Here is a 139,529-nt window from a genome sequence, read left to right as displayed (position 1 = left end):
GAAAGGGACACATCAAGTGGTTGCCACACACACGACCTAACCGGGGCCAGGGACAAACCGCAACCGCGGCACATGCCCTGAGCGGGAACCGAACCCAGATCTCTCTGGACCTCAGGCCGACACTCTAACCGCTGAGCCAAACTGGCCAGGGCTATAGGTTTTTTTAAAATATATTTTATTGATTTTGTTGGTTTGTTTTGAGAGAGAGGGAGGGAGAGAGAGAGAGAGAAAAAGACATAAACTTGTTGTCCCGCTTATTCATGCATTCCCTGGCTGCCTGCTGTATGTGCCCTGACTGGGAATCGAACCCGCATCCTTGTTGGTATGCAGGATGTACTCTAACCAACTGAGCGACCCGGCCAGGGCCCAGGCTATGGGTTTTTGTGAAGTAGATAAAATAGGTTCATCATTTAAAAAGGAACTTGTGGCCTGGCTGCTGCGGCTTAGTGGTTGAGTGTCGACCCTGCACCAAGAGGCGGCCAGTTCGATTCCCAGTCAGGGCACATGTCCAGGTTGTGGGCCTGATCCGCAGTGGGGGGCGTGCAGGAGGCAGCCGATCGATGTTCTCTCTCATCGATGTTTCTATCTCTCTCTCCCTCTTCTTTCCTCTCTCTAAAATCAATAAAGGAAATAAAAAAAATGTTTTAAGTAACCTTGTGGATAAACCTTGAGGACATAATGCTAAACAAAATAAACAATCACAGAAGGGCCACTTCCACTCATGGGAGGTCCCACAAGTACAGTTGACCCTTGTTCTCCAGCATCTCCCATCTCGAACAGTTCAGTTCTCCACCAAGTTGCTTTACTGAAACGTGTCTCCATTAATGCGGTTCTCGACCTGACAACCCTTTCGTGTCGATACAGCGACGCGACGAGAAGTGTCTCTCAGGCCTCGAACTAAGCAGAGAATGCACAAGTGTGAGTCAGCTCACAGCGAGCCCTCGCCTTGTTAACATCTCAGGAAATTGTGCTGTGAAAAGTTTCATTTTGTTGTTGTTGTTGCTTTTGTTGCTGGTGAAATGGGCGATCAGCACAATTTTGAAGCCTAAAGAGGCCATCAAGGGTGATAACGTCGCCCTGGCCGGTTGCTCAGTGGTTAGAGCGTTGGCCTGCAGACCAAAGGGTCGAGGGTTCGATTCCCAGTCAAGAGCATGTACCTGGGTTGCAGGTTCCATCTCCAGTCATGCAGGAGACAACCAATTGATGTGTCTCACATTGAGGTTTCTCTCTCTCTCCCTCTCTCCCTTCCACTCTCTCTAAAAGTCAATGGAAAAATATCCTCAGGTGAGGATTAACCAAAAAAAAAGAGTGCTCATGTTGCTAAGGGTGCAAAAGGAACGATGATCATAGGCCACTGAAGAGGTAGAAACGCTGCTGTTGGTTTGGATAAATGAAAAGCATTTAGCCAGTGACCGTGTCTCGGAGGCCGTGACAGGCGAGTAAGTGAAGATGCTGAGTACCGACCCTGAAGGACACCCCTGGAGCAGAGCTGAAAGTGACTCCTGGAAGGCTGGTAGGGGGTGGTTGGATACATTTAAGAAGTGTTTGGCTGTGGCCGGTTTGGCTCAGCGGTTGGAGTGTCGGCCTGCGGACCAGAGAGTCCTGGGTTCGGTTTCCGCTAGGGGCGCGTACCAAAAAAAAAAGTGTTTGTTTATAGATTAAACAGCATGTTAGACACGGACTGTATATAAGAAAGGTTAAAACAGGGAATCATTTGGGGGTCTGGAACGGATTGATTCCATTTACATGATTTCTAATGGGGAAAAATGATTCGGTTTTCGAACAAATGGCTTCTGCAAACAGCCCGCTGCGGTGAGTCAAGTTCGAGAACCGAGGTTCACTGTAGTCAAAATCACAGACAGAAAGTAGGATGGGGGGCAGGGGTTGGGGAAGGGGGGGTGAGCGATTAATGGGGACAGTTTGTTTTGTGAGATGAAAACGTTCTGCAGTGGCTAGTGGGGTTAGCTGCAAGGCAGGGTGAATAGGCTCAACGCCACTGAGCTGTGCACTGGGGGATGATGGGTAAGATGGGACATTTTGTTACATATTTTTACCTCAATGAACAAATAAAGCAACCCCTACTCCCACTGCCCAGCTCCTACTGACGTACTCCTAAAAAATCTGACCCACGCCGATGCCCCGTGAAATGTTTCCACATCCGGGATTTCTTTTTTAAGCCAATCTTTTTTTTCTTTATTGATTATAGAGAAAGAGGAAGGGAGAGGGAGAGAGAGAGAAACATGGATGAGAGAGAACATCGACTGGCCGCCTCCTGCATGCCCCCCACTGGGGACCAGGCCCACAACCTGGGCATGTGCGCTGACTGGGAATTGAACCGGCGACCTCTTGGAGCATGGGTCAATGCTCAACCACGGAGCCACACCAGCCGGGCTGGAATACTTGTCATGAAACAGGATTGAGAGTATAAGATAGGGCAATTCTCTGTTTTATTTGTGTTAATCCTCACCTGAGGATATTTTTCCATTGACTTTTAGAGAGAGTGGAAGGGAAGGAAGGAGAGAGAGAAACATCGATATGAGAGAGACGCATTGACTGGCTGCCTCCTGCACGACCCCAACCGGGGCAGAATTGAACCTACAACCCAGATACGTGCCTAAGACCCTTCAGTACTCAGGTTGACACTCTGATTACTGAGCCAAACCGGCCAAGGCAGGGCAATTCTCTTTGTAGTATTGAGTATATGTGGAATTTCTTTACATTTTGTAAATGATTTTTATTTAGCATTTATCTTTTGTCATTCCCTGCTTATAATGTTTTCCTATTATCAAGTGTCTGTATCACCTAGAGGTCATTTCACATGCTATTAAAATATGTAACATTGTCAAAATATATTGGTTTAGAATAAGAGGCCAAGTGCTTTTAATATAGATAGATAGATAGATAGATAGATAGATAGATAGATTTTTTAAGAGACCTCTGAACCTTATGATGGTCACCCGTTGTTTAAAAGCACGCCAATAGCCCTGGCCAGTTTGGCTCAGCAGTTAGAGCATTGGCCCTGGACTGAATGGTCACAGGTTCGATTCTGGTCAAGGGCATGTCCCTGGATTGCGGGTTCGATCCCTAGCCCTGGTCAGGGCTGTGAAGGAGGCAACCAATCGATGTCTCCCTCTCTCTCTGTCTCTCCCTCCCTCCCTCCCTTCCACTCTGTCTAAAAAATAAATAAATAAATACATAAAAAATAAAAGCATTCAAGTACAGTGTTCTGAAAAACACCGAATAACGAGGGTTTGGGGTGTTCTGATCTCTCAATCCCAAGTCTCAGAGATTCATAGCGAAGATGAGTATCTGCTGGGAACTTGGAAAGGCGGTTGCTGACATACTGCGGGAAGGAGGTCATGCCGAGCGGCCGCGCCAACCAGCACCCGCCCCCACACCAGGCTCTCGAAGCCAGTGAGTGTGTCCTCTGAGCACCTTCTGTGGAGCCGGCTTGGCACCCAGGCGCGGCCCTACCGCCCGGAAAGCTCTTTCCTTTCTTCCTGCTGCGTCCTTACAACCGCTTGAGCTTGTAGAAGACGGGCAGCCAGCAGAGGCTGCGGTTCCTAGGCATTCCTGCCGTGAACCTTTCCGTCTGTTTTCGTCCACGTGTCCAGCGGACACCGTCGTGGGGAGCCACTACGCCAGGCACCGGCCAGCGCTGCAAAAACGCCAACACGTCGAGGTGTCCGAGCTCGTGGTCTGGGCGGGGAAACAGTCAGGTCAGCAGAAAACTTGCATCTGGTTTGGAAACGGTGTGCGCTGCGGCCGGCCCGCGGCTCTGAAACGGTTCCACCACCTGCACCCCTCACGTCGAGGAGAAGCAGGGCTGAGGTCACCGGTGGCCAGGAGCTCCCCGGCCTCCCGCTCCTCCTGTTCCCTGGGCAAGGCACTGAGCTCCCGGGGAGAAGCCGGAGGAGCGTGCAGGGCCGGTGGACGGATGGGTCCGCTGCCCAGCCAAGAGTCTTCCAGGCATTTGGGTCTGTGCCTTGGGTCGTCCATCTTCACTGCTAAGACCAAGTTAATTTGGAATCAAAGTTTTATCACTTTGATTTAAAAAAAAAATTGAAGAAGCTGGAAAACGTTTTGTTTGAGATTGCAGTGTGTCTTGATCTGCTCGGATGGCCGTGACAAAGCCCCACAGACGGGCAGCTTGAACCACAGACACTCACCGTCCCCAGTGCTGCAGGCTGGAGCCCGGGCTCCCGGTGGCGCAGGGCTGGTTCCTCCCGAGGCCTCTCTCCTTGGCCTGCAGACGGCCGTCCCCTCCCTCTGTCCCCACAGGGTCTGTGTCCTGATCTCCTCTTTTTATAAGGAGCCCAGGCACACTGAATTAGGGCCACCCCAGTGACCTCATTTTACTTTAATCAGCTCTTTAATAAAAAAAAATGAATGAAAACATTTTTAATTGTTTAAAAAATGTTTTTATTGATTTTAGAGCAAGTGGGGGAGAAGGAGAAAGAGAAACATCGACGTGAGAGAGAAACACCAATCAGTTGCCTCCTCTGTGCACCCTGACAGGGGACCGAACCCACAACCTGGGCATGTGCCCTGACCAGGAATCGAAGCAGCGACCTTTCGGTGCATGGGACGATGCCCCACCACTGAGCCACACCGGCCCGGAGCTAAAACACCTTTTTTTTTTTATCCTCACCCGAGGACATTTTTTTTTTCCATTTATCTTTCAGATAGAGAGGGACGGACACAGGGAGGAAGAGAGAGACACACACACATTGAGTGGCTGCCACCCACCTGACTCCAACCAGGGCCGGGGACAGACTGCCCTTAGCGGGAACCGAACCTGGGACTCTCTGGACCGCAGGCCGACGCTCTAACTGCTGAGCCACACCGGCCAGGCCTGAAACACATTTTAAAAAATGAATCTGAAAACGCTCGAGCCGGGAGTCAATCCTCAGATCTCCGTGTCTAAGTTATATTTTCCACGGGGCCCGTGGGCTGCCTGGAGCCGTTGCTCCCCCACGCCGGCCGCGCCGTGAGTTGGCGACAGTGTGTCTTCATCCTGGCCTCTGTCTTTCTCTAACTGTGTGCGTTCACACTGTGTTTGGGGAGGAACTGGTGGTTTTCTTGTGCTTTGTAGATTTTCACACACCAGATGCTTACGAGAGAGGCCAGCCGTTAAGAGTTTGGGTAAGAATAGTTGGTGGATCACTAAACATGAATAGAAACATGTCTTTGCAGGGGAGGTGACCTTACGTCCCATGGAGGAGCCTCAGCTGCCCGTTCTGACCATCCCACAGGGTGACTCCCTCCGCCCCCTCTGCCGGCCGGCCGACACCCACTCTGGCCCTGGGTGACAAAGGATTGCTCACAGCGTGGCCGGGACTGATGAGCACATTGTCACTGTCCCCTCCAGCCCAGCCTTCTCGGAACCAACTGGCTGTGACTCAGAAGGAAGGAGAAGTGAGACCCGTTCTGGAGGGGTGGGGGTGGGGTGGGAGTGGGGGTGGGGGTGGGGGTTTTAACATCTGGATGGAAATGCTGCGCTCTGAGTAATGCTTCCCTTGAACCAGGCCAGGTGGCAGAAGCCAAGAGACCGAGGCCGGGCCGGGGTCAAGGAGTTGTCCCCCCCGGAAGGTCATGCCAAGCAACCGGCAATGCCAAGACGGACAGGGCCCTGACCAGAATGCAAGAGAAACCCAGGTTGTGCGGGGAGGTGCTTCCGCAATGGAGTTCCAAGAACTGATCCCGGAGCGGAGCAGGCGGAGCGGGGTCCTGGGAGGCGCAGAGGCAGCGGCAGCTCAGCCGGCAGCTCGGCAGCTCGGCAGCTCGTGGAGGGGCCTACTGGCCCCGTCCGCAGCTCCTCAGGCTTCGGCTTTTGTACCTCAGGCAGGGAGGGAAGGAGTCTGACCTCCCTGCGGAGACCCTGCTGGGAGTTCCCACGTGGGAGGCGGGGAGGCGGGAAGGCGGGGCCTCTGCCCTGTGGACCTGGACAGGCCCTTCCCCAGGTGTGCACACAGAGAAGGTTCCAGCAGGGGGGGCGGGGCCAGGAGCCGTCTCTCCGGCTTGATCTCCTTCTTGGAGCAGGTGCTCAGTCCTCCCCGCAGACCCCCCCACGGCCCGTGGAGATGGGGAGCCGGGGCGGTGCTCTCAGCTGCCACGGGAAAGGTCCCACCCGCGTCCCCTGGAAGTGACTCCTTCCTCCTTGCCCAGCCCGGCGCCTCCCTGCAACCCAGCCCACCCCGAAGGCTCCTTTGGACCAGGGCAGGAGGGCCTGGATCTCCCTGGCGGGACCTCATTCTTTCAGCCCACGTTGATCTCTGGAGGGCCCACGGGAACGAAGAAACAGGACAGGCAGGATCCCGGGGAGGAGATAAGCCTTGAACAAGTAATTACCCATCATCCTTTAATTACAAGGCGAGACAAGCCCCAGAGGAAGGACTGGCTAAGAGAACTTGACAGGGGCCACCGGCACCGGCACCGGCCAAGGCTGGCCCGACGCGGGGGGGGCCAGGGCAGGGTCCGGGCGGCAGGTGCTTGGCCCATCGTGTCCCACCTGCACAGGCAGGAAGCTTCCACAGCCTTGTGCACTTTGGCTGTTTTCCCCAGATTTCTGTCTCGGGCGCTGTCGCCTTGCCAGGGAGAGGCCGTCAAGGAGCCCTGGTCTCCGCCGAAGTCAGCGGCGGTTGGTCATGAACTTCCTGCTCCGGGCAGTTACTGCCTGGTTCACGTGGCGGCTGATCTGGGGAGCCCTAAACTTCTATATCAAGCATCCCAATCACTCAGTAACTTTGAGCACCTTCCCCTCTGCGGTGGGTAAAAGTGGCCCCCAAAACACATGTCCATGTCCTAACCCCTAGAACCTGTAAACGCAATCGTGTCTGGAATAAGGGTCTTTTCAGATGGGGTCAGGTTAAGGAAGGCCAGAGGAGAGCTCCCGGGTTTGGGGTGGGCCCTACATAGAATGACTGTGTCCTCATAAAAAGAGGAGAGCCCTGGCCGGTTCGGCTCAGCGGTCAGAGTGGCCGCCTGCGGACCAATGAGTCTCGGGTTTGATTCCGGTCAAGGGCACGTACCTCGGGTGCGGTTCGTCCCCGGCCCTGGTCGGTCATGCGGGAGGCAGCCAGCTCGTGTGTCTCTCTTGAGTCAATGTTTCTCTCTCCCTCTCACTCTATCTGATGATAAATGGAAAAAATATCCTCGGGTGAGGATAAAACAAAAGGAGGAGAGAATGCACACACGGGGAGGAGGTCGTGTGGGGATGGAGTGACGGGGCCACAGGCCCAGGGCCGCCAAGGGTTTTGTCCGCAGCCGGAAGCCAGGGAGAGGCAGGGGCGGCGTCCCCCGCAGTCTCCAGAAGGAGCCAGCCCTGCCCGCACCTTGGTTTGGGACTCCGGCCTCACGGAAATGGGAGAGAAGCCATTTCTGTCGTTTCAGACGGTCCGGCGTGTTTATACATGAAACGAAGCTCCACACTGATGTCGTGGACACGCTCAGACCCCAGGGCTGGCAGGAAGCCGCAGGCACAGAAGAGGGGAGACGAGGGCCCTGGGTCCCTGTGGGGGTGTCGGGTGCGGTGGCGGGCGGCTGGGCCTGGCGTGCAGCGGATCTTCAGTGGGTGGCGGTGCGTGGGTCTCCGTGCTATCTTGTTATTTTCACCTCTGCTCTTTCGTAGGAACAAACTATTTCAGAATAAAAGTTCTTTTAAAGGGCACAGGACTGCCCCATGGCCACGTTCTGCACGTTCTGGCCCATGGCTTGGGTAGGTCTCCAAAGCGCTCTGTGCCTCAGTTTCCTCGCTGGTCACGCGGGGGTGGGTGATGGTGCCACCTTGCAGAGGGGACCGTGGGCAGTGCCTGGCAGAGGCAGTCCCCAGGGTGGGACCCCAGCGGGGAGAGTGGCACCCAGACCCTCAGTGGGTCCCTGTGGCAGCTAAAGGCCTTTCAATAGAAAAAAGACACTTTTTGGCATGTAACGTAATACTACCTTTTTACACTGTAACTTACACCTTTCGGTAAGTGCGTGCGATCCAATCGGGTGGTCTCGGCCTTAGCTGCAAGTCCAGGAGCGCCCCCTGCATGGTCGGCCTCCCCGCAGAGCGCGGGCTGCAAGGTCTCCCTCCCCGCAGAGCGCGGGCTGCAAGGTCTCCCTCCCCGCAGAGCGCCCCCTGCAAGGTCTCCCTCCCCGCAGAGCGCCCGCTGCAAGGTCTCCCTCCCCGCAGAGCGCCCCCTGCAAGGTCTCCCTCCCCGCAGAGCGCCCGCTGCAAGGTCTCCCTCCCCGCAGAGCGCCCCCTGCATGGTCTCCCTCCCCGCAGAGCGCCCCCTGCAAGGTCTCCCTCCCCGCAGAGCGCCCCCTGCATGGTCGGCCTCCCCACAGAGCGCCGGCTGCAAGGTCTCCCTCCCCGCAGAGCGCCCCCTGCATGGTCTCCCTCCCCGCAGAGCGCCCCCTGCAAGGTCTCCCTCCCCGCAGAGCGCCCCCTGCATGGTCTCCCTCCCCGCAGAGCGCCCCCTGCAAGGTCTCCCTCCCCGCAGAGCGCCCCCTGCATGGTCTCCCTCCCCCCCAGCGCCCGCTGCATGGTCTCCCTCCCCCCCCAGCGCCCCCTGCATGGTCTCCCTCCCCCCCAGCGCCCCCTGCATGGTCTCCCTCCCCGCAGAGCACACGCTGCAAGGTCTCCCTCCCGCTGGTGGCTGAGAGACAGGTTCCCTGGGTCCCTGCCCTAGTCCTCAGCAGGTGATGCCAACTCAGAAAACCGGAAGGTGAGTGGCACTGCTGTGACCCCGCCCAAGAAACCTTTCTCCCTCACTGTGCTTTTGGGAATAGTTCCAACTGCAGGATGGGGAAGGTGGCCGGGCAGGGGAGGCCCTGGCACCGCTTTGACCCCTCAGCCCTGCCTGCCCCTCCGCCTCAGCTCCACAAGAAGCCCCGCGCTGGGCTGGGAAAGTCTGCGGGCAGCAACGCCAGCGGTCAGATCCCCTCTTCCCTGGCTTCCCACACAGCTCACTCGGCTCCACTCCTCCTGGCCTTCTCTGTGGCCCTCGAACCTGCCAGGCTGCTACCTGCCCCGGGGCCTTTGCACTGGCTGCCCCTCCTCTCCCAGAACACTCTGTCCTGGCCCTTCCCCTGGCCCATGTCTGTCAGTCAGAGTTCTCTCACCGCAGAGTCGCCTCTACGGGAGGTCGCCCTGCCAGGTGCCCCTTTCCTCCGGTTTCCTCTCCTGCTTCCTCTGCACAGCAGTTCTGTGCCCAGCTCCTCGCTGGCTTTGTTCCCACGGGGAAGGGAGAAGCCAGGAGCCTCGGGCAGAAGGGCAATACGCCTGGTCCTGGGAGGGCAGGAGGGGGAGGGAACCAGCCAGCTCCAGGTCCAGCTTCTGCAGGCGGGGAGCTGAGGGCAGGGGGAAGGCACCCCTCCGGCCGGGGGCAGGGCAGTGTTCCTGGAAGAAGCCACACTGCCGGAGGGACAGGAGGGACAGGAAGAAGGAGACTCCGTGTTGAGCAGTGAGGGAAGGAGGTCCAGGCAGAGGCAGGACAAGAGGGACTTGGAGGCAGGTGCTCCCTGTGGCGGGGAGTCCTCTCCACCCTACTTCCCTCGCCCCGAGACTGGGGGCTCCACAGAGGGAGAAGGGGGCTCCGCCCTGCCAGCCCCTTCTCTGGGCACCCTGGGGAAGCGGAGGCCCCCTTGCTCCCTTTCCCACGGCTGCGGCTGCGGCTGCGGCAGGCCCCGCCCCCCCGGGGGTGCCAGCTGGGCTCCAGGGGAGTGTAGGAGCCAGCGGGCTGGGCGCTGCAGGCTCCCACCCACGCCGTGCAGCAACCTGCCAGGGGTAACAGGCCGTGGGAAACACACCGGAGACCTCTAACAAAAACGGGGAGAGACAACCCGGAGCAGCCAGCACCCCTCACCCTGGCGCGGCGGAGCCAGGGCCTGTCCAGGGCTCCCGGCTGGGCAGCTCGTCCGAGACACGGGTGGAGGGGGAGGGGAGGCCGGCGGACCACAGGGCCCACGTCCCAGGCTGGGATGGGGGTGCTGGGGGGACACAGCGATCGCAGCCACGAGGCTAGAAGCGCCTGGCTCCGGGTGGCACCTGCCCCTCCGACCCCCGCGCGCAGGCCCGTCCGTCCCTCTCCTGGGCCCAGGGAGCCCCTGGAGCAGATCCACAGGCCTGGCCAAGACGGTTTCCACGGCCCCACTGAAAGCAGCGATGACATTCCAGCACATTCGGTGACAAGTGGCAGCGGTCAGTCCAAAGCCGTGTGCTCCGCAAGGCAGTGTGTCCATGGCCGGCCACCAGGGTCCTGCCGTGCTGAAGTGAGCACGGAGCCTGGGGTCTGGATCCCGGCCCGCCGCTTCCTGTGCCACCCTGGGGAGGCGCCCGTACCTCTCTGGTCTCCTCGGTGTGGGTCCGGCAGCGGTCCGGCAGCACTGTTGGCGCTGAGGGACAGGACCTGCGGCAGGTGGCCCGGTCCATCCCCGGGAAGTGCGCAGTGAGGGGTCAATAGTCCCAGCTCAGTCCACGCCGTCCTGCCCTTTCTGGGCACAGGGTGGTGGCCGTGGGGGCGGACGCTGTGAGGGTGCCAGGGCCATGCGTGCAGATGCCCATGGAGGCTGTGAGCCCTGCAGGCCCAGGGTGAATTTAAGAAGGGGCCCCGCCGCTGTGGCCGAGAATCGGGGGGCGACCGTGGGACCAGGGCTCTTGCCAGACAAGGGCAGAGGTGAAGGATTCGACGTGAAAGCAGCAGGTGGACGGGAGCAGGCAGCGCCGGACCCACGGGCCACGGGCCATCTCGCTCTGTGCGGCGGGCCCTGAGCAGGCCTGCAGGTCCGTGGTCATCCCTGTGTAGCCTTCCTCCGCTCTTTCCACACTGGGGGGAGGGGGAGGGGGGAGCAGGTTACTGTGTCCCAATGGCTCCATGCGTGGCCCCGTCGTGGGGATGGAGGGTGAAGGGGGTCGCACTGAGGTGAACAGGTGCCCCTTTCCAACAGTGGGGACTTGGGACCCAGCCGGGAGGCCTGACCCCGGCACCGGTCACTTCGCACGCGCACTGTCTGCCACACGTGGGCGCTGTCCTGGGCTGGCTGAGTCACAGCGAACAGTCAGAGGTGTGACACTCCTGAAGGCGGAGGGGCTCCTGGTCCCAGGGTTTTGCTGATGCTGTAATACGGGCCACTTACTCCAAGGCCAGTGTGTGACATTTATAAACCAAATCCTTGCGTCTGGGTTTTCCCCAAGCAGCCCCGAAACTTCCTTCTTCCCGAAGCCAGAGGCCCGCTCAGCTGTCCTCTCACTCGATGTCACAGCACTTGATCCTGCGGACACCGTGCCCCCTGCCCTCCCAGTGGTGAAAACCCCCACGTTCCTTTTCAGGGCTCCTTGACCCCTGGTGACGCCTGAGGCCCCGGGACTCCCGAGGCCCCGTCCCGAGGTCCCCTCTGCTCCCCGCCTGGACTTCCGGGGCAGGCTCCTCCTTCCCTGAGGTGTCAGTGACTGTCTAGAAGCTGATGGCCCCTGACCTGTGTCCCCAAATGCATGTCCATCTGGAACCTCAGAATGTGAGCTCATTTGGAAGTAGGGTCTTTGCAGATGTGATTAGTAAGTTAAGATGAGGGCCCACCGGAGAAGGGTGAACCCTAAATCCAATGACTGGTGTCCATATAAGAGGACCCCGTGAGGACACACAGGGGAGGGGCCGTGTGCCACGAAGGGGGTGGGGGCAGAGATGCAGCCACAAGTGAAGGACACCACGGGTTGCCGGAACCGCCGGTGGAGGAGGAGCCGGAGGAGGCAGGCAGGACTCGTCCTGTGAACCCTTGAGAGCGCACGGCCCGGCTGACCCTGATCGAGGACTTCAGGTCTCGGGAACTCCGAGCATGACTCCCTGTCGCCCTAAGGCAGCCAGTTTGCAGCCATTTGTTATGGCCACCCCAGGACACTCACACAGCCTCCCGTTAGTATCCCATCACAACCCTTCTCCCGAACCTCCCGCCTGTATTCCCACCTGCCTGCCAGACCTGCCTCTCGTGAGATCTGTCCCCACTCCGGGCCCCGCAGCTGGGGAACTGGACCGCTGGCCGCCCCAGCCAGGGCCCAGCCGCCACCCGGCTCCTCCCTGCCCTCACCCTGCACCCGGAGACTCAGCCAGGAACTGTGCTTGGAGACCAACTCAAGGTACCAAGTGCAATTCTGCAAACCTGGTGGGACTTGCCAAACAGAGAGCCCGACGACAACGGGCACCCCTGGGATAACGGGGTACTGACACGCAGACCGGCAGCGGCGGTGCAGTGCTGTCCTGTGGCGAAGGAGGAAACGGTCCTTATTCCCGCAGGTGCAGCTGGCGACTCGGGGACGAGGCGTCTTCATGTCTGCAGCTCACTTTCAAGTGGTTCAGAAACCTGCCTGGCCTGCTGTCTCGCTGGCGAGAGAAAACAAAGGGAGATTGTGAGTGACCCTGGAATCTGGTGGACAGTGTTCATCAAACCTTCCCCAACTTTTCAGCAGGGTGAGGTCTTTATAATGGAAAGCTGTGGTGGAATCTTTTTTTTTTTTTTTTTAACATTTTTTTTTTCTTTATTGACTTTAGAGAGGAAGGGAGAGGGAGAGAGAGATGGAAACATTGACTGGCTGCCTCCTGCATGCCCCCCACTGGGGATCGGGCCCACAACCTGGGGATGTGCCCTGACCGGGAATCGAACCGGCGACCTCTTGGTGCAGGGTCGACGCTCAACCGTGAAGCCGCAGCAGCCGGGCTGCTACCACCCCTCCTGCCTGGGTCCTCTCTGCTCCAGCCTTCCAGCCGGCTTCCCTGCTCGTCCCCGCTGTCCATCCACTCCGACTCATCCACACAGCAGCCAGACTTCCTCCCCCAAACCAGAGCCTCATCCTGCCCCTCCTGGCTCGAAGCCCTCCAGGCCTGTGCTTGGGACAAAGTTCAAATTTCTTACACGGCCTGCAAGGTCCTCTGCCACCTCCCCAGGCCCGCACGACTCAGGCTCAACACCCCACCTGCGCTCCTTCCCTTTCCCTCTCCACCTCCTCGCCGTCACAGGAACGTCCCGCGGGCACCTGCCTGCTCCACCTGCCTGCCTCCACGGAGACGCCTCTTTCTGCAAGCCAAGTGCCCGCGCCATGTGCCCTGTGGAGCACATTTGCTCTGTACGTGACCTGTCCCAGCTCGGATGCTGTACAGTCAACTCTTCCTATTGGTGCTCTCCACTGCCTGACTGTTCTCTCCATGAGGGAGGACTGAGGCTGCATTGTCATGATCTCCCCCCCCCCCGCCTGGCAGAGGACCTGCACATCGTGACTATGCCATAAGTAACCGATGAGTGGATGACTGCCAGGGCTAGATGTATGTATGGATGGGTGAATGAGATGGATGGATGGATGGATGATGGATGGATGATGGTAGATGGATAGATGGATGGGTGGATAGATGGATAGATGGATGGGTGGATGGATGGATAGATGGATGGGTGGATGGATGGATGGTGGATAGATAGATGGATGGGTGGATAGATGGATGGATGGGTGGGTGGATGGATGGGTGGATGGATGGATGGGTGGATGGATGGATGGGTGGATGGATGGATGGATGGATGGGTGGATGGATGGATGAATGGATGATAGATGGATAATGGTAGATGGATGGATGGATGGATGGATGGATGGATGGATGGGTGGATGATAGATGGGTAGATGATCAATGGGTGGATGATGGATGGATGATGGTAGATGCATGGAGGGATGATAGATGGGTGGATGATGGATAGATGATGGTAGATGGATGGAGGGATGATACAGTACTAACAAAGGTGCCATGAGTGGGTGGGGGTCAGGTTTGACTGAAGGAAGCTTATCAGAGGAGTGGAAATGGCAGCATTTTGGTGACAGCTGCGACTTAATGAGCCTTCCTCCTGCTGGGCCCCAGACCTGACACTTGCCATGTGTCACCTTTCATCCTCATGGCCGCCCTTGGAGTGAGATATCCTCCCTGTCCTACGTCTTGTTTCATTGGTAAGTATTATTTTAATAAAAATTTAAGCAACTCCTGATACAGTGTTTAAAGGGCGCGGTCAAATGTGTGTCTTCCCCACCCCAGGCCCCAGCCTGCTGTGGACACCGCAGGGCTCGAGAGCGCGGACTGAGGTGGGGAGGTGACGCGAGGAGAAACTGGAGCTCGGCAGGCTGGGGACCCGCCAGCACCCCGCCAGCGGCTGTCAGGGTGTGTAGTCAGGTGCTCTCCCAGAAGCCCTTCCCGCTCAGCCCAGGAGGAGCGGGGTGCAGAGGCCGGTGTGGGTGGATAGGTGGGGGTCGCAGACAAAGGCCCGGAGGCAGGAAGCTGTAGCACGTCCTGGGGACAGGGGGCACTCTGGTCAGAGGGCTGTGTCAGAAAATGCCGTGAAGCTGAGGTTGGCAACATGACCTTGAGCACCAGGCAGAGGAGGAGGCAGTGACTGGCCAGGAGGAGGAAGAGCAGGGTCATCTCGTTGGAGCCGGGAAGGCGGGAGGCCAGGGCGAGGCGGGAGGCCAGGGCGAGGCGGGAAAGCTGGAGTTGCAGAGCGAGGGGAAGACAGCGTGCTACAGAGAATGGAGCAGGCACGCTCAGCCTCGGCAGGGGGTCTGCCCACTTCCACCTGCCCGTCCTCACCACTGCCTGGCCCCCCGAGAGAACACGCTCTCCTGCTCCACGCTGGTCGCTCGCTATGGCTCAGAGCACTGGCCCTGGGGCAGGGAGCAGAGGGGTGGTTCCAGGCTGGCAGAGGTGGTGCTCTGGGGGCGCAGGGGGAGCTGGCTTTATCCCAAAGCTCCATGCTGTCCACCTGCGGGGTATGCACGGCCAGCCGACTGTAGGTAGCGGTGAGGTAAGGGACTTGGCACTGACTAGCACTGAGTCACAGGTGAGAAAGCCGTTCCTTTTCATTACCCATCAACCCTGAACAAACGGAGTCAGTCTCATGATTACGGAGGCTAATGATGACTAATGTATTTTTTTTTTTTTTTAAACAACAAGAGCATCCTTCAGGTTCAGAGCCTCGAAGGGCAGCCACATCTATCAGTTCTGGAATACTCCTTTCTCATTGCATTCATTGTTACAGTCACCTTCTACTTACTCCAAGTGAGACTGTGTTTCAGTCGGTATTACATCGTGGTAAGTGTCCGACATCCCTAAATCACAGTGGCTTCAATGAGAGATTATTTCTTTCACACAAATGCAGTCCTGAGGTAAGCCTTCCAAGAGCTGGTAGAGGCTCCCCAATCCAGGCACCTGCTAGCTTGTTGCTTTACCCCTCGTGGTCCAACAAGCTGCCAGTGCTCCAGCTATCATGATTGCATTCTGGCTAAAAGGAAAGAAGGAGGTGCTAATCTCCCTCCCTCTAAGGACCAGGAAGGGCCAAATGGCATTTCTTCTCACATGCAGAACTTCATCGAGTGGGCACCCCTGGCTGCCCACATGCAGAACTTCATCGATTGGGCACCCCTGGCTGCCCACATGCAGAACTTCATTGAATGGGCACCCCTGGCTGCCCACATGCAGAACTTCATTGAATGGGCACCCCTGGCTGCCCACATGCAGAACTTCATTGAATGGGCACCCCTGGCTGCCCACATGCAGAACTTCATTGAATGGGCACCCCTGGCTGCCCACATGCAGAACTTCATTGAATGGGCACCCCTGGCTGCAGGCGAGGTTAGGAAACAGCCTGGATTCTGGGCAGCCATCCATTCACCTAAAAATCAGGAATCTCATGTAAAGCAAGAAGGTGTGAACAGGGCCTGGGGACACAAGCAAGTCTGCAACAAACCGCCTTTCTTTCCTGATGGAGACACATTCCATGTGTTTTTTTTTACATATAAAGTTAAGTGAGAAGGACTTCCGGTCAAGATGGCAGGTAGGTAAATGCGTGTCCGTCCTCCCACAACCACATCAAAGTTACAACTAAACTACAGCACAACCATCATTCACAACCGCCTGAAATCCAGCTGGATGGAAGTCCTACAGCTACGGAATCAGAGCAGCAGCCACCTCGAGACTGGTAGGGGGGGCGGAGGGGACGGGCTGGTCCCACACCCACGTGTGGCGGATAAAAATCAGGAGGACACCTGGGCTGGCAAGGTCCTCCCTGAGCACTGAGGGGTCCCTGTCCCACACCAGGGTCCCAGTGCCAGGAAGAGAATCCCCATAACTTCTGGCTGGAAAACCAGCGGGAACTGAGGCTCAGGGAAGCTGAGGCGGCTGGAGCCCCAGGCAGCTCCCTAAAGGGCCCGCGCACGGACTGGTCTGACTCTCTCCCTCTAAGCTTGGAGGGGAGGCAGCTCGAGGGGCGCCAGAGACATACAGGGAAGAACTGAGCTGTTTGGCATTGGAGCGAGGGCTGGAGAGGGGGCTTTCTTGGGGACAAACCTGCTGTCAGAGGCCTTTGTTCCTTTGGTGAGCCCTTCCCTGGGGCGGCAGACAGAAGCCATATCTGGGACCCCAGCAACCTGGCTCACACTGGTAGCCCCGCCCTGCTGACTCCCTGAGGCCCTGCCCCACCCAACTTTCAGGCCCACCCAAGCTGTTACCACTTGCTTAACCATAGGATTGGCCTGTCTTGGATCCTGCTTCAGGTTTTCCTAAATTCTTTCAAACTAGCAGCATCTGGTCTCAGATAGCCCCATACCTCCCGTTAAGTAATACATACACAGAAACAAACACAGGGAGGCAGCCAAAATGAGGAGACAAAGAAACAGGTCCCAAATGAAAGAACAGAACAAAACCCCAAGAAAAGAACTAAGCAAAATGGAGATAAACCACCTAACAGATGCTGAGTTCAAAATACTGCTTATAAGGATGCTCAATGAACTTAGTGAGAACCTCAGTGAACTTAGTGAGGGCCTCAAGAGCATAAAAAAGGAGCAGTCAGAAATGAAGGAGGCACTAACTGAAATAAAGAATAACTTACAGAGATACAATAGTTGAGTAGGTAAAGCCAAGAAGCAAACCATCGATTTGGAATATAAGGAAGCAAAAAAACACCCAATCAGAACAGCAAAAAAAAAAAAGAATCCAAAAAAAGGAGGAGAGTGTAGGAGCCTCTGTGACAACTTCAAGTGTACCAACATCCGCATCTTGGGGGTGCCAGAAGGAGAAGAGAGAAGAAGAAATCAAAAACCTATTTGAAACAATAATGGCAGAAAACTTCCCTAACTTGGTGAAGGAAACAGACATACAAGTCTAGGAAGCACAGAGAGTCCCAAACAAGATGAACCCCAAGAGGCCTACACCAAGACACATCATCATCAAAATGCAAAAGGTTCAAGACAGAGAGAATCTTAATAGCAGCAAGAGAAAGGCAGCTAGTTACCTACAAGGGCGTTCCCATAAGACTGTCAGCTGATTTCTCAAAAGAAACTTTGCAGGCCAGAAGGGAGTGGCAAGAAATTTTCAGAGTGATGAAAAGCAAGAACCTACAACCAAGATTACTTTATCCTGCAAAGCTGTCATTTAGAATCGATGGCCATATAAAGAGTTTTCCAGCCCTGGCGGGTTTGGCTCAGCAGTTGGAGTGTTGGCCTGCGGTCCAGAGAGACCCGGGTTCGGTTCCCGCTAGGGGCATGTATCTCGGTTGCAGTTTGTCCCCGGCCCTGGTTGGGTTGTGCGGGTGGCAACCACTCGATGTGTCCCTTTCATGTCGATGTTTCTCTCTCTCTTCCTCTCTCTCCTTTCCACTCTATCTGAACAAAAAATGGAAAAATGTCCTCGGGTGAGGATAAAAAAAAAAAGTTTTCCAGACAAGGAAAAGCTAAAGGAGTTCACCTCCACCAAACCATTATTATATGAAATATTGAAGAGTCTTCTTGAAGAAACAGGTAAAAAATATGAACAGACAAAATGGCAATAAATACATATCTATCAACAATTGAATCTACAAATGAAATGAACAAGCAGAACAGAAACATTCTCATAGATACAGAGAACATTTTGTTGGTTGCCAGATGGGAGGGGGGTTGGGGGAATAGGTGAGAAAGGTGAAGGGATTAAGAAGTACAAATTGGTTGTTAGACGGACAAACCTCAAAAAGGGAAGGGGGGGTAGAGGGTGGGAAGAGATAAAGCAAAGAACTTATATGTACATGTGCATAATCAGTGGACACAGACAACAGTGTGGGGAGAGGCGGGAGGGGGCGGGAGTGGGGAGGAGGGAGTCAATAGGGGAAAAATGAGGAACATCTGTAATACATTCAACAATAAAGATGAATTAAATAAATGAAGTTAAGTGAGGAAAGAGCATCACTTTAAAGAACAGTGAAGAGGAGCAGGTGGGACCGGCTGGCCCGGGCGCGCTGGGTGTGGGGAGCCTGCGGTGGGTGCACACACACACGAAAGAGGGCACGTGGGGCTGGTTTCATATTCAGGGAGAAATCTCTGCCCGGTGCGGAGGGTGTTCTGGGGCAGGAGAGGTCCGAGGCAGGGAGCCCGGAAGAGGCGAGTGCTGGCTCTGGAAGAGGACAGAAAGGGTCTGCCCAGTTCAAGGCGCCGGCGGCCAGGCAGGGGTGGGAGAGGCGGCCCCCTCCTGCTGGGCAGGACGCAGGGGTGGGCCCCCAGGAGACTCCTGTGGGCGTCAGCATCTACTTGTTTCCTTTGGAAGTAGGGATGGTTGGATGGGGTCTGAGAGTGAGATTTGGAGCACAGGCAGTGATGGTAAGGTGGGATAGGTCAGAGGTCACTAGGTCCGCGGCCACTGAGAGGAACCCGGGGGTCTGCTAAGCCAAGCCCACGGGCGATCCTGAAGAAGCAGGAGGACAAAGCACCGATCGGGGCGGCGCGGGGGGTGACGGCTGGTGCCACACTGACGTTGTCTGCATGGTCTCTGCATCCTCACGGCACAGAAACCCATCACACATCTGTCCCCACTGGACAAGCGAGAGGAAGCTGTGCCCTGTGGTCTCGGGCCTGTGGACAGCACAGCAGATCCACGGGGTCCGACACTTCCCGCACCTGTGCCCGGGTGCCCAGAACAGCGCCTGGCCCCTGAGGACGGGCCTGGAGGTGAGTGTGATGGAAGGATCCCTCTCCTACCTGGGTGCAAACATGCTCGAGCAAGCGGAGTCCCATGGAACCATGCCTCCCACCCCCGCCAGGCAGCCCCTGGTGGGCAGCATTTGATTTTCCAAAAATAAAAGGGTGTGGGGACCGGAAGCGTGGCTCTCTCTGCTCCACCCTGGCTCCGGGCAGGAAGCCAGCGGACGCATTTCTTTCCAGAGACGGCCCTGCTGAGCAGGGTATTTTGGGAGCACACACAGCCTTATTTTAGTTTTTGGGGTTGCTCCGCGCTGGGCAGGGACGCCTGGCCACTCATGCTGCCGGGGACTGCCTGCCTTTGGTGAGACGGACAGCCTTCCCTGGGAGCCCTGGGCAGCAGGTGGCCGCCCCGGGGTCTTCCCCGCACCCCCGGCTGGGCCTTTCTAGGCCTGCTGTGTCCATCTGGGAGTCTGAAGACTTCACTCTCCTACCTCCTACTAGGAGGCCCCCCCCCCCAGCCCCCCACCAACCACCAAACTCCCAGAAGGTTAAAGAACCACCGCTAGGAATCTAGTTGTTTTGTTTTCTCATTTGAGGATGAACAAGCACAGTCACTGGCCTCTGATACAATGAGCCGCACACTTGGCCAGGCCATCGTCCTGCTGCAAATACGTTGCTGACCCTTTTCGTCTAGAAGAGAAGACCAGGCCTTTTCTTTCCCTTCGGGCTGCAAACCCTCCTGAACCTGCCTGGAACCAGCCCCACGAATCTGCCTCTCGCCTCCCAAACAAGCCCTCTACTTGCATGCCTCCTGGCCTTTGCACTTGCCGTTTTCCGTGCTTGAACTGCTCACCCTCGGGTGAACTCCTAAGTATCCTATGAAACCCAACTCAAAAGGCCCCTTCTCGGAACACAGTTGGGTGTCCTGGAAATGGCACGGGCCTTGGAGTCAGGAGACCTGGGTTCCAGTCTCGCCCCACCTGTGACCTGACTGACGGCGTCAGCTCTGAGGATTGCAGTTTCTTCACCCGTCTCTCCCGGTAGACCTGGAATTCCTGCACATCAGGTACCGCACTGCATCCATCCCTTGTCCTGCCCTTCCTCCCAGTGCGTGGAGCAGTTACTAGCCCGAGATAGCAATAAGTCAGCCACTCACTTCCTGGGTGCCCTTTGTCCTACTGCAGCCCTGGGAAAAGGCGGGGCACCCCAACTTTACTCATAGGAAATGCAGAGGTGGGGATTCCAGACCGATAAGCAGTGGACGCTTACAGGCAGGGCCACATTCCTGGGCACTGGGTCCACCGTCAGAAGGAGCTGTAGGGCTCTGTGGCTGTCAGGCAGCCCAAGGTCACCCTCCTCAGGAGGCTGTGAGCACCACACCCCAGCCTTCCTGAGCCCAGGCAGGGAAAGGAAGGCGAATCACGCCCCCATTTGTTTTACAAACTGGATGACCCGGCCTCTCAGATTAACCAGAAAACAAAACCAAAACCAAACCCAAGTCCACCCCTTACAGCACTGGGGCCTGGAGGGGCCGGGTGAGTCTAGGGCTCAGCTTGCCCCGGGGTGACCTCCCGCCTTCCCAGGAAACCCCCCCTCCCAGTTCCCTGAGCTTCCGGTCAACAGTGAGGGGAGCAGGACCCCGGGAGACTGGGGAGCAGTTGGGCCCAGCCCCCAGGGCCCCCGTCCAGAGGTTGGGCCGGGTCAGAGCTGTCATTGTGCTTCACAGTGGGGAGGAAACAGTCCCCCTGCCCCCGCAGTCTGGGGCAATTTCCGGGCTCTGCCCAGGACCCAATCAGACTCCCTAGGGGTGAGGCCTGGGCTTCTGCAGTTTGAAGGCATTTCTAGATTCTCCCTTGGGGGCAGGTGCTCCCACTCTCCTTCCTGGCCAGCCGCCCCCCCCATATTTCAAAGCCCTCACTCTAGCTCTGTGGATGCACCTTCTTCTCACGGGACCCCTCTCACGGAAGCCCTGAGGGCCTCTCCTATTTGGAGCTGTCAAACCCCAGCATCCCTTTGTGGGCTGCCCCTGCCCCCACCCAGCCCCTGAGTGCCCTTCTCGGACCCACCACCTGCATGCCAGGCCCCAAATACCCTGGAACCTGGTCCCCCTCTCCCTCTCCCACCACACACCTGGGCCTGGCCCTTTCTTGCTTTCTTTCTTTTTTAATCCTCACTGGAGGTTACCTTTCCATTTTGGTTCAGATAGAGTGGGAGGGAGAGAGGAAGAGAGGAAGAGAGAAACATCGAAGTGAGGACACATCGATTGGTTGCCTCTCACATGACCCCAATCAGTGCTGGGGATGAACCACAACCAGGTACATGCCCTTGACCGGAACTGAACCTGAGACTCATTGGTCTGCGGGCCGATGCACTAACTGATGAGCTAAACCAGCCGGGGCAGGACCTGGCCCTTTGGTGTCTAGTTATTCCCGCGCCCAGCGCGCCCGTCCTGCCGGGCTGCACAGCGCTGGAGCAGCAGCGAGGGGGAGCTGAAGGGGAAGCTGTGGGCTGCCGTGCTCAGGGAGCTGACCTGGTGGGGCAGGGCCCAGGCAGGAGGGGCCTAGGGGGGCAGGGGGTTCGGACAAGGCTGCCGTAAGACTGCAGTTGGAGGGGGAGAAAACAGCTTGGGCAGACTGCTGGGCACCCCTCCTGGGCATCATGATGCCGCCGACTAGTGTTGGTCCCGAGGGGCCTGGGTGCCATTGGAGCCCCGTTCCTCCAGCTGCAAACCCCTCTGGAAGAAGTAACCCTGACCCAGGCTCAGTGATGACCAAGGCTTTACTTAGCACGTTACTTCGATACCTACGAACAAGGCCAGACAGAGGTTTATGCTCCCAGCTGTGAAGTATGAACACCAGTGAAATTACAAATTAGCCCGGCCGTGTGGCTCAGTGGATGGAGCACTGTCCCAGGGACTGAGGTCCCCGTTCAATGCCCGGTCAGGGCACAAGCCCAGGTTTTGGGCTCCATCCTCAGTAGGGAGTGTGCAGGAGGTAGCTGATCAATGTTTCTCACATCGATGGTTTTCTCTCTTTATCTTTCTGTCTAAAAAATCAACAAAAATATATTTAAAAAAATGTTACAAATCAGATGCCTACAAAACAGATACAATTTAGATTAATAGCGTTAAGTGGTCATCCTAATGTGAAGTATGACTTTATTACTGTAATATGAACACGACATGTACCCTTTCAGCCATGTTTAAACGTCGCCGAACGTGCTGTGTCGTGCAGCCATGGCCACCCTCCGTCCTCAGGCAGCACGTGAGGTCTGGGGAGACAGTTGTCACCTCCTGTCTACAGTGTCATCAGGCAGGTCAGGGAGACTGGGAGGCCTTGCACTGCCCACGATGTTTTCCATGCAACCCAACCGGGAGAGCTGCACCCGCAGGTCACATGGCTGTGAGCACCCCACTCGGCCCCGACTCAGCCTGGGTTCCTTGGTGACAATGTGGGGGTATGCGTGTGTCCCTTGCCAGAATCTTAACTTGGACAGAATTAGACTGAGGGCTCCTTTGATGAAGACGGATTTCCATTGCAGATTTTCCCCGTAAGAGACAAGCTCTGCCTTTGTATCTGCGGACAGCGGGAGAGGGGTCACTTTCTCAGGAGCACATGGGACCCCAGCATGCTGGCCTGTCCGGTCCCAGACAACGCACACAGCTGTCCTGCGGTTAGGGAGCGGTCAGCAAGATGACGGAGTCATCGTGGAAATTCACACACAGAACAATGAACAGAGCTCGAGGCTCCAAGGATACATCTGGGGTCTGTGCATGGGGACCAGCTAGAGGGGCAGGGAGGGAAAAGCAGAGCCCAAGTTGTCCAGAGAAGGGGTGAGGCTCATGGGGGGCATGGGGGCACCTTGAGGGGGTGGGAAGGAGATGCTTGTGAGGTAGCCTGGTCTGTAGGAGCTGGTGCTGGTCCACGTGGGACAGGGAGCCCGGGCAGGAGGCCCTGGTCTACAGGAGCTGGTGCTGGTCCACGTGGGACAGGGAGCCCGGGCAGGAGGCCCAGGTCCGCAGGAGCTGGTGCTGTTCCACGTGGGACAGGGAGCCCGGGCAGGAGGCCCTGGTCTGCAGGAGCTGGTGCTGGTCCACGTGGGACAGGGAGCCCGGGCAGGAGGCTCTGGTCTGCACCACAGGCACCTGGGGTGATGGGAGGTGGAGGGTCCTTCCAGGTGTGAGAAGCACACAGGGGGGGTGGGGCGTGGCCCGGTGCTGGGCACTCCCAGGCTCAGCAGTCTGCACCATGAACAATGGGAACGGCAGGACTTCTAGTCTGCCTCTGGGCAAGAAATATGGACACGCTGCCCAGGAAACCTAATTCCAAAGGTACCCATCGGGCAAACCACTCACATTTGATGGTGGTGATGTCTGCTGTCCACAGAAGTAGCCCTGACCTGAGGCTTGAAGAGGCAGGAGCTGCTGGCAGGTGGGGGATGTGTGTGGTGTGTAACACAGGCCAGGCCACGCCGCACGGGGCTGAGACCGCACACCTAAACCCGCGAGGGACTGGCCGACACCCGTTCCCGGCGGCACCCGGACCCGCGAGGGACTGGCCGACACCTGTGACCTGGCAGGCTCCCGGGGTGAGGGGCAGAACCACCTGTCCTGTGTGCTGCTGTGGCCCCAGCTCCCGGCACAGGAAATATCTGCTGAAGGTGTGGGGGCCCGAAGGTTGGGACCAAGCTCAGCGGGGACAGTATGGCTAGGATCTCAGCAACTAAGGTCAAGGCGGTGCGCGCGACATCCCATCACGTGTGGTTCTCCCAAGGGCACAGCCAGGCCTGGCCCAGGGACAGCCACCTGGCCCCCTGAAGCCTCCGGCAGACCCCCCAGAGGTCGGACAGCTGAGAGAAAATGCAGCCCCACTCACAGGCCGAGCCCACGGTGGGCTGAGGGGACCGCAATCGGCCGAGATCGGACTCTTGAAATATGTGATATAAAATAGAAAGAAACGGAACATGATCTGTGACAGGGAGGTTTTCGCCGTAGACGGCACTTGCTCACAGGATTACCTGAGAAGCAGGGAGACAGTTTTCAGTCACAGGATATCCCGCTCCTCTGCCGATTCTGTTGTCAGAAAGATAGTGACGTTGACACAACACAGCGGCAGACGTGGGGTCACAGGAATCGTGGTCCTTCTAAGGGCTAACCTGTGCGGTGCTGACCTGCCCATCCCTTCTGGGCTCCCAGCAGGCACTGCCTCAGACAGCTCCCTCGAAGGCCAGGAGCTGGAGCAGGGCACTTCTCAGGCCACGCCACCCACCCCGCACCGTCCGCACGGGCGGCCGGGGGCTCTGGAGCCAGAGCACTGCTTCGGACCCGGCTCTGCCAGCACTACCCCGCTTTCCTCCGGCTCCGCTCTGAGCTCATTTCCGCACCCCCAGGACCATCAGGGCAACAACCGCTAATTGTTCGAGTCCTTGGACACGGCTCTAAAATTCCTCCTGTAGGAACTCGTTTAATGGGGACGGACTCCCCGTCATGGGGCAAGCATGAGGAATGGAGCATCGGCACCCCGCCCAAAGCCCGCCCGCAAACAGCGAGGCTCAGCGCGTGCCTGCTCAGGCTGAGAAGCGCCCGTGGCCCTTGTCCCGGCTCACTGGCAGGTCCTCGGGGAGGGCCCGAGTTCAGAACGTACAGGTGCCCTTGGTCCCTGGAGAGCAGCGGGGTCACCAGGGGGGTCACGAGAAGGCTCTCGAGGCGGGTGTGTTCGAGTCCCACGACATGAGGGACCCCGAGCTGCTACTGATCTCGTTCTCGTTCTGGAGGCCCTGGGCCTGCTGACCCTCCTCGATGAGGTCTGCCACCAGGTTGAGCTGGCAGGCCCTGAGCGCCGCCACCAGGTGGGGCAGGGTCGCGTCCTCCTGCGCCGTGTTCTTCCAGACTCGCAGGGACTCTCGCACCTGCTCGGTCAGGTTCCGGGGATACTTCACCTCGATGGCGTCGATCTTGGTGTCGGGCACTTTCAGCTGACGAGCCAGCCTTCTCCAGTCCCTCCCCACCTGATCACATATGATGTCAAACGCCGCATACAGGTCTGGAGGAAGGAAGAACAAGATGATTTACTGGAGGTGTGGGCGCTCCTTAGGAGACATAACCTGACGGGCTCCTGTGCTGACCCACGTGATGGGGACACCAGGGGTCCTCATGCAAAGGCTGAAGTCACCTGGCTGCAGAGGGGCGTGTTTAAACACACAAAACCCTGATTGGTCTCCTTTCAGGAGAAGCTGTGCTGCTAGCTTCCCGCCCACAAGCACCAGTCCTCCCGGAGCGACACCTGCGGTGTCACACTTATGTCCTTTTTGGGTTCAGTGACAGAATGACAGTTTCCAGGCCTGAAGCCTGTGGTGGGGTGTCCCCAAAGCACTTCCGGCCCGTCCCCCAGGCTCTGAGAACATGGCATGTGGCCGAGAAACCCTGCTGAACCCAGGTCTCACTTTTACCCCTGGAAGCCCCTGCAAGCCACGGGTGCGGGTGGCAGGGTGGGTGCCTGAAGGTGGCCCAGGAGCCACTACAAACGGACTTGATCACAGGGACAGCTTCGTCCCTAATACCACCGACCCTGTTACTTATTGGCTACGCACGTCACTCACTATCCCTGGGCCACCGTCCTCTCGATTGTGAAAGGGGAATAATGGCAGATAACAGTGTTTAACCAATCGGGTTTTGGTGAAAACTAAATACCTAACGTGCTTAGAAGGGCAAGGCCCGCTGTGAACCCGCCGATCATGATTGCTCAGTTATCGTTCTTTTCGCACGGCGGCGGCGCGGGCACCAGTGGGCACGAACTCCCGGGCAGAAGGCGAGCGCCGGCTGCAGCACAGGCTCACGCGACCCTTCCCCACCCAGAGGGGACTAGTGACGCCTTTTTCTACCACGTGCTTGTGTGTTTTCTCCCTTATGGAGACGGCGTGGGGTGGCGGGCCCGATGCAGGGCTTGCAGGGGCGGGCGGCCGTTCTCCGCCAGCGAGGGTGAGTTCGCTGCTCCGAGTTCTGGTTCTGCCACGTGTCACCCGTGTTCCGGGGTGGGTTGGAGGAAACCCACGCACACTCAAACCCGGCCAGGGAGAGGCGCCCGGCCCGGCCCGCGCCCACCTTGCTCCTCCGGCGGCGCCCGCCCCGCCGCGCCCGCCTCGTACTCGTCCAGGCGCCGCAGCAGGTCCTGGCGCCGCAGGGACACGAGCAGCTCGCGCAGCAGCTCGGTGCGCTCGCCGTCCAGCTCGTTCTGCTCCAGCAGCACGGAGAAGAGCTCCACGCCGCTCTGCACGCGCTCCAGCTTCCTCTTGCTCACGCGGCCCTGGCACAGGAACTTGAGCTCGGTCAGCTCGCTGCTCGACAGGCCGGTGGACACCGAGTGCAGCAGCACCAGGAACCGGTCCATGGCGGGCGGCGGGCGGCGGCCACCCGCGGGCGGGCGCGGCCCCCGCCTCGCCCGCCACCCCCGGCCTCGGCCCGCCCCCCGGCCTGCGCCCCAGGGACTCCGCCGCAGGGGCTCGCTCCGCACTAGCCCCCGTCCTCAATCCTGCCACCGGAAGTCCACTACCGGCTTGCTCCTCCAGCGTCTCGCGAGAACTCCGGGACTCGCGCATGCGTCCGGAACGTGACCGTAGCCGTTTCCGCCTGGGAGGCGCGTCGCCGCCGCTAGAGGGCGCCCCAGACAGGAAACCGGCGCGGGGCTGGCGTGGCCTCTGCGCCTGCGCCCTTCGGACCTTCCCCCTCGGGACGGGAACACGTGGCCTTGGAGAGCCGAGACCCCGGTGGGGGCTGGGAGGGCCGGCCTGCGTTTCCTGTGGAATGTGGCAGTGCGGATGCTGGTAATAAATGCATCTGTGAACATGCGTGATGGTGCATGCCCTCTGGTGCCCCCGCGACCCCTGTGTGCGGAAAAGATTTCTCAGAGCTTTATCCAGGTGTTCGAGTTTCATTGGTGTTTGGTTTTTTAAAGTCGTAGGCATGGGCGCTCTGCGGGCCGTTGAGCGTCTATGGAGCGCCTGCTGTGTGCCAGGCAGCAGGTGCTGGGGGCAAATCGGGACGATCGTGGAAGTGCCCGCCCGCTAGGGCTAGCCAGCAGCACACCAGCCTGCAGATGAGCAAGTGCAGCTGCCTGAGGTCAGGGCGCGGGGTGGGGGTGGGGGTGGGGCGGCGGGGGCGGGGCAGAGCCTGAGCCCTGGCTCCAGCGCGGTGGGACCAGCAGGTGTGCAGCTGGGAGCCAGGGTGGGGGGCGGGAGGGGGTCAGGCAGGGGAGGAGGCAGCTTAGGAAGGGCCTCACCGGCCAGGTGAGTGAGGCCTGGCTTTCTGCCTGAGATGGAGACCCTGCAGGCAACTCATATCCCATGTAACTTACCCTCTTCAAGTCTACAATTCACTGGTTTTTAGTACATTCATTAGGCTGGCCAACCTTCACCATTAGCTAATTTTAGGACATTTTCATCACCCCAAGTGATGAACCTGCTCCCCATTAGCAGTCACTTTCATCCTCTCTTCTCCCCATACAGCTTGTGGCCTTTGAGCCTGTTTTCTTTTCATGGAGCAGGCTGTCCTCAAGGCTCATCCACAGTGCAGCACTTGTCAGTGCTTTGATTTATTTTTAATGGGTCAGTAGTCTTCCATCATAGGAATAGACCATGTTGATTCATCAGTCATCAGCTGATGGACATTTTGGTGGTTTCCACCTTTTGGCCATTATGAATAATGCTGCTATGAACTCTGAGTAATATATATATATATTTACTTTTTTTTTTTTATTGCTTTTAGAGAGAGGAAGGGAGAGATAGAAACATTGACCGGCCACCTCCTGCATGCCCTCCACTGGGGATTGGGCCCACAACCTGGACATGTGCCCTTACTGGGAATCGAACCGTTGACCTCTTGGTGCATGGGTCGACGCTCAACCAATGAGCCACACTGGCCGGGAAGTAATATATATTTTTAAATTTTTTATTTATGGATTTCAGAGAGAGAAAGAGAGAGAGGAAGGAAAACATTGATTTGCTGTTTTAGTCATTTATTTATTCAATGATTGACTCCTGTATACACTCTGATCGGGGACAGAACCCACAATCTTGGCATAGAGAGACAACACTCTAACCAACCGAGCTACTCAGCTAGGGCTCTGAGTAATATATATATAAAATATATATATTTTAAATCCTTACCCAAAGATACTTTTCCATTTATCTTCGGATAGAGTGGAAGGGGGAAAGACAGAGAGAAACATCGATGTGAGAGAGACACATCGATTGGTTGCCTCCCGCACGACCCCAACAAGGGCCGGGGACCAAACTGCAACCGAGGTACATGCCCTTGACCAGAATTGAACCCATGACTCTTTGGTCCGTAGGCCGATGCTCTAACCACTGAGCAAAACCGGCCAGGGCTCTGAGTAATATTTTTAAGGACTCACTCCCCCTGGGTAGCAGCGATGGAACTCCGAGTTAATCCTGGTGAGGGAAGAGGGTACCCGGACTGAGTGCAGCAGAAGTGGACACAAACGAGAGGAACTGAGGATGCTGGTAAGGTTTGAAGGGTGGAGTGTCCACTGAGTGACCTGGGGGAGGCTTTGACTTGACAGTGGGATGCGCAGGATGAGGGCTCGGGGTGGAGGTCTGGGCGGAGGTGTTAATTTGGAAGTATTCTGCAGATAGATGGTATTTGTGATGGTCAATTTTATGGCAACATGACTGGGCTAAGGGCTGCCCCGACAGCCGGAGAAAATATTTCTGGGTGTGTCTGTGAGGGTGCATTTGAATCGGCAGAGTCAAGCCGATGGCCCTCCCCGGTCCCGGTGGGCACCGTGCTATCTGTCCAGGATCTGAATAGAACAAAAGGCGAGGCAGGGCGAATTCGCTCTCGGCTTGAACTGCACTCCCCCAGTGGTGCTCTTGGGTCTTGGGTTTTGGACTTACACTGGGACTCACATCACTGCCCCCCATTTTCATGCCCTTAGATTCAGACTGAACTACACCACGGGTGTTCCTGGTTCCCTGGCTTGCAGACGGCGGAAGGTGGGGCTTCCTGGTTTCCACACCGCGTGAGCCAGTTCCTGTGACAAACCTGCCGGCGGAGGTCTCTGTACACCCGAGGGCTGCTCCTCTGGAACACCTCGCTAATACAGTCCCCAAGGGGGGGAGCAGAGAGAGAAGGGCCCGTGGCTGAGCCCCCGCGTGTCCATTCCTGTCACTTGTCTGCAGCAATGTCCGTTCAAGTCCTCCGCCCATTTTTAATTGGGTGGCTTGTCTTTGTTGTTGAGTTGAAGGGAGTCTTTATATATCCCAGAAATGGATCCCACAACAGATGTTCGACGTGCAAACATTTCCTCCCATTTTGTGAACTGCCATTCCGCTGTGTCCTTCGACGCACAGAAGTTTTAAATTCTGACGAAGTCCAGTGTATGCGGGGTTTTTTTTTTGTTTTGTTTTTTTCATTCAGCACGTTTTTTGTTTGTTTGTTTGTTTTTAAATAAAGAGCCCTGACTGGTTTGGCCCAGCAGTTGGAGCATTGGTCTGCGGTCCGGAGAGACCCAGGTTCGGTTCCCGCTAAAGGCACGTACCTCGGTTGCAGTTTGTCCCCGGCCCTGGTTGGGTCGTGCGGGAGGCAGCCACTCGATGTGTCCCTTTCATGTCGACGTTTCTCTCTCTCATTCCCTCCCACTCTATCTGAACAAAATATCAAAAAATGGAAAAATGTCCTCGGGTGAGGATAAAAAAAAATAGGAAAAAAGAAAAGGCATGTTGTAGGGTTCCTCGGGTGCAGGTCTGTCTTGTCCGTGCAGGTGGGTGGCGGAGTGTGTGTCCTGTCCCTGTTTGTCTCCGTGTTCCCTCTGTTCTGTTGTTCCCTTCTTTCCGTTGGTTTTGGTCTCTCTCAGTCATGTTGGCTCTGAGCTTTGCTCGGGGGCCGTCCGCCCGCCACCAGGATGTCCACACCCCGACCCCAGACACATAGGTCGGTGTCCATGGCAGAAGCGGTTTTGCAGGTGTGATGAAGATGAAGGATTTCGAGGTGGGGGTTTATCCTGGATTATTCCCGGGGACCCACGCTAACCAGCCACTGCAGGCTTGAAGATCGTGGGAGGGTCCAGCGCTGCCGACTCCTTGATTTTAGCCCAGTGAGGCCCGTGTCTCACCTACGGGGCTAGAAGTTAATAAATGCGTGTGGTTTTAAGCCACTAATGTGTGGTCATTTGCCGGGAGAGCAGACCAAACCAGCACTGGTCCACGGGCTGGGTCCTTTCCTCCCCGGGTGCAGCTCCAGGCAGCCAGCAGAGGGCAGCAGCCGCCAACAAGCAAAGCCAGGGACACGCATTTGTGGCTGGACGTCTGCTCAGCAGGCGGACCCCGGTGGCAGCAGGTGAGAAGGGGTGACCGGGGGGAGCACCGAGATGGGCCCCTCTTCTGGGCCCTGGCCACAGAGGGGTGTGTTACACTTCCATATACATGTGGGGAAGAGGCGGCGGGGGGCGCGAGGCCTGCACTCTGGGGAGAAGGGCAGCTGCTGTCGGGCCCGCAACACGGGAGAGGTGACCTGGTGAAAAACGGGCCGTGTCGTCAGATGGCGTGAGTTTTCGAGAGAACACGCAAAGGTGGAGTTTTCTGTTCTTTTTAAAATTAAATTCACTCAGATATCAACTAGTACTGACTCCATCAAAAGGAGGTTGTTGTTCTTGGGCTGGATGCGGCCCGTGCCAACCGCCATCGCCCGGGGAGGGCAGCAGGGCCCCACGGCAGACTCTGGGGGGGGGCGGACTCCTGCCCATCCCTCACACCACCCAGGGACAGTAGCACAACATTCAGCGCTCGGTGCCACAGGGCCTGGGTCTGAAGGGTGGCTGAGTAGCCAGCTTGCCGCGTGACCACAGCGGAGCCCTGGGCCTCTCTGGGCCTCCTAGTGCCGTCTGTGAAGTAACAGCGGCTGACCAGTGGGGAACCCTTCCACTACGAGGCTGCAGGTCTTTCTGACGTCGTCTGTTGCTTTCCTCCACCCGTCCAAGCCCCATCATCGCTTCCCTGAATTTCCGCAGCCCTCTCCACCCAACTGCTGCAGAGACCTAAAATGTGAATCAGATCCTGTCCCTGCCCCGGTTAAAAACGCCCTTCCCCTGCTGTGGCATTGAACAACACTCACATGGTCCTCACGTGGCCGGGGACCCTGCGTGAGTTAGTGCCGGCTGCCTCCCCAGTCCTTTGCTCCAGCCATGCTGTCCTTACTGCTCCTAGAATTACCCAGCATGCTGCTGCCCCAGGGCCTTTGCACATGCCGGTCTCACTTTCTGAACTGTCCTGCTTTTTTCCAGGGTTTTACGTTCTGGCTCCTCATTGCTCAGCTCTCCAAGGCCCTCCCTGACCAACTCAGTCTCTGTCAGTGGTACCCCTTGTCATATTTCATCAGCACCCCTTTCTTCCTCTGAAGTTACCTGTTTTGGTGTTCATTTTCTGGGTCAGTGTCTGGCGCCCTCTGCAAGAAGCCATCCCCTGAGGGAAGGGAAGTGTCTGCTGTGCTCACTGCTCTGTTACACGAGCGACTGTAGGGTCCGGGTGCCAGTCTCTGTGAGGTCCCGGCTTCGCTAATGAGCCTGGGATCTTGGGCAAGTGGCCTTGGGCTCTGACCCTGTCTCCTCATCTATCAGATGGGGCTGAGCGTCCTGCCATGAGCCCCAGGCTTCTGGGAGGACCCAGGAGAGGGGCCGGGTGCCTGGGACGCTGCCCTCGGCTCAGGGCCAAGGACGTGGTTCCTCAGCTTTAGAACTTTGACTGCGAGTAACCGGGACACTGGGCTTGCGGTTTGCCGAGGGTTTCTTGGGGATGGAGGCACACGGGCATGAGGGGGCCCCTGAGGCTTGCTGCTGGCAGGTGAGGCTCTGGGGGTGTGCGGGACCCAGGCCACCTGAGTGGCTCCTGAGGCAAGAGTCCCAGCTAACAGGTCTGCACTGCCCCGCTGATGTTTGGTGTTACAAATGTCCCTTCTTTCCCAACATGACGGTGATTCTAGAAACAGGTGTCCCCACTTATCCAAATGAGAACACTGGCGACTCTAGGTTGGTCCCCAAAAGGTTGGGGGCAAAGCTTCGCTCCATGAAATCCCAAATATTACTGTGTTGGGTTGGTGGGAGCAGGGGTCAGGATTTGGGGCTCATGGAAGAGGCTGCTGGAAAGGTGTGACAACTCCCACCCCGACACACACATGTACACACACATGCACACACAGACACAAGCACACATGCGCACACAAGCCCACGCACACACGTGCATAGACACAGGCACACACACAGGTACACAAGCACACACAAACACGTGCACACATGCCCATGCACACACGTTTGCAGACACATGCATGTAGAAACACACATGCATGCACACACACACTCACGAAGAGGAAGTCTCAGGCACACCTGGAGCCCTTCATGTGTCTGTCACCAAAGGAAACGATGCCCCCAAGTCCCTCCCGAATTTGCAGCTCAGCCACAGGGCTTGGGACATCGGGGACAGCCTCGGGAGCTTCCTGGGTAGCCAGACGGCGTTCAGGAAGGAAGATGTCACCCTTCCAGGTTTATCCCGGGGAATGTCTAGCCACGGCCCTGTGGATCTGTGCACATTCACGTGAAAGAAATGGTTTCCATGAAAGGATTTTTGGTAATCACCTACTTTTTAATACAACATTCATATACAAAAACCCATTTCGAAGGACTTCCTGTACACGAGAACACAGAAGCGTCGGATGGGACGCCGGTGGCCAGGCACGAACGTCAGCGACACCGCAGACTCTGATTGGAGCTGGCAGCTCGCGGGAAGGTCTGGTCGCACCAGCCCTGCCTCGGAGGCAGGCACGGGTGCCCCCCACCCCTGTGCCGAAGCCTTTCCTTCTGTTTCTCTGGGTGCAGGAGAAACTTCGGAGAGGCATTTCAGGTTAGTGTGACTGCGGCCCACTCGGGTCCCCACGTCACCTACAAGACCTGTCTGCACAAGTTTTAAAAATCCTATCTGTCCAACAGTCACATTCCTGTAAGTAAAAATATAGAGAAGTGTTACCAAAATAGAAGCCTTTATTAATAAAAATCTTTGGTAGTAACAGTAGGTTAAATTCCTCTCGATATTTGGTTAACTAGTAAAAGAAATTCCTTCCACCTTTGAGCTACAAGGAAAGAAAACAACCACCCTCCAATCCACCGTAGAATCGATTTTAAGAAAACTCAATAAATATCCTAAGGCGGTGACCGCACCCCCGGGAGCTGGAAGACCCCCGAGACCCTTGTCACCCCTAGACGTGCCTCCGGCGGGCCCTGGCTGCCCGCTGCCTGTTCGCCGGCTTTGCCCCACGAGGAAGAGTTGTGAGGTCAGCCCATTGCGGTGGGCGTGTGGCTGGCGGTGGGGGCCCCGTGCAGGCTGGTCACCGGCTCCCTCAGGGCCCTGCAGGAGTCACCTGGGTGCTCCCACGCCCTGACCTGCGCCAGCTGCCTCTCCTGACCCGAGGGCCTGATTCTGGACCTACGGGTGACCGGAGGCGGGCCCCCTCTCCCGACGCGGAGGCAGGTGAGGTCTCAGAACTGGTCCCGTGGCTCGGGCATCGCGTCTCCGTTCTCCCTCCGCGTGGCACCCCCGGGTGCCCAGTGCCTTTCGACCTGCTGGGGCACCCGGCGGAGTGAAGGAGGTGCCCCGGACACCTCTGCCCCTGTGGCCGCACGGACGCCCGGTCTCCGAGCCCTGCCCCTGCCCCGAGCCGGCTCTGCCTCCCGTCATCCCCCTACCCCGCCATCACTCCGATTAACCTTGGATATGAAAGATAAAAAAATTCCCTGCGTAATGGTTTTGTGCAAAAACAAGGGAAAAAAACAAAACAGAAAAAAGATAAAAAAATGTCCTATCAGAAGGTGGTCATCAAGGTTCGCTGCAAACGCAGGGGTCACCGGGGCCTGCTGGGGGCGCCGGCGCTACAGGGTGCCCCTGTGGTGCTCGGGGCTGTGGTTGCCGCTCGGCGCCCCCTTCGGGGCGCGCTCCATCCACGTGTCCAGCAGCTGCTGCTTGCCCTGCTCCTCCCGCATGAACAGCTCCACCATGAGCACCTTCTCCTTGTGGATCTGCTGGCTGATGTCCTTGGGGATGTCGGGGATGACCCAGTCCACGAAGTCGCTCATGAACATGACCAGGTTCTGGAAGGAAAGCCAGTGTGTGGGGTGGGGAGGGGGACCCCGGGAAACGCTCCCCGTCACCCCCTGCCCGTGAGCTCGGCGCCACCTTTGAGCCCCTGGGCCTTGGCTTCCCGGAAGGTCTAGCTGAGGCAGGAAACCAGCCAGCAGCCCCTCTGCCGTGCCTGCCAGTCTTGTCTCCAGAAACTTCTATTTACTGATTTTGAGAGAGAGAGACTGAGCGAGGACATGGGCTTGTTGCCTCGGACGAGGGCCCGGCCAGGGCGGCCTTGGGAGAATGCGGGGCGGGCGGGCAGGAGCCGTCCCCGGGGATGGGAGATGCCTTGGCCGGGAGGTGTGAGAAATGGCCCGACTGCTCACACATCAGCAAAGACGACAAGGATCCCGGCTCATTTATACAGTGAAACGGCACCAACACGGATGGACCATGAACCCACTGACAGTTCCGTGGGCGTGGCCGCAGCGTGCGGGGTTCCCCAGGATCACCCCGAATGTCTCTCACCGGAGAAACTTCCGGGGTGCAGAGCGCAGGTGGGCAGCCTTACGGAATAACCGAAACCTCCAGGTTTTGTAAAGTCCTGCCCGTGAGCGTCAGCGGCACACGGCAGAGTGAGCCGCCTGGTCGTGGGCACGGCTGGTGCCCCCCAGACCCCAGCCGTGGCCGGTGTTGGCCGCAAATGCCCACAGCGGCACCCACTCCGGGGAGCTGCCTTCCCTGTCCCCCTTTCCGGCTTGGCCAGCCCATGGCCAAGGGCTGGCCTTGGTGGGGGACAGAGGTGCTGAGTCCAGTGGGCCGTGCGTGTGGCGTGGCGGTGTCTGGGCGGGCGGGTGAGGCCGCAGCCCTGCAGGGCTCCCTCCCTGACCCCCCCCAGTCCTCAGCCTCTGCCCCTGGGGAACTCGGCCCAGATCAGGTCCTGGACAGCTGCCCATCGGGGCAGTGGTGCCTCAGGGGTGGACGTCCTGCCTGAAGCCACACTGGTGTCAGGGGCAGGGCTGGGGCTGAATCCCGGATGCTGGGGGCACACGGAAATGGGAGCTCGGCAGGGCCCACACGGCTGAGTGTGCTCCCCATCAGCCGCCACAGACACCAGCCTGGCCCCCAGTCCGGGGTCGTGTCCACTGGGAATCGCTTTGGCCTCAGAGTGAGCCTGTCCCCGTCCCCAGAGATGGCCGGGGTGAGGCCAGTCCCCTGGATGCCAGGGCTGGAGCCAGCGGGCCCACTGCCCTCCTGGCCCGTGTGCTGGGGCGTCTCCTGCCGCACAGACTGTGAGAGACAGAGGGGACCGAGGCGGAGTCCCCGACCCCCCGGTTTTCTTCGACGGGCTCCTGCCTGCCCCCGCCCTCCAACGGATCCCACTCCTCCCGCCGGCGCTGGTCGGCCCCTCGCTCGCGCACGAGGCCCTGGCACCGGCACAGGTCTGCCAGGCCGCTCCTGGGACCCCGAACCCCGCCGCCAGCTGACCCTCCGACTCGCTCTCGCACTCCGCACACGGGCCTGTCGTACCTGGAAGACGATGACGAAGGCCAACCGAGCCGCCAGGACGGCCCAGAAGTCCTTGGAGATGTCGTACTTGTGCTCCGACCACGGGGGCTCCCGGTAGTCCTTGTACCTGCAAGTGCGGCAGAAATCGGGGTTCTGCCCAGGACCGCGCGGCTGCTGGGTGCAGGGGGGCCTGGCTGGGGCCCCCGGTGGGCAGGGGCTCTCCCTGCCGCGGGGTGGCCAGGAACCGCTGTGGGCTGGCAGGGCCCAAGGGGCTCTGCGGAGTGTGAGGGGCCCAGTGTCCCCAGAGGCCCGGCGTGAGCCCGCAGAAGTGGGCTCTGGGGCCGTCGGGTGACTCCCTTTTTCCAAAAGAACTCCCACCCGAAACCCTCAGCAGGTCCCACAGGCACGGGGGTCCCTAAGCCTGGCGCCCCTAACCTCAACCCAAGCCCACTGTCCACAAAACTACAGGCTGGGTGCCACAACACCCAGTTTGAAAACCATGTGCCCAGTCTGTCCCCTCCTTGCGGCGGAAACTACTGGAAAAAGGAAACATTTTCTCAACGTCGCGTGTGGGGAGGTGAAGCATACAGGTGGTGTGGGCGGGACCTGCCAGGCAACTGCCCGGGGACACTCCTCTCGTCCAGCTGCGGCCTCCTGGCTGTTACCCCTTATCTCTGCGTAGTACCCGCCACCCTCCGTCCCTCCTTCCCCCCGTGATCAGGTTCAGACACTGCCTACTGACTCCCTGCTCGGAGACTCCAGCTCCCTCCACCCCTCCCCAGCCCTGCCTGTTCCGGGTTCTGCGGGCTCCATCGTTACCTATGTCTGCCCGCCACTCTGCCAGAGGGAGAGACGGCACCTCTGGAACTTCGGCCTCTCTGCCCCCTTCCTCTTTCACGGAGGCCCAGAGATGCCCAGGACGAGACCTGAGGTCCTTCCTCTTTCACAGAAACCCAGGGATGCCCAGGACGAGACCTGAGGTCCTTCCTCGTTCACGGAGGCCCAGGGATGCCCAGGACGAGACCTGAGGTCCTTCCTCATTCACGGAGGCCCAGGGATGCCCAGGACGAGACCTGAGGTCCTTCCTCATTCACGGAGGCCCAGGGATGCCCAGGACGAGACCTGAGGTCCTTCCTCGTTCACGGAGGCCCAGAGATGCCCAGGACGGGACCTGAGGTCCTTCCTCGTTCACGGAGGCCCAGAGATGCCCAGGACGGGACCTGAGGTCCTTCCTCATTCACGGAGGCCCAGGGATGCCCAGGACGAGACCTGAGGTCCTTCCTCGTTCACGGAGGCCCAGGGATGCCCAGGACGGGACCTGAGGTCCTTCCTCGTTCACGGAGGCCCAGAGATGCCCAGGACGGGACCTGAGGTCCTTCCTCGTTCACGGAGGCCCAGGGATGCCCAGGACGAGACCTGAGGTCCTTCCTCTTTCACAGAAACCCAGGGATGCCCAGGACGAGACCTGAGGTCCTTCCTCATTCACGGAGGCCCAGAGATGCCCAGGACGGGACCTGAGGTCCTTCCTCGTTCACGGAGGCCCAGGGATGCCCAGGACGAGACCTGAGGTCCTTCCTATTTCACGGAGGCCCAGGGATGCCCAGGACGAGACCTGAGGTCCTTCCTCGTTCACGGAGGCCCAGGGATGCCCAGGACGGGACCTGAGGTCCTTCCTATTTCACGGAGGCCCAGGGATGCCCAGGACGAGACCTGAGGTCCTTCCTCGTTCACGGAGGCCCAGGGATGCCCAGGACGGGACCTGAGGTCCTTCCTATTTCACGGAGGCCCAGGGATGCCCAGGACGAGACCTGAGGTCCTTCCTCATTCACGGAGGCCCAGAGATGCCCAGGACGGGACCTGAGGTCCTTCCTCGTTCACGGAGGCCCAGGGATGCCCAGGGCGAGACCTGAGGTCCTTCCTCGTTCACGGAGGCCCAGAGATGCCCAGGACGGGACCTGAGGTCCTTCCTTGTTCACGGAGGCCCAGGGATGCCCAGGACGAGACCTGAGGTCCTTCCCATTTCACGGAGGCCCAGGGATGCCCAGGACGGGACCTGAGGTCCTTCCCATTTCACGGAGGCCCAGGGATGCCCAGGACGAGACCTGAGGTCCTTCCTACTTCACGAAGGCCCAGGGATGCCCAGGACGGGACCTGAGGTCCTTCCTCGTTCACGGAGGCCCAGGGATGCCCAGGACGAGACCTGAGGTCCTTCCTCATTCACGGAGGCCCAGGGATGCCCAGGACGAGACCTGAGGTCCTTCCTCATTCACGGAGGCCCAGAGATGCCCAGGACGAGACCTGAGGTCCTTCCTCATTCACAGAGGCCCAGGGATGCCCAGGACGAGACCTGAGGTCCTTCCTCATTCACGGAGGCCCAGGGATGCCCAGGACGAGACCTGAGGTCCTTCCTCATTCACGGAGGCCCAGGGATGCCCAGGGCGAGACCTGAGGTCCTTCCTCGTTCACGGAGGCCCAGGGATGCCCAGGACGGGACCTGAGGTCCTTCCTCATTCACGGAGGCCCAGGGATGCCCAGGACGAGACCTGAGGTCCTTCCTCATTCACGGAGGCCCAGAGATGCCCAGGACGAGACCTGAGGTCCTTCCTCATTCACAGAGGCCCAGGGATGCCCAGGACGAGACCTGAGGTCCTTCCTCATTCACGGAGGCCCAGGGATGCCCAGGACGAGACCTGAGGTCCTTCCTCATTCACGGAGGCCCAGGGATGCCCAGGGCGAGACCTGAGGTCCTTCCTCGTTCACGGAGGCCCAGGGATGCCCAGGACGGGACCTGAGGTCCTTTCTCATTCACGGAGGCCCAGGGATGCCCAGGACGAGACCTGAGGTCCTTCCTATTTCACGGAGGCCCAGGGATGCCCAGGGCGAGACCTGAGGTCCTTCCTCGTTCACGGAGGCCCAGGGATGCCCAGGACGAGACCTGAGGTCCTTCCTCGTTCACGGAGGCCCAGGGATGCCCAGGGCGAGACCTGAGGTCCTTCCTCGTTCACGGAGGCCCAGGGATGCCCAGGACGGGGCCTGAGGTCCTTCCTCATTCACGGAGGCCCAGGGATGCCCAGGACGGGACCTGAGGTCCTTCCTCGTTCACGGAGGCCCAGGGATGCCCAGGACGAGACCTGAGGTCCTTCCTCATTCACGGAGGCCCAGGGATGCCCAGGACGAGACCTGAGGTCCTTCCTCATTCACGGAGGCCCAGAGATGCCCAGGACGAGACCTGAGGTCCTTCCTCATTCACAGAGGCCCAGGGATGCCCAGGACGAGACCTGAGGTCCTTCCTCATTCACGGAGGCCCAGGGATGCCCAGGACGAGACCTGAGGTCCTTCCTCATTCACGGAGGCCCAGGGATGCCCAGGGCGAGACCTGAGGTCCTTCCTCGTTCACGGAGGCCCAGGGATGCCCAGGACGTGACCTGAGGTCCTTCCTCATTCACGGAGGCCCAGGGATGCCCAGGACGAGACCTGAGGTCCTTCCTATTTCACGGAGGCCCAGGGATGCCCAGGGCGAGACCTGAGGTCCTTCCTCGTTCACGGAGGCCCAGGGATGCCCAGGACGAGACCTGAGGTCCTTCCTCATTCACGGAGGCCCAGGGATGCCCAGGGCGAGACCTGAGGTCCTTCCTCGTTCACGGAGGCCCAGGGATGCCCAGGACGGGACCTGAGGTCCTTCCTCATTCACGGAGGCCCAGGGATGCCCAGGACGGGACCTGAGGTCCTTCCTCGTTCACGGAGGCCCAGGGATGCCCAGGACGAGACCTGAGGTCCTTCCTACTTCACGGAGGCCCAGGGATGCCCAGGACGGGACCTGAGGTCCTTCCTACTTCACGGAGGCCCAGGGATGCCCAGGACGAGACCTGAGGTCCTTCCTACTTCACGGAGGCCCAGGGATGCCCAGGACGAGACCTGAGGTCCTTCCTCATTCACGGAGGCCCAGGGATGCCCAGGATGAGACCTGAGGCCCTTCCTCGTTCACGGAGGCCCAGAGATGCCCAGGACGGGACCTGAGGTCCTTCCTCATTCACGGAGGCCCAGGGATGCCCAGGGCGAGACCTGAGGTCCTTCCTCTTTCACGGAAACCCAGGGATGCCCAGGGCGAGACCTGAGGTCCTTCCTCGTTCACGGAGGCCCAGGGATGCCCAGGGCGAGACCTGAGGTCCTTCCTCGTTCACGGAGGCCCAGGGATGCCCAGGACGAGACCTGAGGTCCTTCCTCGTTCACGGAGGCCCAGGGATGCCCAGGGCGAGACCTGAGGTCCTTCCTATTTCACGGAGGCCCAGGGATGCCCAGGACGGGACCTGAGGTCCTTCCTCGTTCACGGAGGCCCAGGGATGCCCAGGGCGAGACCTGAGGTCCTTCCTCGTTCACGGAGGCCCAGGGATGCCCAGGACGGGACCTGAGGTCCTTCCTCGTTCACGGAGGCCCAGGGATGCCCAGGACGGGACCTGAGGTCCTTCCTCGTTCACGGAGGCCCAGGGATGCCCAGGACGGGACCTGAGGTCCTTCCTCGTTCACGGAGGCCCAGGGATGCCCAGGACGAGACCTGAGGTCCTTCCTCATTCACGGAGGCCCAGAGATGCCCAGGACGGGACCTGAGGTCCTTCCTTGTTCACGGAGGCCCAGGGATGCCCAGGACGAGACCTGAGGTCCTTCCCATTTCACGGAGGCCCAGGGATGCCCAGGACGGGACCTGAGGTCCTTCCTCGTTCACGGAGGCCCAGGGATGCCCAGGACGGGACCTGAGGTCCTTCCTATTTCACGGAGGCCCAGGGATGCCCAGGACGAGACCTGAGGTCCTTCCTACTTCACGAAGGCCCAGGGATGCCCAGGACGAGACCTGAGGTCCTTCCTATTTCACGGAGGCCCAGGGATGCCCAGGACGAGACCTGAGGTCCTTCCTACTTCACGAAGGCCCAGGGATGCCCAGGACGAGACCTGAGGGCCTTCCTACTTCACGAAGGCCCAGGGATGCCCAGGACGAGACCTGAGGTCCTTCCTACTTCACGAAGGCCCAGGGATGCCCAGGACGAGACCTGAGATCCTTCCTACTTCACGAAGGCCCAGGGATGCCCAGGACGAGACCTGAGGTCCTTCCTACTTCACGAAGGCCCAGGGATGCCCAGGACGAGACCTGAGGTCCTTCCTACTTCACGAAGGCCCAGGGATGCCCAGGACGAGACCTGAGGTCCTTCCTACTTCACGAAGGCCCAGGGATGCCCAGGACGAGACCTGAGGTCCTTCCCCGTTCACGAAGGCCCAGGGATGCCCAGGACGAGACCTGAGGTCCTTCCCCGTTCACGAAGGCCCAGGGATGCCCAGGACGAGACCTGAGGTCCTTCCTATTTCACGGAGGCCCAGGGATGCCCAGGACGGGACCTGAGGTCCTTCCTATTTCACGGAGGCCCAGGGATGCCCAGGACGAGACCTGAGGTCCTTCCTCGTTCACGGAGGCCCAGGGATGCCCAGGACAAGACCTGAGGTCCTTCCTATTTCACGGAGGCCCAGGGATGCCCAGGACGGGACCTGAGGTCTTTCCTCGTTCACGGAGGCCCAGGGATGCCCAGGACGGGACCTGAGGTCCTTCCTCGTTCACGGAGGCCCAGGGATGCCCAGGACGGGACCTGAGGTCCTTCCTATTTCACGGAGGCCCAGGGATGCCCAGGACGAGACCTGAGGGCCTTCCTCGTTCACGGAGGCCCAGGGATGCCCAGGACGAGACCTGAGGGCCTCTCTCCACCTAGGCCCATACAACTGCTCCCTGGGTTCGGGGGGTGCTTGGGTTTAACGGGGCCGACACCCCTCTGCATTGGAAACACTGCCAGAAAAAACCCCGAGTTCAGGCGTGGGCTGCAGGCATGCCCCTGGTGGTCACTGGAAAGCTGCGGTCCAGGGGGAGACGAGGAGTAAGGCACCTGGTTTTGTGGGCACAGCAGCCCTGGACTGGACCCCAAACCAGTTACTGCCTTGTGGTGTCTCCCCGGCCAGTCACCGGGCCTCAGACTGGCGTCCCCTCACTATTCACACTGGGCACTTACTGAACCACCACGATGGGCAGAGAGGGTACAAAGCAGCCCAGGGTGCAGAGTCAGCAGCGAACACACCAGACCGGGCCCTCACCCCGCGAGCTTCGTGTCTGGAGTGAGCTGGATGGAAGGGCTAAGCTGTGAGGCTCAGAGACAGGACTGGGAACACACAACCTGGCGCCACCCGCTGAGCCACACAGACGTTGCACGGCCTGAACTCCGACGGGACAGGCAGCCGTGTTCTCCTAGCATCAGAAGCCACACACATCTGTCCTCCCTCTTCGTTCTGTGCTCAAGTCCTGATGCGTCGGGAGACTGGAAAGTGCGTTTGGGTCACCCGGCAAACTCCTCTGCATCCCTCAAAGCCCACTTACAGACCTGTCCAGATGCCACCACCCGCACTGACTTCTATCGGAGATGATCTTATGTTTTTCTCTTGTTTAGCTCTTCTTAGCCACCTGCTAGCCCCGCCCCAGGGAGGGTGGTCATGTCCTCTCGGGATGGCTGTGAGCATTACTTGAGACAAGGCTGATTTCAGTGCAGGAACAAATGGTGGCCAGCAGCGTGGCAGCTCTCCGCCCTGCCAAGCCGCCTGCCTCACACCCGCCGCCTAGGCTGGGCTGAGAGCTGCTCCTCCCACCGCCAACTCCTCTGGGAGGCGGGTCGACAGGGGCGTGGCTGGTGGAGGGGCGGAGCTTGCACGCCCTCGCCCTGGGCCTGTGATCCTGGCCAAAGGATGGGTGGGGTAGACCAGGTAAAAGCCAGTTCCCAGGAGTGCAGTGGTCTGGCCCACGGTCTTCCGCCCCCACAGGGGTGAAAGCAACAAGACCCTTAAGAAACGGGGTCTTTGCCCCGTCTTCTTGCGTCTTCTTGGCCTCTGCCCAGGTGGCCAGGACACTCGGACCTGCCTGTGACCTGCTGCCTGACCTGAAAACCAAGGCTAGCCCTGCAGACGTCAGCACTGATACTCCTGAGGGTTTTCTAGTAAAAGCATCCTGTCCCTCTCTGCCGTCTTTCTTCTAACTCATTCTTCCTCTAAAATGCACTTGTAGTGAAGTAGGTCAAGACTGAGTGTGTTCTTGGCACAGACGTTCAAGCAATACAAACGTCCGTGCTCCGGTTCGTGGGAGGCGCGGGCTCTGCCCGCCTGGCACCTGGGGCACCTGCCTCTGGTAGGACCTTGAGGAAGGAGTATCTGGCCCCCTCCCCGACTCCCAGCTCCCCCACGCAGAGTCCTCCCCCAGGGGACCAGGTTGGAGCGGGTTGTTCTTCGCTTTCCCTGGTTTCCATGCTCACCTTGGTGTATGCTCAAATACGGTCCCCTCCCTGACACAGAACACACAGGGCACCCTGTCACTGTTCCCTGATCACCCAGGGCCGGCTGGGAGTGTCTGCTGTTGCAACACGATCAGCAGCACCTGCAGAGCCCAGGAGACTTGGTCCTGGGGCTTTTGCTGACTACAAGGTAAGACACATTCTTGCCACTAGGACTGCCGAGCAGAGAGGGTACAAAGCAGCAGCCACTGGAGGCCTCTGCCTGCCAGAAACCAATGCCAGCAGGGGGAACAAAGTTGGGAGGCAGTGTCTGAATGGGCCTGATGGCAAACTGGCGCCTGGATCCAGCCATGCCTGAAGCTATCCTGGACTTCTTAGTTAAGGGGACTAAAGTATCTTTTTTTTCCCCTTGAAGCAAGATTGATCTGTGACTTGCCCCCGGAAGAATCCTGGCTCGAACCAGGTTCTTCGAGAAACCCAGCACCCAGGGCTCTTCGCCGAGAGGGGCGGGGAGCAGTACCTGCAGATGTGCACCTCGTAGCCCAGGTCCAGGGGGTCGTTGGGGGCCGTGCCGTCCTGGAAGTCGCTGACGTTGAAGGAGGAGAGGGTGTGGTTGACGAAGCCGTGCATGGTCCCGTTCGCGCTGTACATGTACAGGTACACCAGGCGGGGGATGAAGTCGGATGTGAAGGAGATCACGAACGCCTGAGGGGAGCAGCGGGGTGAGCGTGGGCCCCCCGGTGCGGGGCCTGGCCACGTGACCCGGCCCGTGAGTTAGCAATGTCATCAAAATGCCCAGGGAACAGACAGAGGCTCGGGGGCACTCCTATCAGCCCCCCTGCCGCCCGAGGAGCTGGGGACATATCGCCCCCTAGTGGGGAGGCTTGGGATGCAGGCTGCAGCCTCTTCCTGGCTCTGTGACCTTGACAAGTCCCCTAACTTCTCTGTACCTCTCTTTTCTTCTGGTCACACAGGGCTAACAACGCCCACTGTTCAATCCTCCTGCCTTGCTCACTTTGGAAAAAAAAGATTTTAAAATCGATTTTCAGAGAGAGGGGAGAGAGTTTAGAGAAACATGGATCAGCTGCCTCCTGCACGCCCCCTACTGGGGATCGAGCCCACAACCCGGGCATGTAGCCCTGATAACTGAACTGGTGCACAGGACGACGCCCAACCAGCTCGCCTTCCGGCTTGTTTGAAGGGAATGGGACAAGGAGGGGAAAGGACTCTGTAACTGGAGTTGGGAGCCAGCGCATCCTGTCCGGGAGCTGTCCCTGGGGGCAGCCAGCGTGGTGCTAATGTCAGAGCAGGGACCTGGCACCTGACCACCTGGGGCGAAGTCCAGCTGGGCCTCTCGCTGGCTGTGTGATTTGGGCAAGTCGCCTGACCTCTCTGTGCCTTGGGTGTCTCACCTGTAAGATGGGGTGATAACTCCCTGCCTCCGAGGGCTGTGTGCGCACTAGTGGGGGGGCGCACTGAGGGCCCTTAGGGGTCCTGGAATGTTCTAGATGCTCAATACACGTTAGCTGCCATCATTGGAGTTGCCACTGGTTGTTCCCAGGAGGCTGTTGGTTCCCAGGGGTTCCCAGCACCCCACCCCCATCGCCATGTGCCCTCAGCCAGGGCTCACTCCCTCGGGCCAGGATAAGGAGCCAGCCCTGTCCAGTGAGGCTGCCCACGGCCTCCTTGCACGGGGATCTCTGCAGGAGTGGTGGCCCCCAGCAGGGGGAGCAGTGTCAAGGGGCCTGAGGTCCCTGCTCCTGGGCCGAGCAGCACTTCCTGTGCAGTGGGGACCGAGTCCCCAGCCTCCCTGGGACCCTGACCCCGCCCCAAGCAGGCCTCCTGCCTGGGTGCAGTGTCAGCCTCCGGGGCCGGCTGGGCCAGTGGGTGGAGCGCAGAGGTCACAGGGTGACACCTGAGGCACTGCCTGGGCCCTTGCGTCCAGGATACAGCCCTGGGAGTCGAAGCGCCTGGGCGGGGGTGGAACAAGCAGACAGAGCTAAACCCGGGGGTGCACCTGGCCAGGAGACCATAGGGAAGACCGTGTGCAGTGATCGAGGGCCATGGCACTCCTAACCGCAGGTCAGAGGTGGGGAGGCGGGGAGGGTGGGGCGCAATGCCCTCAGCAGGCTGGGTGTGAGGGGGTGCCGGCAGGTCTCCCCCTTCTCCCTGTGTTTCAGCACTCCCCACACTTCTGAAGAACACGCGTGTATTTTATATAGAGGGCAAATTAACTATTCTTTTTTTTATATCCTCACCTGGGACATTTTTGCATTTATCTTCAGACAGAGCAGGAGGGAGAGAGGGATGAAGAGAGAGGAGAAACATTGACGTGAAAGGGACACATCGAGTGGCTGCCACCCGCACCACCCAACTGGGGCCAGGGACAAACTGCAACCGAGATACGTGCCCTTAGCAGGAACCGAACCCGGGTCTCTCTGGACCGCAGGCCGACGCTCTAACCGCTGAGCCAGAATAACTGCCTGTGAGGAATCTCTCTCAATGTCTCTCTGTCTCTGTCTCTCTTGTTTACTCTCAGGACGCTGCGAGAGACTGGACTTGGGGGTCCCGGTGGGCGTGGTGGAGAATTTCGCCCACGGCGGCCGAAAAGGTCGAGGAGAATTTGTGATTCCCGCCCAGAGCTCCCCACAACGTCTCAGCTCCGGCAAGGGACACTCCTGAAGAGGAGACGCCGCTGCAGCCTGGGGCCGCACGCGGCTGGGGGCAGAGCCGCCCCGTGTCCCGCGAGGGGCGACCAGCGGCCCGTGAGAGCCTCCGTCCGCCCGGCCGCGGTCACTTACGTTGATGATGACGGCCAGCTTCCCGACGCCTCTGAGGATGTTGTACCAGATTCCTGGGGGAGGGGAGAAGCACAGCGTTAAAGAGCCCCCTGCAGCTGGTCTGCGGACACGCTTGGCTCCTGCGGGTTCAGCAGTGGTTCGTAAGCAAATGGCAGCTTCTGAAGGAGGGGCTTAAGCACAGCTGGTCCCCACGCGCGAGCCGCCTCAGCCTGCTTACGTACTCGAGGGCTTAGGCGACAGCTTTCTTCTAGAAAGACACACTGGATTCGGGGCGCGGCTCCTGCCCCCGAGAGCTGCAGCAACGGCAATTCGAGCCCGCGCCCCTGAGGTCGGTGTCTAGAGCTGCCATGTAGTTCCTCCCCTCTGTCCCTACGTTTAGGGGCAGGCTGGTGAGGCCGGGTCCCGTCCTGGACAGAAGGACCATCTCCGGTGGCACTGTACCCGGAGAGGCCCCATCCGCCACGGGCCTCCCCAGCGCTGGGCCCAGGACGGAGGCGCCTCATCCACGGGCCCAGAGCAGGCCTGCTCGTTAGGGCCTTGCTGCTGTGAGTCATGAAAAGGGGCCCAGCGCCCCCTGCCTGACCCCCACCACGCCCTAACGAGTCCTGTCGGGCCAGGCACCCTGTGGCTGACCCCGTAGACGGGTGATAACCAGCTCTCCTCAGAAAGGGCGGGAGAGGACCAAGGCCCGTTAGTGTTCCTGCCACTACGGAAGAAATGTGGCAAGGTGTGGTTCCTGTGCCCAGTGCGGAGGCTGCTTCGGGCCAGGAAAGCAGTGAGCACCCCTCCTAGGCTCCGTGTTGGGGTGCATGCATGCCGGGGGTCTGCAAAGACACGCGTTTAGGCCTACGTGACCCAGAAGCTAGAAACCACAGGCTTGGCGGCAGCACCAAGGTCAGCGTGTGAGGTGCCTCCTCCAGTGCACCTCTGCCATTCCGGGGACACGGAGACCCATCCCAGCCCGGCCTGGGACAATTCTGACAGCAGCAATGAGCGCCCCGGCAGACCCTCTTCTGCTGGCCATGCCTCACCGGCCGTCCCTGAGCCATGACTTAATTACTGTGAGATACAGGCTGGTGGTGGCTCTGTCTGGTCTTCCCCGAGAGCAGGGCCACGGGGCGACCCCACTGCCCCGTGGCGGGAGAGCCTGCTCGGGACTGCCCTGCCCTCTTCCCGAGGTCCAGCTGCGCGGCCTGCGCCTAGGCCCCTGAGCTGGGCCGTGGGCACAGGGAAGCCGGGGCAGGTGGGCGGCTCCGAGTAGGGCTCCCTCTGGGGGCAGCACCGGGTCTGTGGCCCGGCGGGTGACTGGCCCAGTGATCCCAGAAGGGTGACAGCAGGGAGCCGGTGGGCCAGCCAGAGCTTTCCAGAAGTTGGGAGCTAAGCCTGTCCTGCCGCAGTGTCTTCACGGGGTGGCCGGGGTCCTCTGTATAACCCCCACACTGGAATTACGGGGTCATGCTTAGAAAGTGCAAAACCGGAGCACCAGACCCGCCTCTCTGGGCACCTTGCCTCTCCCCACAGGTGCCGGGCCACGCTCCACACTGGGAACCGCCCACGGCTCCGCTACCCCCAGGGGCCTGGGGCCAGGGCTATGTTCTCGTAAAAGGTAAAAACCGCCCTGGCCAGTTCAGCTCAGTGATTAGAGCGTCGGCCTGCGGACCAAAGAGTTGCGGGTTCGATTCTGGTCAAGGGCACGTACCGTGGGTGCGGTGCGATCCCCAGCCCTGGTTGGGGTCGTGCGGGAGGCAGCCAATCAATGTGTCTCTCTGGCATCGTTGTCTCTCTCTCTCCCCCTGCACCCCCCCACCCCCCGCTCTATCTGAAAATAAATGGAAAAATATCCTCGGGTGAGGATTAAAAAAATAAATAAATAAAACTCTCTGGGCTTCCTTCCTGAAAACCTCGCTGGGGGAGCTGCCTCCTCCAAGGCACCTCTGCCATTCCAGGGACACGGAACCCCATTTCCGAGAACGCGACAGGTGTCCAGTCACCCCTGACCACACGCAGGGCCCGAGGGCTGAATGCAGGCAGAAGGGGGCTACCCCGAGGCCCTGCAGAAAGAGGCTGAGAGCAGGAAGCGTGCTAATCTGGTGTCAAAGGTCAGGCCTGGGAAGCTGAAGCTGGTTCCCACACGCAGGGCTGGGTCCCCTGCGGCGACACGCCACACCCCCTCCGTGCCCAGGCAGGGCCGTCGAGGTGCTGTGCCTCTGTGGCAGAGCCTCCCCAGACGCCCCGCCCCTGGGTGCGGGTCGCGGGGCCACTGGGGCCCCCAGTCCCCTCGGAGCCCACACGGATCACAGGAGGAGAACAAAAGCCTCTTCTGGAGAAGGTAACTGCGAAGGCCCCGTGGACACACCTGTGAAAGGGGCAGCTCATGCCTTCGCCCAGCCATACAGGAAGCAGGAAGTGAGCGGTGATCCGCGAAGACCAGGCGAGAGCCAGCAGCCGGAGCAAACGCCCACGGCCTGCGCCCAAGCCCTGCCTGGCGGGAGCAACGGCCCTGGAGGCCGGAGGCCGCCCCAGGCTCCTCTCACCCTGGTGGGTTTGCAGGTCGCAGGCGTGGCCGCAGGGGACAGCCAGGGCTCTGCCAGGCAAAGGGTGCCAAAGCAAACACCCGCCTGCCTCGGGCTGGCCGGGGCCTCCAGGTGCCAGAGAATCGGGCCTTTGTAAGGAACAGGTGGCAGGGGCCACGCTGTTCTCTTTATTGCCACTGGGGCGGCTCCAGGTTTCCCTGGGACTGTCCAGGGCGCCGGCGGCCACCCCGCTGCCCCTTTCGAGGCCTCTGGTGCAGCATAAGCGTCTCGAGGGGACCCTCTGCTCATGGCGGTGTGTGGCTCTGGCAGCCACCTGGCCGCTGTCTGCCCTTCTGGAGAGTGGGACCCAGGATCGGGCCCTGGTCGGTGTTCAGAGAGGGTGCGGTGTGCCCACGAGAGGTCTGCTCGATGCCCCGTCTCCAGAGGGAACTGTGAACACGGCCGGCTTCTCATTTTAAAGTGGGAGGAAAACGGGAGAGGCCTGGCTGCTCCACCTTGAGGACGTGGTCCAGAGACGGAGACGCCGAGCTGGACCCGTGGCGGAGGTGGGGGTGGGGCCGAGGAGGCCAGTCAGGGCCAGAAGGCCCTCGGAGGACCCGCTAGTTCAAGGGCTTGACATCTACAGGAACTCTTACAGGGCAGCCCAGTAGGGGGCGTCTGTGCTCAGAGTCCTCACTGACAGCGAAAGGGTCACAACACAGGGTGGTGGCCGCCCCTTGAGTCCTGGCTCCGAGGTCCCTCCCTAAGGAAAGCCACGGTTCCCAGGCTCCTCTCAAAGCCGGGCCTGTGGGTCTTACCACGGATCCCACAGCCCAAAGGTGGGGATACACGTGGACCAGACGAAATCGCCAATACAGGACCACGTCTGAGCTATGAAGACAGCAATTCCATCCAGTTCAACCTAAGAGATCACGCCTGTGACGGAAGCTGGAGTCCACGCCATCTCGGAGGTGGACGGTGGGGGTGGCGGGTCTGGCCACCACTGGTGGGTCAGTTGGCCAGCAGAGGCCCAGCCACGCAGGGCCAGGGCAGGAATGGCATGGTCAAGAGGCATTTCCAAAGAAGGCGGAGGAACACCTGGTGGGGCTGACAGAGCCCAGAATTTTAGCAATATCATGTCTGGGCCACGAAATGACTGATTAACGGATCCCTCTGTGGTAAGGCCCTGAAGGTGTCCCGTCACACTGCTATCCTGCCTGTATTTTGGTAAAATGACAACATCTCTCACATGCAATTCAGTCTTTCTTCATTTCAAGAATTAGCCCCGAAGAGCTGTCCCCAATTGCGTTAAATAGGAGATAAACTGAAAACACGTTTGTAATTCTCTATCTCATTTCAAGATACACTCCTGATACTTTTTTTTTTTCACCCAAAAACTGGGCCACATTTTCAGGGGTTGAGTTTAAGATAAGGCGGGCAGATGCTCGGGGTGGGCTGGCTCCGGCTGGGGTACAAGGGGCTATGAGCCCTGCCCCTCCAGGTCCCCACTTCCCTCACCACCCTTGGACAGAAGGGCATCTACAGCTGCTTAAATGCCTCTGGTGACAGGAAGCTCACTACTCCACAAGGAAGTCTGCTTTCTTTTTGACACCTCGGACGGTTAGAAAGGTATTCATTGTGCTAACATGAAATGTGGCACCCCCAAGGCCCAGTCTCTCACCCACATGGATGAGGAGCCCCTTAAAAACTTCAGGTTAAAAAGCCTGCGCTGGCCGGTTTGGCTCAGCGATTAGAGCGCTGGCCCACGGATCAAAGAGTCATGGGTTCGATTCCGGTCAAGGGCATGTACCTCAGTTGGGGTTTGGTCCCTGGCCTAGGTCGGGGTTGTGTGGGAGGCAACCAACCAATCAATGCCTCTCTCTCACATTGATGTTTCTCTCTCTTCCTCCCTCCTTTCCACTCTATCTAAAAACCAGTGGAAAAATATCCTGGAGTGAGGATCAACACACACACACACACACGCACACGCACACGCGCGTGCACACACCCACATGCGCACACGCACACACGCGCATAGAAAAAGCCCGGGCTGTCTCTGGGCTCCTACGGACAATGCTGTTTCTTCATCAACGGAAGGGGACATCTCTCTTCTTCTTTCTTTCTTGTGGACATTAAATGATTAAATGATACCCTACGTAGGAAGGCCCTTGTTAAGCAGCTAATCTGAGCTTCCCCATTGTTCTTGCTGTGTCCTGGGGGTGGGGGTGCACACAAATGCCCTGCATGGGGAGGGATGCTGGGGACCATCGAGGGGAATGCAGCTCGGGCACCTCCGAGGCAGTGGATGGCTGAGACATGTCGGGACCAACTCTTCCCGTCTCGTAGCCGACACAGCTCAGAAGTTAGGAGGTCCAGGTGGGGAGTTGGGGTGATGGAGCCCCGGGTCTCGCATCACCCCTGTCCCGAGTCTCTGAGTATCCCTCCAGGCCAGGTGCAGTGAGGAGCCCGGGGGGACCTCACGCGTGGCCCCACTTTGCCGGCTCCGGCTTCAGCAGAGCAGGGCCCCTCCCCCGGACCCAGCAGGTGCTCAGAACCCGCCCTCGCCGGTCACTCACCGATGTCTTTGGCTCTGACGGCCACGGGCCTGCGCAGCTCGGTGATGAACTTCTTGGCGTCCAGGCGGATCTCAATGATGTTATTCAGTAGGGCGAACAGCGGGGCCAGGGGGAAGGAGGCCACGAACAGGGTGACGAAGCCAAACTGGATGACTGCGGAGAGAGGGAGGCCGTCAGCCCGCACCATGCCCGCCTCCCGCAGGGCCCACCGCCCCACCAGCCTCCAGAGCCGAGGACTCTCTGGTCAGCGCCCTGCCTCCTGCGTGCTCCCTATAGGACGGCGGCCCGGGAGTGTGATCCTTGAACAACGGGCATGTGCTCACGGATCACATGTTTAATCTTAAAAAATAACACACGATGATGTTGAACACAAACTGTACTTGAAAAGTTTAACAAAGCATTCATGGTGGGAAAAGGGCCCTGTGGGCTCCAAGGCCTGGCCTCAGTCATTGTGTCTGGTCTGGGAAGGACCTCGCAAGAGGCCCTAATGCTCCCACCAGCAGAGGTTCCTGGACTTGGGGGGCCTGCCAGCATCTCCGAGAGCCCCCGCCGCCGCCTTCCATGGGGCCTCGGGAGCCGGGCAGGGGCCACTGTCTGGGACAATGTTGCCTCACGACCCTCCCTCCCTCGGCGGCTTTGCCAGGACGCAGCAGCCAGCTCAGGGCCGGCCACCAGGAGAGGACAGGAAAAGGCTCAGGACACAGTGGGGCTGCTGGTTCAGGAACTGCCCGACCAACAGGGCCCGGCCAAGGCACCCTGTGCCAGGCAGTAAACAAGGAAGCGACACAATGTCTCCGTGTGTCTGGTCAACTGAGTGTGGCCATTGTTAGCACAGCGGGTGGGGGGCTCCATGTGGGACGCTGGTCCTGTCTGAAGGCTGTGGGGGTGACAGGGGCCCTCAGATAAAGTCGGATGTGACAGGGACCCTGGGACAGGCTCAGGATGTGGCCCGGCGGGGTGCTGAGGCCGAGGCTGTGGGTCCCCCACTCCTGCTGTGACGGGCCAGGGATGAGGGAAGCTGGAGCCGGGGTGGGCTGGGCGGGGGCGGGGCCTTTCCTTCCTGTGCACGGGCACCTGTGTGCTCTGTGCCCAGCCGAGTCGGCCTGGAGGGGGCGCGGGCGGCGGGTGTGGCAGGGTGACAGCCGCGCTCAGAGTGCTCCCTGGACGAGCGGAGGGGGAAAGAGGTCTGGGAGACCCACACAGAGGGGTCCCAGCGTGGCGTGCCCCTGGCCACCACCGCAGCTACTGAACATGCTGGTTTCCTGGCCCATCCTCCGTCTGCGCTGGGACTGGGGCTTTTCAAACAAAGCCCCGGGCAGACACCGCCCGAGTGTTCCGCCCTGGCGAGGCGGCGCGGGGCAGGGCGACCTGGGGGTGGGGAGGTTTCTGTTTTACTGCAGGCCTCCCTGTGCGCCGGGGCCCACATGCTCCATATAAGTCGCTCCCAGCTTCCCAGTGCAGGGTGGGGCACGGGCAGCCGTTCCTGGGGTGGGCAGGAGGAGCCTGTCCCAGGATCTAATTTCATCAAACCCAGGGGAACGTGGGACTGGACCTCTGGCCATCACAGAATAAAAGTCTGGGGAGCGACCCCAGTCTCTCAGCCCCTCACAGCAGGCTGCAGGCCGGGGCCCTCCTCCCAGACCCCACGCCCAACAGCCCACCTGCCTCTGGAGAAAATACAGAGTGTCATCCAAACATTGTTTCTTTTTTCTAAGCCTCTAGGTTATTCTCCTTCGGAGGCAAAGGCACGCTGGAGAGTGGGGAGCACTCGTAGGGGCCAGCTGGGCCCCAGGACACAGGGAAGGCTCGCAATGCGAGGACACAGGGCCCCCCCCCCCAGGGGCGCTGGCCCCGCACGGCCTCACCACGGCACAGCAGTGCCTGGCTGCTTTCGCCCAGGGGTTTGCTTTAAAAGCCACAGTCCCAGGTCTTGCCCGCACAGACCAGGGATGGGCCAGGGAGCCAGCATTAAAAACAGAAATCCTCACCGGAGGACACGCCTCCATTTATCTTCAGATAGAGTGGAAGAGAGGGAGAGAAACATCGATGTGAGAGAGACACATCACTGGCTGCCTCCCGCACAACCCCAGGGCTGGGGACTGCAACCGAGGTGCATGCCCTTGACCGGAGTCGAACCGAGACTCTGGTCCGCGAGCCGACGCTCTAACTGCTGAGCCACACCAGCCAGTGTGGAACCAGCATGTTAAATCGGCGCTCCGTGGTGGCGGGGGCGCCCCACGCTGGGGCCCTGCTTTCCCTCATCCCTTTGTTCGGCAAACACCCACGCAACACCCGCTGTGTGCCTGGACCCGTTCTCGGGACAGCGGTGTGCTGGAAAGGGACCGTGTCGGCGGGTGATGGGAGCCATGGAGAGGGGGGCAGAGGGGACTGACTGCAGGGGAGGGGCTGCCCCCTTCAACACTGGTCAGGGGGACCTCTGGGTGGACATTTGGAGCCGAGCCCTGGGGACGGGGAGAGGGAGTCATGCAGGTATTAGGGGGAGAGCATTCATTCCCGGCACTGAGCGCAAGGGCGGTGGCCATCTGCATCTGGGTGACAGGGGGCGGCCTGTGCGGCCTGGGCCCAGGGGGTGGGGGAGGCAGACAGGGTCGGGGGGGCTCCAGGTGGCTGCCCCGGGCTGCACCTGGCCTCTTCCCACCTGCCCCTGGCTCCGCCCCGAGAGCCAGGCGCCAGCCCGGCCATCCTGCCCGCCGTGCTCACTCATCTCCATGTACTCCGGGGTGAGGCCCGCGAACGGCTCCAGCGTGAAGTCCGCCTCGTACCGCTGCTTGCGCTTCGCGTACTCCTCGTGGTCCGCGGGGCTCCGGCGCTTCAGCCGCAGGTAGCGGACGAACTTCTTCATCTTCCTGAAACAACGCGGCCCTCGTCAGGGCGCCCGGAGGGGCTTTCGGGGGCGAGGGTCTGCGCGAGCCCGCTGCGACTCGGAGCCACCCCCTGTCCACCCCGAGCTGTTGCCTCGTCCCCCACTGCTCTGGTCATGACCCCCTTTGCCCTTCCCCGCCGAGGCAGGGGTCAGGTCATCGCTTCGCTCGTGACCGAAGGAAGAGGCGAGGGGAGGGCGACGGTCACCTGAATCTTAGCCCTGAGGGTGTCGGGCTCGGGCCTGCCCAAGGGGGACCCGGGAGGGTGGAGAGAGAAAGCAGATCATGGAGCCTTGAAGGGCGATGGGGACACAGTTCCTGAAGGATGCTGGGTAAGGGGCACAGCCTGCACCCGCCAACCACAGGAGGCAGCACACAGGTTTGGGGCGCCCGCTGGTGCACCGCATCCCCAGCCAGTCAGGGAGCAGAGGGTCACCGGCCTCCTCCCCTCCACCACGGGGTGGCTACTGCTCTGTCCTCCCACCTCCCTGTGTTGGGCACCCCGTCCTGGCCCAGGCCCGACACCCCCGTTCCCTCTGCCCATGGCCCGGTGGTACTCACAGGGTGCCGGCACCCCAGCCCCTCTGCCCGCGGCCCGGTGGTACTCACGGGGTGCCGGCACCCCCATGCCCTCTGCCCGCGGCCCGGTGGTACTCACGGGGTGCCGGCACCCCCATGCCCTCTGCCCGCAGCCCGGTGGTACTCACGGGGTGCTGGCACCCCAGTCCCTCTGCCTGCGGCCCAGTGGTACTCACGGGGTGCTGGCACCCCAGCCCCTCTGCCCGCGGCCCGGTGGTACTCACGGGGTGCCGGCACCCCCATGCCCTCTGCCCGCGGCCCGGTGGTACTCACGGGGTGCCGGCACCCCCATGCCCTCTGCCCGCGGCCCGGTGGTACTCACGGGATGCCGATCTCGAACAGGTTGTTCTGAATGAGCTGCTTGCCCAGCATGATGATGCTGAGCTGGATGCAGAGTTCCATCAGGCAGCCCCCGGGGGCACACTGTGGGGGAGCAGGTGCGTGAGCCCCGCCCGCCCGGACCCAGAGAGAGGACGGCAGCCCCCAGGGCGGGGAGCTCGGCCCTCACGGGGTGGGCTGGGCTGTGTCCTCTGCAAAGATAGGTCTACGGCCTAATCCTGGAACCTCAGAATGGGACCTTATTTGGAAACAGGGTCTTTGCCGATGTGACCAAGTTAAGATGAGGTCATACGGGAGCAGAGTGGGCGCCGGTCCAACCACTGGTGTCCTTATAAGACGCGGAACACAGACACCCAGGGAAGGCCGGAGGCAGCCGGAGGCAGAGGTCGGAGCGTGGCGTCTGCATCGAGGGAGCGCCAAGGAGGCCCGCGGCCACCGGAGCTGGGGGAGAGGCCTGGGAGAGGCCTCCCTCCGGCCCTGGGCAGCAGCGTGGCCCGCCGACGCCTGCTTTCGGACATCTGGCCTCCAGAACCGTGAGAACCCGTTTCTGTTGTTTTGAGTCTCCCAGGCTGTGGTCACTTGTCGTGGCCCCTGGAGAGCGAGGGCGCCTGGCTGCAGGCTGTGGGGCTGGGACCGGGCTCAGAGAGGGAGCACACAGCCGGGGTGAGCCGTGCCGGGGCTGGGTCTCAGGCTCCCTCCTCCCCAAGGCCAGTGCCCCGTCCCTTGCACCTGCTGCCTGTCCGCAGACCCTGCGCGGCCACAGCAGGCCGGGGCCATGCAGTTGGGAAGCCGGTGGTGAGACAGCCAGCCACCTCTTTGAGGCTAACACCCATGTCTTCAGTGGACTTGTCTGAGCAAACAGAACTCGGGGGACACTGGGTGACCCCCTGAGAACAGATGACCCCTCTCTGAGTCCCTAGCAAATCTTTTTATACGGTTACCAAAAAGTTTACCTTGCAGAACCATTTAGAAAAACAACAGTGATGTCCTTTGCATTATTTATTCCGCAAAGGCACGTCCCCAACTTCTCCGAACGTTAAAGAGTTCGACAGGGTGGCATCTAGGTAGTGGGCACGTCACAACGAGAGAGCACCCTCTGAGCTTTCAGCAAACACCCGTCACTGGGGATGAAGCCTGTGTCTTGGGATGTTTGGAGGCTGGCACTCAAGTGGCTGACTGGAGGCTGTGCCCAGGCAGCCAGGTCGCCCCGTACCTGATGTCCACCCCAGTCTCCTCTACCCTGTTTCCCAGGGTCTTTATCAGGAAGACACATCCCCTTATTTTCCAATAAGCCGAATTATTCTGGAAGTTGGAAATGCCGACCAGTTCCCCCGAGACCTGAACCTCCGCCAGGCTCGGAAGCCCCAGCCTGGTCTGGGGCCGGCACGCAGTGGCAGAGGGCAGTGGGCGTCCTGACGAGGCCAGAACACTGAGTCGAAGCCCAAGGTCACCAACACTGTGTTTGGGAGGGGAGAGAAGTGGGCACTTGATGTTAAAGTGAAAAAAAGGGAGCTGGCTACGGTTTCTTCCGCATTTGAACCAAAGAGAAAAACATTCAAGGTCCGATAGAAAAAGGAAAAAAAAAAAGCTGGCGTCGTTATTTCATTTCGCTGTCTACAAAGAGAGACCCTCTCCTTTAGGGCAGTCTGGTATGGACACCCCTAATGCTATCAAACTGGGTCTGCCATCAGGGGAGAGAGGGGCTCCCCTGATGAGGAGCTGGGGGGCACTGTGCACTCAGATGGGGGCGGTGACAAGTGGGACCTCCTCACCTCTTCCATGCGGAAAGATCGGAAAATGTACACGTAGTCGCCCGGGCGTCCCACGAACCTGCAACAGGTGGGAGGAGTTAGAGAGCAGAGACCCTGCTCCAGGAGGCCCTGGGGGGTGTGGGGAGGGGGAGGGGGAGGGGGAGCTGAGCTGAGATTCCCTAAGTTGCGGCCTTGAGCATATATATATGGGCTTCTCCGTGCCTGTCCCATCAGCTAATAAATGACCCCGGGGTTTTCTGTTGGTCCAGTGTTCAGGTGATTCCCCAACCCGTGTGGGCTAAGACACGTGACGGGCAACCAAGTGGCTGAGAGGGGACAGGAGGGAGCCCAGGAGGGGACGAGGGATAAACTACCACTCGCCATGGTAAGGCCATGGAGCCCTCAGGGACCTGGGACAGGCTGGGGTGGGGGTGGCCCCTGGGGGACATGGGGGCTGGGGGCCTCTGAGGGCCTGTCCCACTGTCACGGGGCCTGGACCCCTGAGACCCTGGGGAGGGAGCACAGACTCGGGTCCTGTAGGTCACATGATGCCGAGGAAGGGGCCTTGGGGGGCTCTGGGATCTGCAGGCCCAGCAGGAAGGGTGGTGGGGGTCTTGGTGTGTGGGCCATAGGCCCCTCCAAGCCCAGGACGATTCCAGAGGGGCCAGGCACGGGGTTCACCCTGGCACCAGCCTGAACATTGAGCAGCTGCATCAAGCAGCCTCACAGTCCCCCCCAAGCCGCACCCTCCTGAGTCCCTCGGACCCGCAGCACCTGGAGCTCACTGCCTGGGGTCCTTGTTCTCTGGGGGCCCCAGGGTCCCTGCTGCTGGGGTCCTTGTTATCTGGGGTCCCCGCTGCCCAGGGTCCCTGCTGCCTGGGGTCCTTGTTATCTGGGGTCCCCGCTGCCCAGGGTCCCTGCTGCCTGGGGTCCTTGTTATCTGGGGTCCCCGCTGCCCAGGGTCCCTGCTGCCTGGGGTCCTTGTTATCTGGGGTCCCCACTGCCCAGGGTCCCTGCTGCCTGGGGTCCTTGTTATCTGGGGTCCCCGCTGCCCAGGGTCTCTGCTGCCTGGGGTCCCCGCTGCCCAGGGTCCCTGCTGCCTGGGGTCCTTGTTATCTGGGGTCCCCGCTGCCCAGGGTCTCTGCTGCCTGGGGTCCCCACTGCCCAAGGTCCCTGCTGAACGGGGTCCCTGACCCCTGAGGCTCCTGCTGCCTGGCACCCCTACAGGAACAAAGACTCCCCCAGAACTCAGTGGCAGTGAGCACCACACTGACTGTCTGTCCTGGGCTGAGGTGCCCCAACTGCAGGACACAGGAAGGGGAGCCTCCCAGGGGGCTGGGAGGAGCAAGTGGGGCAGAGGCAGCGGGTGTCAGCAGCTGAAGGGGTCCCTACCGGCCTTTGAAGAAAGCCACGTAAAAAATGGGGGTGTAGGAATTGACAAACTTCAGCAGGAAAGCCTTGAAGATCAGCCTCTCTTCGAAGTTCTTCTCAGTCTTCGGGACCTCTGGAGGGAGCGAGACGCACCCGCTGAGTGACTCCGCTCCGCTCAGCGCCCACGGGGCCGGGGCTCAGCGGCGTAGGTGACCAGCCCAAGTCCCACAGCGGGAGGGAGGTGGCTCGGGGCTGCTCGGCTCCGGGCTCGGCCGAGGACCACGGTGGCCTGGGATGTGGGCGCTCACCGATCTTGGTGAGCCACTTGGCTATGCAGCCGTAGACCTCGTCCAAAAGGATGATGACCACCAGGTTGATGATGACCGCGGTGGCCGTGACCGTGACCCGGATGTTGGACCGCACGGACGGGGAGGAGTTCATGGCCAAGGCGGCAGCCGTGGAGATTCTGTAGATGATGACGCCAAGGACGATGGCGAAGGTCACCGCTATCTACAGAGGGAGGAGGGGACCCCTTGGCTGGGCCACCTGGGTCTCATCGGACCTCAGCCCAGCTCCCCCCACAGCCTTCTGCATCCAAAGGGAGACAGCGTGTCCAGCGATTTGTGGCATTAACTTCACAGACACGAACTGATTTCGTTTCTGTCTTACAGAAGATCAGAGGTCAGGTCACCAGGCCAGGTCACCCAGCACACAAGCTGGATTTACCAGCCCTGGCCTGTGCGGCTGCTCCCCCGAACCCGGGGACTGAGGGGAAGCAGTGGTGTTCTCGAGAGGAGCCCGGTGTGGGTTGGGCTGGTGCTGCGGGCCGGGCTGGGACAGTCCGACTGGGTCCCTTCTCTCAACCTCCCCGGAGCCACCAACACCCCTCTGGCTTGTCCCCAAGAGGGAGCCCTCATCTTGCCAAACCCATTGTTGGACTGGAACGTTCCACGGAGCTCGGGCTGGCGCTTGCCTGAGAGACGGGGCCGGGAGCTGCGCTACAAGCCTGTTCCGTGCGGAGCTGCCTGTCTGGCTGGGCTATTTCCTTTTCTTCAAAGACCCCAACTCAACCGAGAAGAGCCTGTCCTCACCCCGTCCTGCCCCGGGGTGAGGCCCCAGCACACCCCAACCCCGGGGACACACCGCGGGGTGCAGGCTCCATGCTCTCCCTGCATCCTCCCGTGACCTCACACATGTATTCTCATTAAGGGTGCGGAGGGCGGGCCCGGCCCTGCTAGGAGGGTCCCTCGAGGCTCGTGGGGCGTCCCGGAGGCCTGGCCACGTGCTGTGCGTCTGCAGCGTGATTCGCCCGAGGGGACACCACGGCCTCCGGTCTCCTAGGAAAAAGCTCTTGTTTTGAACTTTGGGCCAGTAACTCTGCTTCTGCTGGTGACTAAAGGGTGACCACACCCTGCCCAAGAAAATGTCCCTGGCCACACCACACCCTGATGAAGGGGTGGCCCCACGGGGAGGTGTGGGGACCGCTCCCTGCCAGCTCTGGGAACAAGGGCTTTCCCTGGAAAATCCCTGGCCCCTGCCCAGCGCCCCTCCCCGGGGAGGCCCCGCCCGGCCTTGGCCATGCCCTAGTGCCAGTGTGGAGGTGCAGACAGGGCGCGGGCCCGCAGGGTGACTCAGCAAGCCCCCCCACCCCCAGCCAGAGCACTGGCATGTCCCCATCATAGGCAGGCCCTGTGGCAGTCCCCCTTCCTGGGTACAGTTCCCCTCTGGAAAGAAGGGGCGACCAGGGCCAGGGTCTGGCTGGTGTGCCCACTCAGTGTCTCTAGGACCAGGAACACAGGGGCACAGCACAGGGGCTCAACAGAAATCTGCTCAGTGAATGGAGCTCCTGAGGGCAGGACGAAACTCACTGAGTCCTCTGATGGGGCCAGCTCCGTCCCTGCCCACTACCCCGCCTTTGTCCCCCCCCCCCCCCCCCCCCCCCCCGCAGACAGCAGTGGCCGTGTGAAAGGGTGTAACCTCTGAGACGCAGGCAGAGGTGGTGGGCTGGAAGCCTTTCTCCTGCCTGAGAAGTGGGGTGATGTTGGAGGTGGAGCAGCCACGCTGAGGCCAAGAGGAGGCCCAGGAAGGCCCGAGAAGCCGGTGTCCGATGGCATTGTGGGTTACCAGACCAGCCCAACACGGCCACCTCCTCACTTTGTATTGCTCGAGGAACTTAAAGCTCCCTGGGAGACCCTTCAAGGAAGTGACCCGTAGCCCAAGGCCCCTTGCTGTGGTGCGGAAGGGCCCTGCCGCCACCCCTCGCGGTCCTTCTGCCAGGTCCTGTCTCCCGCACCCTGTCCCCTGCGAGGCGAGCCCAGGGGAGCCCCGGGTCAGGACCACGTTGCCCTCAGGGGGTCCCCCAGCACCAAGCCCAGTGTCTGCCCAGAGGGGACACTCCTCTGTGTTTGGGGCGTGTGCTCCAGGGCCCCTGGAACGAGGCTGGAGCTCAGAGTCACGGGGGAGGCACAGCAGCCCTGCCAGGGTTTCTTCACATTAGCCGACGTCCCCCTCTTCCCGTGGGAAACTAGTCCCACTCTGCTAATGACAGACTTGGGGGCCCTGACCTCACCCCAACCTGGAAAACCAAGACAAGCCCCTGGCTCCCTAGCTCCAAGTCCCTGCAGAACTGCGGACTCTCGGGCGTCTGGCCCCAGTGGCGTCCAGCCCCAGCCCCTGCTGGCTGGTGGCCTGGGGAGGGCCGGACCTCCGGCCTCAGTCTCCTCATCAGCTGCTGGGGGTTGGTCTCAGGGCAGGGAGGGCTGAGTGAGCTGCTCCCTGTAAGGCCCTCAGGCCAGCTGGGCGCATGCTCAGCCCTCGAACCCAGGGCCCCTGGCAGCCAGGCCACAGGGTTGTGGGTTTTCCCAGGGCTGGACAAGGGGACAGCCATTCCTTCAGTGACCACAGGCGGCCTGACCTGCCGGGGATGGATGCCGTCCCGGCAGGAGGTGCGTCGGGGTGGGACTAAAAGCCGCACAGAGAGCTGAGGTGTGGCCGAGCCACTCAAACCAGCAGTGCCCTCAGTCACCTGAGTTGAACGGCCCTGACTTTTGTCCTGTCTGCGCAGTATTTATTCAATCATTTTCTTTAAAAACCTCAATTTGTTTTAAATGCTCTCTGTGAGATCTGGGTTTGGATGGCCAGTTACTGTCACGATGAAAGAAAACCATCTCGTGGGCCCCAGAGCATGCGGAGCCCCCCTTGGGGTCACTGGGGAGCCCTGGCGCCTTCCCATTCCAGGGGCACCACCCCCCGTGAATGCACCTGCCCCGGTGACGGCCGATCTGGGTCCAGGTGCCGGTTCCCTGATGTCTTCCCCTCCGCCTTCCAGAACTTACCATGAAGACAATGGACACCAGGTTGGTGAAGTAGGCTGGGAAGCGGTCTCTCCAGGTCAGCTTCACCTTGTCGGTCTACAACACACAACAATGCTGGGTCACCCGTGGGAGCCAACACGGTGGGGCGAAGTGTGTGCGTGTGTGTGCGTGCGTGCGTGTGAACTTGGACAACAGAAATACTTAGAAACACCTTTTAAAAAACACCTGTGGGTGAGCAGTGACTGCAGACAGCTGGGGTCTCGTGACCAGGGAATGACGTCACATACGGAAATAACAGCCGTTTAAAACGGGCTGCTCTGAGTCAGAACAACGTGGAGCACCTCCCTGAGTGGGCCACCCGCCCGCGGCGCGGGGAAGCCCGTCTGGAGCCCGCTGCTCTGGCTCTGGGTCTCACGTCTACGGCGAGGAGCCCTGAGAGTCTCGCCCTCCGCCGCCCAGACCATAATAGTTATTTTCCTTCTGCACAGCAAGTGGCAACAAGCAGCTCACACGACAAGTCCTAACGCTCTCTGCCGCGGGGACAGCGGACCGCGGGGACGCGCGGCCTGCCGCTCTCCTTCGGGAGAACCTCCCAGAGGAGCTTGTCACTAACCTGAGACGTTTCAAGGCCCGGGGTGGGCTTTTCAAGGGGAGGATGTGAGCACTGGGTCACACAGTGCCGCCGAGGACACGGCACAGCGGGACGCGGGCTCCCGGGAGGACATGCGTGTTAATGAGAAGACCGAGGACCGCGGGCGGGCGGGCGGGCAGTGGGGACAAGCAGGGCTCACGAGCGCCCCCCGCCCCCCGGTAGCCATGCAGCGACACCGCCACGCACATCACAGCCCGCCGGGTGCGGCAGGAAGGCGAGGAAGCACGGGTGTGATGTTACAAAACGCAACAAAAGCCAACACAAAAGTCAGAGTTCGCTGAGGAGGACAACGCTAGGACTCTGGTCGTCACGCACAGTCAAGACTCGCAACGCCCCGAAACAGAAAAGTACCAATTTCACCCCTGCCATGGCTGTCTTAACCCTCTGCTTCCATTTGTTTGTTGACTCTTCTGGAATATTCCGGTGCTTCTAAGGGGGGGAGGGAACAAGAGAGCACCTCGGGGTGAGGTGTGACCGAGGCCAGGCTGCCGTCATGCCCTCGAGGTGCTGGCTACCAAGGCTGATCCAGGGAGAGCAGGCAGAGACCCCGTCCTGGAACGCGGGTCAGGGGACGCAGACAAGGTCTCCCACGGCAGGGTCTGTGACGCCCAGCTCACACTGAGCCGGGGTGACTTCTCCAGAGGAGGCCACACCCGGAGTCCTGAGTTGGTGCACCAACGAAGGGTGGACTGTGTTCTTCCTAAACGAACTGGGTGCCACACCGGAGGGGAAGTCAGAGCCATACCGAAGCCGCTGGCCGCCGCTGGCAGGAGGAGAAAGTAAAGGGCGGGGCCCGCCGGAGGCGCACGGACCTGGGGACCTGGCGCGGCCTGTAGAGAGGACCCCACACCTCGTTCTCATGTGACCAACGGTCTCTGGTCAAAGCCAAGAGGTGGAGTGACTGGGCATCTGAGGGGTGCTCCTGGCACCCACCCAGACCCACTGTCTGGGGTTAGTTGAGCCCACAGGCCATAGAGAGCCCCGAAACTCAAACCGGCTATGTCCCAGGCCTCACCGCATGAGCCCGACGAAACAGAGCCGCTGATTTTGAGGCTGAAAATGTCGTGTGGCCCTCGAAGGATGTTACAAATATTCACACGGCCCTGGGCAGAGAAAGGTTCCCCACTCCTGACTTAAGTGGGCGGGGCGTGTGCCTCGAAGCCTCCCTTCGGAAGGACGGCAGGACCTACCCACGCGCACGCTGAGGTGCCGCTGTGAGCCAGGGGTGGACTGTCCCGGGCCACCCCCAAACACATGCTGGGCCGGGGGCACTGCACTGAGCACACAGGGGGTTTCAAAGGCATCAGTACCCATGCCTCTCCCCTTAGGGGGTGACAAGGCCCAGAAGGGGTCAAGGAGCCATTCCAGGCCTCTGCTGTCTGCTCAGGGGGGCCACATGCCCTGGGGTGTCAGATCTTCTGATCTAGCTAACCAAAGACAGGCTCCTGATTTGGCGTGGTGACTCACGCTTTTGTGGTTATTCTCTCTGTACCCCGAGTCCCGCTCTGACTTGAGGGGTGTGTTCACTGAAGCGCACCCTCTTTGTGGCTGCGGGAGGCCTACGCTGGATTTCTGCTGTCATGAAAACGGGCCCAAGACGGGGCTCTGGTGCACCCCCTTTACCCCTAGATGGAATGTTGGTGTGCACGACCCCCAGCCACTTTGAACCAGCAACCTCTGTCCACGGGTCACGATGACCAGGAAGGATAAACCCCCGGGATGGTCCTGACCAGCCCCCGAGGGCGAGAGGACAGAGGGGACAGGGACACTGGAGCTGGATCAAGCGTCCGCCCTGTCCCTTCAGGCACTGAGGTGAATGTTCCCAGCCGCAGTCAGGGGCTGGCAAAGGCCCAGGGTCTCTGTGCTGGTCCAGGCCACGTAGAGGCATCTCCGTTAAAAAACAGCCAAGCACCTCTGGACGCTTGTGAGCATTCAGGCTGCACAAGTAAGACCGCCCACTCAGATGACAGGTTTGGGGAGGAAGAAAGGCATTCATTATGCAAAGACAATGGCCCCGTGAACATCGCAGAACATCCCTTCTCTCTCATCTCCTGTGAGCCAAACAAGGGACTGGCCATTTGCTCAGGGACCCCGGCTGGGCAAACCCTTCCACGTCATCCTTCAACAGACCACGGGAACGTCAGCGACGCTGCGACAAAGCTCCACAGCTGCCTGGTTTCTGATGTTAAAACGGTGGCTGAAGCTGGAGATCATGCTCAGGCTCTACAGCAAATTTGACCAACTACAGCCTACAGCCATTTCCGGCCCCCTGCTTGTTTTTATAAATAAAGTTTTATTGGAACACGGCCAGACTCATTCGTTGACCTGTTGTCTATGGCTGCTTTCAAGCCACAGTGGCAGAACTGAGTAGCTGTGACAGAGGCCTGCAGGGTCTAAACAGTTACCGTCTGGCCCCTATCTGGGTGGAGGTGGGGGGTTGGCTTCCGGTCTACACTGTTCATGAACACAGAGAGCTCGCTGCCCCCTGATCTACACTACTGATGAACACACAATGTTTTACTGCTGAAGAAGCCACCAGCGGTGGCCACCGTACCTCTTTGTTCTTGGATTCTTTCCTAAGGGACTTCTCCAACACTCTAGCTTCATACTCGGCTCTGGGATGGTCCTGTGGGAGAAACCAAGTTGGCCTCGTTAATCGAAAGCCTTACCACGGAGCTTGAGATCCTTACCATGAGCACGCATGCCAAGGCCAAAGTCAGTCCACACATTCACCCTGGGCACCCTCCGGGGCAAGTTCACAGCCGGCTGTTCGTACCACTTGCACGTGCGGCCCGTCCAGGATTTTCCCCCTTGTTGGGAACCCCAGCCCACGGGGAAGGCCCCAGAACCTGGCTCTGTGCCCCGCGGCCCCCTGCTCCCTGCGAACACCCAGGTGTGAACTGGCCCCGAGAACAGCCTATCAGGAGCCGTGGGGTCAGAAGACGAGAGTGTCAGCAAGCGCAGGCAGACGGACGTGCCCGGCTCGGGCCCCAGAGCAGGTCAGCGAAGGGCACTGGAAGGAAGAACGGGGTTAAGAAAGACCGGAAGGTGGGGAGAAGTGGAGACCCCGCCCGCAGTGGAGGGGCAGACAGGCCCTTCTTTCGGGAGACAGGCTAAGGGGAGACAGAGGAGCGACAAAAAGTTCCAAACCTTGACGGCCTCCTGCGGGGAACCGAAACGAGAAACGAAAAAACAAAAACAGAAAGACTCCATTACTTGTGCTGTTTTTTATGAAACAGGCCTCGAAAGACAACCTTCTCTGGAGCCAGGGAGTGGGTGTGGACGTGGGTGTGGACGTGGGCGGGCGAGGCGCTCGGGGTGGGAGACTCCCTGACGGCTGCTTCAGGAGGACCGACTGCTGGCGCTTTTGCAGCTCTAGCGGTTTCGGGGGTTCTCAGGGCAGTGCGGGACTGTCCCGGTCAGCTAAGGGGCACGCGGGCTGACAGGGACACGGGCTCCTTCTGCTCCCACTGCTAACACCTGGGGCTCAGTCTGCGTGGACAGGCTGCCCGTGTGCCTCGGACAACTCAGCCCAAAAGGGTCCCTGGTCAGCTACGGGGACGAAGGGGAGGCTCACCCCGGGAACTTCCTTTAGTCCCCAAGGGCTCCGGTCACCACCCTAAAGTCAAGTGCCCAGGGGGCCGGGTGAAGCGATTATGGGGTCCCTGAGGGGCTGAACGAACAGGACTGGGCCCCTCCCCCCACCTTCCCCAATCACAGGGACATCGGACATTCTAAATCTTCTTCTAAAATAAGACGACTGCTTTCGTTGTACTTGAATCTTCCTAAGTGAAACGAACAAGGGAAGAGCCTGCCCAGGTATCGGGCTGAGCCAGACTCCACCACGAAGGACAGAGCCGGTGGCACGCCCAGCTCAGAGGACAGGGCATCCCTGTTGCTACCAGGTGGACCTGTCCCAGCGCTAGGCCCTCCCTGCCCAAGTGTATTATATCCACTGAGCCACGGGGACCCCTCTGAAGCCCTCTTGAGAACTATTTCACAATCCGTGTTTGAGAAGGGAGGACACAGGCACAGAGAGGTTAGGCAACTTGGCCCAGGTCACACAGCAAGGGCCGTGCTAAGTCAGAATGGCACCCAGGGCAGTGTCGTCACCCTGAGTCCTGTGCCTGGCCCACAGCACAGTGAGCACAGCTTTCCGGGCTCCCTCGGTTTGGCTGCGGAGTGGCCCAGGGACTCGGTGTCAGGAGCAAGCATGTCGTGTGGGGGTACAGCAGGAATGTTAGAAAACGGGGGGGAGGCTTTTCGCATGGCAATGAAAACACACGCGGGCTTTCCCCCTTAAAACATAAGCTCGGGGCTTCATAAAGCCGAGTGGCGGCCAGCGTGGTGGCCAGCGTGGCCACACTGTGGCTCTGCTCTGTGCACCCCGCGGGAATTCTGCCCACTCGGGACGGCAGTGGCCAGGCTTCTCCGAGGAACCCCGGGAGAGGGCTGACCGCCGTCCCAGCGGCCACGGGGTCCTGAGCGGCCTCTCTTGGGAAAGCGAGGGCGCAGGGGTCTGGCTGTCCCTCTGTTAAGCAAGGCTCTGCTCCCACTTCTCAGTCACACCCAATTACTGGCTCCGAGGAGCAGGGCTTTGGCCGCTCTGGGGACTTGGCCTCCTGGGCGGGGGCGACTCCCTCCCAGACCCGCCCGGCTCCCCCCGAGTGGATGAGGTCAGCGTGGCGAGCCTTGGCAAGCAGCCTGACTGCCCTGGTGGGTGGCACGTCCCTGTGAGCGTGGAGAGCGGAAACAGACATCAAACGGTCGCCCTGGCAACCGGGGGTGACTCAGACACCAGGGACGGGAACTGAGAGGCTGGCGGGAGCAGCCTCGGCTGGGCCTCGGGGGGCTGGGCTCCCACGTGAGTCCCCAGGAGGTCAGGGGATGGGGGCGGGGAGGACACAGGGCCACCCCACTCACCTCCTCCTCCTCGAAGCCTGTGAGGTCCCAGCGGTAATTGAGCCGCATCTGCTTCCGCTTCCAGTGCTCCATGAAGGTGGCGGCTGTGGGCAGGGAGGAAGGTGAGAGTCGGGCCAAGGAGCCCCGCGGCGCCGGAGAACCGAGGTGCGTTTTCCGCCTCGGCACCACTTGGTGAGGGAGGGTGACAACGTGCTGGGCCGAGAACTTCACGCGAATCAACCCTTTCAGCCCTCGCCTCCGCCCTGCGGCAGAGACGACCACCTTCCCATTTCACAGATGAGGACACCGAGGCATGTGGAAATCAAGCCCTAGCCAGGTTACTCAGGCAGCCAGGGAGGGGCCGGGCAGGCTGGTCCCAGAGCGCGGGCTCTCGGCCGCCCCGTTCTATCGCTCTGGGGGAGCCCCAGGTCACAGGTGGAGCCCCTGCGGTCAGAAAGCACGAGGGGCGGGCCACTCGCTGGAGCTTCAAGCCCACGCGGGTGGTCTGACTGCCGAGCTGCGCTCCTAGGCGCCACTTCCTGCTTCGTATTCCCAACAGAGCTCACATGCCACCTCCTCCAGGAAGGCCTCTGATCCTCCTACTCAGCATCAGAGAGAAGCCGACTGCACTCGTGGCCTCTCCTGCTCACGTGTCCACGCGGCCCTCCATTACGACCCCTGCCCCACGGCGAGTGGCCCTTCTGGTGTGGGGCAGGGTGGGGCCTTGTTCGCCGGATCCCTGCACACGGCCGGTGCCCGGCGAGGCAGGAGCTCGAGAGCGCTCACCGAATGCGCGAATGGCTTCCACAGGCACATGAGTTGCAACCGGCTGAACCCCAGGAAGGAAACGCAGCAGGGGCCGAGGTCAACGAGGTCAGCAGAGGCTCGGGAAGGTAGACCTCAGGACTCTGGACTTGCCGCGACTCGGGCCTACCCAGAGTGCTGTCGCACACACTACTAATCTTATTCCCAGGAATCACGGGAGGCAGGTCCGTTCTTTCTCCCCTTTTCGGAGGCAGAAACGGAGGCTCGGAGGAATTAAATGGCCCGATCAGGGGGTGTCAGGATGGCGTCAAATCACAGAACGAGGACAGGCCTCCCCGGGTTCACCTGCTGCACACTGAACGCACAGAAAACGGACCTCGTGGCCAGTCTGTCCATCTTCCTCCATGGTTTCTCCGTGTGGGCCTGAGGCCCGAGGTATCAGGATCTCCAGGGAGCTTGTTACAATACAGATTCCGGGGCCCCACGGGCTGTGCTCGGAACCAGCTGCACAGAAGCACCGACCTGCCGTCGCCTGTCCTTCCTGCCACCCGCCCCTACCCGTCGGATGAGATAGCTGTCTCGGCTCCCCCCCCCAGGCGCGTCCATCCCCCGCCCTGCGGCCCTGTCTTGACCCGTCCACACTGTCTTCTGCCTGGGCCTGCCTCCAGTTCCCCTGACTGCATGTCTCCTCTGCTGTGGACACCCTCTGCTGAGCACCCTCCCCTGGACACGGCCGTGGTGACCATGGCGTGACCTTGCAGGTTTCACCACCTGCCCTTGGCTTGGCCTTCTAGTCTCAGAGGCCAGAGGCGAGGCCCTGACCCATCTGGGTGCTTCAGCTGCGCACAGACCGGCCCCAACTCCTTGGTCAGGTCCGAGCTCCCAGGGGCCAGGGTCTTGTCTCCCAAACCTCTGGGCTCGGTGCAGCAGGGCTCAATCAGTCAGACGCCATCAGGGCAGGGGCCACACCCACAAGAGGTCAGGAACAGTGGCTCAGCCAGACGTGTGCTCCTCGAACATCCATCCTCTGGGAGGGGAGGTCCCAGAGAGCTCCCCCTGCCTGTCAGCGCACTGAGTACAGGACTCGGGCACAGAGACCTCAGCTCTTCACTGTCCCACTGAGTCGACAGGCGCCCTCATTCACTCTCCAGACTCCTGTTAGCTCAAGAGGCCGCCACTGGGCTTTGAATTCCAGCAGGAAATCACCGTGTAGCTCTCCCCATGTCCCCACGTGGTTTAGGGTGACTCAGCCTGGTCACCTGTCCACGCCACTCAGACCCTGGGGAAAGGGTTTCTCTTCTTTTTTTTATTCCCCCTATTGATTTTTAGATAGAGTTGGAAGGGAGAGACAGAGAGAGTGACACCGATGTGAGAGAGACACATCGACCCTGGTCTCCTGCACGACCACATCCGGAGCCAGGGATCGAACCTGCAACCCAGGTAGGTGCCCTTGACTGGGAATCGGTCCCCGGGCCGACGCTCTAACCACTGAGCCAAACTAGCCGGGGAAGGGCCTTCCATCGTACCTCTGACATTTCATGAAAGCTGGGCCCATCTTTCTCCGGCTCCGTGCAGCCGGGCCTGAACCAAACAAGTTCCTCTGTTCTGCACAAAACCGGCCCGTGGTTTAAACCCACGACCAGGATCCCACAGCACGCCTACATGGGGTCACAGCTACTGTGTGTGACACCGTATTTAAGGCTCTGAAATGTCATCCATTCCAGGCGGCAGGAGCTGAGGTCCTGGGAGGGACTGTCTGCCCCTGGGGAAGACACCCCCTCCGTGGAGTAGAAGCGAGATCAAAACAGCGGCTGGAGGCCACTCCTCCGGGGACACAGCCCCGTGCCCTCCAGCAGTGACAGGTTTGAGGCCGCTCGGTCACTGCGCGAGCAGAAGTCTCGGGGGGCGGGTGAACAGCTGGGGGACGGAGAAAGAAAGGACATGGGGGGTAGCAAAACACCAGTGGGAAGTGACCCGAGAGCAACGAATAAATATTGAGCACCGGGTTAGAAAACCAGCAACGCGAGATCTCGGCGAATCACACGTGACAGGCCTGTGAAAGGCCGGGGACGGAGGGACCGTCCCCCTCCCGCCACCCTGCGCAGGGGCGGTCACAGGGCTCCTGCACCTCTCAGCCCAGCAGGCTCCTTCCTGTCGCTTCGCTCTTGAGTCCTGACAACCTCCTTTCCCTAAAGGAAGTGCTTCATGGGCGCGGTTGGGCTTTGGAGTGATTCCCCCCGCGGGAATGTTAGACGGAACCTGCACTGGACCGTGTGACACGCCGGTGCACCTGTCTCCCGGGGGGGACACGGAGCTGGAGGGGTGTGGGGCAGACAGAACAGATTTGCCTCTTTCCCTCCTGGGGCGGTGGGGGTGGAACCATCGGTTTTTCTCCCAAGGACGGGCTATTGGTAAGGCCAAGACCTCTGAGGGTATGAAGCAGCACAGTGTTGCACATAGTAGGTGCTCAATAAACAAGCGTGACGTGAGCAAGCCGGCTGCATGGAATGGGCTGCACCGGGTTGAATGAATTTAGCCCCTGTGGTGCTGGCCAAGCAGCATGACGGCCTGGGTGCCTCTCACCACCCGCTCTGGGAGGGCACAGGACAGGGACCGGAGCACCTTGGATGGAGAGGTGTGACCAGGGCACGGATCTGTCATGTCTGTTATGCATCTGTCAGCAGTGTGGTCTTGGGCAAGTCGCTTCACCTCTCTGGGCGTCAGTGTCCTCAGAACACCCACAGAGCCTCCCTCTGCTGTGCCCTGTTGTGGGGTCACCGAGATGAGCTGTGCAGAGCCGCAGCCAGGGCCTGGCGTACAGTCCCCAGCCCTGGCTCTGAAGGGGAGGCAGGGCGGCACGGATGAGGAAGCTAGTCCGGCATGAGCGCGAGGTGGTCCCGCCAGAAACAGCCAGGCAGGGGTAGGGTGAGCGACGCCAGCAGAGGGAGCGAGTGCAGGACCATTCGGGGCTGGGGAGCGGACACGGGGTCCTGTCTTGTTCTCCCTCTTATTAGTGTCGTCAGCTGGGGAAAAGCGGCCCTAGTGGCCCGTCTGAGGGTGATGCAGACATCACTTCTTGCGGCCGCTGGGGAATGAATGGGCCACCACCCGTGAGACCCTTAGCGCGGCGCCTGGCACAGAGCGGCCCTGCTCACTGAAGCCCGTGTTCCTTCCTGCAGATGAAGTGACAGGATTCGCCGAGGGCCCCGCGCGTGAGAGGAGAGGGCAGATTTGGGCTCTCACTTCCTAGGGTCTGGGCTGCTGTCACATTTTCAAAAGGGAAACGCTCTCACGGAACCGACGCAGCAGCCCCAGGCCATCCCGGCCAGCTCCGGGCACCGCCCGGAGAACGTCACAGCGACGCGTTCGAGGTTCCCCACACCCAATGAGCTGGGTACTAGCACTGTGGCCGCTGTGCAAACGGGGACCTGGGGCCCGGAGAGCACAAACAACCCGCCCGAGGTCCCGAAGCTGGCAGGTGACAGCTGGGAACAAAACGTGCGTCTGGCCCAGGAACGGCACCTCCTGGTCCACGACCCACCCAGCGAGTTACCCAGCTGGCCCGGCCACCACGCGGGCGGCCTGTGCGGGCAGAACTCCTGCTGGGGGTGCACCTGGCAGGCGGGCAACCAGGACGCCCCAGCTCAGAGGACGGAGTGGGCAGGGAGCTGACCAGTGCCGAGGCCTTGAGGGGCCCGGCAGGCTGGGGATGAGGAGCAGAGGCTGGTGGGGTGGTTCTCGATGGACGCAGCACCCAGAGCGGTGGTGGGGGGTGGGCAGGAGCATAGTGCCGGGAAATTGGGGCTTGGTTCCCAGACCTGACATTTCAATCCTCACCTTGGCCACTCGAGTTCAGTGACCCCAGGCAACCCAGGGGCCGCGCAGGGGCCTCGGCTTCCTTACCTGTACAAGGGCACACGGAGCCCACAGGGGAGCCGCGAGGATCTAACGAGACGGGCCGGCTCCGGTCAGGGAGGAACGCAGGGCCCGCGCCCTCCCTGTCCGAAAGCAGCTGCCTCCCCGGGCCAGCAGACCCTGGGCCCAGGAAAGAGGTCTTGTTTTTAAGAGCAAAGCACCCTCCTAGGCTTTTCACAAGGGGCTCCCGGCTGGGTCACAGTAGCTTGTCTGCATCTGTGACGCAGCGGAGACGGTGGGAATTGCAGATGAAGCGGGGAGTTCTTTCTGCGACTCCCCTCCGTGTTCATCCCTGGCACCTGCTGCCTGTGGATGGTCCCAAGGAGGAAACAAGGCCCCCCACCGCCCCGTCGCCGCTGCCCCAACAGCCTGGGGGCAGGCACTGGCTTACCCCAGAGGGCCATGAAGATGGAGAAGAAGACTGTGGCCGGGTTGTCGAAGAGGTGGCTGGCCCGGGCTGTGGCGCACGCCGAGCTCATCTTCCAGTAGCTGCAGGTCTTGTCACACAGCGGGCACATGGTAATGTTGTATCTCTGGTCACACATCTCCATGCTGGGAGACAGGGGGCTGCTGAGCGTCCCGGCAGGGGTGTGCGGGGACCCACCAGCCCACGAGGACCAGATGCCAGGCTGGGGATTGGCAAGAGACCCTCGGTCCCCACACGGTGGACACAGGTAAGGCACGCCAGCCAGCTTCCGCTGGTGCCGGGTCCCTCCTCTCCATCCCGGCCAGCATCAGAGATGGGCCACACGGGCCGTCACACAGGGCCCACACTCAGAAGAGCCCCACGCGAGTGTCATGCTTGGCTGTTCCTACCTTAAAATTCGTAGTGATCCTTTTTTTTTTTTTTTGCCCTGGCTGGTTTGGCTCAGCGGTTAGAGCGTCAGCCCGCTGACCCGAGAGTCCCGGGTTCGGTTCCCGCTAAGGGCACGTACCTCGGTTGTAGTTGGTCCCCGGCCCCGGTTGGGGTTGTGCGGGTGGCAGCCACTCGATGTGTCTCTCTCACATCGATGTTTCTTTTCCTCCCTCTCTCCCTCCTGCTCTATCTGAAGGCAAATGCAAAAATGTCCTCGGGTGAGGATAAAAAAAAGTCCTTAGTGATTTCTGAACCTTGGTCCTGCAACGTCTGTAGCCCGCCCTAGACCTGCTGTGTGGCCCGAGAGGGGCACGTGGGTGCTCGGCCCGGAGGGGATCTGCAGGCGGCAGCACCCACAGCCTCGGCGGGAGTCACCTCTAAGAGAAGGCGAGGGCCTCCGGCCTCCCTCGAATCACTGCGTCCTGTCAAGCTTGTGCTGATGGCAGCCGCCACCGGGTCTTTGCATGAGAGGACACGGAAAGGGAATTGGGTGAAGCTATGAGAACGCCACACCTTCCCGAGTCTCAATCTGTCCTTGTGGGGACACTGCGGGGTCGGGGGGCGCACGTCCACAGCTGCCTGGGTGTGGGGGGAGACCCACCCCCGGGCTCGCTCAGGAAACATGGTGCCTGGACAGGGTGCGGGTCCTGTCCAGCACAGGCTTTTGTTCTGCTGAGCAGACGTCTGAGGCTAGAGCTGAGCCGCAGCAGGGGGACGGGGGAGGGGAGCCGCCTGAACCCCGTGGCCTCCCTGCCTGGCCTGACACCCAGGCCCTCTCCTGCTAATACTGAAAAACACCCCTGTTTAAAGGCCCTCAGCTGCGCGAGCAGCAGCCTGCACAGAGCCCCACCTGCCCTGGAAGGGCTTTGGGGACCTACAGCCCCATCGTCACAGGTGAGGAAACAAGCCCAGAGAGGGGAAGCCCCCTGCTCAAGCCGCCCAGCAAAGTGGGAATGGAGCCCCCGGCTCTGCACCCACAAAGCCCGCACCCTGGAGCTCATCTGCTGCCCCGAGGCCACAGGAGGACTCCCCGCTGAGACCAGAGGGCCTGGCGGGCCCGCTGTGCCCCCCGCCAGCTCCCGGAACCTTCTGGAAGATGAGGGAGGAGCCAGAACAAGGCCCCGCAGCTCTGGCCGGCCTGACCTCCACCCCCGTGGCTTGGACAAGGTTCAGAGCCGGCAGTGACCCGGCAGGAAGGCTCGCTCTCCGGGAGAGGCCAGGGTGGTCTGCTTTTTGTTTCTGATTTCTGGCGCATGACTCGATGCGCCCCATCCCGGCAGGCCCGTGGCCGACGGTGCCGGGTGAACGTCCGCTGAAGGGCTCTGTGGGCCGCTCCTCCCTGCACGGTGGGCATGGCCCAGTTCTGTCTTTTCAGCCGCGCACCGAAAGCCTATTCGCACACTGTGCCCGTGACACAGGGGCCCAGCTCGGCGTTGGCACAGGAGAGGGAGAGATGGAGGGTGGCCAGGGCTGCTGGATGGGAGCCCCTGGGGGACTGTGGTGTGTGCGGGGGAGGGGCAGGCACGGATCGGTGTGCCCTCGGGCAGGCTCCTCGAGCTCCTTGGGCCTCAGTTTCCCCACCTGCAGCAGGGATGCTGACAGTGAAGTGTGGCCGGGCTGTCAGGAGGATCAAACAGAGCGCGCGGCGCCCGGAACCGTGGTGGCGTGCCGGCGCCACACCCCGTCTCGGAACGGCAGGCCCTGGGCGGCCGCGGCGGCTGGGAAAGGAGGCCCAGGAGCCACTGTGAGGGGTCCAGCTCTGCCCTCCCCGAGTTCCGGTCTTCTGGGGGCCTCTCCCGGGAGGCCCAGGGCCCGCGTGTCCGCCTGCGGTGAGCCCCTGGCTGCCACGGCCCTCCTCCCTGGCAGCGCTGATGCCAGCCAGCCAGAAAGCCTTTTCTGCCCCCTTTAAACCTCCGCCTCTCCCTTCACCACCTTCCGCCAAAATAAAGACAAGGAATGAGATCGCTTGTTCTTTGGAGGGGGTGGAGGGGCGGATCAGACTCCCTGGGGAACACCTCCCCCCCCCCCGCAAGTTGTGAGCAGTGACCAAGGGCCAATAGGCCCCATGGTCCCCAGCAAGTGGGCCGGCCTAGGGGATCACAGGGCCCTGGCTGGGGAACGCAGGTCTGCGGGGGTACAGCCTCAGCTACTCTGCACCCCCTCTAGGGCAAAGGAAGGTGAAGTCCTTGGCGGCCTCCTGGGGGGCCCACCTTCCACTGCGATGGCCCTCGGCCTTCGGAGTTAAATCCCCACCACATCCAGGCCACTTTGATCTCCACCACAGTCACGCCCTAGCTCAGTGACCTCGCGTCATCTTAGCCAACAAAGGGACACGCTTTCTCCCGCTGGTGCCCAAAATAGCCCCGGAGGGGACATAAGCCAGATTCCTTCAGCGTGAGGTTCTGGGTGGGTGGAATAGTTCGGGTATGAAGACATTATCGACACCGGGTTCACAGCCTCTCCGCGCCGCGGGTCCTCGCGGGCCCGTCTCCTCGCCAGGTGAACGCTCCCTCTACGGAGCGGAACGCCGGGCGCGTTTCCAAGCCACAGCTCGGCGTCCGAGACACGGGGCTGAGTTGTCGGAAATGTAACCGAGCTGAGCTCAGGCCTTTTCCAGAGCCTGGGAGCTCCCAGGAGGCAAGGCCCGCGGGCATCCACCTTGTAAACACGGGTCTGCCCGTGGCCGTGGCCTGTGGTCCTCGCCCTCCACGTTCTCTCTGGGTCGGTGTTGGCAGGTGTGGGGAACAACTAGAAAGGACGGGACACGTCTATGCACTGGGACAGTGTCCTCCCAGCTCCTGTGATTTGACTCACGTTCTGCCTGTCATTCTGGGAGACTCGCCCCTGCCCCCGAACAAGGCTGCTGTCTCGAGTCTCGGCCCTCTTCCCAGAGCCCCCTTGGTGGACGGCAGGAGCGGGGCTCTGCGTTCAGAAGCCTGGGCTGCTGGTCCTGCCAACTTCCCGGGGCCCCAGGGGTCAGAGCCGAGAGCCGGGCAGGCGAGTCCCCTGCCCCGAGGCCTCTGAATGGCATCGGTCTCATTTCCTAACCTCACCAGGAGGCGGTGACTTTTCCCGGCATATAATTACCGAAAACTAAAAGGGGAAAATACTTCAGAGGAAGAAAAGGAGCTTGGTGTATGTTTTCTGTCTGCTTTTGAAAATCAAACGTCTCCTAGGGCGTCCGTGCCCGGAAAGGGTGCCCCGTCTTCGGATGGCACCAGAGCGCCTTGCACTGGGCCCCGCCGGCAGGCCCCGTCGGACCGAGCGGGAGCGGGAGGGCCGCAGGGATGTGGTGGGTTCCAGGACAGGCCCTGCCTACCTGGGGATGTTCTCGTTCACCGTGGCGCATCCGTAGAGGAAAACGATGATCCCCACCACGGAGGCGGGGATGAGCATCTGGGTGTACACGCCCAGCCAGGCGAAGTACAGGCCGATCTTCTCCCCAAAGTACTTCCTGCAGTGGGGGGTACAGCCAAAGGAGACAAGCTTACTTTCACCTGCACCAGGGGACGCGCCCGGTCCCCTCCCCTCCCCCTGCAAGGTACAGTTCAACCTGGGGCCACGGGTCCTCTGGACCAAGAAGTAGAGAGGGGGTGGGGCTCTGAGCTCAGGTTTGGGGTGCTCTCTGCTTCTCCTATGTCCTCCCCCTCTCCAGTGTACCCCGGGACGGTGGTTTGTGACGCGTATGCTGGTGGACGAGGTGGTGGCCCTGGCAGGCTGCCAGCTCCCTTCCAAGTCCGATTCGGCTGAGAGCTGGACCTTACTCTGGCCTGGAGGCACCAAGGAACCCACCGCTCCGCCCAGTAAGCGTCTCTGACACCGCGACGGGTCTAAATGTATGTCCACGGGCTGAGCTCTGGCCTGCAGGTCCCCAGAGGACACACATCGCTTCATCTGGTCCATCCCCCTTCCTGCCCCCGGGACAGGACAAACCATGAGGCCGCTTTCCCTGCCTCTCAACACCCCAGCGATGCAAGAACCCGGCCGGTCGCCCGGCTGAGTCCAGCCAGGCTGCGAATTCAGGAGGAGACGCTGAGCACGATGCCCGAGCCCATCCTCCAGCGAGTTCGAATAAACGGCTCACACGGAGGCTGCCGCGCGGCCGGAGACCTGGGCTCTCCCTCTGCACAAGCCCTTCCCGTTCACACAGGTTCCCAGGGGCTAAGAGTCAGTGCAGTCGGAACACGCGGGGACATTTATCCGACTGAATCCAGCCCGGGACTTCCCTGCCACAGCGGCTGCCCGTGAGCCAGGCTGCGTCTTACCTGACCAGGTCGATGGGCTGGTACTTGTAGAAGACACCGTAGCTGGCCCACTCTTCGTACAGGAGCTGCGAGGGAAACCGCGGGGCGGGGCTGGTGAGCGGTGATGCTCCCAGGTCCCTCCCCAGAGCACAGGGCCCATGTGCTCAGCTCCTGGTTGCATCACTCATCCATTCAGCAAACCCTCCCGGGGCCAGGTACCCCGGCTCTCAGAGGTGAGCTCAGCAGATGCAGCCCTGAGCCCCTGACGTTCTGGTGGGGGAGGTGGGCGCGGGGAACACTGGGTCGCAGCTTTCAGCTCGGCGAGGGTCCCCAAGAACCTGCCCTGGGTGGGAGCTGAGCTGGTGCTGAGGGAGAGCGATGGGGCGGGGAGCCCCCTGGGCAAGAAGGAGCCCACGTTTTCGGGTGAAGGTGGGTCGGGGAAGACGCTGCTGGCACCACCGTGGGATCCGCACACCTTCCCGACTTGATCTGGATCTAAAACGACCTGACACTGTAAGGCTTTTCCATTTAGGGTTCCCGGTCGTCCCTGTCACACACGGAGACATTGTTACAAAGGACAGAATCCACCAGGCTTTGGAGCAAAGAGATACAAGTGGCAAGATTTTTACAAATCATCTCATGGGATGCAAAGAGCTCCGCGTTCATTTCCTGAGGTGAGCTGTCTGATTAACACACTTAGTAAAATAAATTAAGTCTACGTGCCCCCCTCCCCCGCCGGCTTTGGGCAGGGACAGCGAGGAGAGCAACACAGGGGGCCTTGTATGGACACGCACAGGGGGTCCGAGGGAGGACGCCGTGTCGGGGCTGCTGGGGATAAGAACGAGCACCCAGGCACCTGGGTCATCAGGGCTTTTACCAGCCTCGACTCAGAGCCCAAGGCCACCCCCAGGCTGGAGGGGAGCTGGGGCCCGCCTGGGGGCTTCGTGCCTTGGCTACCTGTCTGCTGGGCAGGAGGCAGGCATGGGGGTACCCGTGAGGACTCATCAGGGTCCCCTGGTCTCTTCTGTACGCTGCAGCTTGCCTTGTGTCCTTTGTTATGCTCTTAATATTTAAATTTAATAAAACATATTGGGGGGTCTCCTATCCTCAGATTTGCCTGTGGCCCAATGAAAACATGCCCCATGTCATAGCATCACCCCGAACACTCTATGCTACGGGCTGAATCGTGTCCTCCCCAAATTTCTGTTGGAGCCCTAACCCCCAATGTATTTGGAGATGAGGGCCTTGGGGAATAATTAAGATTAAAGGAGGTCATGAGAGTGGGGTTTTGGTGTCCCCCTAAGAAGGGACACCAGGGCGACCTTTCTCCAGGCACGCACAGGAGGGCAAGCCAGGAGGCGAGCCCTCCCCAGAACCCCGCCCTGCCGGCACCCGGATCCGGGGCTCCCAGCCTCTAGAATTGTGGGAGCAATTGTCCGGGGGCTAAGTCCCATCCATGCGGCTCTGTGACCGCTGCTGAGCTGATACCCTCCCCCCACCGACTCTACATTTCTAGGTACGAATGCATGTTCAAGTAAGAGGCTTGCTGGGCGGGTCCAGCCCCCCCAGACCAGGGGGTCGGGGGTCCCTGGCGATGGCCAGTTTCTGCGTTTCCTTGGGCGCCCCCTGCGGCTCTGAGAGCCGCTTAGGAAAGCACTGTGCCAGCCATGTCCACGCACACCCCGCCAAGCAGGGAGGCAAATGACGCAGGCCGCAAGGCGCAGCGTTCATAAATCCGAAGTGAGCCTTGCTGTCAGAAGCCTGGGTTCTGCCTGCTCTGATCTCGAGAGGGGTTGCTGCCTTCGGGTCTCCCGTCCTGTGAGGGGTACAAACAGGCCGTCTTCGGCAGGGTTCCGAGTTCTGACAGGCGATCGGCCAGGCTGCCGGAGCCCAGCCTTTGCAGCTTCGGGTGGGGACCAGGACACCTCCCCCGCGGCGCTCCTGTGCTGGGATGTTGGCTCTGCTCAGTGTGGAGCCGTCCCGGGCGGACCCTAACCACCGGGTCCTGTGTGGGCAAGCCGGGTCTGACCCTCTCCTCCGAGCCCTGGTGGGCATCCAGGGCTCTGCTCTCTGACACTCGCCGCCTCCTTTACAGTAAAGGGCTCTGTCCTCCCCGAGGGGCACAGAATGAACCTCGAGGGGCTCCTGCGTGTGAAGAAGCCAGGAAAGGGAGGCCGGGCTCCTTGTCTCCCTGCACCCGGTTACGGGGAAAGCGATGAAAAGCCCCGTTTTGCCCTGTAGACAGCAGTGCGGACGAGACCACACGGCATCTCTGGGAAGACAAAAGGGCCCTCACTGCCCGGCCTTCCTCCTCTTGGCTGATTCATACCAGACAGGCCGGGAAGTGCATGGGGGTGGGCAGAGGTCCCGGGAGGGAGAAGGAAGACACGGGGGAGAAGCCACGAGAGCCTCCCGAAGGTGTGGCTGTGACTCGCTGGTTACCGTGTTCCCCAACCTGCTCAGGGGGCCTGGCCCCCAGCAGGGCAGCCACCATCTGCTGGCAGCTCTGACACATGGGGCACACCTGGCTTTCTGCCTAAGCCGCTGTACCTTGGTGGAATTTCCTTCCTGCTAAGGAGAGAGCATCCATCACCCTGTAGCTGCCAGGGTGCAGAGATCGGGCTCAAGATTCCCCTGTTGCTGTTGGCAGGCTCCGAGGTGCACCCCAGCCTCATGAGCAGGGTGGGAGGTGCCGGGGCCGGAGGTGGGGAGCTGCTGGTGCCAGTCACAGTGACCTGGAGCCTCCCGGCACCCAGACCTTGGAGGGAGCTCAGCTCAACCTGCTAACATTCCTCCTGCCCAGACCTCCTGCCTGGGCCCACACACCGGGCAGGGACCAGCTCTTAACGACCATGTGTGTACGTGCCCCTTGCCACACCCCCCATATAGAGGCCCCAGGAAGACCAGGTTTGTCTGGTCTGTGTCATCCCCACACCTTGGCATAACAGGTTTCCAGTAAGTAACTAACTGCTGGATGGTTGAATGAATGAATGAATGACCAAGGGAGGGAGGGAGGGAGGATGGGTCAGGGCCCTGTGGCTCTCAGTCCCGCCCAGGATCCATATCTGAAGAAGGTGACGGGGCTCGGGGGCGCCAGGCCCTCACAACTATGGCTGCACCTGCCTCGTGCGTGTGCCCCTACTCCTCCAGCTCAGCCCAGGAAAATGGCCTTGGCCGGCCTGTGTCCCCTTTCGGTCCCATCCCTGGGGTGACTCCTGCCACTGACACAGTGCCACAGATTTCGTCACTGGAAAGGCAGAACACTCAGAACCAGGTCCCTTAGAGTAGAGTCATCATGGGAGAATGAGAAGTTCTCTAGGGTTTTGCAATAGGGCACAGATACCTGTCTGGGCATCTTCCGTCCCTCCCTGTTTTCCTTTATTCCATCCACCTATCCATCCAAACTTCTATCCATTCGTCCATCCATTATCCATCCACCCACCCATCCATCTATCCGTCCATCATCCATCCATCCGTCCCTCCATCCATCCACCTATCCATCCGTCCATTCATCTGTCTGTCCGTCCATCCATCCATCCATCCATCCATCTATCCATCCATCCACCTATCCATCCATCCATCCATCTTTCCATCCATCCATCCATCCATCCACCCATCCATCCATCCACCCACCCGTCCATCCGTCCATCCATCATCCATCCATCCATCCGTCCCTCCATCCATCCACCTATCCATCTGTCCATTCATCTGTCCGTCCGTCCATCTATCCATCCATCCGTCCATCCGTCCATCCACCCACCTATCCATCCGTCCATTCATCTGTCCATCCATCCATCCATCCATCCATCCATCCATCCATCCGTCCACCCGTCCGTCCATCCATCCATCCATCCATCCATCCATTTGTCCATCCACCCATCCATTTGTCCGTCCGTCCATCCGTCCATCCGTCTGTCCGTCCATCCACCCACCCACCCATGTCATACTCCATGACTGTCCATGGGCCAGGCCTTGTGTCATTGCTGGGACACAGAATTAGAAGGGGATGGGAGGAGGGTGGGCAGCCTCTCAGGCAGACAGAATAGGTGGGCCTGGCTGACTGGAGCTGTGTGCTGGGCTTGGCATGCAACAGTGTTCAGTCAATAGATCCTGAAAAAGTAACCGAATGAGACAGTCTTGGCACTGATGTGACCACTGTCCCAGGAGTCTTCGGATTAGCAAGGTGGCCATTGTGGCTGCGGCATGGGGTGGGGGGGGACCAGGGTGGAAGGGCCTATGACCTGGAGGATGGAACTGGGCCAGAAGGGGCTGCTGGTGCCAAAGGGGTGCAGGGGGTGGGGGCTGGCCTCAGAGCTGAGGTTGGCCAGGCCGGCCTGCGGAGGGATGGGGGAGCTCTGCGAGTCATGGGGTCTCAGACGAATGCCAGATGTTCTACTAAAAATAACCAAATATGTCATTTTGAGCTAACTCAGATAGCATCTTCAGCGGGATTCCTGGACGGGCAAGTTGTATCAAGCACCAGAGGTTTAGAAACACATGTGGGGGGCTGGAGGGGATGGGACGGAGGACATTCCGGGCCCAGAGGTTCCCGGCGCCTGTGATCTGGGACAAGGCCACCATTGTGAGGTTCTCAGGGAACATCTCCACCCACCACCTTGGAAGGACCCGCTCTTGGGGGTGAGGGGCAGGACTGCGGGGCTGAGAGGGACAAGGGCCCAGGGAGGCTGCTCCCGAGGGGAGGGAGGTCTGAGCTTGTCTGAGAACTGACGGGGCGACCTGAATCGAGGAGCAAGGCTGCTCTCTGTGCCGGAGCGTGGAGGGGGGAGCAGACGGCTGTGGTGGGACCATGTGCGTGCTGGGAGGTGGGGGCAGGGCAGAGCTTCTGGAGAGCCTGGGCGGCTGGGAGCAGGAACACCCACTGAGGAGTCAAAGTCACCTGGTGTTTCCCAAAGTGCGTCCCACGAACACCAGCTCAACAACTTGTCCATTAGGAGGGGTTCCAGGGCAAGTAAGTTTGAGAAACACTGGGTCGACCACCACCCAGCAAGTTCCCCCAGGGTGCTGCTGGGCCGTGGCTCTCGGCAGCTGGCCGCAGCGGTTCCCAAACTCATTTGCCCGGGAGCAGGGCAGGGTTAGGCCGCATTCTCAGCAGAGATGGCGGGGCCGATCATCCCGGGTAACACACAGGTTTACCGGGCCAGGTGCGGGCCACCTCGGAGGAGCATAGACTTCACACGTTCGCAATAACCTGCCACCTGCGTTTCGGAGAATCAGACGGAGCAAGACGAGCCGAGCGCACGGAGTTCACCGCCGTTCTCCCCCACGTGGGCGCAGAAGCCCTGTCACTGCAGATGCCCATGGTGCGGCCGCCCTGACCCTCCCGACCCCGCCGGAGCCCCTCGCCCCCTCTGCGTCCACTTACTTTTCTGTCGTTGAACTCCACGTTCTCACCTTCGTAGTCTCCCTGTTGGAAAGGGGAAAGGGTTAGTTTCATTATCCAAGGGAGCTCGGGAGTAGCTCCCGTTCCCGACATTCCCAAACAAACCCCACAAACATTCACTCACACAGTGAAGGTCGTCCTAGGAGCAGGAGGTGGGCCAGACCTCCCTCCCTCACACAAAGTGCTCTGGGTGTCCCCCGTGCCCTCCACCCACCCAGAGGCCAAGTCCAAGAAAGGACCACGGTCAGGTCCTTGGAAGTGGCTTCTGGGGCTGGAGAGAGGTATCAATAGGGTGAACACATGTTCCTCTCTGCAGGACGGTCCCAGTGTGCTGTCCCCAGTGCCCCGTCCAGGTGGTGTGCCTGCCCCTCTCCAGCGTCCCAGGAGGGACGATCAACGATGTGGTCACTGCACACAGAGATCGGTGGGCCGAAACCTCCCATTTCAGAGGTGGAAACATTAAGGCTCATCGACCCTCCTGAGGACAGGAGGCTGAATTCCATCAGACCTGGGACTTGGATCCCATCTCCAAGTCCAATGGAAGAGCAGAATCTAAAAGTCAAAAGTCGAGTCCCATGTACTGGAGATGTCTCCTGTGCCTGAGCAGGAGCCACGAGAGGGGGGTTCAGTCAGGGCCCGGCGGGCCTGGCCCTGAGGAATTCGGGGCAGAAAAAGCTCCGAGGCCTCTTGGGTGTCTGCTCACTGCCCGCTCCACCCACCAGCTCCTTCCACGACCCCAGCAGCCCCCAGCCCCCTCCAGGCGGGGAGGACCTGACCACCCGGCCAGCAGCCCAGGCCCTGGTCTTCGAACAGAGGTGCTCCGAGAGCTACAGAACCACTTTCACCCAGAGTCTCCGGGGACCCCACCCTTCCTGTCGTTCTCGTGGCTGAGACAGCCAGGGGGTACCACAGCATCTCGTCTATCCGGAGGTCAGGGAGCTGGCGACCCCAAGGCGGGTGGAGGCCAACCAGGAAGGAAGCCCCCAAGCTGCCGAGCGGCCCGCTGAAATGTCCACGCCCGTTCTCCGTGGCTGGCGCGCCGCGCAGCCGCCCGCGGGCTCGCTCAGGGTGCACGCCCTCTCGGCAGGCGGTCTCCGGCTGGCACCGGCTCCCCACGCCTCGCCGACAGGTGTTCTCGGTGAGGGGGCGATGGGCGGACGTGGTCAGCCAGGCACTGGGGGGCGGGGGGCTGGGGGCCGAGCACGGAGGGCAGCAAGCAGGGGGACGGCTCAGTGGTGAGTGAGGCGGAGGACTCAGAGCTGGGCAGCGGTTACAACCGGCGCCACAGGGGTTTTTAACTCGTGCCGTGCCCGAGTGTTCAGTCGGGGCACCGGCCCCTCGTCCCTCAGACTGTCAGATTAAAAGATGGCAACGGCCAACACAATAGCCATCCTGTGTGAATGCATCGACACGAGGCCTGTTTCCTGTGGGCCACAGGCTTCAGGAAGGACTGTGTGGCCCTGAGGGTGAGGCGGCCGCCCCGAGAGCCTGTGCTGACTGGAGGCGGGTGCGTCTGAGCACGGGGTGCCCTGGGCCCGCTCAGAGCCATGTCTGGGCACCCGCCTGGGGACTGCAGGCGGCGGCTGTCCGGCAGCTGCATGGAAAGTCACGGATGTAAAATTCCGTGTTCCCGTAAGACGCCTCGAGTCCATAATCTGGCTGGAAAGAACCCTGAAGTGGAGTCAAAGGAGCTGGGCTCCGAGCTCCGCTCCTTCTTGGCTGCCGGTCTCAGCAACGCTAGCCTCAGTTTCCCCATCTGTAAAGTGGGAACAATTTGCTTAAACTGCAGACAGACTCGACTGCTGGACAAATGTGGCAGTGACGACGGAGAAGAGGGGGACTTGTGGTCTCCAAGGAAGGACAGGGCGGTGGTCATGCTAGGGGACGGTGGTGTAGCCCAGGGTCAGAGGGTGGCTTCTGGCCCTAGAGTCCCCCAGGGTCTGTGTGATCCCTGGCAAGTTACTAACCCTCTCTGAGTCTCCTTTTCTACACTGAATGAAACAAGGTAGAGCTCCTACTAAATATAGTTCTTTGCTCACAGTAGGTGCTCAGGAAAGGTGATTTCTCCCCTTTCAAAACAGGCAGGGGCTGAAACCTTTCAGCTTTGGGCAGGGTCGTCGGTGGGAAGGCCACGCAGGTGGTGGGCCGGGGTGGACAGGACGCATTCCGGGTGCCAGGGACTGAACACTGAGCGAGCCCGAGCTGCACAGCCGACCACCGGCTGCTGGTGCACAGTGGGTGGGCGAGCGAGGCCCCAGGGCCCCTGGCTGCATGGGAGGAGCCAGGAATGATGGCCGGGACCTGCGGGGCTCTGAGCCCCGCTCTCCAAACGTTCATTCAGCAACAGTGGATGAACTGCCTCCCCCAGGCCACCTGACTCGATCAGCCTACATCGACACCACGCTTACTGAGCACCCACCAGGGGCCAGCGCGCGGCTCTCCTGAGATACAGGCGCAGTGAGTGGTGGCGTCCTGGTGGGACAGGGAGCATCGGAAGCCCGAGGAGGGAGGGAGAGGTCACCGGTGCTGGGGAGGGCGGGGCAAAGAAGGCTTGGACCATGGGAGGGTTCGCCTGCCCTGGGAGGGCGGGGCGTTGTCCACAAAGAGGAGGCAAGAAGGGCATCCAAGGCAGAAGGAACAGCTTGCACGAAGGCACAAAGGCGGGAAAGCCAGGCGACATCAAGTCCCTACAGTGAGTGACCAGGGGACGGGCAGGTCAGTGAGGTCAGTGTTCCGGGGAAGGCCCTCCGCTGTGTCCAGTCCACTGCGGCTGAAACCCGTTTCGTTTCTGCCTCCCTGACCCCCACGGTGGCCCTGGCAATGGGACAGGGCGGGCATCACAACACGCAGGTGGGGACACAGGCTCAGAGAGGGGCAGGGGCTCTTCCCACGGAAGACAGCAGAGGCGTGTGGTCAGGACTAGAGCCTGGGTCCCTGGCCCCCCAGGCCCACCTTCCTCTCCTGCTCCTTGGCTCCCAGACTTCGCAGTGACGCACATTTGGAAAGTTCGAGATCCTCTGTCCGGGATTCCCACACTGCTCAGGGCCCATGGCCCATCCCCAGGGCCCCGCTGAACTCCAGCCCCCGTTCCCATAGAGACAATGCGAAGGAATCATCTCGCTCTCTCCGCCCTGAGCCAAGACCACGCCGGTCGTGGCCACGGGCTATATTTGTCCGGGGGATCCCAGTGGGATTTGGAGATTCAGCTCAGGAAGCTGGCCACGTGCTCTGCAGAGAGAGACCCCTGCAGAGGCCTGGTCACTCCGCCAGAGCCTGGCAGGGCAGGCGGGGTGGGCATGCCGAGCTGGGGAAGGCATTTCTCGGACCAGCTGGCCGCGAGGAACGCCGGGGCAGACCGCCTGCCACCAAGGTTTGTGGTGGCTCTACAAGAAGTGACAGGCTGTGGCTCCTCCGTCCCCACTCGGGGAACAGAGAAGGCCTGTCCGACGCTGACATTTAAGGGAGAGCCAGAGCAGGAAGCTGAGACCGCAGGATAATTGGAGCTCCCCGGGGTGTGTGACCCGCGGGGGTTTGGGGGGGCAAATGACGCAGAGGTAAACGGTGTGTGTCAAGGTCACTTACATCGTGCAGGGGGTAGGCCGCGGAGTAAACGCCGTTGGCCAGCAGACTGGTGATGCCTTAAAAAGAAAGGCAGAGGATTATGAACCAAGCACGTCCCGGCCGCTCCGTGCTCCATCGGAGCCGTCCCAGGACCGTCTCAATCACTGAGAGTTTTCTCAAAGCAAGCCGCGCCTGGCTGCAGAGCCTGGCCACCTTCCTGGGGCGTCCTCCCCGGGTTCGACTAGACGACAAGAACATGCTCTACTGGCAGAATTAGGAGGATACAGAGGAAACCCCCAAGAGGAGGAAGTTACGTCTGGGAGGAAGGAAGAACCCCCAAACCGGCACTTCACCAACTACCCCGCCTGCCCGAGGGCAAGCCTGCAGATCAGAGGGATGGATTTCAAGTGGTTAGAAAAGCTGAATCATGAGAAAAACATGGATGGGAAAATTGATGGTGTCAGAAACACACATACAATTTGGAATTAGATTTTAGGTTGATTGGAAAAGCCAAAGAGGGGGCCTGCGGGCCCCGCGCGGGGGCTGAGCCACTTACCGTATTTACCACATTTTCGCCTTTTACTTAAAAGGGCAGATTCCTTCTTTCTTCCCTCTCTTTGCCCTGTTCATACATCCGGCTATTAGTCACATGCAAAAGGGCCTGGAAGGGTCAAAGCTGCATTTGGGGGAGCAGGCGCCCTGTGGTCCGGCGCTCCTGGGGCCGTGGGATGAGAGCCAGGCCTTTATTTGCAGACCCCAGGCCCCGGACTAAGGGCGTTCTAACAACAGGCACATCTGTACCTGGCATCGAGAGGTGTGGGTTCAGGCCCCCAGTCCTGGAACACAGCACTGTAAGAGGGGCAGGCAGAGCCCGGCCATGCATGGGGCCGGCGGGGGGCCCAGGGGGGTCCTGGGACTCTGGTCTTATTCCACACACACCTTGGGGATCCAGCATTGTTGCGGGGTTTCCGTGAAGCCCCTTGCTGGTCACAGAACCACCTGCCTGGCCCAAGAGGCTTTCTAGGGCATCAGGGGTCAGATTTTGTGAGTGGCCGGGTCGGCCCACCCTGCTGTGAGACTGGTGGGAAGGGGGCTTCCTGGAGCCCACTTAGAAGCGGACCGTGTCCTCGATGAGTGATGTGGAATGGTCAGGGCACCCGAGAGGGGCCAAGAAACCCCGGCCGAGCGCCGAGGGGGCCTGTGGCTGACATCACACAGAAGCCATTTGTCTGCAGGAAGAGATGGACGTGGGGTCTGGTTTGGGCCGCCGGCTCCTGCCTGTTCCGAGGATGCTCTCAACCCAGAGCTGCCTGTGCACGGCTGCTCCCCTCTCTGCAAGACCCCCTCCCAGGCCTGGGCCTCCCACCTCTGCTTCTCACCCCCAGCCCTCCCCGCCCCCGCAAAGGCAAGGCTAGGACCTGGTGTAGCCAACTGTTTACTGTCTATTCCCGCCCCCAGAATGCAGGCCCCTGGGGCAAGAAGCACCTGGGCCAGGCCTGTGGGTAACGCCCATTGCTTGCTGCATGAGAGATCTGGAGGCCGGGAAGCTTTCAGACAAGGCGCCGATGCAAAATGGGGTGCAGAGAAGGCCCCCCGATGGATCGGCTCTGATACCAGGCGCTGGGAACCAGCCCCGCCAGAGAAACGGCGGGAACGACCAGAGCCCCCCCCCCCCCCCCCCAGGGAGCAGCAGCACCTCGTGGCCCCAGACCCTGGCCGCTCTCACCGCAGCCACAACAGCTTCCCCGGGAAGGGCCTGCAGGGCCCTGAGCTCCGAGTCCCAGTACGGGGGCTAGAACCACGCTTCACCCCGCCGGTGCCTGCCCATTGGGAGGCTCCTGCTCTGTCACAGGTAGGTCAGGCCGATGGGGATCGTTTTCTTGGGCTCCCCTTGACCCCTAGATGAGGCCCCACTCCTTTTGTCTTAGGACGTGGGCTTAAAGATTTCGGAGCTAGAAGGGTGTCCCTGTGACCGGCTGTGGGTCATACTGGCAGAGAAGACGCAGCCTGCCGTCTGACCCTGGAGACTTCATCCTCTCTGCCCTGCGTCCTGGCCTGTCCCGGGCCATCACCTGCCGAGCACCCATCCCCTTCTCCGGCTCTCCCGTTCCCTCCCAGGGCTCCCTTCCCTTCTCAGGAAGCAGGCGCCGACCCCGGCTCCTACAGAGCCTCAGCCTGGCGACCTCAGACGCTTGTCCAGCGTGATCGCCTGCGCCGCCGTGGGCACAACTCTCGGCCTGACGCCGCGCAGGAAGGGGACTCGGCTAGGCCAGGCATTCCTTTGCCCTGAAATGTTCCCGGTGAGTAAACACAGCCCCCGCCATGGGCAAGGGACCCGTGGCGGGGCGGTTCCGGTCCACATGCTTTGATGGGTGAGGCTCTGTACACGGGCCCCGAGGAGCCCGGCTGGGGTGCTGCTGTGGCAGGTGGAGGGGCGCGCCTTCCGGCAAGGCCTGGGGGGGCTAACCCTCACTGCTTCCTGCTGGGCTGTGAGGGTCCAGAGAGGCTTAAGACACCTGGTCCCCTGCAGTGCCCAGCAGCCAGGGTTTACGGTGCAGACGCCTCGAGGCAGTGACGTAAAACTGCCCCACGGTGCCGGTCCCCGAACGGCTCTCCGTTCTGCGACTGTCACACGGGCCTCAAATCAAAACCCACGACGAGCGCCCAGGCTGGCGGCCGCCCCCTCCGCGATGGTTCCGAGGCGAGGTTACCGCTGAGAAAGCAGCACTGATGTCAAACCCCAAGAATGTCCTTACCCATGCTGTACTTGGCTCGGGTACACGTCGTTCTCTTCAGGATTTCGTAGACCTAGTGGGGGACAGGGGGGTGCCGTCACTCGGCGGCGGCGGCACGCAGGCCCTGCCCCGCGCTCACTGAGCGGGACGTGTCACCATGCCCCGCTTCTCCAGGGACCGCGGTGGGCTGTGCTGAGGATGCTCGGTCAGCAGTCGGGGTGGATGTTGTCGGGGGTAAGTGCGTCTCAAAGGGTCCCATCCTTTCCTTCCCTGCGTGAGCACCACCCTGGGTGGCGCTGGGTCAGGGTCAGGAGCTGTCCCGAGCGCCCTGTGTGAGGAGTTACTGTCCCTCTGGCTGAGAGGTGAATAAGGATTCAGAGACGCAAGGACCCAGACAATAGGGCCACTCCAGGGGCAGCCAGGAATGTTCCAGAAACCCGGGGTGGGCAGGTCTCAGGGTTCCATTCCACACTGTCAGGAGGCAGCAGAGCCCGGGGTGCCCAGCAGACGCCCCAGTGAAGGGTCCCACTGCACCCCAGCTCTGTGCCCCATTTACTAAGGAAACATTTCACCTCAGGAGCCCCGACTGGGGAGTCTGCCTGCCTGGGTCTGAGTCAGGCTCCCCACTCGTAGCTGTGTGATCCTAGGCAAACCACCTCACTACCCTGTGCCTCAGTTTCCCCGTCTGCAAAACGGGAGGAAAATCACTGACCCTACGCCATAGATGTGTGGGGCAGGGCACACCAATCTCCCTCGAATCCCTCCGTGATCCCCTCACCAGGGCACGGCCAGCAGCCTTCCGCGGCCCCCAGGCCGGGCCATCTGACCTTCTCTTCCCGTCCGTCTGTCCCCGTAACCCCGGCCTCCTGGCTGCTCCTCTCGCTCACCCAACCCTCTGCCACAGCCTCAGGGCTCCCCCCTTGGCTGTTCCTTCTGCCAGAAGCACTTGCCCCGAGATCTAAGTTAGAGGGACCTGAACAACAGGCCACAGAGCACCCGCCCCTCCCGTCGCTCTGCCTTCTAACCCTGCTTCTGTCCTGGAGTGCGCTCGGCCACCGCCCCATTCCTCCCGCCCACCAGTCCTGGGCACACGTCAGGGGCTGGATAACTGCCCGCTGAACGAACGAGTGGAAAGGATGGCCCACGCCGTTGGCGCCCTCTCCCCCAACTCTAATCGGTGGCCTCTTCCTGACCGTGCTGGTTCCCCCGTGACCGCCTCCTCCCATCCACCTGCGGTCACAGCCCCTGTTCACAACCACCGCCCGGGCTGCGACCGCTTTCCATCTGCCCTCCCACAGCCGGCCCCGGCAAGATCTCTGTGAGACAGATCTGACCTCATCTTAAACCTCGCTCCACAACCTTCTATGGCTCCCTAGTGCCCAAAGGCTGAAGGTCTAAGTCCCAAGACCAGCACTTTGGCTCCTTCCCTGCTGTTCCCAACTCCTACCCGCCTATAATGACCTCACCCCAACGCCGGATACTGTTGGGGCTGATCGACCACGGAGGCTGACTAACCAAGGGCAATGTTTTGAATCACTCAAGGGTTTCTCTGGAGCCCAGGCAGTTTACAAACTGGCCTTCAGGGTCTCTCGGGGAGAGTGACCCCCCTATCCCACAGGTAATACTTACTGCCCTGTCAGAATCGCTTTCTGTGACTTTGGGGTCATGGACTAAACTCAGTTTTATAGCAGATCCCCAATGAGACAGGAACTTGAGCTTTCGATTCATGTGTCCCCTCTCCCCACCTTGGCCACCTGCCCTGTGCTCCCGGGAGCATTTTGGCGGCACCAGATAATGTAAAAAGTTGGGGTGCATGTACATATTGAAACACTCCTTTCTCATCATGGTGCAGGAAAGGAATACCATTTGGGTTGACACCGGATGGTTCTCTCGGGCGGTGGGCGTCCCAGAGAGGAGTTACTCTGGACACCGTCAGCCCGAGCTACCCCGGGGGGCTGGTGTTTCTGCATAAAGGGGTCCCTCCTGGTTTATAAGGGTGGGGTTTAACTACTAAATTAATCAGCAACATGGGTAATGATAAAAGTCACAGCAGTAGCTCCGCTGCGGACACTGTGTCCAGGGGACCCCGGGAGGAGGCTCCCGGCAGCCCTCTGAACAGGAAGTCAGGGTGGCCCTTGTTCTCCTACAGGCTCAGTGACTCCTGAAGTCACGCGGCTGGGAGGAAACAGAGAGTGGACAGGACCCGGATCTGCCTGTCCAGGCAGTGGCCGGAGCCCCACGCCAATGTGACCGGTGGCACTGTCTCTCACCTGGCCACCTTCCGGTCTCAGGATGCGCCACATTATCTGCTCAAGGTCAAGCCTGCATCTCCCCGGCCAGGCCGGACTTTCTGGGGGGAGGGGAGAGCAGCAGGTGGCTTGGCTGTGAGTTAATTTCTTGTTTAGATAAAAGTTGGGTCCTGAGCCACGCACAGCCCAGCTTGGCTGGCGGACAAGTTGGCGGCCGATGGGTAAACATTCAAGCAATACCTTGAAGAGGGCAGGGTGGCCTGGTCAGATTTCAAACCTTGGTTTGCTCATCTGGCAAAGCCTCAGACGTCTACCCCAACTCGCCCGGCTCTGCGGTCACCCCCTCACTCCTGGAACACGCAGACCGCACGGGGCTCAGGCAAGGGGCTGGGAAACCACCTGAGGGGCTGCAATCCTGTCCCTCCCCCCGCGGGCTGGGCCATCCCCGGGGCCCCTGGAAGGCCTCTCGTTCACTATTCTAATTATTTCTGTCACAGACAATTAGAGCATCTCCCACCCGGAGGCGTTTCTCTGAAATGAAATGATCGTCCCTTCCCCGGGGTCACCTTGCCGAGAGTTAGCGAGTCCCCATTCCCGCGCGTGCGATACTTACTATTGTGCTCCGAGTCTTGCTGTCGAAAAAGGAATCCTTGTCAGACAGGTCGAATCTGTCGAGATGTCGGGAAGAAAGAGAGACACTGTTCACTGGAGTCCGCGCTCCGGGCGCCGAGAACCGCCCTGTCCCCGAGAGCATCAACTACGGGAAGACTACCCACAGCGCGGGGGTGACCAGACGAGGGCACTTGGAGCAACTGTGTCCCTGCCCCATACCCCTCCCCCGAACTCCCCAAGAGGCTGGGAGACCCTCAGGGTGTAAGTGGTCCCAGCGGCAAGTGTGCTCGGGCCTCCCCACGGCTGACCCTGATGTCCTTCCGTCCTTAGTGGGCCGCCTGGGTCTGTGCCTCAACACCGCCGGGCGGGGGGGGGGGGGGGGGGTCATTCTACCACCACACTTTCAGTGTTTAAGATAAGCTCCCTGTGACTCCCAAACGGTTTTGGTCCTGAGGTCTCGGGCCACCTCGAGGCTGCCCAGTGCTTCTGGGGGCCCAGGGATGTCTGCGGGCTGGGTGGCCCACTTCCTGAGGCAGGAGCTGGGGTGAGCCGGGGCAGAGCGAGGGAGGCCCGGGACCGGGAAGGAGGGGTCCCCTCGGATGCCCCGGGAGAAGCTGGGCGGGGGCCACTTTCTTCTCCCGCATTTATGTTTCTTATCGTGGGGAGCCTCTCGGATGAGGCGCGTGACCTCTGCTCTGTGACTGATACGTTCGCCGGGCAGAGCCCCAGCTCTGAGCTGAGGCACAGATCTGCACCCCTGTGAGAGCAGGCGTGTCCAGGAGCCCCCATAGCTTGCCGTCGGAGTCCCACTGTGTTCCCAGAGCTCAAGCGTTCCCTTCCCACCACCGCCCACGCTCGGGCTCAGCCCCGCAAGGGCCCACAGAGGCCTTGCGGCCGCTCCTGACCCAGGTGGTGACGCCCCACTGCCCCGCGGGAGCAGGGGAGGCCGGAGTCTCCAGAACGGGTACCACTGCCAGGCAACCCCCGCTGCCAGGTCCCCGGGGCCTCGGGACTCCAGCTGGGGCTGCATGTCAGCTGCGGCCTCCCCAGCTCGGCAGCCTTCAGGGGTCGCTGGCCAGCCCCTCTCCTTGGACGTGTCCCACGCGGGACGGGGACGGCCCCGGGCAGGAGGGCGGGCTGTGTTCCAAGGCCCAAGCCTGCCCTCACTGGGCCCTCACTAGTGTCCCTAAGTGTCACCAGGCAGAGAGACAAGATTCTCTACCCCTAATTCCTCCGTTAACAGTGACCTTAGAAAGCACTGTCTATGCCCCGGAACTGTGAGCCCAGGAGAACCGGCTCCGGGGGCGGGCGTTCCTGCTGCTTTGGGGGATGAGCTCCCTCTGCCTCAGCGCACTTTGTCCCACAACCTGCATTTTCGAGTCACGGACGACGACAGGGGAGGTCACCACACGCCAGGGCCCACTCACAGGTGCTGTTTCTCCCTGGAGAAGGGGTAGGAGAGTCTCTTCGTGGTCTGGGGTCTGTGCTCCGCCACCTTGGGCTGGATGGGGTCTGTGATCTTCTGGAACACGGAGTTGATCTTTTTCAGGAGGCCCCGGGTCTCGTTAATGTGATACAGCTGCAGGCGAGACAGGACCGGGAGCTGCGTCACCCGCTGAGCCGTGACCCGTGGGTTCTATTCTCAGCTGATCCCAGAACCGCCCCCCCCCCCCAGATGGCACGTCCTGGGAACGCACGCGGGGGTCTGCCAGGGTGCCCTTCTCCCCGCCCGGGTCCCAGATAGACCCTAGCTCTCGTAGCTTCGGGCGAGGCCAAGAGAGCAGCCAGAACACATTCCAGAAAGCTTCCCCTGAACTTGTGTTTTGTTTCAAAGGAGGTCATCCGAAGGGTCCCAGTGAATGCGAGAGGCCTGGATGACACGCTCCGGGCACACCTCCCCCTGCTGTCCTCAGCCAGGAAACCCGACGCCCAGCTAAGCTTCGGACGGCGGCTGACCACACTGTGGTCAGAGATTAAGAAGAAATATCCCAGCCAGCTAGGAAATGCAACTCCGACGAGCTTGATCCGCTCGCCGGGCACAGTGAGTGTGGACACCTGAGCAGGACGTGTACTGGTGTGCAGCCCAGCACGGCCCGGCTCCCTGCCTCGGCTGCCTCCTGGCTTTGGCTGGGTCTCTGCAGAGGCAGGGAGCCCCCAGGCTTTGGGGCGAGCCTCCTGCCGGCATCTGCCTGGGTCACTGCGGCCCTCGCCCGGCTCAGGGACCTGCCTCAGAGCAGACGTGTCCCCCCAACCTTCTTTTTTGTTGTTTTATCCTCACCCGAGGATATTTTTTTCATTTATCTTTAGATAGGGTGGGAGGGAGGAAGCGAGAGAGACAGAGAGAAACATCGATGTGATAGAGCCACACTGACTGGTTGCCTCCTGCACAACCCCGACCAGGGCCAGGGATGAACCGCAACCCAGGTACGTGCCCGTGACCGGAATCGAACCCGCGACTCGTCGGTCCACGGGCCGACACTCCAACTGCGGAGCCAAACCGGCCAGGGCTCCCCACCAACCTTCTTGGTCGGCATCTTCAGTTTCAAAAACTCCGCCTCTCTGCACAGCACATTCCAGGGTGCGTGGATCTTCACGAACCCAACTCCGTGGATTTTCGTCTGGAAGACAGGTGTTCCCAGTGAGCGTGGGCAGACGGGTGGGGAGCCCCCTCACCTCGGGGCCCGACTACAGTCTGTCAGGGGCTGCCGGACAGGGTGGCTTTCTCCGTCACCTCGCTGGCCCCTCTCAGCGGGGCTCTGAGCCCCCTCCTCGCAGGTGGCATCAGGGAGCTCGGGCAGGTAAGTCACACGGCATGGAGGAGGACCACGAGGGCCTGGAGGGAAGCTGGGACATTTTCAGGGGGTGAGCCGAGGACCCCAGAGCAGTCCTGCAGCCTTGACCCGGGGCTCAGTGCCCCCGTCCCTGAGCAGGGATGAGGAGGTGACGGACACCCTTCTCTGGGCCCCTTCCCACTGCTGAGTCAGGCCACACCTCTGCCCGCACCCAGCCTGTCCCCGGGTCCCCTGTGTCTGCACTTCCTGCAGCCTCGCGCCCGAGTTCCAGGCTGGCTCGCCCACTGCCCTGCTGGGAGCTTGGACACACCCCTCTCTCGGGCGCAGTGTCTCAGCTACGGGCACGGACAGGGGCACGGACAGGGGCACGGAGCGCAGCCCGCAGGGGTGAGCGTCCGGATGAGGACTGACTCCATCCACCTTGACAACCAGCTCGGGGAGAAAGGCACCATGACGACCCCCTTCACAGACAGCAGCACTGCGGCGTGCGGGGACTGAGTCACGGCCGGGGCTCTTCGAGGAGTGAAAACTAGAACCCCCGGCTGACGCAGCAGCCCCGCGGCGGGGAATCCGGCCAGAGGAAGTGACATCTGGATCTTGAGGGCCCAGCCACACTCCACGTCCACTACAGTGTCACTCACAGCCGCCAAGACGTGGGAACAGCCTACGTGTCCGCCGACAGACGGGTCGGTAAAGACGGCCCGGCCTATGCACACACCAGGGAATGTGATTCAGCCACCGGGACACTGAAATCCTAGCATTGGCGACAGTGCGGTGAACCCAGAGGATACTGTGCTCAGTGAGATAAACCAGACAAAGACAGATGCTGTGTGATCTCACTCAGACGTGGAATCTTTTTTAAAAAGCCAACCTCACAGACACAGAGAGCGGAACGGTGGTCACCAGGAGCTGGGGGTGGGCGTGGGGGGCTGGAGAAAGGGGGATCAAAGGGTATGAACTTCCAGTGAGAAGCTTAAGTTGCGAGGCTCTGGTACAGCCTGAAAGTCCTTGAAAGTGGATCTTGTCTGTTCTCACCACATACCCACCCCCACCCCCACCCCCACCCCCACACACAGTCACGGTGGGAGGCGACGGATGTGCTACTTCTCTTGATCTTGGAAAGTATCCCGTGGCGTATGTACACATCCAACCATCACGCTGTCCACTTTGAATACACACAGTTCTATTTCTAAATTGTTCCCCAATAAAGCTAGGAGGCCAGGGCCCAGCAGGTGTGGCAGCTCGTGAGGCCGAGTCCGCGCTCAGCCACAGGTGAGCCCTGGCAATCGGTTCCCCTTTCCTTCCACTCCCCCGCGAGCCCCGTGGGCAGGAGAGGCCCCTCGCCACGCGAACAGTGTCGACACGTTTCCGCATCGAAGGCACGAGCGACTTACACAGACCTTCCTGCCGCTCGAGGTTACTGGGGTGTCTCGGGCACAGATGTCATTACAACACAAAGCAAAGACACCCGAGGCTTCCCTGGGCCAGAGCGGGGTCAGTGAAGTCCCCTGGACTCTCAAGGGAGCCCCAGGAGCTTGGAGCCCGGGCTGGCTCAGGGCTGCGGTCCCTCTGCTGCTCCTTCCCATAAGGCAAGGCTGGAGGGAGCCGAGTGGGGCTGTGGCCAAAGGGGGCCGGCGATGCAAGGAGGTGCGGCCGGCACAGGCCACTCTGCAGACCCAGCTGCAAGGCGGAATCGGGCCCCCGCTTGCTTCTGGGCCCCCCGTCACCTCACCAGCCCGAGAGTGTGGGCTCAGCACATGGGTTCATTGCGGGTTTTTGGCAAAAAGCAAAGGCCCAAAGCCACTCGGGGATGGCTTCTAAGAAAGATATGTTCAGAGGGCCAAATAGTCACCCAGCGTGAGCCTGAACCGAAGCCCACGGAAATGACATTGACAGGAACCTGGGGAGCCCAGGTGGCCGGGCAGCCCCGCCTGGGGCCCTGCCTGACACTGAGCTCCAGGGGCTTTGTCCCATCTCCAGAGAAGGGCCAGTTCACACTGGCTGGGCGAATCCCGGCTCCTCTCTCCTCTGCCCAAGCTGACACTGAGCTCTGGCCCCAGCCCTTCGGCCCAGGACAGGGAACTGGCCTCTCCCAGGGCCCAGCTCGGGACTGCACAGGCCTCCTCTGTGCAGCCCCAGCCCACGGGCCAGTCCGGCTTGGGGTGCTGCCTCGGATGGGTGCATGGAAGCCGGCGATGCTGCTGTAGCTACTGCTGGGGGGCGGGGGGTGCTGAGACCCACCGAGCCTGCGAGGCTGGTCCTTCCACTGCCTTCATTTTGGAGCTGAGGAAACTGAGGCCCAGGGGTGCACGGTATGCAGCTCATTACATGAGTGTCCTGGGGCCACACACCGGGCGGCTGAAACCGGACTGATTCCCTCTCTGCCGGTCTGGAGCCAGAAGTCTGAGATCAAGGTGTCCCAGGGCCACGCTCCCTCTGGAGGCTCCAAGGGAGGGTCCTGCCTGCCTTGTCCAGCTTCTGGGGCTCCAGACGCCCCTGGGCTGTGGACACATCACCCCAAACTCTGCCTCCTCCCCTCTGTGTATCTCTGTTTCAAATCTCTCTCCTTTCTCTTCCAAGGACACCCGTCATTGGATTTGGAGCCCACCCTAAAGCCAGAATCACCCTGTCCAAAGATCCTTAACATTTGCCTTTGCAAAGACCCTGCTTCCAAATAAAGCCACGTCTGCGGGTTCCAGGGGACACAGCCACCTCGTCACAAAGCCGCAGCCAGAACTCCACAGGGCTGTGTGCTGGGCCGTCTAGCTCAGCTGTCAGGGGAGTTTCAAAGAAGCCATTGGCCGGAAGCTGGTGCTGGAGACCACTTCCAGGACACAGCCAGGACCCGGGTGCTCAGGCACAGGCACCCACAGGGCCAGGGCTCAGAGGTGTGCTCACCTCGGGGCGCCTGGAGCCCTGGCACCGTGGCCCTGGGCTGGGCACTCAAGTCAGGTGGACAGTGGGCGAGGCCTTGGGGTGAGGCAGCTTGGGTAGGAGCCCTGCCCTGGCCCTGTGTGGCCTCCAGCAAGTAACTCCACCTCTCTGAGCCCCCGAATCCTCATGTGCAAAGCTGGACTTGCTTCAGTGGAGGGTCGCCCGGGTGCCCCTGCGCCGGAAGCCTCTGCCCGGCCACTGGGCAGCTGGGACCACGCCCGTCATGAGGAGGGACTCCCCCAGCCAGGGAGCGGGAAGCAGCGTGCGCAGCCCCGGAAGCCCTGGAGCCCCGCGCAGGGAGAGGCGACCCCGGACAGCCCACGTGCGGCAGAGCCCATCGTGTCCCGCCGGGGACCAGGTTTATTTCTGTGCACTGCTCATCCCAAAATACCTCCTCTGAGTCCATGGAGAGTTCTCTCGCTGGCGGTCAAGGGGCCGGGGCCGCGGCCGGCCGGCCTCCCTGGGAAAACACGCTCCCTGGTTACGGGAGCAACGGGGTCTCTCCCAGGGAAACATCTGGCGGGTTGGGGGAAGGGGTCATGGGACCAACCCGGCACAGACACACGGGACGTTTAAAACACGGTGCCCGGTTGGACTGCAGTCTGCCCCAGCGGGAGGACACTGAGACAGTGGGTCCCCTTTTCCACCGGCCAGAGGCCCAGAGCAGGGGCGGTGGCGCGGGGGCTCTCGAGGGGCAGGCTCGGGGCTCCGGCAGGGCCCCAACCAGGCAGGGTGGGAGGGCGGGCGAGGATGCTGCCCTTGGGGCGGAGTTCTCCCAGCACAAACGAAGCGAGTTGAAGCCTCCATTCCAAGCCCACCTCACAAACGCTGATCTCACCAGAACTGTTTCTGGAACTTTCCTTCCAAAGGAAGAAAGAGGGAAATCGCAAACATAATAAACAAAACATCTCCGCGGCCCATCTGTGGTGGTCGGGGACACCCAGGGGTTCCCCTGCATCCCTGGGCCTTCTGAGTCACAGGCACGGGTCTGCGTGGAGGGGTCGCCTACTGCCAGGCACTTCCCATGTCGCGGTCACTGCTGACCACGCGACACTGCCTGGCGGAGCAGCTGCCCACCACCTGGGCACCGTCCCACTGGGCACGGGTGTGACCACACCTCCTACATTGTCACGGTGCCTTCTAGACCTGTCTCACGCGGAATGGGGACCCGACGACCACCGTCTCTGGGGGAGGCCGGGACTCGGGCAGGGCTCAGCGGGGGCACCTTACCCTCAGTCCTCCGCACGGGGTCTGGCCCCCGAGGCCTGGCGGGTTCAAGGACTATATGATACGTCAATCAGCAAAAAACACTCCCTCACCACCCTGCTCTGTGATGGGTGGGTGGTTCCTCAGTCCCAGACCCACCGAGGGGGACCCCACGGAGCTGGGCCCCATGAAATGACACTTTCAGGTGACCTAGGGAATTGCAAGGACAGTGGTCCTGGTGTGAGCAGACCAAAAGAGAAGGCAGAAGAAGGATGACAACCACCCGGTAAGTCCTGGTCCCCAAAGGCCAGGGCTCCAGTGGATCTGGGGACCTCAACCAGCGACCTTGGCTCAAGGTGGTTCTGTCTATAAGGCCCTCGGATGTGTGACGGCCACAATCCCCAAGTCTCTCTGGACAAGGCACCTTCCTCCCAGGCCTTGGGGAGCCTCCGTGGCTCAGTGAGGATGGCGACCAGTGGACAGGACAGCCAGGCCCACCGGGGCGGGACAGAAACCAAGGGAGCCCAGACACGAGCCCTCTGCCTGGATCTGAAAGGGTTTGGCAGATGTTAGCTCAGAACCGTTCTGCCCAGGGCAGGACACGGCTAAAACAGGACACAGCCGATGTGGACACGAACCGGCAGGACTTCCAGAGACGAAGTGTCCCAACGAGAATGAGACGCTGAGCAGTGGCGTTTGGAAATGCTCAGCCCCTCCAAGGAAGGGAAGACCTGTGGGTGGAGCTGGAGGACGTCGGTAACCTGGCTCCCCAGAGAGACAGCAAACCTGGCCCCGATCCGCCTGTGCAGCACCTGCCCCTGTCCCTGGTGTGAATCCCCACCAAGGCCTCCTGCAAGCCCCCAAAGGGGTCCCAGCGTGCTGGCAGGTCCCTGGTGAGCCCGGAAGAGCCGACTCTGGCAGAGCAGGGCCTGGGGCACACCGGACATCGGAGCCGCAGCCAGCGCGCAGATGTCATCACAGCCCACCTGGGGCCTGGGCGGGACTGTGCAACCATCTTTGAGGGTTTTTAAAGATTTAGCTTTAAACAGAATGTCCAGGATACACTTTAAGAGAAGTGTGTTTGCACAAACCAAGGCAGGCCCAAAGGAAGTCAGGTGGGCAGGGGACTCCTAAGACGTGAAACCTTTAGTGCCAAAGAGCGGAACGTGGAGCCCGGCCGGTGTGGCTCAGGGGACTGCGCGTCGGCCCAGGGACTGAGAGGTCCCGGTTCGATTCCCACTCAGGGCACATGCCTAGGTTGCGGGCACGATCCCCAGTGGGGGCGTGCGGGAGGCAGCCGCTCGATGTTTCTCTCACATCGATGTTTCTCTCTCTCTCTCTCTTTCCTCTCTCTCGAAAAACTCCATAAAATACATTTTAAAAGAGAGAAATGAATGTGTGATGGTGGAACCATGAGGGGAGAAAGCACAGCTCCGGGACCAGACGAGGGTCCCTGACGTCCCACCGTGGGAGAGGCCACCGGGGAGGCGCTCAGCCTGGAAATGCGGGGCGGCGGTGGGGGGGTACGGCTGGAAACCGCATGGTTCAGGGAAAAGCACATGAGGTTAGGACTCAGGTCCAAGAGCTGGTCCCGTCCCCGGCAGGCCCTGTGGGGTCAGCGTCCTTGCTTCTCCCCTCAGAGACTCGGTTCCTTTCTTTCGTCTGTAACGGGGTCGATTCCTGGCACCCTACTCATGGCGGGCTCAGGGAGCTCACCCGGGGGTGGGGTTCGCTGCTTGTTTGTTCCTGTGTATCGAGATGTGGGGATTAGACCCCAGGTTCCTCAAAGTTGAGGACCCCCCACCCCCAGTGTCGGGGGCTGTGAGGAGGGGCCACCCCCTCCATCACCACAGGTAGCCAAGCCCCAGAAGTGCCTGGGACACCTGCCCACGCCCTCACGGTGCAAACTGCAAGACACATGTCCCCTCCCTGTGACTGTGACCACGGCAGCCCTACCCTTGCCCCCTGCCCTGTCACCTGGTGGCGTCTCCACCTGCAGGGAGACCCTTCCCCCCAGATTTGCCGTCCGATTCCCGACAGGCACGGCAGCCCTCCCCACCACACCCCGAGGAAGGACGTACCATCACTTCATTTCACAGGCCCCGGAAGGGAAGCCCCTTGCCCGGGGTTCGGCCCGGAAGTATCTGAGGGGGTCTGAGCCCATGTAGGGGGCTCTGAGCCCACATCTTCACCAGCCCACGACGCACCCCGCACCCAAAGCCCCGCCTGGAAGCTGCCCCCACTCTCCCTCGCTTGTGTCTCAGAAGGAACATCCACAGTAACGAGCCCGGGACACAGATGTTGCGGAGGGACCACACCGGCTCCGCAGGGGGGCCCAGGCCAGCCAGCCGGGCGCACCGCCGAACCCCGCCGGCGGCGTGAACACGGACAGACCTCCTCGGGCTCTGATGTCCGAGGCCTTCGCCACGCTGCCAAAGCCGGGGTCAGGTTCAACCTCAGGGCAGTGTGGGCCTCCGCCACCCCAGCAAACACAGCCGGATAACAGTGTGTGGCCTTCTCAGCAATGACCTGCGGACATAAATAATGTCCAGCAGGCTTTGAGGCCGGACTTGAAAAATGCTGATGGGTTTCAGTTGAGAGGAAGCATGTTGGCCACAAACTGCTCTTCCGTTGAGTGGGATTCCTGGACACTGACCCCACGGGCGGGGGAGGGGGAGGCGCTCTCCTTCAGAGAGGCTGGGGCTCCTGCCTCAATGACTCGCTCCTCCTGTCACTTCCTATCATGGGTGCAGTCCTGGGGGCTCTGCAGGGGACCCCTCTTAGACCCCTCGTGAGTGAAATCTTTTAGGGTTGTGCTCTGGATCAAGGTGCCAAGGGGTCACCCGGGGTCTCTCTCCCAGGCTTCTAAGGAAGCAGTTTGAAAACTGGGGTCCTCCCTGCACACAGTGCTTGGTTGGGGGTCATGGGGAGAGGGGGGATGGGGAACCCGTGGTCACAGCCTTTGTCTGTCCCGTGCGTGGGGTTATGAACGGGGAGGGTGTTGTCTCTAAATACTCAGCTGCCAGCATGTATCCTAGCCCCCATCCCTCCCACTGCAGGCTCGGCTCAGCGCGTCCCTGCGGGGGGCTCCGTCTGGGGCTACCTCTGGGTGCCGACCGTGAATCGGGGGTGTGGATGCTGGGGCCCTTCTCTGAGGATGTTTCTGCTGTACATGGGGAGGGGTCTCCCCACCCCTGGGAGCTGGTCAGAAATCAGCCCTGGGCGCACCCCAGACCTCCCAAGTCTCAGCGTGCACTCTGGTGAGGCCCGGGAGCTCCTGTGCCGTCCTGGGCCCTGACGCCCAGGCTGGACCCCACCCCTGACCACCTGCCCTCTCTGCCCCCAACCGGAACCACAGCTCGCCCACCGCGTGAGCCACCCCACTCCCAGGGCCACGACTCCAGCGCACGGGGAATGGTGTCCCCCAAAAAAGAGATGTGTGTGTCCTAACCCCCGTATCTGCGACTAAATGGGACCTTATTTGGAAATAGGGTCTTTGCAGATGTACCCCAGTTAAGATAAAGTCATACTAGGTTAGGGTGGGCCCTAGACCAATGGCCCGTGACCTTCTCAGAGGAGGCGATGCGCACAGAGGCCGTGTGAAGACAGCAGCGAGGGCAGTGTTGCAGCCCAGGGACGCCTGGAGCCCCAGAGGCGGCGTGAGGGAGGAAGGGGCCTCTCCTGGAGCCTTGGGAGGGGCGGGGGCTGCCGACCCCGATCAGACTCCGGCCTCCGATCTGGGGGGAACACGTCTGCGTTGTTTTCAGCCCCCAGTTTGTGGTTACTTGTTATGGCCACCCCAGGAGACTAACCATTGTGTGTCCCCAAGAACTGGCCCCCACTTTGCCCTGAGGCAGGCGGGTCTCCCCGACATCACGGGGTGTCTTCACCCCAACAAAACCCCTGACTCAGAGACAAGGGCAAGCGCGAAGGGTCCCTGTCTGCGTGGGGCTCACCCTGCTTGGGGGGGGGCAGCGAGGCACAGCACCCCGCTGGCCCTCGGGGGGCAATGGCAGGTCACAGCTGTGCTGCTGGGGAGCTCCATGCAGCTGCCTGGGCACAGCCACAGAGGACTCGGTGGGCAGAGGGCTTGGGGGGCTGCCATCGCACCCAAGAGGCCATGTTTACCTGTCCCATCCCCCCACCCAGCCTTTAAAGCAGGGCCTCTCCATATTACCCCTGGGGGGCATTTAGCAGGTCTGGGACATTCTGGGTGGCATGACTTGGGGTGCTCCTGGCCAGAGAGGCAGAGAGGCCGCTACACATGAGGTGTGGGCAGTGCTGAGGGCGAGCCACCTGCTCCGCCGCATCGGTCCCTCCTCTCTGGGCGTCGCCGTGTGAGGATCTGACGGGTTCCACGGATGTTTCTCCCCAGGGAGGTGCACACAAGCCCCAATTTTGCTTCAGTTGGGTTCGACGGCACACGGGGGCTCTCTCGGAGGCTATCCTATTTCCCAAACTACAAAGCCTCTTGGTCCCTGTAACCGGAGCGCACCCGGGGACCCATTCGTTAACAAGGGCGTCTCTCCCTGAAAGGAACACGGCAGGGCTGTCTGCGGGGGCGCTGGCTGGGCCCGCGCACACCTCGGGGCTGCATGAGTCCAAGAGGCCTTGGAACAGATCTGGTCCCGCCCGTCTGGGAGAGCAGGTAGGAGTAGCAGGTGAAGGCCTTTCCCAGTCACCTTGCGCCTCATCCTCTCCGGAGAGCGCCCCAAAGCAAGGGGGCCCTTGTAAAACGTGGCTCGTCGCGGAGAGACCCTACTGGGGAGACGGTCCACACTCCACGTCAGCCACTTTGGAAACTCGAACCGTCTAGTCTACACCACGATAGTGTTGTTACTTTAAAATGGCCAATCAGCCCTGGCTGGTTTGGCTCAGTGGTTACAGCGTCGGCCTGAGAACCCGAGAGTCCTGGGTTCGGTTCCCGCTAGGGGCATGTACCTTGGTTGCAGTTCGTCCGGTCCCGGTTGGGATGGTGTGGGTGGCAGCCACTCAATGTGTCCCTCTTACGACGATGTTTCTCTCTCTCTCTTCCCCCCTCTCTCCCTCCCGCTCTATCTGAAGATAAATGCAAAAAAAAGAAAATGTCCTTGGGTGAGAATAAAAAAAAAAAAAAGAGACCAGTCAGTGGCAGAAAAGCCTCTGTTAGCCACAGAGCCCAATTATCAATGACATTTTTGGGTCCCTTATTGGGGAAAATAGATCTTTTCTTGGTGACAGTAAACAATGTCTTTTTTGTTTTGTTTTGTGAATCCTCACCCAAGGATGTTTTTCCATTAATTTTTAGATAGAGAGGGTGGGTGGGGAAAGAAACATCGACTGGTTGCCTCCCACATGACCCTGACTGGGGCTGGGGATTGAACCTGCAACTCAGGTATGTGCCCTTGACTGGGAATCAAAACCATGACCTTTCGGTCCGCGGGCCGACGCTCTAACCACTGAGCCCACCAGCTAGGGCAGTAACCAATATCTTTATGTTTGCTTTGCACAGAGTTTTATAAAGAGGTGGCTCTCGTCTTCGTAGGCACTGCTGTCCCACATCTCCAGGAACAGTCGTATCTGCTGTCCGATCACTGCCAGTCAGTGAGAACCTGCCACGTGCCAGACTCGCGTTCCGCTCTCTGCCCTTAGCTCGCGCGAACCCAGTGATGTAAACACTCTGGTTATGTCCATTTGACACACAGGGAAACTGAGGCCTACGCAGCTGAATGCACCTTGCAAAGGACAGGTAGAGGGTCTGGGACGGGGCCAGGGCCAGTGTGAATCACCAGACCTCGTGGGTGCCTTCAGCGTGAGATTTCTTTTTTTGGTACGTGCCCCTCGCGGGAACGGAACCCGGGTCGCTCTGGTCCGCAGGCTAACGCTCCAACCGCTGAGCCAAACTGGCCGGGGCGAGCGTGAGATTTCTTAGTTGTGAGGAGAGAACGGCAGTAAATCCCTCGGAGCACAGACAAGGACACACTGCACCGAGCCTCAGTTCCGGCTCTGCACACCCCGTTCCCACAGAGCCTCTCCGCCTCTGGGAAGCTGTTTGTTCCTCCAGATACAAAGGGACACGTTGAAGTCAGCTCTGCGTCGTAGCTGCGGTATTGTCTCCACAGAGCTATGGGCCAGCCGGCCGGACAATGCAGAGTCAGCAAAAGGACTGCTCCCTTTTGAGTGTTCCCAGCACAGGTCTAAGGCAAAGCGAGTCACAAAACTGGGAAGGGCCTGCGCAGGCCTGTCCACAGCTGCCCGATGTCAGGGACAGGCGCTCTGCAACCTTGTCAGGACCGAATCTTCGCTTTCTTGTCATCAGAGCATTTTAAGGCCCCCCACACGCCCTTGCAACCCCAACATCCCTGCAGCGGAAATCACCCACCCTTGGCAGGCAGCCCGACCCCCGAAGCTGAACCTGACCCAGAGAGATGCTCCATGCTGAACACACAGACCCTCGACTGGTCAGGGTAGATAGAGGTCCCCTGTGTGTTTTTATTGCTTTCAGGGGACCTCCTGTAGACTTGTCATGAAACAGACATCACACCCCGGGCTCCCTAGTTGATACCCAAAAGCATTCTTATCGCTGGACCCCAAGCATTCGTATTGATTATGGTTTCCGTTGATGAAATAGCAGATCGATATCAACTTGTACCTTGAACACTCACGCTGACTGCTAGCTTCCTAAGTTAGCCTACTCACGACCTGTTCTGTTCTCAGTAGCTGCGCAGGCGTTTGCTGATTCTCTGTTAACCCTCACAGTGACAGCTCTGTGGGTTAGGGGGCTGCCCCAGTGCCCACGGAAGGCAGGCCCCGTGCACAGAGAGGTTAAGGGGTCCCGGGGGAGCACCAGCAAACCAGGGGCTGCTAGTGCCTCTCTGCACGGCTGTGTCTCTCGCCACCAGGGCAGCCCTGCTGGCCAGGTGAATTCACCGTCTGCTCTCCCCCAGATCTTTCCTTTAGAGCAGTTCTCAGGCGTTGCCAGGGAGTGGGGCTCCAGAAAAGTATTCGAGTTGCCGGATTTCAAAGCACCAGTCCCCCAAGGGATCAGTCAGGCCAACCTCCTGATCTGGAGAAGCTGAGCCTCTGAGAAGGGCCAAGGTCGACCGCCAGAAGACCGCCTGGAGAGCTCCATCCTCTGTGCCTTGACGGGGGCACGTACTCCCAGGGAAGGAACTGACCAGAGCAGGAAAGGCCTCCACCCCGAAGGTCATCGCTAGAAGGGCAGCTCTGCTCTGAGCAGACGTGGCCTGGAGGGGGGAGGTTTGGGGCTCCCCGCGAAGCCGCCCGGAAGCAATTTCTACCCAACCTTAACAAGAGGGGCGTTCTCAACCGCCTTCCCAAAGAACAGGTTTCAAGCTAAGAGGACACGTCCCTGCACCGCCTCTGAAGACGGAACTGCACAGCCCCGCCCCCGACGCCACACCCACCGGCGCGCCCCGCCCCCGCCCCAACCCCACCGGCACGCCCCGCCCCCAACACCACACCCACCGGCAGCCCCGCCCCGTCGCCACACCCACCGGCGCGCCCCGCCCCGCCCCCGCGCCCCGCGCCCCGCTCCCGGCGCGCCCACAAGCAGCGGGACGGTTACCTCCTCGTCGCGCTCCAGCTCCAGACCCGCCTCCAGCAGGTTCCCCTCGTACTCCTCCCTGCGGAACCGCTTGTCGTCCTCGTGGAAGTCCAGCGGGGGCTCCTGCGCGCCCGCGCCCGGCGGGCTGCCCTTGCCGGGCAGGGGCTGGTCCTGCTGCAGCGGCCGGCGGGCCAGCGGCCGGCTGCCCGACGGCCTCTTGTGGTGGTACACCAGCACGTAGTCCACCTTGCGCTTGCCGTCCCGGAAGTACAGGCCGTACTTGCACTTGGCGTCGGGGTCCACGGACAGCGAGTTCAGCAGCTGGAGGGGAAGGAGAGGGACACCCACTCACGGTCTCACGGTCGGGCTGTCGGAGATGGGCCCGCGGAGGAGCGCGTGTCAAACCGAACTGGGTCATCGGCTCGCTCCCTCGGCCATTCCACAAACACGGAATGCCCACGGGCTCAGACGGCCGGGACTGGGGCACACGCGCCCCGCCTTCCCGCCGCCGCCACTCGTGACCGCCGCACGCGCCCCGCCTTCCCGCCGCCGCCACTCGTGACCGCCGCACACGCGCCCCGTCTTCCCGCCGCCGCCACTCGTGACCGCCGCACGCGCGCCCCGCCTTCCCGCCGCCGACACTCGTGACCGCCGCACACGCGCCCCGTCTTCCCGCCGCCGCCACTCGTGACCGCCGCACGCGCGCCCCGCCTTCCCGCCGCCGCCACTCGTGACCGCCGCACGCGCGCCCCGCCTTCCCGCCGCAGCCACTCGTGACCGCCGCACACGCGCCCCGCCTTCCCGCCGCCAACACTCGTGACCGCCGCACACGCGCCCCGCCTTCCCGCCGCCGACACTCGTGACCGCCGCACACGCGCCCCGCCTTCCCGCCGCCGCCTCTTGTGACCGCCGCACACGCGCCCCGCCTTCCTGCCGCCGCCACTCGTGACCGCTGCACACGCGCCCTGCCTTCCCGCCGCCGCCACTGGTGACCGCCGCACACGCGTCCTGCCTTCATGCTGCGGACGCTCGTGACCTCCGCATAGGGGTCCGCCTTCCCACCGCCGACACTCGTGACGGCAGCACACGGCCGGCCTTCCTGCCCTCGCTCCAGAAGGAGACCTTGCGCCAATGGCGCATGAAGGCGCCCAGCAGGCCGTCTGCCCTCGGAAGGCCTCCTGGTTCCAGCAGCCAGAACGGAGGGCCCAGAGGGACCAAACGGTTTGCCGCAGGTCACCGGGTGGCTCCCAAGAAGTGCTCTCATGCAGGGTCACAGGCCCAGCCTGGTGAGGGCTCTCCAGGTTACAGCCCAGCCCTGAGTCCCCTCTGCACACCCAGGGGCTCCATCTCCCAGAGTACCTGGGATACTTGAGGTGACACTCCTTGTCAGCACCCAGGAGGAAGGGGCTATGAGGGGCAGTGGTGGAGCACCGGGCCTGGCTCTGAGCCTGGGCTTGGACCCTGTCCATCTAGCAGGGCTGGGGGAGGTTCTCGCCCTGCTCTGGGCCTCAGTGTCCATCTCTGTAAAATGGGAGGGCAATGTAAGCTGTCCTCCGGCGGCCAGGAGCATTATCTGAGCTGCGGAGCGCCTGTGCTGGGCAGACTCTCCATCTGATTCCCAGGACGGGCGCTCGGGGCTGTCCTGTCACCCTGCCCGCGATCCTGGTGCCAGCGGCAGAGGCTCATTCCCCTCAGTGTCTCGGGAATGCCACAGAAGTGCAGAGTCACAGGGAGCTGGCGGCCAACCATGGGCTCTTCTGCTGGAGGAGTGGACAGAGAGCCAGACCCGAGGCTGCGGGGAAGAGCCACCAGCCAACACGCAGGGGATGAACTGCTGCCAGGCAAGTGCGTGGGACGTGGTCAGACCACGGTGGACACGGTCAGATCTCGGGGCAGGCAGGGTACGAGGGCTCTCAGAGCTGAGCCAGGCTTGACGGTTCCTCCGGTCCCGCCCACACCACCTTTCCCAGCTTCCTGTCCCCCTCCCCCACCACCCGGGGCCTACACTGGAGTCGGGACATCCTCATCCCTTTGCATGAGCTGTGCTCCCTGCCTGCACGCCCTCCCCTCCTCTGTGCTTCCAGGGCGTGGGACAACCCCCTCGTCCCATGGTCTGGGGGTCCCTGACCACTCCAGCCGTGCAGGTCTCGTGTGCTGGGATCTGCCTTGGAACCTCCCCTTCAGGAGCTCTGAGCTCACAGGATCTCTAATCCAGGTGGCAGGGTCCCTGCGACCGGGCCAGGAGCTGCCCCCACGCCACCATCCGGAACCCTGCTATGCACACGGTGGTCTTGGCACCTGGTGTGGGCCCCATAAGTGCTCCTGGCTGGCTGGAATAATGGCTACCACTGGACAAAGTGGACAAATAACCCTTAGAGAATGGGAAAGAAATTCAGAGGGACCCATCAAGCCAGAGAGCAGGGAAATAAACCCAGGGACAACCCCAAACTCCCCACCAGCACGAGACAGGAAGGGGGCCGGATAGCGGACCCACAGGGCCTGAGCCCGGGGGGCACCCTGACACCCGCACAGGTCTCGTCCGCCCTGGGGCGTGCAGCAAGAGGCCTGACCGAGTGGACGTCCTGCCTGGGCTCACAGGCCAGCTCTGCCACTACTGCCTTGTCCCAGGCCCAAAGCCTCATCTCCCTGTCCTCTGGATCCTTCGCGACCTCCCTTGTCTGATACGACTCCTTCAAAGGGTCTGCAGGGTGAAATGTGTTAACACGTAAAGTGTTTAGAGCAGGTCCTCCAGATGGTGAACCCACCGCAGAGGTGCGCTCCAACTGGGAAGTGAGACACAAAGAAAGAACGAGGGGAGGACCGGGGAAAACAATCTCATGGTCAGAGTGGACCACAAGTGGAAGGTGGAGGCAGTGCCAAACCTAGATTTGAAAGAGTCATGAAAGGGAGCTGGATGCGCAGCCAGGACGTGCAGGAGGCAGCACCAAGTGCTGGGGTGAGAGTCCCAGCTCCTGCCCCCAGACTTGGTCCTGTCACTGATTTGTGTCTTGGCTTAACTTTATAAAATGGGGCAAATTGACCGGAATAAGGGTGAGGGGTTAGCAACCGTTAGACAGAAAATGCGGGCTCTCTTCCTACTATACTCGACACGGGCTGGGAGGCACCCAGGGTCTGGAGGGAGCTGGGGAGGTGGCCAAATGTGGCCACCACGGAGGCTGCCATGGTGGCCACGTGACTCTGCGGGGCCCTTCCGTGGAGCAGCGGAGTGGGTGCTTCTGTGTGGGACAGGATGTCACCTTCAGTGGGAGGATGTGGGTCGACTGTACGCAGAACCTCCCACTTCCAAGGCCAAGGAAAGCTCCAGAATGTTCTCCTGTCCTTAAGGAAGAGGCAGTGACTCCGCAGCGTGAGGTGGTTGACGGCGAGGGTGTGGAGGGAATGGGTACATGCATGAATGAGTGACAGAGGCTTGAGTTTTGCACACTGTTACTGTTGGGGGCCCCAGATGAAAGATACAGAAGCTGAGCCCTGGCCGGTGTGGCTCAGTGGCTCGAGCGTCGGCCCCTGGACTAGAGTCATGGGTTCGATCCTGGTCAAGGGCTCATACTTTGGTTGTGGTTTGGTCCCCGGCCCTGGTCAAGTCCAGCAGGAGGCGATCAGTCAATGTGTCTTTCTCACATCAATGTTTTTCTCTCTCTCTCTCCCTCCCTCCCTTCCTCCCTCCCACTCTCTCTGAAGAGAAATGGAAAAAATATCCTTGGGTGAGGATTTTTAAAAAATAAATAAATAAAGATTACAGAAGCTGAGACCCAGCCAAGCCAGCAACTTAAACACGACACTCCCCAGTACTGAGCCCCAGTTTTCTCATCAGTGAGATGGGGACAAAACATCTCGACACAGGTCGCGGGAGTTTTGTGAGGACAAAGTGTGACTGATGGGAGATTTGAGAGTATTTTGAAGATCAACACCTGGAATATTTGGGGGCAAGTGCTCCCGGAAGGAGCTTCCCCAAGGAAGACAGAAAAATAATGAAAGAGAAATAAATGGCTCCCTGAGGTTCCAGGGGAAGATGTCAGGACACAAAGGCCCTGTCCCAAGCACCACACATAGCGAGAGGGCAGTCCACGTCTGAGCCACACCTGTCTCTTCAAACTCCCTCCCCAAACCCCGAGAAGAGGGCAGGAGAGGGCACGGGAGCCCTGTGTCCACACCTGGGACACTACTGGGACCTGATACAATCACTGATTTGGCTTCTGACCTAGAGTTGGAGCCCCAGGAGCCGAATTCACACGTGTGTGTGGAGTAGCCCCCGGCTCAGTGGCCAGTCCAGGGCCATCTCCTCCATTCACTTTTTTCCTTCTTCTGGAAACCGGGAAAGTGAAATCAGTGGCCTGACAAATTTCTTTTGGTTTTGAATTTCATATCCAAGGGGAACATCTCTCTGAAACTTCCTATTATTCACAAAATATAAAAAATGAAGTCACCAAAACTCAGCATCAATTTCTGATGAGCGGGCAAATCCTGTAAATAATAAACAGATCGTCTCCAATCGCAGATAAGCAGGGAAGAGCTCTTATCTGGCAGACAGACGGGCAGATGCCAGCGTCAGGTGCCTGTCTGCAGTGTCTGGACTTGTTGGGCCCACGGATGGGGCCACTGACAGCCACCCGTTTGAAGGAAGAAAGTAGAACCACTCAAAGATGAACACAAAGAACATTCCGTGAAATAAGCAGCACCCAACTTGGCCTCCAGCTTTTGAGTCATTTCTTACACCTCTTTGTGCAGAAACAACAAAGTGACTTTTACTCTTGGATTTTGGGATGAGAGCCAGGCGAGGCACAGAGTCACAGGCTGGGAACGGCAGCCTTCAAGGGACAGGCTTATTCCGCCGGATGATTTAAATTACTTTCTGAAAAGCAGCTCATGCCCCCTGGCCTTTGCCTGGGTGAAGGGAGCCGCTGTCGCTGGGTGACTCAAGGTAATGACCGAGCAATTATTGGCTTCGGCTGTGCCTGGGATGCTCTAGGAGGTTCTCCCCTCACGCTGCCTGCCCTGCACAGGCAGGCCCCGGCTTCCAGAGCTGCCACTTCCTGCCCGGCTCCGACAGTCAGGGCCCTGATTCAAGCCCGTGACACCCAGAACCTGCCTGTAGGAAGAGATGTGTGTAAAGCAAGTCCACGGTCTCAGCTGAGCTTGTCTGCGGGTTTCCAGACTGTGAGGACCTTGAAGGGAGGGCCAAGCTGCCTCTCTGCAGACTGTGACTCTCACTAGGGTTTGGGGGACACAGTTTCTGGATCTGGATAAACAAGGGGGGTCCCTGAACTAAGACTCCAGAGCCAGGGGTCACTGAGTTAACTTCTTATTCTAAATCGAATCAGGTCTACCTCTGGCGTGTCCATGTCTCTCCATGTCCTTCAACTCCACCGGTGTCCTGCATGTCCCCCTCTGGGTCTCTGAATATTCTAGTTCTTTGTCTGATCCCCCCACCCCAGTACAGGTATAACTAGCTCCTTCTCCAGAACGCCCATTCCTTTGGGAGGCCACCTGCTTTTTTGTGTCTTGGTCCTTCCTAGCTCGCTCTTCTGAGCTGCTGGGTGACTGGGAACAGGTCATCAGTCCCCTCTTGGCCTCAGTTTCCTCATCTGTAGTAGCAGTACCTACTCCATATGGTTGTTGTGAGAGTTAAATGAGCTGATATGCAGCGACGGGCCCAGCACTGTGGAAGTGTCCCTCACCACTGTCCTGGGTTCTGTTCCATCACTGCTTCTTAAGCCCAGATGGGCGTGGCTCCCCTGCTTCCATCCCTCTGGGGGTGGCCAGGATCCAGCGTGGCCCAGCACGCAGCAGGCACGCAGTGGGTGTTGAAATGACCCCGAAGCTCTCAAGGTCAATGGTTTGATCACAGGCAGACCAGCCCCTCTCCATCAACACTGGTTCCCAGGGTCCCCGGCACCTCTGTGCAAGCCCAGCTGCAGAGGAGCCTTGGAATGATTGCAGGGACCCCAGCAATGACCACAGGGGGTGCAAGGCCTTCCAGTGTCTGCCCTGCCGGAGCTCCACATGGCAGGCGCCTCCCTAGGTGCCAGTGTCCAGCCCTGAGGCTAGAGGCTGGCCAGGGCAATCCTGGGCTTGATCAGGGCAAAGCAAGTGGGCTGGAGAAATGGCCTGGGGAGGGGCCTTGGCCCTGGAAGAAGGGGTCTGTTCTGTGAAGGGTGATACCCACAGCTGATGGCATCCATCTCAGACCTTCCCTCTTTGGGCAAACCGGGTTCTAACGTTAAGCCAAACCCCTCACCCCTCACAGGCGAATTCTGCTCTCCAGGGATCCCTAGGATCCTGGGTCTGGACCGGGGGGGGGGGGGCAGCGGGGACCCCATCAAGGTCCCCAACCACGTGGTCAGCTCAGCACTGCCCCACGCTGAGGGGCTACCACCCAGATCGGATGCGGGTGCTGGGTGGGAACAGGGACCGGCCGGAAAGAAGTCTCAAACAGCCAGAGCCCGCCTGCTGCCTAGGGCGTTGGGAGTTCCCGTTCTGGGCCCAGCGCCCTGGGAACTCCGCGTGCCTGGGGCAGGTGAGGGAGCCGCCGGCGGGTAGAACGCCAGAGGGGTGCAGCTGTCGCCAGAAAGTGGCGGTGCTGTGGGGCCTGGAGGCTGCCACCCTCCTCCAGCGAGGCGGCTCCCCCCACCCCCACCCTGGCTGCCCCAACCAGCACCAAGAGGAAGGGAATGTGCCACCCAGGGCTCCAGCCGGGCCCCAGCCATGCTCTCAGGCTTGGGCTCCGGCCCGGGGCGAAGTGACTGCGACCGACCGGAGACGCAGACACGCGGAGACCGAGGGGCCGGAGCAAGAGGCGCCGCGTTGGGCGGGTGGGCGCTGCAACCTGGACCCACGGACCGCGGACAGCGCGCCCCACCTGCACGGGTGGGCGCCCCGCACGCGCCCCCTCCCTTCCCCCTGGCTGCCCTCCCGGCGCGGCGCAGGTGCGCGGCCCTCCCGCCCGTCCCGGTCCCGGTCCCGGCCGCGGCCGCCTGCACTCACCGTGCCCTGGGACGGCAGGCAGCCGATGTCCTCGATGGCGCAGATGTTGATGATGTGGACGCTGCGGTCCTCGGCCGGGAGCGTCGAGTACTTCTCGCTGACCCTCATCGCGGCTGCCTGTGCGCCGGGACCGCCGGGCGGCGCGCCCTCCCCATCCACGGCCCCGGCGGCCTCTGAAAGCGGACACGGCAGCGTTCCGGCGGGCGCTGCTCGCAGGGGGCCGGGCCTCCCGCTCCGCCCGCCGCCCGCCGCCCGCCCGCGCCCACCCTGCGGCGGCCGCCCTGCCCTCCCCTCCGTACAGAACCGTATATACGCTCCGCGCGCTCAGGGCCGGGCGCGGCCGCGGGTCAGATTTTCCGTAGAAATTTAAACACAGGAAGAAAGTACTGCGTTCCTGCGGGCCCCTCCAAGTTTTATTTTTATCCGGGGAAAGTGCCCCTTGGGTTTCTTTGAGGGTGGCCAAAGTTTCACGCTTGGGAGGAAACTCCCAGCAGCCCCCACCTTAAATAAAAGTCTCCAAAAGTCGCACCTCTGCTTGGGTCGCCTTGCAGGGGAGAGCCGCTTCTGGGAGTGAAGTCAGGAATGCGCTCCCTGCCTCTTCCCCCTCCACCCCTGGCAGACTCCTGCTGTCACTCAGTCTCACCTCCTCCGGGGAGCCTCCCCTGCTTTCCGCAGGCCCGCCCTCCTGGCCCGCCCTGGCCCCGTGTGCGTCTCCCCCAGAGCAAGCATCTCTCCGTGCCCCCCACCCCAGTGTTGCCTGCAGCCCCCATTTGTGGAATGCTTAGTATTCCGTGACCAGGCACCAGCCCAGTCCCTAAACAGCCCATCTCTTAACCCCCCTCAGCCCGGTCCTCATTTTGCAGGAGGGGATGGGGGCTTGAAGGAAAGGGGTGGGGCTCATGCCCAGCAGTGGGCACTCCTTGCACAACTCTCTACTGCCTCCCTGAGGGAGGGACGGCAACTTTGCTTGGCCTCCTCCCGGGACAGCAGGCGCCTGGCACACAGTAGGTGCTCCTAGGGACAGGCTTCTAACCCCGCAGGAGGGGGCTTCCGTCTCTAGGTGGAGCCACACCCAGGGTTGGTTCCCAGGGGTCACACTGCAACCCTGCCTGGTGAGAATTAAGTCTCCCTTTCCTCTGCCTCCCTACATCCTGTCAGTTCTTCACCGTGTGTACCAATGCTACCTCCTCCAGGGAGCTGTCCCGGATTGCTCCTCACCCAAGCACAGGCCCAAGAACCGGCCTGTACTTCAGCCACAGCACTTCCTTTCTTCGTGCCAGCTCACTTTACAAGGGCTCACACAGTTGGCACTCGGGCACCGCTGGATGAATGGCACCGAGGAGTGTCAGGGCCTAGGAAGTGGTGACAAAGCTGCGTCCCAAGGTCATTATGTCATTAACGCTGCGCAGGTTCCAAGGGTGGATTCTGGAATCAGACCGGATGGGGTGGGTAGGTGGGATGGAGTCTGGTTCGAGCTCTGGTACTTCCCAGGCCGGTGACTTGGGCAGCCCCCTGAGCCTCACAGAGCCTCTGTCTTGGCTGTGGGCCTCAGGAGTGTGTGAGGCTGCAGCTCAGGGCCAGGCACAGGGTTGGGGGCTGGGCAGCGGGGCACGGCCACGACCTCTCCTTCCCACCTCCCCCCATTTAGGCTCAAGCTTGTGAATTCCTTGAGCTTAGAGAGGTGCAGGGAGGTTGCTCTGTCCTTGGGCTGGCCTTGCCAACAGGTGCTAAGTGGCCCTGAAGGACCCTTTGTCTGCACCTGGGACAGGGATAACAGGTTTGCAGAAGTGTGCTGGGCTGGCCAAGTCCCCACTGGAGACGGTCCTCCATGGTCTCTGCCTCACCAGGGAGGCCCCACCCCTAAAGATTCACGTTTTTAGAGCTGGGAAGAATCTCTCTCTCTCTCTCTCTCTCTCTCTCTCTCTCTCGCACACACACGCACACACACACACACACACACACACACTGGATTATGTAACTTCATCCTCTTATCCTTGTTGGTAAACAACCAAGATTGTGTAACCCTAATGTTGTCTTTCTAAATTTATTTTCAAGTACAAAGGGTCTCGCAGAAGTCTACGAGGTATAATTTGTGAAAAAAGAATAAACATGTGATTCCTCAATTCTGGGGACATTGGCATTCACAAAAGTTTGGGTGGTGATGAGACTTCTGACCCGGAGAGGGTGCTAAGCCCTTTTGGGGGCTACAGGGTGGGGGACCGTGTCCTAGACAAGGCAGCTCCCTGCTTCCTCCTGGGACAGTGTCCCCTGTGGCTTGCACAAGAAGCTGTGTTTTATTCCTTGTGTCTGTGATTTATGCCTTAGCCAGATGGTCCAGATGTCCGCTTGCCCGTAAAGTGTCCTTTCTTGGCCGCATCCCCGTAGATCGCCTTGCATCGCCCCCCCCTGCACCCTGCTTCCTCTCGCCCTCCCCCAGGGCTCCCAGGTGGACGGTGTGGAAATGCTTCAGCACGTGGAGGGCAGATGCCTGTGGCCTCGTGGAGAGTGGGTGAATGGAGGCCAGCAAGGACCCGTTCTGTCCCCAGGCCGCTCACAGTCTAGGCTGGGGGTTCTTGGATGTCAGGTGCCAACAAAAAGTAAAAACATTCCACCCAAATTGGGGAGGGACAACAGTATTCTTCTCTGTCAAGACATTTTCCAAGTTAGAGGACTTCAGAGGGTCCCGCTGCCCACGGCCCATTGCTGGGATTCTCTCTCTACTCCGAGCTGCTAGGCGCTTGCAGACAGGCCCTCTAGACCCACTGCTGCATTTGCAGCTTCTGACTCAGTGGTTCTCATGTGAAAAGCCCAAAGGGACAGCTTTCACCAGCAGGATAATTCCTGGCTCGTGACTGGGTGAAAACCAGTCTCGTCCGTCTAAAAGGTGCATTGGATTACGGAAGTTCTAGGCTTCACGGCTCACCTGGTTTGTCACCATGTTGCCGTCACTGTGATGTCACCCACCAGCAGGCACGTACGTCTTTGCTGACATTTTAATGCCGGGAATACAGGCACGAAGGGACAAGGAGCCCAAGAGATGGCGGAGTGAGCGTCGGGGAGGTGGCGGCCCAGAAGGGCGCCCTTCCCGACAGCGTTGCATTTCACACTGGTTCTCCTCCGTGGCTGCCCACGGGAAAGGACCTCTGGTCTCTGCCTGAGCCCGAGGGCTCCCGGGCCGGCACCTTAGTGAAAAGGTGATCCTTCCAGCTCTGCGCCTGGCAGTGGGAGTCGGGGGCTATTTCAGGGGGGTCTCTTCCCATAGCTGAACAAACGGCCTGCGGACCTCGGCACTGCTGACACGCGGGGCTGGGTCCGCCTCTGCCCTGGGGATGGGCCTGCGCACTGCGGATGCCGGTAGCAACTCCCTGTCCAGAGTGACAACCCAAAATGTCTCCAGACACTGCCACATGTCCCCTGGGGGCAACGGCCCCCAGCTGCAGTCTCGGGGAGCTGGGGGCCGCTCCGATCAGCACACATTTCTCAGATGTGTACGTTGAGGCCTGGAGCGGCGAAGAGCTTGGATTACAGCCCAGCCCAGAGGCCGGGCTCATTCCGTGAATTCAGCACACTCTCTCTTGTGAGACAGAGAGGCCTGAGGCTGCAGCTTTGGTGTGTTCCAGGGAGGCTCAGATGCCCCTGGGCTGCCCTGGCTGGTGGATGGGCTGGCACTGGGCCGCTGCGGCCGGGTTCTAGCCACCCCTGCACGGGCGCCCTCTCCCCCGTTTGGACCTCTGTGCTCAGGGGGCTAGTGAGTGCGCTGACTCACTCCCAGGCCGGGGGGGGGGCATGGAAGGAGTGACTGCTCATGACTCAGGGCTATTGTGAGCGCCAACAGCCGCCCCGCCACCGCCCCCACTCCCGTGCTGGCGCTGTGCCCCTTTGGTCTCCAGTGGGCAACGCCAAACAGGTAGATGACCTAACTCCCCAAAAGGGACACGGGATATAATTATCCCAGGGAAGATGTGCCTGGGAAACATAGCCAAGAGATGGGGGGGCAGGAGACGGGACCGCTGTCATTTCCTTCCCTCGATGAGGTCAGATGCCCAGCTGAGGCCTGCAGGCCGCAGCTGGCAAGGACCCCAGGGGCAGTGAAACTGCTGCCCGATGTCGGGAACGCAGCCAAGCATGAAGCTCTGTCTGGGGGATCCCCCCCGACTCCGTGGCGGTTGTTTCCATCCCAGGGTGTTCAGGGGCCTTCTGAGCAGTATCCTTAGGAATTCTGCAAACGTGCCCGGCGTAGGTGAGCCCGGCCAGCTCAGCTGCCTCCTCCCGGAAGCCCTTCTGGTCCGACTCACTTGGTGACTCAGGTCAGTGCGCTGGCCCCGCTCCTGGCTCCGTCCAGGACTCAGGCTCACGGCGGCTCCATCATCCTCACATCTGTCTCCTGCCTGCTTTCTGCGCTCTGCACCGCTGGCCGACCAGCCACACCACGAGGCCGTCGGCGTTTGCGTAACAAGCATGGCGCAGTGCTCATGGCCAGCACGTGCTAACTCTCTGCGCACCCCAACTCACGGGCTTGCGCTCTTAACGCCACCGTCTGCAAGCGGCTACACAGATGTTCCACCCCACCACCCGGAGGGGGGGGGGGTCCTTTCCTTGGACGTGTGGGGAGAAGTCCAGACTGAGCCTCAGACAGCTCCCTGCCCCGCAAGGCGGACTCACACTGCTCCCCAGAAGGACGGCGGCCTCTCCTGAGGATCCCTGCAGGCCGGGGGCTGCGGGCAGGGGCGGGGACAGCCTCCCTGCGGCAGGACCCAGGACCGCAGGACGAGGCTGGGCCAGCACTGCAGCCCTGCCCAGCAGGTCCTGGAAGCTCTGGGCCATGGCCCGCCGGCTCCGCACTTCTTCGAGGGAAAGCCTTGTGCCTCATTCAATTCCTCGTCCCGGGGCTCGACAGAATGCAGGAACTTCAGGTGGCCCTGCTCCCAGACAGCAGTTCCTTCATCAAGGCCCCCGCAAGGACAAGGGACTTCCGCGTCACATACAGAAGGAATCTCTCCCTCTGAGCTTAACCCAGTTGACAGCGGTGGGGTGTTCCTCCTGAGGTGTGCTGTCCCCCAGATCAGTGGGGCCTCTGACAGATGAGGACCAGGTCCTCCCGGCGGAAGGCCCCTTCAGGCCCAGGCTCCCAGCCGGGATGGAACTTGGGACCCTGCTCTACTGAGAGTGCGCGAGCTGACTGAAGTGGTTCTCACCACACAGCCTGCGGGCCCTGCACCCTCCGAGCGCGAGTGTGCGTGCATGTGCGCTTGTGTGTGCATGTGTGCATGCATGTGTTTGTGCACGCGTGTGTTTGTGTGCACGTGGTTTTTGCACAAGTGTGTGTGTGTGTGTGCATGTGTGTGAGTGCATGTGTTTGTGTGTACGTGCATGTCTGTTTGTATGTGTGCATGTGCATGTGTGTACATGTGCATGTGTGTGCATGCGCATGTGTGTGTGTGTGTGTGCTGCAGTGTCGAGTGCACCACACCTGCATTATTGCTCCCCTGGGGTCAGTGACCATCACAACCCTTAATTTCCCTAAAGACCCATCTCCAGGGAGGCTGGGCATTGACGTCACAGGCACTGGCTGGGACCCTGTTGGACTGGGCCAGAGCCCCCTGGACAGACGAGCTTAGGTGTCTCCAGGGGAAGATGCCAACACTTTCCCGTGAGACCCTCAGACTAGGGTGAAAGATCTACCACGGATGGCCATACCCGGGACACCTTGGCATTCATTTAGCTGTGTCTTCATGTATGTGTGACTTGGTGCCAGCTTCTGCCTGGTGTCAGGGCCTGTGCTCGGTCCAGGCTCTCCGTCGTGAGCCAAGCTGCCAGGCGGCAAGCTTCTCTCGGGGAACACTTGTGTCCTGTGCTCCCAAGGCCTGCCCGGTGGGCGCCCAGTCAAAGCAGTGCCCCAATGTTCGTGGGACCCAGGAATGAGCCCGTGAACCAGGGGCCTCACCATCAAGTCAATGGATCTCCTTGACCCAGAGCTGGGGATTAGACCCAGTTCAGATCGGGGCTTAAGGCCGGCGTCCCCGACCACAGGTGGCCCGGACGGCTCAGCCGCAGAGCCTTTTATTGTCACCGCGGGGGAGCCCATCGGAGGGCACACATTTTCTGCTGCACGTTTTGCTGTGTTTTCTAAGATTTCAGCACGGGTTCATTTATCATCAGGAAAAGAGCGAATGGTCTTAAAGTGCCGACTCCCCGTGGGCCCGCAGCGTACATGGAACCCTTTCAAGGGAAAAAGGCCAATTTCTCGGCACAGCCCAATGCAGAGAGAACCACCTTTGCCTAAGGGCCAGCTGGAGGCACCTTCATAAACTCTTGGACAGAGTAGTCTTCAGCCACAAAACATCTGAGCACAGCTGCTCACACAGACTTGGTGGGGGGCGAGTGAGAGCTCTGCTTGGGGACCGAAGGAGGCGCCCCTGGACCCCGAGGGTGTCCCCGGGCGTCCTGCGTGCCGTTCCCAGCCCGTCGGCGCCAGGCCAGCCTCACCACCTGCACAGAGCCCAACGCCGCAGGGGTGGCAGTCTGCCGTGAGGACCGAGTGCCGGGGAGGGTGCTGACCAACCCTCTCCAGGATCCTGGACACGGGGGTCAGGCCGATGCGCAAGCAGGTGGGTCCCCGAGAAGGAGATGTCTCAAGCTCCTGCCCGGCCCCACCCCCGGCTATTCTGATAGCACCAAGCTGGCTGGTTGGGGGGTTCATTCATTTACTCACCCACGATTTACTCACGCCTTCGTCAGCTCACTTACTCGGTCACTCCGTGATTTGCCCACCGCGCCATCAATCATTCGGTAACCCATTCATCCCCTCGCATCGGCCCTCACGCCTTCATGGGCTCGTGCGTTCTTTCATGTCCTCATCATTCATTCACGCACGCGTCATTCATTCACGCCACACTCACTGTCCTGCTACTCGGCTGCGCCCGTCCTCAACCCCTTCCCAGCTGGGTTTCTCTCCGTGGACTTCATCACCCTCCCCTACTGCCTAACTCACTTCATTATCTCGCCTGTCGCCTGCCCCTCTCCGATGTCAGCTCCGGGGTATTGTGTCATGACTTGATGGCTCTGGAATTTTATGCCTGAAAATGACACCAGAAGCGGGCCACAGGGACCTAGGGAAAAGGCACAGAATTGGGCTACAGAGCCAACAAGTTTGGGGCCCAACACACTTGCTCTTTAAGAAGTAAAACATTTGGAGGAGGGAGAGAGAAATCTCTGTCTTTGCAGAAGACATTGATAACCGACAATGAATCGACTCAGCCCTTTCAACCCCTTTGCTCAACACCCAAAAGCCCGTGTCCTATGGAGTAAGTACACACACACACACACACACACACACGAATGCTTGTCCACAAAGGGTTAAAAACGGACCCAAAGCGAGACCGTCTTCCTCAATGTGGCCCCAAAACCCTTCCAGGAGCCTGCAGTCACACAGATCTGCGAAGGCCACCGGCCCCAGCCCTCGTGCCCGCCTCTGCCTCCAGCTGGTGGCTTCCCAGAGCTGCCCAAGGGGCCGCTTCCCTGCTTCTTGTGCGGGGAACTGGCAAGTCTGAAATCAGACTTTCTGGAAAACCAAACGTCTCCGTTTTCTCCCTGACCTCGCACCCGCCCCTAGGCAGCCAGAGGGCGGGGAGGAGCCGCTTATTTCTCTATTCCGTGGTTTGAGCCTCAGCCTGGCACCCAGCGATGTGCTGCACCAGGGCTGCTACTTCCTGCCCCTGGGTCGGCAGCACCGCAGACCTCCCTCTGCAGGAGGAGGCAGCACAGCCCCTTCCCGCCGCCGGGCAGGAGGCAACGCCCGTCCTAGCCCTTGTCGGGGAGCATGCCGGGGCCCCAGTTCCTTCCAAAAGGAAGACAAGGGGAAAGAAGCTCTGGCCATGCCCAGAGGTGGGGGGGGGGGCTTGTGCATGCAGGTCTGGCCAGACAAGGCCTATGGGGGCGTTCCTGTCCAGCGGGAGCCAACAGGCCAGCCCAACCTCTGTAAATGTGCCTTAGGACGCGGTCCCTGGAGCTGGCTGGGCCTCTGCACAACCAGCGACATTCGGGGCCGGCTTTCCGGGAGGAGACAGGTCGCAGCCACCCCTTCCTGCTGCTCCAGGTCACAGCCCACAGCGTGTTTGCCTTGGGGACCAAACAAAGGCCACTGTTCTTCCTTAAATGACTGCCGGGACCTCTGGGAGCCCCTCCCCCCGGAGCAGACACTCACTGATGGGCTCACAAGAGTTAATGTTTTCCCCTCGTGTCCCCGATCAAATCAAATATCGCCTTTCCAGAGAGCTTTCCCGGCCCTGGCTCCCGGCCCCTCCTCTCTTTCAAAGCACTTGTTACCTGACCTTTACTTTCTCTCTGCCCTGGGAACGCGGGGACCTTTGTCGGCCTGTCCTCTGCGGCGTTCTCAGCACCTGGCAGAGCCCAGCGCGCTGCAGAAGCATCTGTTGGGAGCACAGTGAGTGGCAAGCGTGTACTTCGCCCGTGGGCACAGATCCCCACGCGTGCGGGGCAAGAACATGTCAAGCTGACGGGGCCTGGGGTTCTGCAGGCCGCAGGTCCGGCTGCCACCCAAGCCCATTGACGAGCCTTGGTCAGCCTCCTCTGACGGCGCCCTTGCCCGGGGAAGGAGCGGAGCTAGGCTCTCAGGCCGGGGTGCGCCCCCCTCCGCCAAGGCCCCCCGTGTGCGCCACGGACCTGTGAGCCCCGGGCACCCGGGGAAAGGCAGAGCCACCTGGGAGGGTCAGAAACCGACGGGCTCCGGCAGTATGGAGGGCCTGAGAAAGAAAGGGCAGGGTAGGTTCCGGAAAGTTCCGGAAAGTTCTCCAGAGGGAGTGGCTGAGCCCTGAAGGATCACTAGGAACCAGGAAGATGGAGAGGGGGGAAGGCCTGGCGGCGAGGGCACCCAGGGCCTGGCGGCAGCACGGGTGGGGGGGCAGAGGGCAGGGAGTGGGGGGCCAGAGGGGAGGGGCCCTGGTGCCTCCATCACGCAGGTGCCGTCCTGTGACATGCTGACACGGTGCTTAGAAGATGACAACAGCTGTGCCGCAGCAGGGCAGAGGGGATCGGCGGTGCCCGGAGTGACCCCCCTGGGCGGTGCCAGCTGTCACCCTGGATGCCAGCAGCGACCTGTGCCCCTCATTGTCATTGCTTTCCTTGCTTTGGGCCCCTCGGTGTGTTGTGCATAAGGTGGGCCCAGGGCGGCCGGGTCTCTGTGATGTTGGCGCCTCCGCCCGCCATGTGCGGGGGCCTGTGGGGACCTTTGATCCGAGGTGCAAGGGGCTGTCACAATGGCAGGCCGGCCTGCACCCCTGCACCTGGAGCATTTTAAAGTCCTTGGGAGAGAAGTCTTCTCTGTGCCATGACCAGAGGAAGCCAACGTCAGCTGCCTGCCCCCTGCTGCTGCCCCTCCAGTCACCAGGGAGAGTGAGACGCCACCTGCCTTTGGCTCTGACCCAAGGCAGCTGCCCGAGAGGCGGGCGTGCCAGGGACTGTCCCAGAGCACTTTAAGGAGTCTCTGTCTGTCAGAATAGAACTCTCCAGAGAAACCTATGACAGCGCCGGCACAGGCCTCCCTCCGGGTCCCTGCATGCCCACACTGTGTCCTTGGACACATTACGTAGCATCTGGGGCCCCGTTTCCTCTTGCTCCCAATTACCGACAGGTCATTGGGATGCACGGGTCCCGCATGTCACGCAAGCCCAGGGCCCAGACACCGGGAGCCACCACTGTGATGGCAGGGGAAACTCAGCATCTGGCTGTCTGCTTGTCGTAGTTGTTTATCATGACAATGGTCACAGGTGCAGAGGGGCCTGAACAGGAGGGCACGGCCATCTGGGCCAGCGGCTCCCATGCCTGGCCGCCTGGCCACTCACGTGCACACACAGTGGACACGCCGGCATGCGCTCACCGGACAGCTCTGGGGGCCAGGCGCAGGGCAGGTGCTGAGACTCAGAGTGACACGGCAGAGCAGTCCCTGCCCACGAGACTCGTCTTCCAGCCGGACAGACGAAGAGTGAACAGGTAGACAGGGTTATCAGAGGGCAGTGACTGCTGGGGACAGGTAACAGGACAGCGGGCTGTTGGATGTGGGGGTGGGGCGCCGGGTGTGTGTTTTAGCCCAGGGTCCCTGAGTGCCTGATCTGGTGCAAACCCTGACCACGGGCAGGCCTCCTCCGGTGACGGCCGAGCCCGGGGGCCCGCCCTGCGGCACAGACCTCGCTGCCTCCGGGGAGGGCGGATCGTCCTCGGGCGAGAACCCGCTCGGCACAGTCCGCCTGCTCCCACGCTTCCCACACGACGACTCTGGAAGAGAAGGATTTCGGGTCCGCTGAACCCTGAGCTCCCTGTGTCTCCTCCCGGCTCGGCCAAGCAGCCCCAGCTCTGTCCTTGCTGAGGCCCCACATCACTCTCAGCCATACAGTTTTTAGCCCTTTGTCCCCAAACATGGACAGTGTGCGAACCAAGAGAGGCCGGGGGTTCGTAGCCGCGTGTGTGGGCGCCTGGCTTTGGGGAGGACCTCCGAGATCAGCGCCCCAGCCTCCACTCCTGCCGTCCTGTGACGGCCTCAACTGGCTGTCCTGTGGCCCTAAGCTTTTCTGTTCTTTAAAAAAAAAAGTTTTTTCTTTACTGATTTTTAGAGAGAGACAGAAACATGGATGAGAGAGAACATCAATTGGCTGCCTCCTGCATGCCCCCCCCTGGGGATCAGGCCCACAACCTGGGCATGTGCCCTGACCTGGAACCAAACCCGCAACCGCTTGGTGCCTGGGTCGATGCTCAATCACTGAGCCACACCGGCTGGGCTGTGGCCCTAAGCTTTTAACTGACATAGAGAACAAATATCCAGGGAAAAGGCAAACTATTGAACTAATTTATACTAAGGTGTAAATGACTTTCTCCTCCCAAATTATTTTGATACGTGAACAAGGCAACCAGCATCAGGTGCACGGACATCTGGAGATGGGGGAGTGGAGCGAGGGAAAGGACTTCCCACAGACATGGGAAAGGGAAGAGGGAAGCAGTTTGGGGAAGGGGGCCAAGGAAAATCTTCACTTCCTGCTGGTCTGACGCAGCCCTTCACTGCCCAGTGACTTGACTTTGGAGGCCAGCACAACTGGGGGTGGGGGGTCAGCATCTGTCTGATCTCTGGGGGCTGTTTTAAAGCTGCCTCAGCCCAGGGCATCCATCTGAAATCTGTCTCCAGAGCAAAAGCAGGCTCAAGAACAAAGGAGAAACAATGTTAAGCGCAACAGAGGCCACGGGGGGACTGAGCGCCGTCTCTCAGATACACCTCAGGGCTTTGGAGATGGTTTCCTTTTCGCCTCTGGGCTGGGGCCAGGCAGCCAGCTGGGGTCGGGGTGAGGGAGAGCACGGGGCTCCTCCGGACAGACAGGGCCTGAGGGCCAGGCTGAGGCCAAGCGGTCCAGTGCTGCAGCTGCGAGACCCCTCGCGGGCCAGACCGACCCCTCGCTGCGCGGAGCCCTGAAGCAGCAGAGGACCGGCCCCGCGTCCTTCCCTCCACAGGACACAACTGTGCGGCCGCTCCAGAGCCCTCGCCACCGTGCCCATCACAAAGCTGCCTGCGCCCCCGGAAAAGTGACGCGGGCGGGCTGCACCCACACTCTCCAGCGTGGAGGCGTGTTTCTACTTATTTACTTGTTTTTTATCCTCACCCGAGGACATTTCTGCATTTACCTTCAGACAGAGCAGGAGGGAGGGAGGGGGGAAGAGAGAGAGAGAAACATCGATGTGAGAGAGACACATGGAGCGGCTGCCACCGCATGACCCCAACCGAGGTACGTGCCCTTCGCGGGAACTGAACCGGGGATGCTCGGGTCCGCGGGCCGACGCTCTCACCGCTGAGCCACGGCGGCCAGGGCGGAGACATCTTTCTAAACGAAGAGGAAAGAGGGGTCAAAGGCGGGATGGGAAGGGAAAAGAAGGAAATGAGAAGACGAGGGAAATGGACAGAGCAAGGCTCACAGCCAGAGAGCAGACCTGGGTCGCTGAGAAAAGACGGACGAGAAGCCCCCAGGGGCCGGTTCGAGACCCTCGGGTCGTGTCCTGGTCCTGGTGGTGGCCTGATTCCGATTTCTCCGAAAATGGCCGAAAGAGGGGGAGAAAGACTGGACGTGACTGGGTCGTATTTCCCCAGAACAAACGGGGCTTGAAGGCCGGGGGTGGGGCCCGGGACGCCGGCCCTTCCGAGGCTCCTGGGGTGCTCTCAGGTGCACGGCGTCGCCCTTATCACGGGTAAGGGGACACCGGGAAAGCGGTGGGCGGGCGCCTGGGGACGGCTGGGCTTTCCCACCGAGGGCAACGCCTCCGTGGGAAGACGGGCGTCAACACAAACTCCGTCTCATCTCTGAGAGAGGAAGGGGCGCTCGGCTCCAATGTCCGCTCTTGCTGCCAAGCCGCTGGCTGGCCAACCGCGGTGGGCGGGGCTCGTGCCGGTGGGCGTAGAGGATGGGGGCCCGGGAGTCGGGGTGGCTTCCCTAGTGGGGGCCCCCTGCCCCACCTGCGCCCCTCCCTGCCTAAGGGGACAAATGTGTAGTACCGGGCACACTCTGGCCGTTTCCAACCCCCAGGGAGGTCAGTGTCTTGGCCAGTGTTTATAAAACGAAGGTCCAGCCAGCCCCTGCTCCCCCCGGGAGCTTTATTTATTTATTTATTTTTCATTTTTATTTTTTATCCTCACCCGAGGACATTTTTCTATTTTTTTGTTCAGACAGAGCGGGAGGAAGAGAGAGGAAGAGAGAGAGAGAAACATCGACGTGAAAGGGACACATCGAGTGGCTGCCACCCGCACAACCAACCAGGGCCGGGGACAAATTGCAACCGAGGTACGTGCCCTTAGCGGGAACCGAACCCGGGCCTCTCTGGACCGCAGGCCGACGCTCCAACCGCTGAGCCAAACCGGCCAGGGCGGGAGCTTTATTTTTTATTTATTTATTTTAATTATTTTTTTCTTTATTGGTTTTAGAGACAGAGGAAGGGAGAGGGAGAGAGAGCATCAATTGGCCGTCTCCTGCACGCCCCCCACTGGGGATCGGACCCACGACCTGGGCATGTGTCCTGACCGGGAATCGAACCGGTGACCTCTTGGTGCAGGGTCCACGCTCAACCACTGAGCCCCACCAGCCGGGCTCACCCGGGAGCTTTAAAGAACACAGGTGCGGGGCTTCACAGTCAGGTTTCCAACCACCTCCAGGGGCTCTGAGGGCAGCCAGGTTCGGGCACACAGGAGGGCAGATGCGCACAGGTGGCCGCGGCGCCACAGGACCAGTAACCCCCCTTCGCGACAGGCGGGGAGCCTACAGAGGCCCCCAGGAGGGGACACTGGACAGGGCGCCAGGGAGAAGGTGAGGTCCGGACCCTCGCTCCGCCTGACCTTTCAGAGCTGCCCGCTAGTCCCCGCGCTTCTCTCGGGAACGGGGTTCAGCACATCGCCGACGTGTCTTCAGGGTCTTCTAGACACAGGCCCCCTGGGAAGGCTTCTGGAGCGCCCCTTGTACAAACGCTCGCACGTGTCTGCCGGGGCAGAAGGCTCTTGCCCGACCCCATCCCGGCAGCTGGGACCCAGTGCACCCTTCTACGGAACAGAAGGTCACCCCCTGTCCTCCAGCTGCCCTTGGCAGAGTCTCAGGGGCTCACGCGAGGTCCACGCAGACCTGGCGCCGGTATCGTCTGGCTCTGCAGACGAGGAAACTCAGGCCCTGGCAGGTCTGGCGGCTTGCTCAGGCCATGCAGCCGGAAGCGGCAGAGGCAGGGACCCTCCCCTGACCAGACCCCCCCAAGCCTAACCTCCAGGCCGGCCTGACGGTCCAGCTCCCAGCCGCGCCCTGCGCCCACCCTCCGAGGCAGAGGGCGCAGGAGGCAGCCGCTTCGACTCCCAGCCGCGGCCGAGCGCAGACCAGAGAGGTTGCGCTTCCCATCGAGAACAGCTATAGAAGCTGGGAAAACAGAAACGGCAAAGCGGAGACGTGGGAAGGACTTGGAGGCCGGCCAGGGCAGACGACACTCCAGGGCTGAGATCCCAGAGGAAGAGGGACCCTCAGAAACACGAGCCCCGCATCCTGCCCAGTTGATTTTGGCTGACTCTCGATGCTGGGGGAGCAAGAGTTGGAGCTGAGGACCACTAATGAGGTGGCGGGGGGCGGGGGTGGACCCGGTAAATCATCCGGCATTTAATCAAGAACCCTAAAGCTACATTTCAGAAAGAGGCCAGCCTTCCCCAAACCCTGACGTCTAGACTCAAATCATCCCCAAACCCGAACAGAAGCAAGCCGATCCGTCCGTATTCTGCCTGCCAAAGAAACCAAAATCCCCTCTGGGGGAAGCAAACGCCATGCAGAATTCCCCCCACCCCCCACTCCCCATCTTTCACACACTCTATCCAAGAGTCAGTGACAAACGACCACTAGGGCTGGGAAGCAGGGCCCAGCGATGAAATATCAAGGAAAACAAACAACAGAAAGAGACCGACAGCAAACCCAGATAGCAGAGGCGGCTTCTTGGGCACACGTTCCGAGAACCGGCGCCTACACGCGATACTGAAACGCTAAAGGCAGACACAAGAGCTCAGAAGATCGGGAGAAGCGCAGAGTAGCCTGGCGGAGGTCCGTAAACTGGAGCACAGTTTAGCAGGTAATGTTCTGTTGGAAGCCGAGACAGAGCGAGAAGAACCAAGAACAGAAAAAGAAATACTGTGGAAATGTGAAGTTACTCTGAACTGCGGAATCAAGACAGGATGTCTCGCACCACAGGATGCTGATCGTACACAGGTGAACCGGGCTTGAAGGTAACTGCAGAGAACTAGAGGCACCTGCCCAGAACGGGAACCGCTGGACATCGATTCTCTAAGCATCGAGAAGCGAGGGAAAAGCAGCAGCGGATCGACCCCGAAGCGAAGGCAGCGAAGGACCCTCGCAGAGGGGCGTCAGTGACGCAGAGGACAAAGGCTCACGGAGCAGTTAACAAGAGTAAAAGCGAGTTTCCTGAAAAGACCCATGATGTTGACACAGCTCCATCGAGCCTCCCCTCACAAGAGCACACCCTCTGCCCACGTCGAACACTGAAGCCACCGATCAAGCTAACGAATGTAAATATTTTCTACCCTTCTGTTTTGAGAAATAGACCTTTGAACAGCAGAGAAGGCGAGGTTCACCTTTAGAGGCCGCAGACCCCCCGGAGATCTGTGCCCCTAGCTGGGGTGAGGGGGAGAGGGTGCCTGTCCCCCGCTCTTGCCACCCCAGCACCCTCGGCACCATGAGAGCCTGCACACCCTGCTCTGACCACAGCCCCTCGGCTGCCCACGGGGCCTCCACAGTGGCCATGCTCTGCCCGAGAGAGGGCAGTCCAGGGAGGGGCCGTGCAGCTGGGGCTGGGCATTTGGGTAGGGGTCTTTGGGCCCCAGTGTCCAAGCACGGTCTCAGAAGTGGACAGAGTGCAGTCTGCACAAGGAAAGGGGAAGGGGCAACAAAGCAGAGGCCTGGCAACACACCTACACACATTCCGGTATCTGACTTACCACCAAGTCACCGCTGGGGAGGGGGTCATGCACGGATCCCCCTAGGGAGAAGGGTGAACCCTGACCTCCTACCTCACACCGTACACAAAGCCGGTTCCAGAAATGGAAAGTCGAACAGCAAAGCTTCTAGTAGATACGACAGGAGCCTATCCCTGTGACCCCTTCAGTGGGACCCAGAAAACACGGACCACCAAGGTCCACGCACTGCACTCCGTTCTAGTTCACGGTTCCTGTCAATCAAATGGCATTGCTGAGTGCAAAGGCACGTCCCGGAGCCGGAGGTGACTAGGACACATGCCTCCAAGGACTTGATCCAAAAATGTACACCACACTCACCACGGAATAGAAACCACATCTGTTTATTCAGACAGTGCACCCTCACCTGAGGATATTTCCCCATTGATCTCTTTTCAGACAGGGAGGGAGGGAGAGAGAGAAACATTGATGTGAGAGAGGCACATCGATTGGTTGCCTCCAGCACAACCCCAACCTGCAACCCCGGCGCGTGCCCTTGACCAGAAATGGAACCCACAGCCCTTCGGTCCGCAGGCTGATGTTCTAACCGCTGAGCCAAACCGGCCAGGGTGAAAAACCCGAAATTACAAGGTGCTTGGACAGGCACTTCTCCAAAGAGCCCTCCCAGTGGCCTGCGTGCGTGGGACACGGTGACCTCCCATCGGTGCTCAGAGAGCCCATGGCAGTCACGGCGAGCGCCTCAGACACGCACCGGTCGGCCCCACGCGAAGCCGCGCGGAGCGTACAGTCCCAGACCTCAGGGCTCCACGTGCAGGGAGGGTGTGGGTCGCGCGGATACAAGTTTCGGTTCGCACAACAACTTTGGGGAGCCTGGCACTAACTACCGGAGCGACACCGGCGTGTCCGGGCCAGCTCCGCTCCTAGGCGGGACCCCAGGGGAGGCGAGCGGACGTTCCCGGCTTCCACACTGCTCCCTGCGCCGCCTCGCCGGACCCCAGCGGGAGCCCAGTCAGACGCCCACAGGGGAGCGGGTGTGTTCGCTCGGCGGAACAGCCAGGAGCCATGACGACGAGTGTGTCTGTTGGACAACACGGGCAGAGCTGCAGGCATGGGCTGGGCAGACCCAGGTTCCGCGGAGTGCCAAAGCGGGGGGCAGACGCCCGGCGATGGGGGGGGCGTTGCCAAGGGGCCTTCGGGAGCTGACTCTCCGCTGAGCTGAGACGTGCTCAGATGAACCCACTTTGTACAGATTCGTCAGTTATGAACTTCGGATCTGAAACTTTTACAAGTATTTGCTTCGCTTCAATAAAAACTGTTTCCTTCAAGATAAAAATCATGCAGAGAGAGGGGGGTTCTGGGAGCAGAGTCCAACCAAGCCGTGTCGGTTACCAGCCACGTGCTTCTTCTCTGTCCTCCTAAGAATATTCCAGGACACCCCCCCTCTGGGTTCCCCCAGCCTTGTGCGATCCCCACGTTATGGGGGAGGAGACTGAGGCCACACAGCGGGTGACAGTGGGCAGGATGTGAACCCAGCCTTCCACCTTCGAATGCCATGTCCTGTCTGCCTTCCGGCGTGAACCCCCCCCGGGGAGATGGAACCGAGGGCCCAGGCCGTACTAATGGAAGCACTAGTCACGTGTGAGGCATCCCGGGTGCAGTGTCCCCGGAGAGGAAAGGTGGGGACAGTGGGGAGTGTGGCCTCGAGGAACTCTGAGGTCACCGGAGAGAGCACTCAGGTCCACCTGGTGGGGCAGGTGCAGACGTGGGCACCAGGGCACCTCGCGGGAGGGGGGAGGGTCGGAGAAGGCTCTGGAAGGAGGAGGCATGGGACTGGGCTTGGGGCTGGCGAGGGGCCCGAGGAAGAGAGCTCGGCGTGAGAGCCACGCAGGACTCACGGGCCTGGGCTTGGAGCGGGGTGGCCTGCAGAGGAGGTGCCCGCTCGGGGAGGAGCTGGCCTGCAGCCCTGCCTGGCTTCCCAGTGCTCCTGCCAACAGTCCTGCCATAGGCCCACCTGTTGCAAGAACAAAGGAGCTGTTATCACAACTGCCATGGGCGGGCCGAGGTTAGGCTGGGCTTGTCGTCATGCAGCGGGCGCCCCAGCAGGTTCCCGTTGGGCTCCACATTAGGGGGCCCGAGGCCAGGAAGGAAATCCCCAGGTAACATGCAGGTGATGTTCCCAGCATGCAGCCTGTCTGCAGGGATGGGGGCCCCACCTGACACGGCCCCGGTGCTCAGGGACACGGCGCACCTGCAGGAGACCAGGTGGGCAGAGCTGACCCGTTCCCTCCCCCCGGAAGAGTTATCCCTTCCTCTGCCTGTTAGTGTGTGTCTAGTGAGGCAACCTCAGACTGATAGTTATAAAATCCACCCCCGATGCTCACAACAGTGCCTGGGACACGTGGGGCCCAATGAACGAACCAACTACGTGTTTCAGTACCGGCCAGAGACAGGCACGACGCGTTCTATCCATCGTTTTGGTCACCTTCGAGAAAATCTTCAGGCAGGCACTCATCCCCATTTGACAGATGAGGAACTGGAGGCACAAAGAGACAGAGGAACTTGGCCAAGGTCAGCCAGCGGCGAACAGGGATGCAGCAGAGCCAGAGGACCAGGCCCAGAGCCCTCAGGGCGCCTGCTGCCCCTGCTGGGTGACCTGGGAGGCAGGCGGGGGGCTGAGGTCCCTGATCTTATTTCACGCCGGGTCACGCTCACTCTGCGGAGCCGGGCACCTTCGGGGCGCCTTGCTGGGCCTTGCATTGTCACCTCCTGAGGTGTCACAGGCAGCTCCCGACAAACGCACCGGAAGTCAATCAGAGGCCACCGGCGGTGGCTGCCATGAAACACCGTTGTGGTTCAGGAAGAAAACATCCTGCTGGTCCGGGAAGCAGATGCCAAGGTGTTCCCAAGACACACACACAAGCCCGAAGACAGGCAGAGCCCTGGCATTCAAGAGAAACCTGTTTCCGCTGGCAAGCCCTGCGCCCCGGATCCGGCCCGGCCACTTTCTGGTGCAGCCGCGAGGCCCTCAGGGATAACATTTCCTGCTGAGCACAAACCACTTGGCAGTCTCCAGCACGCACCGGACAACACCTAGTGGCTGCACAGGCAACTGCGTGTCCACCGGTGCCCACCTGGGGAACAAGACTCGGAGGCAGTTTATTTCCTATCTTGGATTTCCTGGTGCTCACTCTTACCTCTAACCAATAAACCACACCCGACTCCTTGCCCAACCTCAAACACTCGATCAAACCCAAGCACGGTGGCTCCTACGACCGTTTCTGAAGCAAGATGGCAAAGAAAATAATAGAACCTAATCTTCAACACGAAAAAAAATTCCCCATGAACCTTAAACTTTATTCAACCTTAAAAGAAGCTAAAACATCTAATAAATTGATACAGTTTAGAGAAACGAGATAGATGATTAAATAGAAAAAGTGTTTACTATGCTTCAAAAATTCAAATCCACCAAGTTCATCCATTGGGTAAATGTTTAGCTAAACGTTCAGGGGCAAAGTTAAACAGTTGAAATAAAATGGAATTAAGCCTTAATATTTTGTTTTACTTTGAGCACAGATGGAAGACAAAAATAATATCTCATAAAACGGAAAGTTTCTATTTTCACCTAAATATTTGGAAAAGTGATTTTATTTTTAATTTGGATACTTCGATTCAATGTAACCTTCACAGGGGAGGTTTCGGGTTGAATCCTGGGCTGGAGTATATCCGCAGATTGGCTTTGGTTATTATTTAAAACATTCATTCCACAAAGAGACAATTTGTTTCAAAAAGTGTCAGACCAGCTAGAAACGGGCTGAAAAAGCAGGGCTTTTAAAATCCTAATGACTCGGGGAAATTCCATCGCCTGCCTTCGTCTGACATCTCGGGGGAAAAGCAAGTCCTGTCTTCACACCTAGGGTGTTCTCGTCGGTCAAGCCCTTCATTTCTGACTTTTCTTCTGGGTCTTTTTCATTTTAAATACGTTTTTATCGCCCTGGCCTGTTTGGCTCAGCGGTTAGAGCGTCGGCCCGGACCAGAGTCATGGGTTCGATTCTGGTCAAGGGCACGTACCTCAGTTTCAGTTTAGCCCCCCGCCCTGGTTGGGGTCATATGGGGAGCAACCAGTCAATGTGTCTCTCTCACATTGGTGTCCTCCCCCCCACTCTCATTCTGTCTGAAAATAAATGGAAAAAACATCCTCAGGTGAGGGGGAAAAATATGTGTTTTTATTGATTTTTGAGAGAGAGAGGAAGGGAGAGAGAGATAGAAACATCGATGTGAGAAGCATGGATCGGCCGCCTCCTGCACGCCCCCTACTGGGATCAGCCCACAGCCCGGCATGTGCCCTGACCGGGGATCGAACCGCGACCTCTCAGTCCCTGGGAGGATGCTCCACCCACTGAGCCACACTGGCCAGGCTGGTCTGTTTTCCTTTTATTTTATTTTATTTTTTTATCCTCACCCGAGGACATTTTTCCATTTTTTGTTCAGGTAGAGTGGGAGGGAGAGAGAGGAACAGAGAGAGAGAGAGAAACATCGATGTGAAAGGGACACATCGAGTGGCTGCCACCTGCACAACCGACCAGGGCCGGGGACAAACTGCAACCGAGGTACGCGCCCTTAGCGGGAACCGAACCCGGGTCTCTCAGGACCGCAGGCCGATGCTCTAACCGCTGAGCCAAACCGGCCAGGGCTGTTTTCCTTTTTAATGATGATGATCTGACACGTAATCATCAAAATTATTTTAAAGAGCGTCATTGGGAATGCTGAATGTCAAGGAATGGTCATGATAACACAAAATTGTACAGAAAATTCCCTTTGGTCTTTGTTTTCAGTTGAGAAGAAAGTCCTCAGAGACCCAGAAAGTAAACACAAGTTATTCTCTCCCTTTTCCTGTCTCCTTTGTGCTCCATCCAGTCTCGGCCTCACCTGTTAGCTTTCGCTCTGCTCATTCAGAGATTCGTATACCTCTGATGTGTTTCCACCTGTTGCGGCCATTATTCTGATTCCCCCCTGGAATTAATTGTTTTTCTAGAATAGTTTTAGCTGTACAGGAACACTGACGAGACCGGACGAGAGTGCCATGTCCCCAGCACCCTCTTTCCTGTGGCTAACATCTTACGCCATATGACGCGTTGGCTATCATTATCGAACCGATATCCATGCATTCTCATTGAAGTCTATATTTCTTCCTGATTTTCTAAGTGTTTACTTAATGTCCCTTTTCTGTTCCAGGATCTCATCCAGGACACCGTATGATATCGTTTTCCTTTGTGACGTTCTAGTGGCCTCATCTCTGGCCACGGAGCCCCTGAGACTTTCTGGCCCGTCAGGAGCTGGGGGTCTCCTCGCCACGGGCCCGGCCAGAGGCCGCGGGCTCCCCCTGGTCCTTTCCCAACCAGGGGCCTGCAATCGGCCACTTCCTGCAGGATCCTGGGTGGGCTCGTTTACCGTGAATGACCGCGTGCCGGGAAAAGCCAGAAAGAACACGCCAGGCATGTCTCTCTTTGCAGTCGGCTTCGGCGAGACCCTTCTCTTTCTTGCCCACGTGAGACCCACCCAGCTCTGCGCCACACAGAGCTCCCAGGGATGGAGACTTGGGGGGATGTCTGGTGACAACCAGCTACGGTGCATGACACCCTGATCTTTGGCGTGCTGACACTTGACTAAATGAAAAGAAAACTCTTCAACTGCTCCACAGGGGACCACATATGCTTCCATGTCATTTGAAAAAACATGAAGTGGGCAAAGCGGCCCGGACTCCGCCTTCTGCTCCCAGGTGCCAACGTCCCCTTCTGGCGCAGGTCTTCCTGTGTGCCCTGTGGCTGTGGCAGCCTGCTCACCGGGTGAGGGGCAGGCTCGCCTGGTTTCCTACCCGCGTCATCTCAGTTATCACATACTCCGGACAAGAGGGGACGGGGCGGAGTGAGATGCGGTCCCCTCTCTGAAGGCCAGTCCCCCAGGGAACGGACACCTCGCATCTTACACCGCATCCATCAGACTCCTGCCACCTCGTGCATGTGGGTCCTCCTCCCCTGCCAAGCCCGTGGTCGGTGGCTCTGCTGCTTGCTCCCCCGTGGGGACAGCTGACCTTGGAACATTTTCCGCATGGATGCGAGTGGAAGGGGGGATCCTGCGAGAGAAAGCTCTTCCCTTAAAAATCCCTCTTATAGGACAAGGGAAAAAAACACCTGTGCGTCCATCATGCTCCACTTCACACCCGGGCTGATGAGATGCTCGGCCCGTCGGCTGGTGGCACGTCTGTCCTGGCGGCCGGCCTAGTGTGTTCCTGGTTCTTTGGCTGGAGTTCTTGTGTCCCCACCATGAAATTTAGGGCCCACGGGGGCTGCGTGGCCACCCTCGGCTCTAAAATCGCCCCTTCATCAGCCTGTTTTCTCTCTACACCGATACGGCTTCTTAACATCCAGCGAGACCCAGACATTCTTCGTCCGGAGCGCGTTCGGGGGGAACCTCCGCTTGCGAAACGGAAGGGTCGGCTCCAAAGCGGCTGGATGACGTCAGACCGGGAAGCGGTGGGATGGCGGGGACAGCGGTCGGCCTCTGGCCAGATTCTCAGCTGCCTCCGCGCTGCCCCAGGTTTCCCAGTCCCCCCATCTTCACTACACCCACCCCTTTCTCTGTTTCATTCTGTGTGTACCCACAAACTCTTCCTTTCCTGAGCCACCGGGAAATAAGTCGGAGACTAAATACTTGCGTGTGCGTGTCCTGAGAGTGAAGACACTCTCCTCCGGAAGCACGGGAGAATTATCGAGATGGGGACACGGGGCTGGGACCCGAGACTGCGATGCAACCCACGGCGGCATGCAGATGCCGTTGCTATGCCGACAGTGTCCAGCGGCCGCCCCGCAGGTGCAGAATCGCCCGAGGCCAAGCACTGCGCTAAGCATCGCTGCCTTCAGCCCTTCCAGCCTGGCCCTGGTCCCCGCTTTTCTTGGTTCTTCTTGATCGGAACAGATTTTAAGAATACAGGCCAGTGCCCTGGCCGGTTTGGCTCAGTGGTTAGAGCATCGGCCTGCGGTCCAGAGAGACCCGGGTTCGGTTTCCACTAAGGACACGTACCTCGGTTGCAGTTTGTCCCTGGCCCTGGTTGGTCGTGTGGGTGGCAGCCACTCGATGTGTCCCTTTCACATCGATGTTTCTCTCTCTCTCTCTCCCTCCCACTCTATCTGAACAAAATATGGAAAAATGTTCCTGGGTGAGGATAAAAAAAAAAAAAAAAAAAATACAGGCCAGTCATAATGTTCCCCCTTGGCAGTCAGTAAGAACTGTGTAAGGAGATACCTCAGGAGGTGTCATGGCCTGTTCCTCATCAGACATTCACTGTGGATGGTAGTTTTAGCTGCTTCTATATTTACAATCTGGTATTCTTCCCCACCCCCCATAACCTCATAGCTGTTTTACTCAAAGAATTATAACTATCACTATATGACTACTTATGTTAATGCTCCAATCATTTGGGACTTGGCCAGTGAGAGTCCCTTCGGGAGGGGTCATATTTTCCTGATTCTTCGGTTATCTGGTAACAAGTTCGTGGTCGATTCTTCTAATTGCTGTTAGACTCTGTTGTGGCAAGCAAGTCCGTTACTCAGAACCAGATGGATCCTTCTGAAATTTGATCGTGCGGGTCCAGCGCAGCCTTGACTTCAGGTGACACCCTCTGAGGACCCTGCTCTGCGATGCCATGTGGATTCCGGAGCCCCCACTTTAGCTGGAGGGAACATGTGCTGCTCCCGGCTGTCTGGGAGTCTTCAGAAGCGTCTGAGCTGCTGCTTTCTGGTGGTTCAATCCCGGCCTCAGCTAGTTTCCTCTTGAGTCTGGGGAGATCAGTACCTAGCCAAGACGTGAGGGTGCTCTGCACCCCTCTCTCTCTCTCTCCTGCCCCCTCCACTCCACAACCTTTACCTGCCTTGGCCCTCCTTCCACTCTGGTCTTTACATCCTCAAATCAGCAAGGCTGCTGGGCTGTGGGGTCTCCTCCCGAGCTGCCCACGGTCCCACATGTGAAAGACACGGCTTCGCATAGTATGCCTGGCTTTCCAGTTGCTCGGCACCGGGGTGGGGCGGAGCCGTCAGCATGTTACCCCATCAGGGTCAGAATCCCACGTCTGCACCTGCATCTCTCTACTGCGATTCTTGCCCTTGAGATGTGTCCCTGCCCCAGCCCCGGACACAGCCAGGTCTGGGAGAAGCCAGGCTCCTTCTAGTGGAGAACGGTATTTGGAGCTGAGATCCAGGTGTGCTCACTGCTTTGGGTTTGTTGGCACATTTATAAAAGCAGAAACAAGAGCCCTGGCCGGTTTGGCTCAGCGGTTAGAGCGTCAGCCTGCGGTCCGGAGAGACCCGGGTCCGGTTCCCGCTAAGGGCGCGTACTTTGGTTGCAGTTTGTCCCCGGCCCTGGTTGGTCGTGCGGGTGGCAGCCACTCGATGTGTCCCTTCACATCGATGTTTCTCTCTCTCTCCCTTCCTCTCTCTCCCTCCCACTCTATCTGTACAAAAAATGGAAAAATATCCTCGGGTGAGGATTAAAAAAAAAAAAAAAAAAAAAGCAGAAACAAGACCTGCACAGAACACAACCGGGAACCCCAGGGGAGCCCCGTTTTCCTTTTCTCAAAATGAAGACACTCAGGATTAAAGTTCCTTTGGCATTCCACTGATGGAGGAGGGGGAGCTGGGAAACTCCCCTCCCCACAAATGCGCATGGAGGTCTCCTGTGTGCAGGTCTGTCCCGGATGCGGATGACAAGCGGCCATGACCACGCCCCACCTGATGCTCCTGCACAGACAACCGCAGCTACTGTGTTGCTGTTGTGGTTGTCGCTTGAGCGTCCCCTCCCTTGTGACAGTAAATGTGGCCATTTCCCCGTAGTTCCAACCTCTGCGTGAAGCTCAGCAGTGTTAACAATCGCTCACACGTGTGTGCATGCAGGCCCCGATGTGAGGCTGAACGGCTGGGTGTGTGCACTGAAGATCTGAACCCCAGCATTGCATTTGTAAATGCATAAACCCAGCAGTTAGGTCTTTTCCTTTACTGAGTTTAGAGAGCGAGGAAGGGAGAGGGAGAGAGAGAGAGAAACATCGATGAGAGAGAACATCGAATGGCCGCCTCCTGCACGCCCCCCACTGGGGATCGGGCCCACAACCTGGGCATGTGCCCTGGCCGGGAATTGAACTGGTGGCCTCTTGGTGCAGGGTCGACGCTCAACCACTGAGCCACCCCAGTCGGGCCCAGCAGTTAGATCCTGAGTGAGGAGAGTGAGTATGGTCCTGAGGAGCACACTGGCTTGTGGGGAGGGGTCACAGTGCACACGGAACATCCATGTGCTCATGTCCTATTTCATCCTGACGCAGGCTCACACAAATCTGGGTTGCGCAGTCAGATTGAAATTCGACGTCAATGCAAATGTTGCTTTTGATTTAAGGGTCACCTGGGGTGGGCATCGCCTCCTCCCAAATGCCACACGTGGGGGACAGTCCCAGCACAGAGCTCCACGGAGTCTCGGGCTGGGAGGAAGCGGAAAGCCCACCCATGTGACCGGGTTCCTCAGCCCAAATCCTGGCACCAGGCCCCCACCCAGCTCCTGGGACGTCTCCACGGACAGAGCGCCTTCAGCTGCGATGCTCAGAAAGTTCTTTCTCGGGTTAAACATTTGGTGACGGCGTCTTTATAGCGTCTGCTCGCCCTGCTGCGTTGTGCTTTGCGGGCCAGGTGGACCGCGCGCTGGCACACAGCCCGTCCTTCCGACGGCTCCACCCTCTCCCGCTCGGAGGCTCTGCCCCACCCTGACCAGGGACCGTGCATCGCGGTTCTGAACCCTCTCGAGTTCGGCCTTCAGAGCACGCTTCCGTGGTCGAAGGCCTTGAAGCCACTCTGGACGGCCGCACCGACGCCCCTCCTGCAGCACGAGAGACATCGCTGCCTTCTCCGGGCCGCGGAATGAGGTCTGCACCCTAGACAAGTTTCTTATGCTATTCACGGCCTCAGTTTCCCCCTCTGCCGGTGGAAGTGACGGCGCTCACCCACGGGGGAGGCGAATGTGCAACTGGGCTGCAGAAACGTTCCCACGGGGCCCGCCCTGGGAGGCACTGGGCAAACACCTGCCGCTACTGCGCCTGTCTGGGGCCGTCGGACCACGTGCCCTGGGTGTCTTACGTCACGTCTTCAAACGACCTATAAGAAGTTAGAATAGCACCGGAGGGGCTGGGTCCCCTCTCCAAGGTCCCACACGCTAATGTGCGGTGGAGGCGGGGCTCACCCACGCTTGTGGACCCCAAAAGACTGGCTCTTCCCCCAGCGCCTCCTCTGCTGCCGGCTTCCTGAACGTGGTGTCCCCGGGGCTGGCCCCCGCACCCTCCACTTGCACCTCTTTCTGGGGACGCACGCCTCACCCAGGGTCCTACCCGACGTACGTGTTGCCTGCACAGAATCCAGCCCCTCTCCAGCTGCCCCGCTTCTCCGGACCCCCTGGCCCCCAGGCCGGAGGGTAGACCTCCAAGAGCCACCCGGGGCTGTGAAGGCCGCGCTGCTCGGTTGCCAGGACGGGGGGTGGAAGGTGACGGGTGAGGAGCAGTAGGAGCCTTCCCCGGGCTCACCTGCTGCTTCGCCCATTCACTGGCCGACTGCCCGCCGAGTGCCAGTCACTGCCTCAGAAGCTGGGTCACAAACATGCCAAGTCCTGGCTCGTGGGCGCTGAGGGAAAGCAGGTCAAAACCAAGGGCGGCCCATGTCAGAGCGGGTGCAGCAGGGGGCAGGTCCTCAGCCTTTCCAGCTTCATCCCAACAGGAGAGTCACTGCCGCGCCTCATTTACCAGAGCCACCTGTAGGGGGCGCAACGGTGGCCTCCAAAAGAGAGGACACATTCTAGCCCCTGGAGCGTGTGAAGACGACCTGCTTTGGAATAAGGGTCTCCGAGGATATCACGCAGTCGGGGGTCTCGAGATGAGACCACCCTGGATAGTTTAAGTGCGCCCTAACTCTAAGGGCAGGTGTCCTTGTAGGAGACACACACAGGGCAGACACAGGAGAACATGACCCCTGAGGCAGAGACTGGAGGGGTGCAGCCACAGCCCGAGAACTCCTGGAGCCCCGGAAGCTGGACAAAGCAGGGAGGACCCTCCCCTGGAGCCTCTGGAGGGAGCATGGCCCGGGACACCTCACTTCTGGGTTTCTGGCCCCCAGAACAGTGAGAGAATCAATTCCTGTTGTTTTAAGCCCCTGGGTTTGTGATCACCGGTGACAGGCCCCAGGAGAGACTACTGACACAGTGAGGTCACCACAAGTGAAAAGTCCCAAGTGGCAGAAGGACTTGCCCCCTTGGTGTCCCCTTCCCACACTCAGCCCCTGGCTGTTCTCCTAGCTCCCGCCAGCCACGTGCTGCTGACAGAACCTGCAGGAAGGAGACATGAGCCTCCCACAGACCTGTCCCGGGCACCTGCTCCCATCCAGTGCCAGGCAGCTCCGCGGCACAGCCCTCGGCCGGCTGGAGAGTGGACTGGCTTCCCCTCCCCTGCTGCCCCTTGGTGCACGGCTCACCCCGAACTCACAGGGGCAGAGAAGAGGTTCAGCTGACGGGCTCCGGCTCTGCTGGACCCGGCTCATCGGTGCCAAGAGCACCTAAGTCCCACCAGGGCCAACGCTGGGCCTCT

The 139,529-nt window shown here is 60.3% G+C and overlaps 2 protein-coding genes across 2 annotated transcripts; both read right to left on the bottom strand.

Moving 5' to 3' along the window:
- Positions 1-24,245: 24,245 nt before the first annotated feature.
- On the bottom strand, positions 24,246-26,342 carry FADD (Fas associated via death domain). The gene is made up of 2 exons (XM_036259099.1): positions 26,049-26,342; positions 24,246-24,990 (listed from the first exon to the last, which is right to left on the bottom strand). Exons 1-2 carry the CDS (start codon positions 26,332-26,334, stop codon positions 24,635-24,637), a joined length of 642 nt encoding a protein of 213 aa, XP_036114992.1. The 5' UTR covers positions 26,335-26,342; the 3' UTR covers positions 24,246-24,634.
- A 7,531-nt stretch (positions 26,343-33,873) lies between these two features.
- ANO1 (anoctamin 1) lies at positions 33,874-112,500 on the bottom strand. Its single transcript, XM_036259687.1, has 27 exons — positions 112,378-112,500; positions 105,397-105,696; positions 93,417-93,515; positions 92,325-92,476; positions 90,899-90,953; positions 88,058-88,109; positions 85,858-85,923; positions 85,323-85,378; positions 81,723-81,764; positions 76,361-76,425; positions 75,415-75,549; positions 71,631-71,791; positions 66,581-66,663; positions 64,808-64,819; positions 64,212-64,283; positions 62,009-62,086; positions 61,027-61,101; positions 58,000-58,201; positions 57,713-57,824; positions 56,342-56,399; positions 54,553-54,653; positions 53,491-53,636; positions 50,770-50,922; positions 45,681-45,733; positions 43,400-43,584; positions 35,594-35,699; positions 33,874-34,092 (listed from the first exon to the last, which is right to left on the bottom strand). Exons 1-27 carry the CDS (start codon positions 112,483-112,485, stop codon positions 33,874-33,876), a joined length of 2,946 nt encoding a protein of 981 aa, XP_036115580.1. The 5' UTR covers positions 112,486-112,500.
- Positions 112,501-139,529: the final 27,029 nt, after the last annotated feature.

Source organism: Molossus molossus, unplaced genomic scaffold (genome assembly GCF_014108415.1).
Source record: "Molossus molossus isolate mMolMol1 unplaced genomic scaffold, mMolMol1.p scaffold_m16_p_13, whole genome shotgun sequence".
Taxonomy (NCBI): Eukaryota; Metazoa; Chordata; class Mammalia; order Chiroptera; family Molossidae; genus Molossus; species Molossus molossus.
The sequence above is the reverse complement of the archived record's forward strand: the minus strand, read 5'-3'. Positions and strand labels throughout refer to the sequence as shown.

What these genes read in the sequence shown, in the direction of transcription:
- FADD (XM_036259099.1), bottom strand. Translation starts at nt 26,334, where the DNA reads ATGGACCGGTTCCTGGTGCTGCTGCACTCGGTGTCCACCGGCCTGTCG. An exon ending in GGCGCCGCCGGAGGAGCAAG is followed by an intron (nt 24,991 to 26,048) that starts GTGGGCGCGGGC and finishes TCCTTCCTCCAG; the next exon opens with ACCTGTATGCGGCGTTTGAC.
- ANO1 (XM_036259687.1), bottom strand. Translation starts at nt 112,485, where the DNA reads ATGAGGGTCAGCGAGAAGTACTCGACGCTCCCGGCCGAGGACCGCAGC. An exon ending in AGCTGGCCGTCATCATCAAC is followed by an intron (nt 43,585 to 45,680) that starts GTAAGTGACCGC and finishes TGCTCCCCTCAG; the next exon opens with GCGTTCGTGATCTCCTTCAC. An exon ending in TACGAGGTGCACATCTGCAG is followed by an intron (nt 35,700 to 43,399) that starts GTACTGCTCCCC and finishes CCGCACTTGCAG; the next exon opens with GTACAAGGACTACCGGGAGC.